Source organism: Gymnoscopelus microlampas (genome assembly GCF_963454915.1).
Source record: "Gymnoscopelus microlampas genome assembly, chromosome: 7".
NCBI classification, from domain to species: Eukaryota; Metazoa; Chordata; class Actinopteri; order Myctophiformes; family Myctophidae; genus Gymnoscopelus; species Gymnoscopelus microlampas.
In genome coordinates, this window is record NC_139944.1 from 47,850,019 (window position 1) to 47,951,798 (window position 101,780).

At 41.2% G+C, this 101,780-nt stretch overlaps 4 protein-coding genes across 6 annotated transcripts; all 4 read right to left on the reverse strand.

Moving 5' to 3' along the window:
• Positions 1 to 4,882: 4,882 nt before the first annotated feature.
• LOC311049432 (serine/threonine-protein kinase OSR1-like) lies at positions 4,883 to 6,556 on the reverse strand (the record flags this gene model as incomplete). The annotated part of the gene is made up of 2 exons (XM_084063002.1): positions 4,883 to 5,248; positions 5,471 to 6,556. 2 exons carry the CDS (start codon positions 6,554 to 6,556, stop codon positions 4,883 to 4,885), a joined length of 1,452 nt encoding a protein of 483 aa, XP_083919128.1.
• A 5,572-nt stretch (positions 6,557 to 12,128) lies between these two features.
• Positions 12,129 to 16,140, reverse strand: gpr61l (G protein-coupled receptor 61-like). Its single transcript, XM_084063447.1, has 2 exons — positions 16,080 to 16,140; positions 12,129 to 13,481 (listed from the first exon to the last, which is right to left on the reverse strand). The coding sequence occupies exon 2, from the start codon at positions 13,411 to 13,413 to the stop codon at positions 12,136 to 12,138; it is 1,278 nt and encodes a 425-aa protein (XP_083919573.1). The 5' UTR covers positions 13,414 to 13,481; positions 16,080 to 16,140; the 3' UTR covers positions 12,129 to 12,135.
• A 14,823-nt stretch (positions 16,141 to 30,963) lies between these two features.
• parp3 (poly (ADP-ribose) polymerase family, member 3) lies at positions 30,964 to 44,946 on the reverse strand. Of its 2 annotated transcripts, XM_084063443.1 has the most exons (12): positions 44,798 to 44,943; positions 44,065 to 44,174; positions 43,639 to 43,864; positions 42,266 to 42,391; positions 41,210 to 41,392; positions 40,537 to 40,669; positions 37,934 to 38,160; positions 36,895 to 37,053; positions 36,471 to 36,557; positions 36,196 to 36,373; positions 34,257 to 34,400; positions 30,964 to 31,407 (listed from the first exon to the last, which is right to left on the reverse strand). In XM_084063443.1, the coding sequence occupies exons 3-12, from the start codon at positions 43,855 to 43,857 to the stop codon at positions 31,238 to 31,240; spliced, it is 1,626 nt and encodes a 541-aa protein (XP_083919569.1). In that variant the 5' UTR covers positions 43,858 to 43,864; positions 44,065 to 44,174; positions 44,798 to 44,943; the 3' UTR covers positions 30,964 to 31,237. The 2 variants fall into 2 exon arrangements, with proteins under 2 accessions (XP_083919569.1, XP_083919570.1); XM_084063444.1 differs by lacking the exon at positions 44,065 to 44,174 and having other exon boundaries at positions 44,798 to 44,946.
• Positions 44,947 to 49,652: 4,706 nt separating this feature from the next.
• Positions 49,653 to 101,205, reverse strand: grm2a (glutamate receptor, metabotropic 2a; the record flags this gene model as incomplete). Of its 2 annotated transcripts, none has more annotated exons than XM_084063442.1 (9): positions 100,840 to 101,205; positions 71,451 to 71,792; positions 70,223 to 70,718; positions 64,281 to 64,585; positions 62,493 to 62,693; positions 61,335 to 61,574; positions 59,846 to 60,172; positions 50,513 to 50,690; positions 49,653 to 49,720 (listed from the first exon to the last, which is right to left on the reverse strand). In XM_084063442.1, exons 1-9 carry the CDS (start codon positions 101,188 to 101,190, stop codon positions 49,653 to 49,655), a joined length of 2,508 nt encoding a protein of 835 aa, XP_083919568.1. In that variant the 5' UTR covers positions 101,191 to 101,205. The 2 variants fall into 2 exon arrangements, with proteins under 2 accessions (XP_083919568.1, XP_083919567.1); XM_084063441.1 differs by having other exon boundaries at positions 49,653 to 49,726.
• Between the last annotated feature and the right edge of the window lie 575 nt (positions 101,206 to 101,780).

The window sequence follows — 101,780 nt, forward strand, 5'->3', positions numbered from 1 at the left end:
TAATTTTGGATTAAGGGCATAATAAGGCTATGGCATTGCTTACTTTTATAAGAAAAACATAATTTAACTTGAGAAAACGAATCAATAATGTTAGCTTGCCTTGTTAACACGTTAACATACTCGGTGAAGCTACTACGTACCTTCAAATGTAATTCTGTCAATTGTGGAAGAAGTCCACGTCGTGCGTTAGGTTCTTCCACACCACCGGGGAGACCGCGTTTTTTTCGGTCGGTATATTTAACCGGTTTCGTCGGCGTAACGCTAGAATCCATGTTTTTAATATATTTTACTGTCACCGTACCAAAGAATGTCAGCTCAATGGGGAAATGTTTCAGCGGGGAGATATTTTTCAGGAACACCGCACCGTGATTGGTCAAAAAAAGTCAACTTCCGGGGAAAGTTTACGCCCCCTTCCTACCACTTCCTAGACACTCTCTGGTCTAGGTCGTGACCAGGCTCTTCTTTTCGCAGATAAGTGAGGCTGGGACCGAGGTTACCTCTGGACTGAGAACCCACAATGCAACACAACTGTAAGAGCACAACTTCAGAATAAAATGCATCACATACAAAAGGGAATTAAATAACTATGGCTGTGTCCCAAGTTTAATATAATTGATAATAAACAAGGTATTTGTTAACACTGTTACACTTATACAGAATGTCCCATTTCAAGTTTTCCAATGTATACAAATCTTTTGAAAATAGCAGATTTACAAGCTCACAATGCGTCGCGATGCGACGCATTGTGAGCTTGTAGATCGGCTATTTTCAAATGGCCGAAATGTATATATTGTAGGGCTGAAGTGGTTAATGTATGTTTTGTTATAATCAAAATCGAAGTAAAAGCACTGAAAATTGGAAATACTCCAGTAAAAATACCTCACAATTGTACTTAAGTACAGTATACTTGAGTAAATGTACTTAGTTACTTTACAGCACTGCCGGTCACACTTGACATTCTTCATGTAAGTAGAGACTAAATGAAAGAGCTCATTTAGACCTGGTGTGTGAGAAATGAGCTAATAATAATGGCTGGCGAGTGAAGGTCCACTCATCATCACCAATAGGAGGATGAGAATTAACCCATGTTATTGTTACTAAGGTGGTGGTGGTGGTGGTGGTGGTGACAACAAACTATATTGACAACCAGTGGTGTAAAGTAACTAAGTCCATTTATTCAAGTACTGTACTTATACAATTTTGAGGTATTTCTTACTTTACTGGAGTATTTCCAGTTTTCAGTACTTTTTACTTCTACTCCACTACATCTCAGAGGCAAATATTGTACTTTTACTCTACTACAATTATTTGAAGTTTTTAGTTCACTTTTTAGTTACTTTTTTGATTATTATAACAAAATGTACATTAACCACTTCAACCCTACAGTATATATATTTCGGCCATTTGAAAATAGAAGATCTACAAGATCACAGAAGATCAAAAAGACATGTACATGCAACACAGATGTAAATTCAAATGTGTGGATATCACCATATTTATCACCATATTGCATATGTTGTGCTTTGAATTTGATCTTCAGTTAACATTTGAATTCATTAGAATGTACAGTATGTCTACTATATTGTCTGTTTACGTTTCTATATCTATGTTATGTAGACCCACTCACCAAGGCAAATTCCCACAGCATTCTCTGTAGTAAATTAAATTCATGTGACATATCTTACTCTACACCCAGTAATTGAGAAGCACATGAAAAGACATCATTTAGCCGAGCTCATTTCTCCACTTCATGAAAATGGCCAGAACCCATTTGTTCAGAGGTGTCATGAGGAAGAGGGAATAATAAGTTGTACAGCGCACTCTGTTGGCCAAGGTTCTCCATGTTTGGTTTAAAAGTGCTGTATGCGTCATGTCTATGGCACTTTGTGCCAAGAAAACATAAATTAATGCCTGTGTTTTATTGTGGTTTAGTTTGGGACCGTAGTTTTGTTTTCCTCTTCCGCCCAAGACTCGCCATGTTACAAACATACACAGAAGCTGTTCCTTTAACTATTAATAAATAACTACTATAGGCTACAATCAGGGACTGGCTTGTGGTGGACATTTTTGTCAAAATGCAATTTTTGCCATGGACTTTTGAGCGGACAATAATTTTACCAGAAACACTTAAAGAGCTAGCCCTGAATGACCATTACAGGTCTGTAACTGTGAGAGTGTACAAATGGAACCAAATGTACCCTATACACTCTTAGAGTTATGGTGGTCCTTGAAAACAAAAAAGTTTGAGAAACCACTGTACTAGTGGACTCCTAATGTGTCATAGTAAATCAGTGTCATACATATTCTGAATAAAACCTGGAGACTGACATTCTGTAATGGGGTCTTGTGATTCAAATAAGAACATTATAATGTTACAATGCAATTCTAATTCTACAAAGTAAAATATACTTTGATTACAAAAGTCATAGTGCTATCATCATAACATCATACTAAATCACTCAGTATCGTGGTGTCAGTATCCTGGTGTCAGTTATAATAATAATAACTTTATTTGTATAGCACCTGTCGAACACACGTTACAAAGTGTTTTCCAATAACAGCAGTAAATACATCCACAGTAATGACTAAAACAATAACATACAACAGTTAATAAATTCAGAAAAAGCTGTGCGATACGAGTGAGTTTTTAGAGGAGATTTTTAGAAGACACTAGGTTTGCCTGCCTGAGATCCCCAGCCGAGGGGCTCGCACGGCAAAAGCCTGGTCACCCTTAGTGGCAAGGCAAGGCTTTGTAACTGTCAGAAGGGCACTGCTGGATGATCTCAGGCAACGGCCTGGCTTATAGGGAGTTAAAAGATCACAGATATACGCAGGAGCCACACCATTAAGGGCTTTAAAAAAAGCAGTAAAATCTTAAAATCAATTCTAAAACTCACAGGTTAACCAGTGAAGGGCAGCAAGGACTGGTGTAATGTGCTCACTTCTCTTTGTGTGAGTCAGGAGCCTGGCAGCCGCGTTTTGTATCAGTTGCAGTCTTTGAATATTTTGCTTGTCGATAATCACGTCTGGAGGAAATAAAGGCGTGGATGACCTATGGTAGGTCTGCAGTGGTAAAGAAAGGCCTGACCTTTGCTAGTTGTCTCAGCTGGACAAAGCATGCTGGTGTATGCTGGTGTCAGTATCCTGGTCATTATCCTGGTGTCAGTGGCTCTGTGTAGGATTGTGCATTCAGTCTCATGCCATAGTTCCTAGTCTGGCTTTCGATGATAACAATGTCACATCTGACTTGTGCTCTTTGGCAGCCTGCTCCAAACACCATGAACAAACTATGCTTGCATGATCACTTAATGCTTAGAAATTCAGACATAGGCAATGTCAGAATCAATCTATGACTTGACTAATCATTGCATCAGTGTTTATTAAATGTATTGTCATAATACAATATATGTATTTGTATCTTAAAACAACCCCATTTATTTCTTAGACCAGTATTTTGTATTGTATTGTGATACTTTTTTTTAACCCAGATTGTTGTATTTGTATCAAAATACTTTTTTGATGTATGTTCACGAAAACACACACACACACACACACACACACACACACACACACACACACACACACACACACACACACTAATGATACAGTATATCAATGGAGGCAAGTGTTTGTCTTAAATTCCCCAGGCCAACTGCTGGGTTTACAAGTTTATTGAGACAACTAGACAATAACGGCATAGCTTCCATGTGGATATCTGTCATGTTGATGACATCATATCGATGAGAGTGTACCTTTTGGAATTCACAAAATGTGAAAAACATTAACAAAAAACTAAACAAAAAAAATATTCACAATATAGGAAATATATTTGGCCTTCCTTGGTCTTCTGGCCGGTTGATCAGTCCAGTGGTTTGCAAGATTAGCCGTGAACACACATGAGTGGTCTTGTAGTGGCTCGCCCCCTACTGTAGGTGCCACAAATATAAAGTACATATTACATTCAAAGTGTCAACACAAAATGTATTTCTCGTGTTATGCATGTTAACATTACCGAACACTGAAACGCGATTCAGTCCTTGTTTTAATTTCTTTATTTTAATTTGAGAGTGTGGACCGAGTATTTTCCTGTCTATTGATTTTAAAATCTTTAACATTTCTCAATACAAAAACAAGAAACTGCTGTAATACCGGGTTGATATCATAAGACTGGTTGATATGCACCCCATTCTAATTTGAATTTCCCACTTATCACATCACCGGTGATGTCTTTCAGAGCGGTGATTGGTTGATTGTCTCAAATGAATAGGCTGGTGCTAGCTTGGCGTCATCTAGGCCATATAGGATCTGGAGCTATGCAAGGGGTATGCAACTCAAACGGTGCCAAGTTGACAGCAAGACCATTGCACCGTTCAGTGCAATGGTGCACCGCCTGACTAGTTTTAAAATGATGAAAAAGTAATGTATTTGTCGTAAGATCATTCTTTATTTCAATAAATGTATGCAACAGTTACTCTAGCCAAAGTTGTAAATCAGCTATTTATTGGAAGAATCGACTAGCTACTGTATAATATGTATTCATATAGTAAATTGTATACTTAATATGTAATCTATTGTAAAAAAATATTCACAAAATGTGGAAAATATTCAGGAATTGTCTTCCCTGGCATTGGCAGCCTGGCAGCCGTGCAGCGGTTTGCGAGATTAGAGTTTCTTATGCACTCTGCCTGTTTTTGTTTTTTACTTTGACTCTTGTGTGTCTTTGCCTGCCCTATCGGATTAAATTTGCTGGTTGTTTGATCTCTAGGCCTCTGTTCCCAATGCTGCCTTTTGCTCTATGTCTTTGGGCTACTGTTCACCACTGGAATTACTGTTTTGCTTTTCAAAGATCTGATGTTATTCTATTCTGCCAATAAATAAGTACCTATTCAGTATCTGACGAGCTGATGTTGAGCTGTGCAAATCCCAACAGTTTGACATCATTGGGTATTTCAGGCTCATGCGAGCCTGATGCCAGTTTGAAGGTCACGTTTCTGTTGTTCAGAGGATCGTCGACGATCTTTTGCAAATTCGAAGCGACGACAACCAAGTCTTTACCGTCGACCAGACCGGCCGAGACCAACTCATGAGCCACCCCGTCCGCGGAGTCTCTGCCAGGCATGAACTCAAACCGGATGTCGTTGAGCTCCTTCTTGGGATTCCTCAGGGTCAGCACCAGGCTGATGGGGACGTTGGCGCTCGATGCCGCCACCAGGCCCTCTGCAGTCGATTCAAGCGAGTGACTCGCTGTCTGAGTAGTAGGGGCCTCCTGTGGGAGATTGGCGTTCGATGCTGCCAGGTCCTGTGCAGCCGGTCCGACTGTGAGACTCAGTGTCTGAGCAGGAGTCTGTGGTACAGCCTCTCCACCTGTCTGGCCAGCGTCCACAATGCCCTCCTCCTGGGCTCCTGAGACAGATGGCTGAAGAACTGGGCTGTCAACGGTGGGAAGGAAAATCGCCAAATCCTGTGATACGCTCTTCATCCTCGGCGACCGCAGAGCCGCCACCGCGGCCTTCCCCTCCTCGCTCTCCTTGTCCAGCTCGTCGTCGCTCCACTCCCAACTTCCGTCCTCCGTCTTGTGGAGAACGCCGCTGGACCCGGGTACACGACGCACCTTCTTTGAACGATCCGATATCGTCGGCGCCTTCCTGAGCTTCTCCTCCAAGTACTCGCTGTTCTTGGCTTTTGCGAAGAACTTGTGCTTCAACAGTTCGGCGGCGGTCGGCCTTTTCGCCGGCTCTTTCTGCAAACACAGGGAGATCATCTTCCGGAAGGACTTGCCGTATTTCTTCACCATGTTCATGTCTGTGATGCCCGTCTCCAGGCAGGGAGGGTCATTCTGCAGGGTCAGCATCAGCACCTTCATGGGTGGGTATTTGGAATACGGTGCGGCGCCGGTGGCCAGTTCAATGGCCGTTATACCGAAACTCCAGATGTCGGCTTTGAAGTCGTAACCCCGCTCGTGCTCCATGACCTCCGGGGCCATCCAGCAGGGAGTTCCCACAAACGTCTTCCGCATTTTGTTCCTGTTGTCTCCAGCCGCTAAGAAGTCGCTGACGCCAAAGTCTGCGATTTGCACCGTGCCGTCGTCGCCGAGGAGAATGTTTCCGCCCTTCAGATCCCTGTGAATCTGCCCGTTTTTATGCAGGTACTCCAGCCCCTCCAACACGTCTCTCAGGATGGTGGCGATGCAGGCCTCGTCCAGGACGCCGTGCATGTGTTCGTCGTGATTGATGGTGTGCCTGATTATATCCAACACGGAGCCACCGCTGAGCAGCTTCATCACCAGCCAGAGTTCGTCCTTAACCACAAAGGAGGTGTAGTAAGAGACGATGTTACGATGGTGACACTGGCTCAGAGCTCGGCTCTCTTTCAGGAGCTCGTCCATGCTGCTCTGACACTTCTCCAGGTTGATGCGCTTGACGGCCACCTGCTCGTTTCTGGGCACACAGAACGCTGCCTGGACCACGGCCGTGGCGCCGCTCCCTATCACCTCTTTGAGAACATAATCATCCTTGTTGTTTGGCCAGGATTGAGAGCTCGTCTGGTCCTCAGCCATCCTTTTTGCTGTTAGTACGCCTGTAAGCTGTGTGGTTAACAAGGTTGATTTTATAGTGATCGCCGGTCGTAGCAGCGAGGATCCTTGCTGCTGCTCAATACTCTGCTGACCGGCACACCTGCTTTATATTGCCTACAGTAACTTATGTTTATTGTTTACGTTATATTTACGACGTCAGTCGTGCCCAAATGTGGACTTCACATGGTTCCAGACTGGTCTCCAAGTACTGACGTCATGTTGATGACATTAATCTGGCCAACAATTCATTGCTGTCCGGCAGAAACCTCATTATGTTTTTTTCCCCGTAAATTAATACCCTACTTCATCATGTTGCACAAAAGTAGTGAAAGTAGCAGATCTACAATCTCATTGCACCTATGGGGTGAGCTGTAGAAGGCCGAGGGCCGATCACCGCCAAATGTTCTTGTGCATACTGCCAGTAGACCAAGGAAGTAGACTAAATCCCCTATTTTTCACACCTTGTGAATTGGCTAGTGTTATGGGGATGCCATCTGTCAGTTACAGTTACAGCTATCCATTCAATAGCCCTGATAGTTAACATGGCCTATTGCAAAACTAAACAGCAAACATTTCATTGTTATGAGCCTTACATTTTATATTTGTGTGTACTTCAAAGCGTGGCTGTACCATGTCAGTGACATTTCCGATTGAGTGTCTAAATTATATGAAAAAGTGGGTAATTTGTTTTTTTCACAAAAACACGCACGCACGCACGCGCGCATATAGACGTTGTTATATTTTCGTGGAATGCTCACCTATTTCTGCTGAGTGCTTGCCTATTGTGACAGGAGCAGAACAGGCACGTTATAGGGTTGACGTGGCTATAATGCAGACACTCAGCGGTTACTGCCGGCTAAATGTAATCAGTGAGCAGAAAGCAGTGTTCTCTCTTTTCCACTCACTGTGATCCTTTAACCCACTTCTCTTGATCCTATTGGTGATTGGACTCAGAGCTGTAATGCACAGCAGAGCATCATTTGCAGGTTCTACTGATTCACTCAGAGGGGCTCATGACTTTGCTCCCATGTCCTCACCTGGGTAAAGAGGTAATGATGTCCTTAATGCGTGAATGCGTGAGCTGCGTGAAAACACCAAGGACGCAGATACAAATCCAGTGTTAATTTAACTCTTTAAAAATTGACTATTAAAATGGCAAACACCAGACACATCCTGTCTCTAAAAGACGCAGAATAAATAACTAATAATGTAATTCTTTATTATCAGACAGCCCCTCTAAAGACTCTCCAGCTTGTCCAGAATGCTGCTGTGCATGTTGACAATAGCTAGGGAAAGAGATTATATTTATCCTATTTTACAGGGACGACATATCCCATAGCTTGCGGGGCTGCAATCACGACGACAGATCCCATAGCCCAAACTCTGAATCTCCGGTGTTTACACAACAAACAGCTTAAATGTTGTGAAATTTAAAAACAGGCATCCTCACTGTCTGCATATGCTAATTAAATGGTCAGCGCCTGTGTGGAATTCAGATAGCTCACCCCACTGAGGAGAAACATGTGGAACAGACAGACTGACTGATGATAATAATAATAATAATAATAATAATAATAATAATAATAATAATAATAATAGATTTTTTTTAAGCGGGAGTGGGGTCTCAAATGTTCAAAATGTGTCGAAAATAGCAGATCTATTATGTTAGCAGCAACCTCTCAACTGGGATCTCCTCCCAGTCTTGTTGAAGGTCAGGTCAACCATTGTCTCTGGACAGACTGCTATAATACTAAATCAACAATGTGAATTCTGGCCCTTGATAACCGGTGTATTCAGACAACCTCATTAATTTCAGACATAGGGAGTCAGAGAGACAGACAATGTGAATAGATTGGTAATGCAGGATAATATATACAGTACACAGCAGGTCTTACACATTTCTGGGGATAGGAACAACCCATGGCAAACAGGTTAACCTCCCCAGAGTTCTTACAAGTGCTCATTATGCAGAAATCTTCCATATCATGTTTTCATAATGTATAAAATAATTTGAAAATAGCAGATCTAGATCTACAATCTCACAATGCGTCGCACTGTGAGCTTGTAGATCGACTATTTTTAAATGACCGAAATGTATATAGGGCTGAAGTGGGTAATGTATGTTTTGTATAATAATCAAAATCTACAAAGTAACTACTACTAGTAGTACTTGTAGGTTTTCCAATAATTGTAGTGGAGTAAAAGTACAATATTTGCCTCTGAGATGTAGTGGAGTAGAAGTAAAACTATTGGAAATATTCCAGTAAAGTAAAAGTAAATCAAAATTGTACTTTAGTAAATGTACTTAGTTACTTTACACCACTGGAAACATGGATATACAAAGTTTCTGTCCGACAGCCACGATATACAACCTTACGCAAGAGAGTGATAGTCCAGTTGGACGGTGATGCCATACAGCGAAATGTCACTTGCCATTATTTGCTGTAACCACACTACACCGACTTCACCTTCTGTTTGTGAACGACCAATACAAACAGCATAGCCCGGTCATAAAATAGCACTTTGTTATCACTCTGAGACCGCACTATCAATGGTCAGTAACGATTTCCATTGTACATTCCCTATCTTTTGACCCGCTGTTAGTTACCATGTCGCTGCGGTGTAGTCGGCCCCATGTTCTCAGGTTCAGTCTAACCCATAAAGACCTGAGGCTGATTTAAAAAAAAAAAAAGAATCTAAATCCTAACAGTTTTCTGAAAAAGCTTCAGAAATGTTGGTACAGTGGTGTCAGTGGCGTGCACAGACATTTTGAGGGGCAGGTGCTCAAGTAAATTATACTTTTTTTTGTTTACTTGGTCTGCTCTTTTTTCCCTCTACACCTATACCTCGTTGCCAAAAATAGCCGATCTACAAGCCCACAACGCCTCGCAGCGCGAGGTGTTGTGGGCTTGTAGATCTGCTATTTTTAGCTAAAGTTTTCCTCAGAAAAGGGATGCTAGGTTTCGAGTGGTTATGGTAAAAAGAAAAATCATAATCACATAAAGATTTGGCGGACCCCCTGTAGTAACTCTGAGGACCCCCTAGGGGTCCCGGACCCCCTGTTGAAGACCCCTGCTGTAAACTGTGTGCCCTTTTTTCAAAAGGGCACTTCTGGTCAAGAGAGCAAAGGGCAGGTGCTCCAGCACCACCTAGAGTCCATCTGTGCACGTCCCTGAGTGGTGTGTTCAAAACCTTTTCATGTGAACAGGGCCGGATTAAGCCTTCGTGGTGCCCTGCGCCACGACCCGTGTAGGTTTTAGAACATTTTACGCTTCACCGGCACGTTTCACTCGGTTTATCGCTCCTTCAGCAGCCACTGCTTCAAAATGTTGCCGCTTTTCGGCGATATAGTTCTGTCTTCTTTCACTTTCTCCACACCGTTTGGTGCCCCCCCCCTAGGTTGGTGCCCTGTGCTTCAGCACCTAAAGCCCTTCCGTTAAGCTGGCACTGCATGTTAAGGACCCCCAAAATTATATGTATTTGGCCGCGGACCCCCATGGGACCCCAAGAAACAAAGATTTGAGTAAAAAAAAAAATCGCTTTGAAAAAATATATATTCAAAGATTTGCACGAATTTTCACGATTTTCCCAAAAAATAGCCCCAAATAAATCAAAAAAATGACACAGATGCGTTCCAGGTCTTAATGGGCTAAGAGATCGACGACTAGCATTACACTTACTGCCCACACGCCATGCACACTCTATTTGCATGGTAATGAATGTCAATCAGAACGGTATAGGAGGAGGCAATGTGTAATCAGTGCTCGATGTGAAGGGGCACGAGGCCAGAGAGAGCCACAGAATCACTAAGGCTCCAATCAGTGTGCAAAGCTAAGCACGCGCGTGCAGCCCGAAAGGACGTTGTTGCTATGTGAGTTCCCTGGCTCGCTCCATTTCCATGGCGACGGGAACAAGACGACATTAACCCCTCTCTGTCAGAGTATCTCTATTACGTACGCGGGGAGAAGAGACTCGTAGAGGCGATGCCCCCCCCCTAATGCAGTCGTTTTTCTCACACACTAGCCTGCAATGAATGAATGAATGGGCCCCGTGTTGTTATTATTAGTGCTGCAATGCAGTGGTTCTCACAACTTTTTCACGTCGAGGACCCACCGAATTAATATGTATGTGGCCGCAGACCCCACCATCTGAATATATTTTGTGCCAGGGGACCCCCATTATACATGATTTGTGTTGGTAAAATGTTTCAAAAATATTATTTTTTGAAAATAGCAGATCTGCAAGCTCACGGCGTGTCACATCGCTTTGTGAGCTTGTACTGTAGATCGTCTATTTTCAAATAGCTGACGTACTGTATCAACTGATTTTGATGCTATATTAACTAATTTAGCTGGACACCCCCTGGAAACCCCTCAAAATGTAGTATTTTTGACTCGTGCGCTGAAGGAAGCATGAGCTCAGTTCGGGGCTCTCCCCAGGCTGGCATAGGGAGAGTAGCGCCCAGGATCACAAGCCTACAGGCATTGGCACTGGGTGGAAAATGAGTTACAAAATCGTGGAATAAAAAAAGAAAAGGGCACTTAGAGAAACATTGCTGTAGTGGAATATTTGGTGGTGAATGCTGGAATAATGCTGCTTATCACATTATTCACTGATGTGGAGAGTAGCATATCATACTCTAATATGAATGTTGAATTTCAACATGCAACAGTGTTACTGTAAGAAACAAAAGCATTTGATTATGTCCTTATTGGAATGAAACGCAGACATTGTCTGTGTGAAGGAGAGCTCAAAGAAACCACTCATCTGTGTAATTGTCTGTGTTATTTAGTCTTTTAGTTTCAAGTGTGTTTATACTCAAGAATGCACAAATTCATAAACGGGGAAAAAAACAACATTTCAACATCATGGTTAAAATTAAGACCATCATAAATAGGAAAAGTAAACAAAAGAAGATTTTTCTCATTATTTCCAGTATTTGGCATTACCCTGCCCTTTGAGTGAGAAACCACATAACTTAAACAATAACAGAAAGCAATAAAATAAACGGCATTTAGGTTAACATGGTTTATGAGGACAGAATGCAAATGTATTGGCCCTCCCAAGCCATGCTGTAGTTCAGGGGTCTTCAACAGGGGGTCCGGGACCCTTGCAGGGGGTCCTCAGAGTTACTACAGGGGGGTCGCCAAATCTTTGTGTGATATGATATATTTTTTTTACATTAATCAATTGAACCCTAGCATCCCTATTCTGAGGAGAACATTAGCCGAAAATAGCAGATCTACAACGCCTCGCGCTGAGAGGCGTTGTGAGCTTGTAGATCTGCTATTTTCACCAATTTTGTTTTCTTTTTTTGGTGGGGGGGGGCGGGGGTTAAGTGGTTAACTGTATGAAAATACACATTAACATGAATCCACACAACACTACACAAAGACAGTGTTGTCAAACAAGTCTGTAGGAAATCTATGAAAAACACAATGTTTATACAATATGTAGTGGGGGGTCCCTGCTTCATCTCTCTCTCAGCTAAGGGGTCCTTGTTGGCCTGAAAAAAACATTGAAGACCCCTGCTGTATATGTTCTTGTTGCCCATGCAGTGTCTAGGCCTGTTCCTCGGGTATCTGTCCAGGGATTCTAACCCCTTGGTCCACAGTGTTTCTGGGGCTGGAGTTGGCACAGCTGGAGCGCGTTTCGGCCGCGCTGCTGGTCCTCTGAATGAACTGGAGGAAGTTCTCCTGGAGGGAGCCCTCGTGGCTGGACGCCCCCAGCTCCACGGGCTGCGTGGCGCAGCACCGCCGGAACTTCACCAGCTCCTCCCTGATCTGCCTGTTCAGGAGGCCGTAGAAGAAGGGGTTGATGGCGAACGAGGAGTAGGCCAGCCAGGTGACCGCTTCCTCCAGGTCGCCGGGGCTCTGCGTGGAGTTGCTCAGAGACATTTGCATGTGAAAGGTGAAGTAGGGCAGCCAGCAGAGCAGGAACTGCCCCACGATGACCACCAGGGTGAGGGCGGCCTTGCCCCCGCTGAAGGCCCTCTCCGGGGAGAGTCTCTGAGGCAGGCTGCGGTTGGTGGTGATCATGGTGGTCTGGCTGTTGATGGAGTCCGATCGGTTCTTGGCGGGGTTCGCGTCCGCCCAAGCGGGCACGGGCGGCGCCCGCTGCAGGGCGGCGGAGCGCGCCACTTTGTACACGGCGCAGTAGACGCCGAAGATGACCACGGCGGGCAGCAGGAAACACACCACGCTGAAGAGCACCGCGAACACCCTCCTCAGGCGACTGTGGCTCCAGTGGAGGGAGCAGTGGGCCGCCGCGATGGAGCTGTGGTTGCCGTACGCCGGCCAGCCGAAGAGCGACACCAGCGCCAGCAGCGCCGACTTCACCCAGATGAACACCATCACGCCGATGGCCAGGTTGATGCTCATCCTCACCTCGTAGCGCATGGGGTGCACGATGTAGAAGTAACGCTCCACGCTGATGGCCGTGATGGTGAGGATGGACAGGCAGATGAGGAACACGTTGAGGAAGATGTACACCTGGCACTCTAGGATGGTGAACACCACGGTGCCAAAGAAGGGCGAGTTGGAGATGATGCCCAGGGGCATGAGGAGGATGGCGCACAGCAGGTCCACGGCGCAGAGGTGGCACACGAAGGCGAACCTCTTCAGGTGAGGGGCGCGCGCTATGGCCACCATGACGCCCGTGTTGGCCAGCAGAGCGATGAGGTTAAGGGTCACCATGAAGAAGAGCCCGATGAGGTCTTTGATCTCCGACTGGGAGCTGGTCACCACGCCCACGTCGGCGGGCACGGTGGGATGGGGACCCCATGGGGCTGTGGTGAGGTTTGGGTCAGAGGCTATCAATGGACCAGAATTCCCCTCCATTATTCATGTGTAACTCGTCAGTCCAACTACATCCATTCCTTATGTTAGGGATCCTTAATCTGGATCTCCTATGTTGAAGAGAGAAAAACATACTGTATTTCTGTTGTGCAAGCAATAGACATTGTTATGGCAAACAATTTGGCAAATATTGGTGAACTTAGCGTGCTTGGTGAGTATAATACATGTTTTCTTCTGTTCCACCAAAATGATATAATTTAAGGAAAACAATCAATTGTGTGCTGATTATGAAAATGCTTCAAAGGTATTGCGTAGCCTGGTGGACTCTAAGCAGACTGACGGACGGACAGACGGACAGACAAATGGATGGACAGGGGCAAAAACTTCATCTCCGGCCTTCGGCCGTCCGGATTCAGGCATTTTACACATGAATGCCTGGCATGGTTGACGTTTGAACAGAAAATGTCTTTGTTTCCCCCAATGCTACTGTGTGTAACGTCATTAGCAGCGATAACCCGTCCAGCTTGGTCTACCAGTAACATTATGGCTTCTGAGCATGTTTATAGCATGAGCAGCCTCTGGACCCATAATACTCCCAGCCCCAAAAATGTGTTGTGCCAGGGACCGCCAGAAGAGAAGTTTAGTGTTTACAAAAATAATAATTTGATATTTTTCAAAAATAGCAGATGTACAAGCTCGCAGCAAAGGTGGAAGTGTTGCACGGTGAGCTTGTAGATCTGCTGTTTTTGAATAGCCAACATATAGATGGTTAAAGTGGTTAAAATCATTGTGATGCTACATTAACTACTTTTGCTGGGGACCCCTGGAACCCCCCCCCCCCCCCCCCAAGGACCCCTGGGGGTCCCCAAACCGCACTTTGAGAAGCACTGATATTATTATCTGCCCAAATATACTCGTAAAAGCAAAATGACTTTCAAAAAGCACACAAAGAAATATTTGGCCAAATAACAGGATAAGCACAATACCTGTTCTATTGTTTCATCATTTCTACATCCTTTAATTATTTCATTACTTTATCTGTTTAGTCTGCCTGGCTGCTTACGTATAACTTTATACCTGTTAATGTCTCTCACTTGTATCTGCTCAGCTTGATTTTCTTTTTCTTTTCTTTCATATCTAAATGTGTTTGGGAGATGTGTCCTGTCATTTCTTGCATGTCTGTCTGTCTGTATTTTCTGTATTCAGGACCCCAGGAAGACTAGAGGCACACCCGTGTGCTTCTTCTACTGGGGATACTTAAATAAACATAAACATTTATGGTAAAAATACAGTAATGAATAGGCATGTTTATGTGAAAGCAAGATAATGTTTATTTCAACTGAAAGTCTTTCCACTCTTGTTTGTGTGTAGTGAAGATAAGAGTAGTGAAGACACTCTTATCTGATCGGAGTTTTTCACTACCAGTATAAACTCTCATTTAGGCAACAAGGATTTCCCAAACTGCTACAGATCTGAATTCAAATTAAATAGTAGTACACTCAAAAAAAAAATACATGCAATATGCGTGAGAGGCAATTCACTCTATGGAGCTCTGGAAATCTAACTTCATGCCCACATGACCTCAAATGTTTACGTAACAGACAAATAGTACTGTCCACACTATTTTGGTTGTCTTCATAACACATAATATCAGTGTTTGTTCAAATACGTGGGAGGAAAATAAGGTTTAAAGATGCCACACTAGCACACTTTTCCAAGTACACAGTACCATTGGAGTAGACAGAGATCCATTACAGTTCCTAATTGTGGAACAACCTGTCACTGCTCTGGTAAGTTATACAAATGTTACATCTGTAACATTTGTATCTGTTTTAAAAAGTGTTTTTTCTAATTTCCATCTGTTGGGGTTAGGATTAGGTTTTCTTTTCATCTCTGTGTGTGTGTGTGTGTGTGTGTGTGTGTGTGTGTGTGTGTGTGTGTGTGTGTGTGTGTGTGTGTGTGTGTGTGTGTGTGTGTGTGTGTGTGTGTGCGTGTGCGTGTGTGTGTGTGTGTTGTCACAATAAGTTCTGTACAACCATCCCACCTGATCTCCATCATTGGAAGTTTGCCTTATCAGTGCAGAATACAGATCAAGCATAATGTTGAAGTACAAGGTATTTGGAGACTTAATTTCTAATCATTTGTCTCATTACCAGATGCCAGATACACAGGCTATTAAAATCTACAGCCATTTAAAAGACATATCTTTTTTCAACATACAGCAGGGCTTAAGTTGTATAGTTAGTTACACCCTTCAAAAGGTTCCTTGATTTATTCTTATTTTACACCATGAATGTTTTTGTCACTTTTTCTTTCTTATTTTTTAGCCCTAATCATGGTTTAGGTCATCATCACCAAAACAAATTCAAGAATCAAGACAAAAATAAAACTCACTATGATCACTGATTACATACCCATGATGCATGTGTGTCTGGCTCAGTTAGTTCACCCAGGCCAGGTTATTTTTCTGACTTGACTGATTTCATATTAAACATCCTACATCTGTCTTTGTAGGCCTATAAGCCAGAGGTGCATCTTTCATGACTGAGACATTTGGTAAGTCAGCTGAGAGAGCCCCCCCTCAGCAAGCTCCAGATTCTGCTGGTGGCACACACACACACGCACGCACGCACGCACGCACGCACGCACACACGCACGCACACACGCACATGCACTGTCAGGTCAAGACGCACTGATCAGTTACTCACATCAAAATTTGAGATAGTGCTGAGATGTTCTCTGTCTCTCCTCACTGCTGCTGCTCTTCCCTCTCTCATCGCTGTCCTGTGCTGTGTATGGCAGTGACTGTCACACATTGTGTGGTGGTGTGGTGATGTGTGTGTGTGTGTGTTTTTTTTTTTCTCCTCTCCCCTTTTCTTTCAAATAGACACACACTCCACTGTCCCCCTAGCTGAGAGCTCAGGCATCGCTGGGTCCTAATACCCCTCAGTTCAAAGGTCCCTTGCAGACCATTGGTTTTTTTTCAACCCTTTTCATTATTTATTCGGCATTTATTGAGCCACGGAACCACCATTTGATGAGATTTAGCCTCTCAGAACCTAGAATATTTTGTCCACAATTCCATGCTGTATTGATGTTGGTGCCATAGGAGAGACGACACTACAGGCAAACGTTGATCAGAATGACAATTCTTCTACATTCTCTAATTATGTAGACTTCTTGTAAAATAGGTAATGCAGATGTTTAACAATAACTACCCTTACGGGTCCATTTGGTTTCATTTTACACTCTCAAGAGTTAAAGATCTAATAAGGGTGCATTTGGTTACCGACTCTCCATCATTTAGCTGAGGACAACCTGGAACCCCCTCAAGGACCACTGGTGGTCCCCGGACCACTGGTTGAAAACCACTGTTGTAGACTGAGGCAGAGGCTGGTATTTCATGTATAGCTACATGGTAAAATGACACTCTCTGTGCTAAATTAACACTAGTCAGTATAGTGAAAATATAAGACATATGTATATATATACTGTATGTAGAGTACATATATTTAAGGTGGATACAGTATGTACCGTATGTTTTATCTGGGAACGTTACACCACAGTGTAGTCAGACGTGAATCATAAAATGTCAGATAATGACACTTTCACTTTCTTCTTTTCCCCAATTAAAGGCTTTGTTATTTTTTTTTGTTTTTGTTAAAAGGTTGGTAGCACTTTACAATAATGACCCGTTATAAAGCATTTATAAACGTTTATAAGTAGTTTGTAAACTATTAACAAATCATTAACAACCTGTTTGTTGACATTCGTAAATGATTACTAAAACCTTTAACTACGGTTACAAATCATCTATAAAGGTATTAGTAACTATTCATGAATAAGCCATGTATAATACATCTGTAAATGATTATTAAATCATTTGTAACTGATGTTACATAATATATACAAGCTATTGGTAGCTTGTTCATGTTTAACATATGCTTTGTTAAACATTCCTAAAGTATCTATAAATCCTTAGTACATGTTATTATGTGCCCTATAGTAAAGTGAAGACAGTTCATCATTTACAACTGTCTGTTAATGTGTTTGTTCATGTTTAACATGCTTTGTAAAACATTCCTAAAATATCTATAAATCCTTTGTACATGTTATTATGTGCCCTACAGTAAAGAGACAGTTCATCATTTATGACTGTCTGTTAATGTGGACTTTCTCCTTACCTGTTGCAAACTACCTGGCTTTCATGAATGCAGACACCAAACAATTACTAGAATTATCATTCATGTTAAGCAAATGATGCGTAAGACATTCGTAAAGAGTATGTAAACCATTTGTGGTGTTAGGGACCAAAAAAGTCACTACAAAGTACTACCAATCAACTCTAAATTGCCTGAAACGTACTCCTAACAGGTTTTTGGGGGGACGATTTTGGCCTCCACACTTAGTGATTATTTCGGATTTAACTTTCGTTTCGGTGGTGACCAACTTTCGTTTCGGTAGTTTGATTACAAAATGTAAGTTGTGTAAAAAATAATCTGACTATACTAAGTTGTTATTTGTTTGTTTAAGTCAGGCTATACTCTACTCAGAGTCATAAGTTTACAAAATGTACTAAAGTACAGTGAACGTCTGTGCGGTTTGTCTTCATCACTGAAAATAACGTACACGTAAACTGATGTCATGTGCAGTTGGGGTGAAGAAACACAACCATTTCACTCCTAATAATACCTATTTGATTTGACATCCTGACTTGCTGCTGTAGCTGAGGCTTGAACCTGTTACCTGCGGCTCACTAGTCAGTGACTCTATCCATTCACCTACAGCTGTTTCCTTGGAATCTGTGGTTCTGAAAACTTTTGTTGTCAGCCCCCCAAATTGACATGTATTTGGGCAGTGGACCCCAATGTGAAAAGATGTAGTGTCAGGGCCCCCCGTGAAAAAGATTTATATTTATGCTGTAACACATTTTTTTTAAAGTTATTTGTCTTGTTTGTTGTTCAAGTCAAAGCACCAGGAAGGCTGTACTTGTCAGCCATCTGTTAGCTCAATGGGTTGAGACGCAGTATTCATGATCCAGAGGCCATGAGTTCAAATCCCATTGATGTCTTTCCTATGATTCTTTCCTTTGCAGACTGGCTTCCAGAAGATCAAGTGAAAACTAGCAGGAAGGCTATATTTGTCATCCAACTGTTAGCTCAATGGGTTGAGACGCAGTATACATGACCCAGAGGCCATGAGTTCAAATCCCATTGATGTCTTTCCTATGATTCTTTCCTTTGCAGACTGGCTTCCAGAAGATCAACTGAAAACTACCAGGAAGGCTGTACTTGTCAGCCATCTGTTAGCTCAATGGGTTGAGACGCAGTATTCATGATCCAGAGGCCATGGGTTCAAATCCCATTGATGTCTTTCCTATGATTCTTTCCTTTGCAGACTGGCTTCCAGAAGATCAACTGAAAACTACCAGGAAGGCTGTACTTGTCAGCCATCTGTTAGCTCAATGGGTTGAGACGCAGTATTCAAGATCCAGAGGCCATGAGTTCAAATCCCATTGATGTCTTTCCTATGATTCTTTCCTTTGCAGACTAACTTCTAGAAAAACAAGTTAAAACCACCAGAAAACCTGTAACTCTCAGCCAACAGTTTAGCTCAACTGGTAGAGCGTCTGTCCAATAACATGACTTGACTTGACTTGAGTGGGTTCGATTCCCACTTGAGTCAAGTGTCCCCGGTATCTTGGGGCAACGGATAAATTGACTGATATCCTTAGTGATGCTTCCCTTTGCAGACTAACTTCTAGAAAACAAGTTAAAACCACCAGAAAACCTGTAACTCTCAGCCAACAGCATAGCTCGACTGGTAGAGCGTCTGTCCAATAACATGACTTGACTTGACTTGACTTGAGTGGGTTCGATTCCCACTCGAGTCAAGTGCCTCAAGTTACCGGGGACACTTGACTCGAGTGGGAATCGAACCCACTCAAGTCAAGTCAAGTCATGTTATTGGACAGACGCTCTACCAGTTGAGCTAAACTGTTGGCTGAGAGTTACAGGTTTTCTGGTGGTTTTAACTTGTTTTTCTAGAAGTTAGTCTGCAAAGGGAAGCATCACTAAGGATATCAGTCAATTTATCCGTTGCCCCAAGTTACCAGGGGACACTTGACTCGAGTGGGAATCTAACCCACTCAAGTCAAGTCATGTTATTGGACAGACGCTCTACCAGTTGAGCTATGCTGTTGGCTGAGAGTTACAGGTTTTCTGGTGGTTTTAACTTGTTTTTCTAGAAGTTAGTCTGCAAAGGGAAGCATCACTAAGGATATCAGTCAATTTATCCGTTGCCCCAAGTTACCGGGGACACTTGACTCGAGTGGGAATCGAACCCACTCAAGTCAAGTTAAGTCATGTTATTGGACAGACACTCTACCAGTTGAGCTATGCTGTTGGCTGAGAGTTACAGGTTTTCTGGTGGTTTTAACTTGTTTTTCTAGAAGTTAGTCTGCAAAGGGAAGCATCACAGTAAAGACACCAGTGGGATTTGAGCTCATGGCCTCTGGATCATGTATACTGCGTCTCAACCCATTGAGTTAACAGATGGCTGACAAGTACAGCCTTCCTGGTAGTTTTCAGTTGATCTTCTGGAAGCCAGTCTGCAAAGGAAAGAATCATAGGAAAGACATCAATGGGATTTGAACTCATGGCCTCTGGATCTTGAATACTGCGTCTCAACCCATTGAGCTAACAGATGGCTGACAAGTACAGCCTTCCTGGTAGTTTTCAGTTGATCTTCTGGAAGCCAGTCTGCAAAGGAAAGAATCATAGGAAAGACATCAATGGGATTTGAACTCATGGCCTCTGGATCATGAATACTGCGTCTCAACCCATTGAGCTAACAGATGGCTGACAAGTACAGCCTTCCTGGTAGTTTTCAGTTGATCTTCTGGAAGCCAGTCTGCAAAGGAAAGAATCATAGGAAAGACATCAATGGGATTTGAACTCATGGCCTCTGGATCATGTATACTGCGTTTCAACCCATTGAGCTAACAGTTGGATGACAAATATAGCCTTCCTGCTAGTTTTCACTTGATCTTCTGGAAGCCAGTCTGCAAAGGAAAGAATCATAGGAAAGACATCAATGGGATTTGAACTCATGGCCTCTGGATCATGAATACTGCGTCTCAACCCATTGAGCTAACAGATGGCTGACAAGTACAGCCTTCCTGGTGCTTTGACTTGAACAACAAACAAGACAAATAACTTTAAAAAAATGTGTTACAGCATAAATATAAATCTTTTTCATGGGGGGCCCTGACACTACATCTTTTCACATTGGGGTCCACTGCCCAAATACATGTCAATTTGGGGGGTTGACAACAAAAGGTTTCAGAACCACAGATTCCAAGGAAACAGCTAGGTGAATGGATAGAGTCACTGACTAGTGAGCCGCAGGTAACAGGTTCAAGCCTCAGCTACAGCAGCAAGTCAGGATGTCAAATCAAATAGGTATTATTAGGAGTGAAATGGTTGCGTTTCTTCACCCCAACTGCACATGACATCAGTTTACATGTACGTTATTTTCAGTGATGAAGACAAACCGCACAGACGTTCACTGTACTTTAGTACATTTTGTAAACTTATGACTCTGAGTAGAGTATAGCCTGACTTAAACAAACAAATAACAACTTAGTATAGTCAGATTATTTTTTACACAACTTACATTTTGTAATCAAACTACCGAAACGAAAGTTGGTCACCACCGAAACGATAGTTAAATCCGAAATAATCACTAAGTGTGGAGGCCAAAATCGTCCCCCCAAAAACCTGTTAGGAGTACGTTTCAGGCAATTTAGAGTTGATTGGTAGTACTTTGTAGTGACTTTTTTGGTCCCTAACACCACAAATGGTTTACATACTCTTTACGAATGTCTTACGCATCATTTGCTTAACATGAATGATAATTCTAGTAATTGTTTGGTGTCTGCATTCATGAAAGCCAGGTAGTTTGCAACAGGTAAGGAGAAAGTCCACATTAACAGACAGTAATAAATGATGAACTGTCTCTTTACTGTAGGGCACATAATAACATGTACAAAGGATTTATAGATATTTTAGGAATGTTTTACAAAGCATGTTAAACATGAACAAACACATTAACAGACAATTGTAAATGATGAACTGTCTTCACTTTACTGTAGGGCACATAATAACATGTACTAAGGATTTATAGATACTTTAGGAATGTTTAACAAAGCATATGTTAAACATGAACAAGCTACCAATAGCTTGTATATATTATGTAACATCAGTTACAAATGATTTAATAATCATTTACAGATGTATTATACATGGCTTATTCATGAATAGTTACTAATACCTTTATAGATGATTTGTAACCGTAGTTATAAAGGTTTTAGTAATCATTTACGAATGTCAACAAACAGGTTGTTAATGATTTGTTAATAGTTTACAAACTACTTATAACGGGTCATTATTGTAAAGTGCTACCAAAAGGTTAGAGTATTAGAGTACAAAACATTTTGTCCACGGCCAAATATATCTCTAAAAATGTTTTCTAAATCCTAACAGTATGTTGCTATATCAGTGGTGCTCCAACTTTTCCATGTCAAGGACCACCCAAAATGATGTATTTGGCCCCCATCTCAAAATATGTTGTTCCAGGGACCACCAGAAGCACAGATCGGAGTTAAAAATGTTCGCTTTGAAACATATACTGTATATATAAGCCTCTTTGCATCTCTTGGCTTTCATTATTCTTCTTCCGCCGTTTTTGCTGTTCTGGCCTAACCGTGAGGTCACTTTTTACGAAACTGGGCAATATGGTAGAGGCCTATGCCAAACGGCCAAGGCACGAAACTCACAACCATTGGCCAAAGGGTGGCGCTGTAGCACTCAATTGAAAAATGGCAACTTTGAACAGGTACAACTCATGCCCGGTTTGACTCATGCCCGGTACAGCCATGAAACTTGGATACACACATGCGTCTCCTCATGCCTAACAACTTTCACACTCTGACCTTTGACCTCTGACCTTTAGATCTCCCACCAAAATAAAATGAAATGAAACTAAATGAGATCTAGAGTAGTTAGCGAAACAGAGGCTTGATTCATAACGGACGGAAAAACGTATAGACATCAACAGACACCATCAGGGAGGCCATATCTCTAGCTCTACCCAGCCCCTGGTGGACTGTAAGGACGCTTCATTATATGACCATTCACAGAGCTCCCGGCTTCAATTTCATTCCTTTTCCAGCCAACCAAAAAATCACCCTTCTTTTCCCTTCATTTCCCCAGCCAATCAATGTGATGTTTACCCGCCCCCTCCCTGCACTCTGAGCTCCTCAACGGCGGCCATTGTTGTTTACATGGAGGCTGAAACTCTATGCTACTCTAATATGCCACTAAATTAATTATAGGCACGACAAGAAAATAATGACTCTCTTGGTTAGACCCCAATAACATTTCGATTTTATGTTTTATATGTTTTTGATGACATTAAGACCTGGATTTTTATCTGTCTCACTGACTGTGACAGCATAGGCCATTATGCAACAGTACAGCGGTCACACAGCACTAGCAGCAGCATACAGGTAAAAGTGCCTTTAATTTTCCACATAAGCACCACTAAACACAATAACATTGTGTGTTAAAACTGCCTGATCTTTTTTTTTTTCTTTTTTGGTCAGCTTTGATCAAGGGAGGACCATGCTAACGAAATTTTGCGCGTTAGCATCGTCTATTTAAAAATAAGGGTTTAAAGGCTCTGTGAGGCAGTTTATAACATGGTAAAGCAAACGATTTTATGCTCAAATAACCTGGTGAGTTGGTGAATACAGTGGATTTGTTTTTAGATCCATCTGGGATTGTATAATTGTGTACTGGGCTGTCTGCAGCTTGGGCTTAAAGCTAACAACAGTCCATGTTAGACAAATGTAATGATTCATAAATATACTAAATATACTTACTGATCACTATCATGCTCCTTAGAGTGTTTAGCTTAGTTTAAGGGTCTGATTTGTTGAAAATAGCTGATCAACAAGCTTGTAGATCAGCTATTTTCAAATAGCTGATCGGGTTTATAGTGGGTAGTTCATGCTATATAAAAAAATAAAGTCTGGGGACCCCTGGGGGTCCCCGGACCCCAGTCTGAGAATCACTGTGCTATTGTATAGTTTAGTGTGATTACAGGTCAATCAGTAAACACCGAAGGAGAGCTGTGTTGATAAAGCCAGGTTATTCATATCTTTTCATACATTTCCATGCAAGTATGGACATATGGTGTCAACATGGCAAAAAAGCACTGGTAGTCGGTACTCCTGGTTTCTGCTGGGAACAGGGTTCGATTCCCTGCCGCGCTGTGCTTACCGTTTCACCTTTGTCCTGTTGTGTATGTTTTACATTAAATGTTAGCACTCAATTCATTGATTCATAATACCTGAATGCACTTTTATTATAATATATCAAGCAGATAGCCCTGTGATTACCTGTGATTGCATCTTTAGCACATACTCCTGAAGTGGTCTCTGAACTTTTAAAGGAGTACAATTCTAAAACTATGCAACATTTCAAAGATTCCTTTTCAGGCAAACATGTCCACGTTAAGATGAACATTTTAAAGTTTGAATGGGGGCTCTAGGTGTAAGTATGTAGGACAATGGCAAAATGGACATTTAAAGGGAAAAAAGTATGGAAGGCCGATGGAAGACCTCAAAAAAACACTTTCACCTAGAAACTCTTGTCCATTTTGCCATTGACCGTCACACTTTTTTCAGATGTTAGGGGGAAAAGTACAAACTTTGGCAGGCTATTAGTCCTACATGCTTACGCCCAGAAACCCCATTCAAACTTTAAAATGTTAGCCTTACTGTGAACATGTTTGCCTTAATTCGAATCTTTGAAATGTTTCGTAGTTTTAGAATTGTACTCCCTTAAAAGTTTTGGCACCTCAAACAACGCTTTCACCTAGAGCTCGATGAATGTTAGGGACCAAAAAAGAAGTCACTACCAATCAACTTTAAATTGCCTGAAACGTACTCCTAACAGGTTTTTAGGGGAACTTTTTTTTTTCTCGTTTCGGTAGTGACACCATTGTGTCACTACCGAAACGGAAAAAAACATTACTAAGTCCAGAGCTCGATGAAGTGACGAGTGACGAAAACAGAAAAAAATTGTTCCCCAAAAACCTGTTAGGAGCACGTTTCAGGCAATTTAAAGCTGATTGGTAGTGATTTTTTTGTGAATTTTTTTCCCCGTTTCGGTAGTGACGAAAAGTGACGAGTGACGAAAACAGAAAAAAAATTGTTCCCCCAAAAACCTGTTAGGAGCACGTTTCAGGCTATTTAAAGCTGATTGGTAGTGATTTTTTTGTGAATTTTTTTTTCCGTTTCGGTAGTGACGAAAAGTGACGAGTGACGAAAACAGAAAAAAAAATGTTCCCCCAAAAACCTGTTAGGAGCACGTTTCAGGCTATTTAAAGCTGATTGGTGGTGACTTTTTTGTGAATTCTTTTTTTCCGTTTCGGTAGTGACGAAAAGTGACGAGTGACGAAAACAGAAAAAAAATTGTTCCCCCAAAAACCTGTTAGGAGCACGTTTCAGGCAATTTAAAGCTGATTGGTAGTGATTTTTTTGTGATTTTTTTTTTCCGTTTCAGTAGTGACGAAAAGTGACGAGTGACGAAAACAGAAAAAAAATTGTTCCCCAAAAAACCTGTTAGGAGCACGTTTCAGGCAATTTAAACACCTGATTCGGATGCTATCAATGCATAGAATGGGAGATTATCACGTTCTATCAGACCATTGAATGGGCGCAGTAGGCGACCTACCGTCTACCCCGCGATTTATCAGACCATTCAGTGGGCGTAATCAGGAGCTACTGACCTACCGACGGAGATGACTTAAATACTTTAGTTTCGGTTTTGGTTTTGGTTGTTTCGGTTTCGGACCATGACGGAGGCGCGCAGTCTCAGGCGAGGTGGAGCCCCGCGACGGGCCACCGAAGGAGCTAAGGCGACTGAGTTGCCGTCCGGAGCGGTGCGACCCTCGCCTGTGCCTACTCAGCGCCGTTCGAGTTATGTACCGATATGGACAGAATCGTAAATATTGTTGTTGGGACTGCTCCGCCTCCCTCGGTAGGTCAGTAGCTCCTGATTACGCCCAATGAATGGTCTGACAAATCGCGGGGTAGACGGTAGCTCGCCTACTTCACCCATTCAATGGTCTGATAAAACGTGATAATCTCCCATTCAATGCATTGATAGCATTCGAAGCCGGTGATTTAAAGCTGATTGGTAGTGATTTTTTTGTGAATTTTTTTTCCCGTTTCGGTAGTGACGAAAAGTGACGAGTGACGAAAACAGAAAAAAAATTGTTCCCCCAAAAACCTGTTTGGAGCACGTTTCAGGCAATTTAAAGCTGATTGGTAGTGATGTTTTTGTGAATCTTTTTTTCCGTTTCGGTAGTGACGAAAAGTGACGAGTGACGAAAACAGAAAAAAAAATGTTCCCCCAAAAACCTGTTAGGAGCACGTTTCAGGCAATTTAAAGCTGATTGGTAGTGATTTTTTTGTGAATTTTTTTTCCCGTTTCGGTAGTGACGAAAAGTGACGAGTGACGAAAAAAGAAAAAAAATTGTTCCCCCAAAAACCTGTTAGGAGCACGTTTCAGGCAATTTAAAGCTGATTGGTGGTGACTTTTTTGTGAATTCTTTTTTTCCGTTTCGGTAGTGACGAAAAGTGACGAGTGACGAAAACAGAAAAAAAATTGTTCCCCCAAAAACCTGTTAGGAGCACGTTTCAGGCAATTTAAAGCTGATTGGTAGTGATTTTTTTGTGATTTTTTTTTCCCGTTTCGGTAGTGACGAAAAGTGACGAGTGACGAAAACAGAAAAAAAATTGTTCCCCCAAAAACCTGTTAGGAGCACGTTTCAGGCAATTTAAAGCTGATTGGTAGTGATTTTTTTGTGATTTTTTTTTCCCGTTTCGGTAGTGACGAAAAGTGACGAGTGACGAAAACAGAAAAAAAATTGTTCCCCCAAAAACCTGTTAGGAGCACGTTTCAGGCAATTTAAAGCTGATTGGTAGTGATTTTTTTGTGAATTTTTTTTTCCGTTCCGGTAGTGACGAAAAGTGACGAGTGACGAAAACAGAAAAAAAAATGTTCCCCCAAAAACCTGTTAGGAGCACGTTTCAGGCAATTTAAAGCTGATTGGTAGTGATTTTTTTGTGATTCTTTTTCTCCGTTTCAGTAGTGACGAAAAGTGACGAGTGACGAAAACAGAAAAAAAATTGTTCCCCCAAAAACCTGTTAGGAGCAAGTTTCAGGCAATTTAAAGCTGATTGGTAGTGATTTTTTTGTGATTTTTTTTCCCGTTTCGGTAGTGACGAAAAGTGACGAGTGACGAAAATGTGAGCTTCTAGATCTGCTATTTTCAAATAGCCTAGGTTTAAAATAGGTTTAAAGTGGTTAATGTTTCATTATATCATAATTTATATCTGAAAAGTAACTAGCTCTAAAGTTTTCAAATAATTGTAGTGGAGTAAAAGTACAATATTTGCCTCCAAGATGTAGTGGAGTAGGAGCACGTTTCAGGCAATTTAAAGCTGATTGGTAGTGATTTTTTTGTGATTTTTTTTTCCGTTTCGGTAGTGACGAAAAGTGACGAGTGACGAAAACAGAAAAAAAAATGTTCCCCCAAAAACCTGTTAGGAGCACGTTTCAGGCAATTTAAAGCTGATTGGTAGTGATTTTTTTGTGAATTTTTTTTCCCGTTTCGGTAGTGACGAAAAGTGACGAGTGACGAAAACAGAAAAAAAATTGTTCCCCCAAAAACCTGTTAGGAGCACGTTTCAGGCAATTTAAAGCTGATTGGTAGTGATTTTTTTGTGAATTTTTTTTTCCGTTTCGGTAGTGACGAAAAGTGACGAAAAGTGACGAGTGACGAAAACAGAAAAAAAAATGTTCCCCCAAAAACCTGTTAGGAGCACGTTTCAGGCTATTTAAAGCTGATTGGTGGTGACTTTTTTGTGAATTATTTTTTTCCGTTTCGGTAGTGACGAAAAGTGACGAGTGACGAAAACAGAAAAAAAATTGTTCCCCCAAAAACCTGTTAGGAGCACGTTTCAGGCAATTTAAAGCTGATTGGTAGTGATTTTTTTGTGAATTTTTTTTCCCGTTTCGGTAGTGACGAAAAGTGACGAGTGACGAAAACAGAAAAAAAATTGTTCCCCCAAAAACCTGTTAGGAGCACGTTTCAGGCAATTTAAAGCTGATTGGTAGTGATTTTTTTGTGAATTTTCTTTTCCGTTTCGGTAGTGACGAAAAGTGACGAGTGACGAAAACAGAAAAAAAAATGTTCCCCCAAAAACCTGTTAGGAGCACGTTTCAGGCTATTTAAAGCTGATTGGTGGTGACTTTTTTGTGAATTCTTTTTTTCCGTTTCGGTAGTGACGAAAAGTGACGAGTGACGAAAACAGAAAAAAAAATGTTCCCCCAAAAACCTGTTAGGAGCACGTTTCAGGCAATTTAAAGCTGATTGGTAGTGATTTTTTTGTGATTTTTTTTCTCCGTTTCAGTAGTGACGAAAAGTGACGAGTGACGAAAACAGAAAAAAAATTGTTCCCCCAAAAACCTGTTAGGAGCAAGTTTCAGGCAATTTAAAGCTGATTGGTAGTGATTTTTTTGTGATTTTTTTTCCCGTTTCGGTAGTGACGAAAAGTGACGAGTGACGAAAATGTGAGCTTCTAGATCTGCTATTTTCAAATAGCCTAGGTTTAAAATAGGTTTAAAGTGGTTAATGTTTCATTATATCATAATTTATATCTGAAAAGTAACTAGCTCTAAAGTTTTCAAATAATTGTAGTGGAGTAAAAGTACAATATTTGCCTCCAAGATGTAGTGGAGTAGGAGCACGTTTCAGGCAATTTAAAGCTGATTGGTAGTAATTTTTTTGTGATTTTTTTTCCCCGTTTCGGTAGTGACGAAAAGTGACGAGTGACGAAAACAGAAAAAAAATTGTTCCCCCAAAAACCTGTTAGGAGCACGTTTCAGGCAATTTAAAGCTGATTGGTAGTGATTTTTTTGTGATTTTTTTTTCCCGTTTCGGTAGTGACGAAAAGTGACGAGTGACGAAAACAGAAAAAAAATTGTTCCCCCAAAAACCTGTTAGGAGCACGTTTCAGGCAATTTAAAGCTGATTGGTAGTGATTTTTTTGTGAATTTTCTTTTCCGTTTCGGTAGTGACGAAAAGTGACGAGTGACGAAAACAGAAAAAAAAATGTTCCCCCAAAAACCTGTTAGGAGCACGTTTCAGGCTATTTAAAGCTGATTGGTGGTGACTTTTTTGTGAATTCTTTTTTTCCGTTTCGGTAGTGACGAAAAGTGACGAGTGACGAAAACAGAAAAAAAAATGTTCCCCCAAAAACCTGTTAGGAGCACGTTTCAGGCAATTTAAAGCTGATTGGTAGTGATTTTTTTGTGAATTTTTTTCTCCGTTTCAGTAGTGACGAAAAGTGACGAGTGACGAAAACAGAAAAAAAATTGTTCCCCCAAAAACCTGTTAGGAGCAAGTTTCAGGCAATTTAAAGCTGATTGGTAGTGATTTTTTTGTGATTTTTTTTCCCGTTTCGGTAGTGACGAAAAGTGACGAGTGACGAAAATGTGAGCTTCTAGATCTGCTATTTTCAAATAGCCTAGGTTTAAAATAGGTTTAAAGTGGTTAATGTTTCATTATATCATAATTTATATCTGAAAAGTAACTAGCTCTAAAGTTTTCAAATAATTGTAGTGGAGTAAAAGTACAATATTTGCCTCCAAGATGTAGTGGAGTAGAAGTAAAAGTGTTGGAAATTGGAAATACTCAAGTCAAGTACAAATACCTCAAAATTGTACTTAGGTACAGTACTTAAGTAAATGTACTTGGTTACTTTCCACCACTGGTGTTGAAGTGATCATCATTTGGAATAACTTGACGTTTCAATGACACAGCCAGTGCTTCAAACAAGTCCACTCTAAAAGAATAACCATACTTCCATCACGATGGAGAACTTTCTTTATTGATAACATATCATGTTATAGTGGGTTCAAGTAGGGAGCAAAAGGCAGAGACATTTACAGTGCATTCAAAAGGATTGTTACGCTCATTAGTGCCACCCTGTGTTCACTTTTGGAATTGGGTGCTGCCAGGGTATTCACTACTTGAATAGATGGCATAGTAGTCACTTCTCTACATCATGTGTTTGTTTTTTTTTGTCATTGCTTTAGGCTTACGCAAAATATTGCACTTCCTACTTCCTCTTATAACACAAATGTTCACTTTGTTGTGTAAGTGCTTCGTTACTTGAACAATACAGCTTTATGCCATATACATATAGACCTGGAAAAAAATCAGCATTAAAAGCAAATCAATTCAAAGTGCATTTGCAAATATGCAAATTTAAACCCTGCCTGGCAGGCAGAAGGTTTTATATTTGCATTAGCACTACCTCCCAGTCAATATGTAAAAAGGCTGTGGGGGGGGGGGGGGGGCTTTCTCAAGATGCTAATAGTGCAAAAGGTGCGGCATGAAAACTTCAAACATACAGTACAGTATATGTACCCACACAGAACGGTATTTAACCCATTAAGACCGGGAACGCATTTGTGTCATTTTTAGATTTCTTTGGCTATTCAAAAATAGCAGATATACAAGCTTTTAGATCTGCTACTTTTTTTATAAAAATTGTGAAAATGTGTGCAAATCTTTGAATATATATATTTTAAAAGCGAACATTTGTAACTAATTGTTTTGCTTCTGGGGGGTCCCTGGAACAAAATATTTTACAATTGTTTCAAAAATATATATTCAAAGATTTGCACAAGTATTCACGATTTTTCAAAGATAGCAGATCTACAAGCTCATAAGCGTGGCACTCACTATGAGCTTGTAGGATCTGCTATTTTTGAATAGCCAAAGAAATCTAAAAATGACACAGATGCGTTCCCGGTCTTAAAGGGTTAAAGAGAGTGCAAAAAGATAAGGCACAGAGAAATTATGAACAATTTTGGAAACTGCCACAGTAGAGGCATACAAGCACAACCACGAATGGACTGTGTGCATCATAACTGTAGTTCCCTGTTCCAGAAGAGGGTGCCGTTTTCATTTCCTGGTTCCGGGTCAGTTTTTCATACCTTCGTTGTTATGCGTTTCCGGTTTCAAATCTGCTGCTGGGCCAATCAAATGAGGCTATGAGAAACTGACCCGGAACAGGAAACAGGTATGCCACCTTCTGGAAAAAGGGAACTACAGTTACAGGTACAGGTATTTAGGGCAAGCGAGTCAGTCGCCGTACCGAACGTTCCGAAGTCCGCATTCAGCGGACTCAGTGCTGTCCGAGTTATGCCGAAAACAAGCGCTCCGTCACGTCTCGCCTAGGGATGGGACATCATTATTATCGTTTATCGTGACAAAAAACTCTCACAATAATCATATCGCAGGGATTTAAATTTATCGTGAAATTGTCCTCCGTAAAACGCACCTGTAAAAGAACGTACTTGATACAGTCTTTGTTTCACTCGCTAAATCTCTTTGCCAAAAATAGCAGATCTACAAGCTGACAACGCTGACGCGTTGTCAGCTTGTAGATCTGCTATTTTTGGCAAATGTTCCACCCCCAGACTATGGATGCATGGGGTTCAAGTGGTTAACAAAAGTGGCATTTTACGTGATATCATAAATCGCAATTATTTCGGTCACAATGATCGAGACATGACATTCTCATGTCGTCCCATCCATAGTCTCGCCTCCTACGGAAACAATCATAGCCTACAGTTACGCACAGGAGTTATAGGCAAGGAGGAGAACTGCTCGTTTTGTCAAAGGAACGTGCCTCATTCCTCCTAAGACCTCCTAACTACATGTTGAGCTCCAGCAGGTAGCGCATGCGACACTGGCTCTCTTTGTACACCAGGTACTCGCTGTTGTAGAAGGAGCTGCTGTTGTACTGGGCGTCCTCCGCCGGCTCCCCCTGAGGGACCACGACCTTCCTGCCGTCCAGAGTGATGAACGTGTCCTCAGCGGGGGCTGGAAACAACAGAGCAGATGTCTTTTTTTTAGTATCAGGGTTCCCACACATTTTTAACAATGAATTTTCAAGACTTTTCCAAAGTATTTTACCCCATTTTCAGGACTATAGACAGGGGTGCACATAACTGGTGCGCATGCGCATGCGCACCCAAAATAAAAAATGCGCACCACATCAGGCGACGCGAGGCGCTTTTGCGCACCAACAGCTGGGACAGGAATTTCCAAGCTTTTATTTTTTAGCAAAACTAAAAAATAAAAGCCTGGAGATCGAGGCTAGGAATTTACTTCCTGAAGCCACACTCACACAATCACCCTAAAGCACCCGTCGGCCCCATGTACAGCCATTAGGCACAGGGGTAGAGATATGACTCGCGTTGCCTCGCATCGCCTCGCATTGCCTCGCTGCGTGCACGCAGCCAGCAGCGGCTGTTAGAGGCACTCGTCACCGATGATGAACGCACCGTAATGGTGCAAAATATGCCGTGAACGTCCCAATCTGGCGGATAAAATCAGCGCAGCAGCACAGGGCACCAACCTTGGGGGCTTTATCTAACAGCGTGAGAAAAAAAAACGGCGAAAATCGGCGGAATTTAGAAGCAGAGCGTCCTTTTTTTCTCGCCCCCCCCCCCGTTGACAAAACTGTCCGGTGGGCACCGTGCTGAACCCCCCCCCCCCCCCCCCCCCCCCGTTGACAAAACGGGACGGGCGCCATGCGCACCAAGTCACATGTCCAGGTGCTCTTCTGCGTACCAGACCTAAAAAGTTATGTGCACCCCTGACTATAGAAATCATACAGTGCAATAATGAGACTCTTAAACCAGTCTGCCATCAATGCCCCAAGACAGACTTGAGCGAAGGCGTCACGTGACAAAAAGAACAGATCTACTAAGCTAACAACGTACCAAGTAGCACTGCATGTTACCACAATTTACCTGTCTTTCACGTAATGTTAGACAAAAACAGTGTATTTCGTTTGCTGTCGGGCAGAAACCTCTTATCTCCGTACTTTAACTTCTTGTGGTTTTTTTTGTAAATCTTACAGCGTCACACAAAAGCATCAAAAGTAGCAGATCTACAAGCTCAAAACTACTCAAAACAAATCTACAAGTTTTGAGCCTGTAGATCTGCTACAGTACTTTTGCCATTTTAGAATTTGAATCCTGAAAAGTAAGTTTTGGAAAAGTAACAGTTTCCGACCGACAGAGACGATAGCCAAAGATTTTCCAAAACATTTGATTAATTCCAAACCTTTTCCAGGGCCTGGAAAACTGTTTTTCTAATTTCAAAATATTTCCAGGAATTTCATGACAGTGGGAACCCTGTAGTATAGTATTCAGTAACATAGTTCATGTTGTGGAGTTCCCTCTGCCAAGTATGTTATTTTCCTACATCTCACTTATAGCATGGCCACAATAAGGCTGAGGCTGTTTTTTTTTTTTTACAATTTGTACTTTTCTATTTGTGCTAAACAGCTACTAAAACTTGTTAACCAAGCAAGCAAACAGCTGCTACAGTTTATTGTCTCCGCCAGGAGTTTGTTTTCACTTTCCGTCAGCCAAGCAAACATTGGTCGAGCCTCACGTGACACTTGACAATACGGTGAAATAGTGTGATCTGATTGGCTAGTGACATTTAACGGGCTATAAATACATGTGTCACTTTGAAAGAGTCTGTGCCTCTTTCAAAGTGAGGTAAGACAGGAATAATCACGAAATGGCTGAGAAATGGCGGATACTGTAACAATTGGATAGGACACTTACACAGACAGGACAGATAGGACACTTACACAGACAGGACGGATAGGACACTTATACAGACAGGACGGATAGGACACTTATACAGACAGGACGGATAGGACACTTACATAGACAGGACGGATAGGACACTTACATAGACAGGACGGATAGGACACTTATACAGACAGGACGGATAGGACACTTACATAGACAGGACGGATAGGACACTTATACAGACAGGACGGATAGGACACTTACATAGACAGGACGGATAGGACACTTATACAGACAGGACGGATAGGACACTTATACAGACAGGACGGATAGGACACTTATACAGACAGGACGGATAGGACACTTATACAGACAGGACGGATAGGACACTTATACAGACAGGACGGATAGGACACTTATACAGACAGGACGGATAGGACAGTTATACAGACAGGACGGATAGGACACTTATACAGACAGGACGGATAGGACACTTATACAGACAGGACGGATAGGACACTTATACAGACAGGACGGATAGGACACTTATACAGACAGGACGGATAGGACACTTATACAGACAGGACGGATAGGACACTTATACAGACAGGACGGATAGGACACTTATACAGACAGGACGGATAGGACAGTTATACAGACAGGACGGATAGGACACTTATACAGACAGGACGGATAGGACACTTATACAGACAGGACGGATAGGACACTTATACAGACAGGACAGATAGGACACTTACACAGACAGGACGGATAGGACAGTTATACAGTAACTCCAGGTGGGGATACCAGTTTTATCCAACTAAGGTTTGGATAAAACAGACGGATAGGACACGGATAGGACACTTGTGTCATGTTACTATGACACAGTAACATGTTCTAATTAGAACATAAGAATTAGAACATTCCCAACATTCCCAACACAAGTCTGCTGGCGGAGACTTGTGCTCCGAGGAGCACTTTTTCTAGTTACTGTTGTTATCATTACATGCAGTTTAATACATCTCAAGCATTCATTGAGAACTAATTAAACTGTTGACCAGGACTATGTTGTTAATTCATGTGGACAAAGGGTTGTGTGAAGAAGAATGATGTTACCTGGTTCCATTCGTCCTCGTGCCACCACACTGTCGTAGCCATTGGGTGCTTTCTTTAGGCTACTATCGTCTTTGGTGATGGTGTATTCTTTACCCAGTGCCACCTCATTCAGAAACATCACTGCAGTGTTATTAGAGCCACGCACTGCAAAAAAAAGATCGATTTTTACAAAACCAGCCTCACTATGACAATTATCACTATCATTAACTAGGGTTGGGTACCGAAATTCGGTTCCAAGTAGGAACCGAATAAGAAATGGCGGGTACCGGGTACTCATCAAAAATATGCAATTTCGGTTCTGCATAATATCGGATTCCTATAGACGCGCTAAAGCCTTTTCAAACAAAAGGCGTTCAGAAGTCCTACATAAACGGCACAATCTGATAAAAAAAATCACAAATCCGGTAAAAAAAAACGTTGTAGGGAGGAGTATAGAGCCCAGCCGCATTCCGGTATGGCAACTGTATGGCATGCTAATGTTTTGAGACATATTGTATTTTATTACTACACAATAAATAAATATGTTTTAAATAACTGAGACACATTATAGTTATGATGAGTTTTGCCATAATCATGTAGCTCTACAACAGAGGCATAGCTATGTCAGCAATGGTACATTTTCAATTTATTTGTATGTATATACAGTATATTTTAAAATAATAAAAGTTTTCGGCCATTCGGTTTCCGGCCAAGTGTTTCCTATATTTGGTATTCGGTTTTGGCCAAGAATTTTCCATTCGGTGCATCCCTATTAAATAAACATTTGACCTTTTACCATTCTGGAACTGAAATATGGAACCGTTAGGAACCGGAACCGATAAGCAGAACCGGAACCAGAACGGGACTCGTAAAAATCCCAACGATACCCATACCTACCATTAATATCATTAATAGGAATGCAAATTATCGATTCATTCATGAATTGATAGTTGATAACCTTATTCGATTAATTGATAAGTGTTTTTTTAGGACCAAAAACCTCAAAGCGTTTTTTAGGACCAAAAAAAATTTGTCCGAAACCGGAAATGAGTGCAGAAACATAATTGTAACATTAACGAGCGTCAACGAGCATCAGCTGGACACAGACACAACCACGCCTCCCCTCTGCAGGGCTCTATGGAGTCTGTCTCATTTCTCTCCAAAAGCCCTTGAATATGATTAATTATTGTGATTAAGGTAAGCTCACATTTGATATCACACAGACCATAGCTGTAACTTTCACTAGCCCCAAAAAAAAATCTCTTTTTTTTCAATGAACTCTTTCAGTGCCAGAGTATTTTCATAAAGTACTCCCCCAGTGCCAGCAATTTTCACTTTTTTGTTGTTGTTATTTTGTAATTTAATTTTCAAATAGCTTATCTATATGCAGTCTTAAACTCATACGACAGTTCTACCAGTAGAGAGCGACAAATCGAGACATTGATCACCTCGTTGACTCGCTCGCCCCCTCCCAAACAGGCCGACGTCACATCCGGTCATAAACGGATGTGACGTTATCGACAATTTCTGATCGGGCTAAAATACGATGTTATACACGACTACGATGACTGATCGTCACCCAGACCAAAGAGAGTACCAGTAGACCTCTCTGTTCGTTTTGTATGACTTTCCCTATTCTGGACGAAAATGACCGCGGAAAAAAAATGAGAACCGGAAACGGAATCTGCGTCATGAAACCGGAACCCAGTGACTCTGAAGGAGTCAGGAAGTGAAAGTGATCATGAAAAATAAACAAAATAGCGCGACCACAGTAAAAAGTAAAAACTCGGGATTTCTCGTTCTGGCAGCGAGGGTACTCGGGGAAAACTCGGGGTATCTCGGGGCGTGGCACCGAGAGAGTTAATTGAAAATCGATACATTTGATCGATTATATTCTTAACGGCAATTGATCGATTATAGATTAATCGTTAACAACCCTAATCACTAATACCCTCCTCACCATAAGCAGCCGACTTGTTCTGTTCAGAGGCGAAGTAGATTCCGCGACCCACGCGTCCACCGGAGTGCGGCATGATGCGCAGGCCGCTCTTCAGAATGGCCGCTACCACGGCTATATTGGTGCCGTGCCACAGCAGGCGTCGGTTCTCCAGGCCGTCGTTCTCACTGAATCGCTCTGCCTGTGACACACAAGAACAAGATATAAGACGACTGACCCGGCTGTCACTTGCGTTGATATCTAACACAGGGTTCACCACAGTACATAATGATTTGTACCTCACTAGCTCTATCCATTTCCCAAATGTTGAGGATTTTCGGAGCATGGCTCCGATTTGCAGTTGCCTTCATGTATGTTTCAATGATCTTCGAATGAAACAAAAATGACAGACGAGAAAAACATGAGAAAAAAAGAATGGCCGTTCATTCAAAATACTGACAATAGACAACATATTTTTCAAGATCTGATGCATTATTAAAGGTAGGGTAAGTGATATGTTTTGGTCAAAACAAACTGAGTTCTCTATCCTGATTGGATAAAATTGGTATCCTGACCTGAAAATGCATTTTCTATTTAATAAAGAGCTGGAGAGACTCCTGTTACTGAACAAACACTCTATAGCAATGACTACTATCAGGATATAGAGCTATTCAACACTTATTTTAACCAAAGACTAACCATATCACTTGACACAGACAGTACCTTGAACTCCTTTGTATTTTTGCCCAGTAAAGTAAGCTTGCATTTCAGCGAGTTGTAGTCTTGGTCCAGAGGGTGAGGGACGCTCTCCACCAAAGTCTCCTCCTCAGCCTTCTCCGTCTCGGACTTCAGAGTCTGGGCGAGCTCAATGTCAGCCAACACCTGCAGGAGGCCATGTGGGTTGAGAAATTAAACTTCAGCACTGAATATTAGTGGTGTAACGATACAGTAACTGTATCGGTGCGTCAATTTTGTTTTCAACAATCGAAGTATATCCATATGTAAACAGCAACATATCGTATTGTTTGACTTTGTATCGTATCGTATCATTTTGCAATGCAAATAAATCGATTGTAACAAGTACAATTAGCATTGTATTTAGCCATTTTAAACCATTCAATCTGGGGACGCATCGCTGTCATTAGAGATTTCTTTGGCTATTCAAAAATAGCAATGCTATTTAGATTTGCAGATCTGCTATTTTTGAAAAAATGTGAAAATGGTGTGCAAATCTTTGAATATATATATTTTTTAAAGTGAACATTTGTAATTCAAATCTTTGCTTCTGGAAGTCCCTGGAACAAAATAATAGCGCGGCACTCGGTGCCGCGCTATTATCTGCTATTTTCGAATGGCCAAAGAAATCTCAAATGACACGAGATGCGTTCCCCGGATTGAATGGGTTAAGAAGAAAAAAGAAAAAGAAGGGTTTAATTACTTTTCTATAGTATGTGTATTATCTGTGTTCATGTCAAGAATCACCGTGTTTACTTATTTATATCCATAATAATAAATGTGTCCCTTAAAAAAACTCCGCTATCCACACGTTTCACACAGATTTAATGTATTTGCTAAATAGTTACTGCATGGATTTTAAATCATTGAATCGTATCGCCATGAATGAACCAATAACGTCCATGTATCGTATGGTCAACCATGTATCGTGATGTGTATCGTAGTTAAACATGTATCGTTACACCCCTATTGAATATCAAAAGGTTATGCTACCTTTGAAGACACAGAGTGTGTGCAAAAACATTACCATGAGCATCTCTTTCTTGCTGTCCACAATCTCTTTGGTGTTGATAATTGGTGGTCTGCTCCGCCCAAAGTTGTGTGGGACGGTGGTGAAGAACTTTGACGAAAGCTCTTGTAGAAGATTGTCTCTGCCTCTTTTTTGGTTCAAGGCCGCCTCGATCTCCTCCAGGACCTCAAAGCCTTTTGCAATCTGCACCTTACTCAACTTGCCCAATGGCATCTTCTTTATGTCTGACCCACGCACACACACACGCGCGCACACACACACACACACACACACACACACACACACGCACACACACACGCACACGCACACGCACACGCACACGCACACGCACACAGAGACACCCCTTTATTAAAACCAACTTCTGAATTAAATCACATTGCAGCGGATTTGGCTTGTGAGTATCAGATTCTAACACCTTGGACGTGGCAAATGTTTAAACAATGGCAACAAGGCAACAAAAGGCTTGTTGACACAAAAAATGTCATTTATTTTCTGTTTAGCAGTCTTTAAATAATCATGTTTACAAGATTAATCGACTACAAATATTTATGTTTGTTTTCCGGTCACAAAGGAATGTCCTTCCGTCAAGAATTAAAAACTAAAAATATTACCTGTATTCACAACATATCATTGCTGTTGGCAAGAAACCTTGAATTTCAACATTTTACGTTTTTTTGTGTGTGTGGTAAATTAATGCCCATTTAATCAAGTGTGTCGAAAATAGCCGATCTACAATCTCACTGAGCCCAATAAGCCTGCTGGGTTTTTCTTTTTACCTCCCCTGCACATAATTCAATTAATACCCCTACTAAACCTACTAAATCCCAAGGCATCAACCAGACAAAATGTTAAAGGTTAAAGGTATACGAGGGAGTTCAGAGGTAAATAAACAGCAGCAGTACTTTTCCCCGACCACCAGGGGGTGCCGCAGGAGGGAGTTCCATAGCGAGGTACTTTTTGAAGGCATGGTGCCCGAAAACAGGTTGCTTTATTGGGATACAATATGCGGAAATTCCCGCCCTGCTGGTTCTCTGAATTTTTATTTTTAAATAGGCTCTTTCATGATAAATTGACCACATATATGAAGTTAAACAACTAAATTCTATCCACACGCTATCTTAAAAGTAAATTCTGTGCCTCAAAAACGAAGTTTGAGAGCGTTTTAAAACCGAAAGTAAACGTTCATACGGACACGGACGCGCACGGACGCGCACATGCGTGCGTTAATTTACGTCCCGGACATAAACATAGAACACATAAACATTAGGGAAAATACGGATTTCAGAAGGAGGACTGTGTTTCAATGGAAGAAAACACCCCAGCATCATTATATAGTGGCTGATAGAGGGGAAAAAATGCAAAATATATATATATATTTTTTTTTTAAATTTAGGCTTAATGTTCCCTACAATGCCTTTAATAAGTCTTACACAATACGATGGCCTGTGTACGCGTAAACTTTAGCCTCCCTCACTGTGGGTCGATAATTTACAGCTGGAATCTATAGCCGTTGATCCTCAAAGCCAACAAGGGTGGGGTAAGTGACTACAATAGATTGCTTCTACGTATGACCCTTTTAAATGCAAATAGGCATTCCAGTCCAACAGGTATAATATTGGACTGTTACGCAGTGGTGGAAAAAGTGCTCATGTTCTTTACTTAAGTAAAAGTATAGTCAATACTGTCTGCAATGTAGAGATACTCTGTTACAGGTAAAAGTCCTGTATTTACTTGAGTAAAGGTACAAAAGTATTGGTGTAAAACTATACATTAGTAAAAGTACTCATCATGCACAATATCCCATTTCATGTTTCAAAATGTCTAAAAAAATATTTGAAAATAGCAGATCTACAAGCTCACAACGCGTCGCTTTGCGACGCGTTGTGAGCTTGTAGATCGGCCATTTTCAGATAGCCATGGCTGAAGTGGTTAATGCATGTTTCACAAAGTAACTTGTAACTAAAATGTTCAAATAATTGTGGTGGAGTATTTGCCTCTGAGATGTAGTGGAGTAGAAGTAAAAGTATTGGAAATTGGAAATACTCAAGTAACCTCAACATTGCACTTAAAGGAGACATCCGGTCATTTTAAGTGTTATGTTTGATGTGCGTCAAATCACTTACCGACGTAGAAATGAAAATCGCGTGACTCCACAAATCCCCCTATCGACCCCCACCGTTGGCATGATAGTAGGATGCTGGATAGCCCAAATTCGCCTATTTTAACAAATGCAAAGTCTGTTTTTTTGCTTCTAGTACTCATTGTTGAGTCCCATGATAATGTAACAGGCGCTAAAACTCCGAGAAGCTAACGGCTAATAACAGAACGAGCTAATGCTGGTTGCCTGTTTCTCTCCCGACCTGGCAATCTGGGGCTGCCATGCAGAGAGATAAGCAGGCCCAGCATTAGCTCGTTGACGCACATCAAACATAACACTTAAAATGACCGGATGTCTCCTTTAAGTACAGTACTTGAGTACGTGTACTTAGTTACTTTCCACCACTGCTGTTACGTAATGAACATTGCTTGGCTTCATGACCCTGAACGGGCGGGATAAGTGGGACAATGGTGGTAACGGCTGGATTAAGAGACACACCCACCTAGGTTCATACACTCCATGGCTTCCTTGAACATGTCTGTGCTGAAGATGAGCTTGATGAGGCTCTGTGTAGGATCATCCAGGGTGGGCGGCTGGTGGACTTTGCAACTCTTCCCGTCAACAGCATCCTCCACCTGCAGTATGTATCAGGGAACAGTCAGTTAAAGTTCTGTAGCTTGAAGGAAAAAGTGAGCCCCCAAAAAAAAGCTGTGGGCAGCCTATGGTTGATTTACGCAACAAGGGGGCAATGTAAATAAAACATGGCAAACAACGGGACATTTCACTAGTAAATACAATGCATTCAAACCAGTGGTGGAAAGTAACTAACTAAGTACATTTATTGAAGTGCTGTTGAGTAAATGTCTAATATACCTCTATATATATATATATATATATATATATATATATATATATATATATATATATATATATATATATATTTTTTTTTTTTTTTTTTTTTTAATTATTATTTTAAATACATTTTAGACTTTTGAAAACATGTGAAATGGGGACATTCTGCATAATGACTACTTTTACTTTTTGAGTAGTTTTCCCACCACTGCTTCAAACAATGAATCATACGTTGTTCCAACAACTCCATATCTGGCTATTACTTCTTTAAGTCTGTCATGGACAGAGGTTATAGATAAATCGAGTTGATGCTCAAATATTACCTTAACCTCAGCATCTTGTTCCCCGTCCACCTCTATCAAAGTGTACTTCCCAGCGTGAGACACGAAGTTAAGACGATCCGTCCACTTGTTCTGCGACTTGTCTTTGAACTTTTTCTCAAAGTCCTTTATTGCCTTTTCAGCGTCTCCGTGAGGCGGGGACAACTTTGATTGTCCCACTTCCCCCTGAAATTAGATTAGAAAATAAGACATGAAGGGACAGGAGGAAGAAAAAAACACTTATTAGCATTTTGCACAGAGTTCAATGTTAAGTACAGGGTTTCTCAAAGTGGGTGCCGTGGTAGCCTCGCGTAGCCAGACTATATCACTGCGTGGATATGAGTCTGGTGCTTCTATGAGGACGTTTTTTTTCTCCAAGGGGCGGGATCAAAGCAATGGCTCTGGACCCAATTGGTTAGACCTACAAACAACTACCAATTACAGTCTCCCATATTTGAATACTGGGCCCTGATTGGTCACCCCAGACTTCGGGAGCAGGAAATGGATTCACAACGGAGAGGTGCCAGACCCACATCGCAATTTTTGTTTTTGCACTGGCAGATTCGTCTGGTCCCAGGCTAGTGCTGTGGCACCCTAGGGTGCCGTGACCCAAGTCCAGTGGTGCCGCAGAATACTTGTATTTGGACTTCACTTCAGATTAACCACTTAGACCCTCTATACTTATTAAGACCACCAAACCTCCTTGCCATAAATACGTGTCACGTTGTAGCTTGTAGATCTGCTATTTTTGGTGAATGTTCCCCCCAGAATAGGGATGCTGGGGTTCAAGTGGTTAAATGTCAAGTATGAAGTTATTTTCAATCTGTCGTAATGGAAACTACTATTCTCTCAAGTTTTCCTTGTGACACATCTTAGGGGGAAAGATTTACATATGTACACGTACCACAATATGACGTAAATGTAACGTTCTATTAAAGTGTCAATGTAATTCAGGGGTGCCTTGGATGAAAAAGTTATTTACAGGGGTGACCTGAGACTGAAACGTTTGAGAACCACTGATGTTTAGTGTCTGGAAATCTTAAGTGAATTTAAACTTACCACTCTACCCCATCTGGTCCAACAGTGATACTTTCCATTTGCTTTGAGAACTTGAATGACATAAAATTTGTTGTTGTTTTGTCCACAGTTTGTTTGATTCAGCATGCAATCGTAGTCCTCGTACACCTGCGGGACAGAAGGAGAAGCACACTATTATTTTTGACACAGTTTGATGGTTCAACTTATCTAAAAGACAAGATCAAACTATACTGATCCCTGTAGGGCAGGGGTCTTCAACGTTTTCAGACCAAGGACCCCCTAGCTGAGAGAGAGATGAAGCAGGGACCCCCTCTATGTCGTATAAAATTGTGTTTCAGATTCATTTTTTTTTGTTTACGTGGTTTGCTCTTTTTTCCCCTCTACACCTATGCCTCTTGGCCAAAAATAGCCGATCTACAAGCTCACAACGCCTTGCGCTGCGAGGCGTTGTGAGCTTGTAGATCTGCTATTTTTGGCCAAAGTTCTCCTCAGAAAAGGGATACTAGGGTTCAAGTGGTTACGGTAAAATAAAAAATCCTATCACACAAAGATTTGGCGGACCCCCTGTAGTAACTCTGAGGATCCCCTGTTGAAGACCCCTGCTGTAGGGAAATTCATGTGTTGTCATAGCAACAACATCAGTAAGAATGAAATACAGGTGAGGTGCAGATAAAGAGTCAAGAATCAAACCAAAGACAAATAAGAATTAAAAAAAAGTAAGTGATGATCTTAGATGAGTCTCCGAATGAGTGGACATAAATGTACAGTGAATATATGAATACATATATGAATGAATTATAGACAGTACATCTATTGCTATTCCTCCATCGCTAATGAATATGAATGAACATAAAATGTACAGTATATCAACAATGAGTTTATGAATGAATATACAGTATATTGTGTCTAAAAAGAATGAACACCTAACATTTTTACTGGAGTATTTCCAATTTTCAATACTTTTACTTCTACTCCACTACATCTCAGAGACAAATATTATACTTTTAATCCACTAAAATGATTTGAAAACTTTAGTACTAGTTACTTAGATTTTGTAACTATATACATTTCGGCCATTCTAAAATAGCCGATCTACAAGCTCACAATGCTTCGCATCGCAACGCATTGTGCACTTGTAGATCCACTATTTTCAAAAGATTTTTATACATTTTATACATTTGAAAACTTGTGAAATGGGACACCCTGCATAATGAGTACTTTTACTTTGGTACTTTAAGCATATTTTGATGCCAATACTTTTGTACTTTTGACTCAAGTACATTTCTAATACAGGACTTTTACTTACTACTTAACAGAGTAAATCTACATCGCCGTATCGATACTTTTACTTAAGTAAAAACATTTTGAGTACTTCTTCCATCACTGTACTGTACCTCTGCAGACCTGAGCCCAGCATGCTCGTCCACCTTCCTGCGACCTTTGACCTGCGGCCCTGCAGCCAGCAGAGCCTCCTTAGCAGAGGTGAAGGCATCCTTAGGAGGCTCCTCCTCCTTTGGCTCAGGCTCCTCCTTCTTGACCTTCTTGCCCCCTGCTTTAGCTTTAGCTGAGGAGGAGGAGGAGGAGGAGGCTGCAGACCTTTTCTTTGGTGGCATGGTGGTCCTATGATTGAGTGATTGAATACTTTATTAACAGTTTGCAACAAAAAAGGAATGCACAGAAAAGTACAGTTCTATACAAGGTCTGCTAAAATTAAACCCAAGAAAGCATATGGCTTGTTTCTCACATATCAACACCAAAGCATAGTTTATTCTCTAGCACACATAGTTATATAACTGAGCAACATTTCAAAGCATAATTACCACGTATAATGTTATAGCCAGGAAAGACGTGTGATGATATGCTAGCAGTGCTGCTAGTTCCTGGTGCTTCCACTCAGCTGGCCAGCTCACAGATAGAGAAACCGGGCCAGCTAGGGACAAGTAGTGTTGCCAGGTTGAGAGAGAAATAAGCAGCCTGGTCTATGAAAACGAGCCCAAAAGAAGCGACTAGGCTACGGCTATTTGAAAATAGCCGATCTACAAGCCCACAATGCATAGCGATGTGAAGAGTTGTGAGCCTGTAGATCTGCTAAAAAAAAATGAACATTTTTGAAACAACACAAATCTTGTATGGGGGTCCCTGGCAATACATATTTTCAGATGGGGGTCTGCAGACAAATACATATCAATTTGGCTGGTCCTTGACATGAAAATGTTTGATAAACACTGGTTTAAACAAACAACAGGACAGCAAGTCCAAAATAAGCAACTTAAGAAACAAGCCGAAAATAACAAACTACACTTTAGAAACAAAACAAGCCCACAATATAAGCAACTACACTTTAGAAACAACAAGCACAACATAGTACCGCAACCCTAACTACCAATATTTACAAGCGACTTTACAGAAAAACAAGCACAAAGTCGCTTATAATAAGCGGGCATGGCAACACTAGGGACACGCTGAGGCATGCCCAGGCCGAGTAAGCCCATACAACTTAAAGACACAGAGGACAAAATAACCCAAAAACGCTCTATTACTTAAGACACTAACCTTTTTAACAGGATATCTCCAGACAGACAGACCGTCAAGTGAGTTTATTTGTTCAAAGCTTCTTCACTCCGCCTGAGATACCACACGTTAGTGCATGTATGTTTACACACTGTCACAGTGCGCTACAGCCTGACAGTGAATGAATGATGACTGCGCTCTTCACACTGCACTCTACCCTGTCATAGGTGGAGCTTACCGCCGCTGTCGCGCCCACCTGTAATATGCAATGGTGGAAAAAGTACTCAAAAGTAAAAGTATCAATACTGCAATGTAGAAATACTCTGTTACAAGTAAAAGTCCGTCATTCAAAATTTGCTTGAGTAAAAGTACAAAAGTATTGGTATTCAAATTTACTTAAAGTACCAAAAGTAGAAAGTACTCATTATGCAGAAGTTTTCAAATGCATAAAATGTATAAACATGTTTTGAAAATAGCAGATCTACAAGCTCACAATGTAGATCGACTATTTTCAATTGGCTGAAGTGGAAATCTGGGTAATGTATGTTTTAGTATCTAAATCTACGAAGTAGTAACTAAAGTTTACAAATAATTATAGGGGAGTAAAAGTATAATATTTGCCTGAGCTGTTGTGGTCTTGTGGAGTAAAATTAAAAAAATACCTCAAAATTGTACTTGTAAGTACAGTAGTACTTGAGTAAATATACTTACTTCATGCCACTGGGCTTGACAATTTGAGCTATGTGTGTTGACTCCCTAAATAAATGGAGCCACAAGAAAGGCAACCGCTCCCTGTCTTTTAAATCCACTCTTGAACAAAAGTATTTCCATGCAAATCAATTGCAGGATTACATTGCAGTGAGTTACAATGAATGTGTTAAATCAATGTATTTCATTTACCTGTATGACTGTTCTGTCAAATAAAAAGGCCCTGCCATGCCATACAGTAGGTTGGGACTGGTCCACGCCCAAGCCTGGTCTCACACATTATTTCTGCCTCAGTCTAGCTGAGGAGTAGAGTGGACTCTTTCACCCTTGCATTTAGTCATGGCTATAATTACTACTTCTTTCCTAGGAAAGATAACAGAATATTGTTTTGCCGGTGAGGTAAGAAACCGTAGAAGGGGCTTATAAGAGAACCTCACCGTTTACATTAAATACAATTTGAATCTATTAGTATTTATAAACAAAAAAAACAACAACAAAATATAAAAACAGATCATAAAGTATAAGAAAATATGACAAAAACATAATGCTTCTACTCGTGTGAAATATAAAAAAAAGTATACACATTTTCATGTGTTTGCCAACTATAGTAACTATAGGAAATACTATAAATTGAAATCCTTAGACTCCTTAGATGTTTGTCTATGAATATTTTCTCAGTGAGTTGCCCATGGCTTGGGAAATCTCTCTGTAGCTTTTTCCTCAGCAACATTATTTCAAAATAAAAAAAAAACTTTAAAGAAAAGAATCGCAACTTTTCATCAATTAAGAACAATGTTTCAAAAGTATTTCATAAATAAAATGAAAGATAATCTAATCATTTACATAAATACATTTGGAAAAAAAAATGTAAGACTCAAATACTTAAATGTATTTGTACTTGCAAGCTTTTCTGTGTCAGTCAAGATGAACATCATGTTGAAAGAATTCATATTGTGTGCACCTACTCCCTTACTTACGCCTACAGCCCAACTTTGGGCCTAGGCCACGAACAAGTGCTCTCCAGCTATAGGCATCCCGGTCCTGGGCCAGTTTCTCCAGCTATGTCCACATTTGTGTGGCCAGATCTCTTCACATCTGCCGCCAGGTGTTTCGTGGTCTGCCCCTCTGGCCTTCTCCCTTGAGGGTTCCAGAACAGGGCATATCTTGTTATATTACATGAGTGTGGCCGATCCATCCCCATCGTCTTTGGAGGATTTCTTCCTCTAGGTAGGTAGGTAGGTAGGTAGGTAGATAGCAGGCAGGCAGGCAGGCAGGCAGGCAGGCAGGCAGGCAGGCAGGCAGGTACTTTATTCATCCCGAGGGGAAATTAAGGTGTTACAGCAGCTCTCATATACGTACAGTATACAGGTGTTATTGAATTGCACCTATACTCTCAAGTGTGTTATATTGGCATGTAAAGTTCAAGTACCTGCTGTCATGTGTACAAACAATAGCCTACGATGGAAGCCCACATATATATATATATACATCGCAAGACCATTCTCTGGGCATTTACCCTACTCCTCTGTGTGTACAGGTCCTTCATGGGTGGCAGCCCAGTCTGCTGTGCTGGTGTGCTGCACTGTTTTAACCAACCTTTGTAGAGCCTTATACGGTCGTAGGTGGAGCATCTGAGCATAAGTTAGTAGCTAAAGTAGCCCATACAGTTTTGATGAGGGGAGTATTTGAAAGGGAACTAGGGAAGGTCACATTCACTCCTAAACAGCCACATTGTAGTAGCGATGGCCAATAGGCTCTATGCACAGCAGCCACATTGGAAAGAAATTGGGCCTCTTCTTACTTCCTTCACAGGTGTTACCAATGATACTAATGAAGGCTCTGTTCCATTCTGGTCAGTGTGCTGATATTGTGCATGTTGGCTCACTAGAAACACTCCATTTTGGTTCCCAAATGGCCCCTTATGGTGGGTGTGTAACTCTGAGAGTGTACAAATGTGCACATTTGTACACTCTCAGAGTTATGGTGGTCCTTGAAAATAAGACGACCACTGTGGCTGTGCCACACTAAATGGAACAGAGCCTTAATTAGTATTATTGGTAACACCTGTGAAGGAAGTAAGGAAGGGGCCCAATTCATATGGCTGCTGTGCATAGAGCCTATTGAGGAGTTCTGCCAGGAGAGGAAGACTCTACTGGTAATTCTTGAGGGTGGAGATGACACAGATTTCTGCTAGTCTAAGGATTTTAAAGGTGCACTACTATGTAACTTTTTTCTTCTACCCCGGATTTGAACCCAGTTTCCTGTGCAAGTGCTGACATTTTTTACCATTGAGCTAATAGAGCCTGCCTGCTTACTCAGGGGATACATTGGATCTTGACCATCAGGTCAAAAGTCGCGTCAGATCCTGATAGGTCTGAGATCCAGATAGGTGAGACATGACCTTTGACACAACCTAAAATAGAAGAGCAGGGAGACAAAATACAACCACCCCAATTGTACAAGTTATAGTGTATTAAAGGAATAGTTCACCCCCAAAATGACTTTTTTCTTATCGATTAGTCACCCCATGGTCATCAAATTATTGGCTTAGGAATGCGACAAAAACTAAAAAAATATCTATGAATTCAAGTCATGGGGTGACTAATCGATAGGAAAAAAAAGATTTTGTTTGGATGAACTATCCCTTTAACATACTCTGCCATACAGATTGGACAAAATTACATTCTATTCATTAAAATGTCATTTATGTACTATCATAGCTACTCATTTTCTCACCATGTAGAATAAGACCACACGGTTTGGACAGAAGATGGCAGTGTTAGGTCACAGATGGACATATTTTTGTGAAGCTGATATTCGTTTGGATTCTTGGCACAGCTTGGGCTTTAGTGAATGTCATCCAGTATTAGCAGATGTTTACTCGTGCCGGGTATTCTTTATTCCCAAACTGTTTGATTTGCAGTCTTGACAGACTGAGCAGAATTGACTGGATAAATATTAGACATCTCATACATTTAGGGCAATACTTAATCTACCTTCTGTATAATGTGTGAATATTTGGACTACTTTATACACTATGTTGCCAATTAATATTAGGTATATAAGTTGTTTATTCTAGCGTCTAGCATATAATTGCATAAAGTAACACTTGAAGAGATTAGTCTCCGCATATGAAACAAGTCATGTTAATCAACAGCTTTGCATATCCACAAAGGGCTTTTTAAAAGATCCTGTTATAAACAATTTCAGTCAGGATATTGTGGTTGAGAATGGGATTTTTGTTTACTTTGATGTTTCTGCAGGTATTTAAAGGACGACTTCACCCATTTTCAACCTATCTTCATATGATTGTTCCTCACTAATGCTCATTGTAATATGTTACCATTTTTGTCTACCCTGTCTGTGTCTTAGAGGAGGGCTGTGGCCAGTACAGAAACCCGCCTACCAGTGACATCATCAATTGGGTGATGATTCTAAGCTAATAGAAACTGCAAGATTTCTATTCCTTAAAAGTTAGCATGCTATAATAGAAGCCACATTTCAGTTAATCAAAAATACATTAAAAATGTTTAATCTTACTTGAAAAAAAATATTATGATGTCACTGGTAGGTGGGTTTCTGAAGTGTCCACAGCCCTCATATGAGACACAGGCTAGGTAGAAAGAAATGGCACCATTTTATCATGGGCATTAGTGAGGACCAATTATATGAAGATAGGTTGAAAATAGGTGAAGTCGTCCTTTAACAGCGTAGCTGATCACCTTTTCCTAAATATTATATGCATGCATAGGTTCATAACAGAATAGTCAATAGGTCCGCTCATTTTGATATTAATAAAAATCACATTTTCTTTATTTACATAAATTACAAGAAAGCACAAACTGGTTCACCAAATTTCTACATTAAAAACATCCTGTATGTATATATTACATTTAACAGATTTACTATAAGTTACTCCATGTCGCAAGTAGAATCTTTAATTAAAAAACGGGCTATTATGGAACTTCATTGGCATCTCTTTTAAAATCGCTACTAGTCAAAGAAAATAAAAAATAATCAGGACATTATTTTGTACTCACAGCACTTAGAGGACAACACAATCAGGATGATGTTCTGTGTGACCTCTTTTAATATCAGAAACACCTGATTCTGGACTAGTGATTATACAGTAGAACTCTGTTGTTTACGATGCTTGGCACAGAGGAACCCAGAGGAACCCTTTAGATCTTCACAAGGAGGACGTGGTGGAATCCACGACTTCTCGTCCGTTGCACACTGTTGGAACGACTGAGGCCGCTGATGCTGCAAAAAAAAACATAAAATACCCCATTTCTCACAACAACCTTTTTGGATTATTTACTAACTTAAAGTTAGGTAAGTGATTTTATTTGGTCGAAATAAGTGTTAAATAGCTCTATATTCTGATAGTACTCATTGATATAGACGCCTTAACAGACAGCGTCACACTGATAAGAACCAGTATGCGCGTGCAGGTCGGCAGCAAATGAACCCCACCGCTCATAAAATGCAATGTAAAAGTGGTCCCAGTCTCACGTGTAAAAATGCATCCCATCAAACTTTCAGATGCTGTTTTTCTCACAGTACGGAGGAAGAATGCTTAGGATTTTTACTGTGATCGCTCTTGAAATATATAATCCTTGGTTTATGGAGAGAGGGAGACCCCTGTGACTGAACAAACACTCTATAGCAATGATTACTATCAGAATATAGTGCTTTAAACTTTTAAAACAAAACTTTTTGTTTTAACCAAAACATATCACTTATACCTACCTTTAACATACACCAAATGTTCCACCTATTGAACATCCCCATACAGTAGGCCAGGGTTTCTCAAAGTGGGTGCCGTGGCACCCTAGGGTGCCGTCACGCAAGTCCAGGGGTGCCGCAGAATACTTGAAAGTATTTGAATATTTGGAATTCATAAATATAACTTCAGTTTAAGCACTTAGACCCTCTATACTTAGTAAAACAGACCCGTTATTTACAGGGGTTGGCCCTGAGCCACTGCAGTAGATGAATATTAATGTGATAATATTAACAATAAGAAATACGTTTGTCAGTCGGTACCTTGAGAGAAACTGGAGCCCGGGCCAGTGTTGACGCTGAAGCGAGTGGTGTTCACTCGCAGTGTGCTGACGTTCTTCTGGGGCTGGAACAGAATGATGTGGACCTTGGGGGCGAAGAGGCAGCCCAGCACCACAGACCCACTCAGACTGACGGAGATGCACATGGTGGTTGTTTGCACCTGGTATAGAGGAACAACAAAGACTAAGATGGTTAATTGAGGAAGATGCACCCTCCCGATTGCAGCCACTAGAGGCGACGCGACATGGTACACAAATCCTACAAATGGTCTCCTATAAGTGGGCGCCGGCGCCTGACGGCAGATCTCGTGAACGTCCTATGTTTGGTGCTAGATCCCGCGAGAGTGTGTTGCTGGGACAGAGACAGGTTGATAATAAAGCACATTTTCTCCTGATTTGTCCCTCTGAAAAAAGCCATTTTAGTATGAAAATCTTGTGAATATTGTGTGGCTTGTGACGATCGGGTCCAATATTTAGTTCCGTGACCATGGAGCTAAAGAATGGTTCATAAGCTGTGTTCACGTTCTCTCTTCTATTGGAATGAATAGACTCCAACCTGCTTCCGTTCTCCTAAAAAGGCGTCCGCTACTTCAAACGCAGATACGGGAAGTAAACCGGAGATGGGATGTCTTGCTATTTATGTCTTGGGTAAAGATTACTCACCTCGCCTGATACGCCTTCATGAACAAAAAGGCATCTTTGATGATGGGGTAGTATTTTCATAGTACGGTTTTGTCTCTGCATTTGTGGAGCAGTATTCATTTACTCCAGGGGTCTTCAACGTTTTTTTTTCAGCCGAAGGACCCCTTAGCTGAGAGAGAGATGAAGCAGGCACCCCCCGCACTACATATCGTATAAAATGGTGTAAACTTTTTCATAGATCTAATAGACAGCTTCATAGACAATCAGCACTATCATGCTGGATTCATGTTGATGCGTATTTTCAGACATTTAACCACTTAAACCATGAATACTTTGTCTGCTCTTTTTTCCTTGCACATGTCCAAAAATAGCCGATCTATAAGCTCACAACGCCTCGCAGCGCGAGGCGTTGTGAGCTTGTAGATCTGCTATTTTTGGCTAAAGTTCTCCTAGAGTTCAAGTGATTAATGTAAAAAAGATTTTCCTATCACACAAAGATTTGGCGGCCCCCCTGTAGTAACTCTGAGGACCCCCAAGGGGTCCCGGACCCCTTGTTGAAGACCCCCTGATTTATTTTCTCCATTTAGCGTGCATTCACAGCTGTCATTACATTTGCATGTAACATCAATGAGTACTTAGCTAAGCTTACACTTAGAGCTCTGTAAACAAACAACAACAACAGCTCATTAGAGGGAAAAACGCCTTTTTCTTTCTTTCTTTCTTTTCTTTTTTTACAGAAATTAAGCAAGATCAGGAGGTAAAAGCTAGGCTTGCGTGGCCCTGAAGCAGCATCCAAGAGAGCTGTAAATGAGCTGTTTATTTGACTGACAGTCAATTCGTCTTTCATTGAATCCGTCCACACACCTTGCTATGGTGGTGTGCCACCACGTCTGCTCTTTTATTTTCACATCCACCCCCGCTTTGTTTTCTCTTTTTCTCAGATAACAGCAGTAGGTGTATAACCCAGTATTGCATGATGATGGGTGGCAGGTGCATTTTTTCTTAACCGTCCCATTTTGGCAAAGCACAGCAGGCTATTCTGCTATTCCTTTGAATGCTAATGACGGCATTAGCATGAGGTTTGGCACTGAGTGTTGGGGCAGTGTGGACACATTGTTTTATGCAGGGATTATTATTGTAATTTTATCTCTATCTCTACCAGGCCGGAGCTATAGAACTGTCCCGGTTCTAATAGGCGTCTGCGCTCAGGCAGTGGTGGGAAAAGTATTCAATTTTTTTACTTAAGTAAAAGTATCAATAATGCACTGTAGAAATACTCTGTTACAAGTAAAAGTCCGGAATTCAAAATTTACTTGAGTAAAAGTACAAAAGTATTGGTATCAAAATGTACAAAACAAAAGAAGAAAGTACTCATTAGGCAGAATGTCCCATTTCACAAGTTTTCAAATGTATACAAATCTTTTGAAAATAGCAGATCTACAAGCTCACAATGTGTCGCATCGCAACGCATTGTGAGCTTGTAGATCGGCTATTTTCAAATGGCCGAAATGTATATAGGGCTGAAGTGGTTAATGTATGTTTTGTAATAATAATCAAAATGTACAAAGTAACTAGTAACTCAAATGTTCAAATACTTGTAGTGGAGTAAGAGTATAATATTTGCCTCTGAGATGTAGTGGAGTAAAGGTAAAAGTACAGAAAATTGGAAATATTCCAGTAAAGTTTTTTTTTTAAACTTAAGTACAGTACTTGAGTAAATGTACTTAGTTACTTTACACCACTGCGCTCGGGGTCCTGCTGTGATTGACAGACACTGATTGGCGCTTCTACTCTTTGGTTTCTGCAAAACGCCCACCGAGCGCCTGGAGACGGACCGGTCTGCAGAAGACACATGATAATGTTTATCAGGCTATAGGCCCCCGTTTTTGCCCCTGTCTGTCTGTCTGTCTGTCTGTGTGTGGATCTGTGTGCCTGTGCCACTGGGGCGGCAGTGGCTCAGGGGTAGAGTGGCCGGTAGAGCGGCCGGATGGGAACCACGAGATTCCCAGTTCGATCCCCGGGCTCCCCCAGAGTTAGTGTCAAAGTGTCCGTGTACAAGACGCTGAACCCCTAATTGCTCCCGATGAGCAGGTTGGTGCCTTGCATGGTTTCCTCCGCCATCGGTGTATGAATGTGTGTGTGAATGGGTGAATGTAATGCACAATCTATGTCAAGCGCTTTGGATAAAAACGCTATATAAATGCACCATTTTTTACCACTGCGCCACCAGGCAACCGCTTCATGGGATAGTGCCCACCCACCAGGGACGTCACAGGCTCTCAGAAGGTGGGGGGGATGGACTTTCGGTGGACGATACCCCTTATTTTACACTTTGGCTAGTCAAAAATAGCAGATATACAAGCTCATAGCGCGGCACCGAGTGCCGCGCTATGAGCTTGTAGATCTGCTATTTTTGAAAAATTGTGAAAAACGTTTGTAACTGTCAAATGTAAACACATTTTGTATTTTCAAAATGTTGCGTTTTTTTGGGCGATTTTTTTTTAGTTTTTTTCGTGTATTGGTTACTTTATTTCGGTTTTAGGGTTAGGTTATTTAATTCATATTTTTGCCTGATTTTACCGATTTATTATAAGAAAAATAATAATAATATTACTCTGAGTGAGGGTATCGCGTCGTACACACAGTGAATGGCCGTGACGCCCCTGCCACCCACAGCCGAGGCAGTGAGAGCTGAGACGCAGGGAGAGAGTGCACGTTTCCTTTCTATCGTTGCCGGTTTGAGGACTTTTTTTACTATTCCTTCATACACCCTGTCACACTGCCCTGTCACACCATGTGTCAGTCACTGGGTTGAGGCTGAGATTCAAAAGAAAGAAATAATACCTGGAGCGTGACATTTCGTCACGGGACACATGATAACCTGTAGCACCTAGAGACAGGGTAAGATATCGATTTAAAAAGTGTTGGGTATCCCCTGTGTAGCCTCAGCAACGCCATGCACACATGGGCCACACATTCTGTTCTTAACCCATTAAGACCAGGGACACATCTGTGTCACTTTTAGATTTCTTTGGCTATTAAAAAATAGCAGATCTACAAGTTTGTAGCGCTGCGCTACAAGCTTGTAGATCTGCTATTTTTTGGGAAAATGTTGAAAGTTTGTGCAAATCTTTGCTTCTGGAGGATTCTACAAATGTCGTTATCCCCCATCTGAAAATATTTTGTTTCAGGGACCCCCAGAAGCAAAGATTTGAGTTAAAAATGTATATATTCAAAGATTTGCACAAATATTCACGATTTTTCAAAAGTACCAAATCTACAAGCTCATAGCGCGGCACTCGGTGCCGCGCTATGAGCTTGTAGACCTGCTATTTTTGAATAGCCAAAGAAATCTTAAAATGACACAGATGCGTTCCCGGATTGAATGGATTAAATCAGAAATGGTTTTGCATAGAACTAAGATGAGAACGGTCACAGTGCTGCATAAGAATGAGCCGTTAAGTGGTTTTAATAATTCACGAGATGTTGCTTGGGAAGAGCAGAAGACAAGAAATCTGCCTTTGCAGAAAGATTTCTCCAGATGTCTCGTGAAAAGGGTTGTGTAGGACAGGCTGTGAACCATGGTTCTACCTGTCACTACTCTATGTTGTACGTAGATGGTCTATGGCAGGGGTCTTCAACGTTTTTTCAGGCGAAGGACCCCCACTACATATTGTATAAAATTGTGTTGCAGATTAAACCTTTTCATAGATGCTCTTTTTTCCCCTAAACCAAACCTCATTGCGGAAAATAGCAGATCTACAAGCTCACAACGCCTCGCAGCGCGAGGTGTTGTGAGCTTGTAGATCGGCTATTTTCCCCACAGAAAAAGAATTCTAAGGTTCAAGTGGTTAATGTAAAAAAAAAAAAAATCCTATCACACCAACATTTGGTGGCCCCCCTGTAGAAACTCTGAGGACCCCCTAGGGGTCCCGGCGGACCCCCTGTTGAAGACCCCTGGGTCTATGGAGTCGTACAGCCATTATTGTATTTGAGGTTTGACGATATATCTTCCATGTTAAAATGCCGTTATAAGAGAACTTCACAGGGGATACAAGACCCTCCCTTTTATTGTGTGACATACTGTAAGAGCAAAATGGCCACGGTGTGAATATGGTCAATTATGTGCTTTGTGTTATACGTTTATTGTAGAGCTTTGTGCTTTAGATGTGGAGTCCTTGGGTTTTCAGGACTCGCTGTTGTAGACCAGTAAGTGATTTTATGAAATTTTAATAAGGGCATGGCGAGGAGTTAAACTGTTGCTTTGTTTCCTCCCACCATTAACCCAACTTACCAAGCGTTGTGCTCTTAATAATTTATCCCAATAAGACGGTATGGCATTGGCATCCCCAATCTCACTCAACTCGCACTATGATTTAAAGGAGTAGTTCACCCCCAAAATGACTTCGATTAGTCACCCCATGGAGACTTGAATTCATGGATATTTTTTTGTTTTTTGTCGCATTCCTAAGCCAATAATTTGATGACCGGCAGCGGTTCTGGTAGGAGACACAAAGAGTCTGCTTTGTGTTTCCTACCGGAACTGCTGCCTACCGGTTCGCTGGTCATCAAATTATTGGCTTAGGAATGTGATGAAAAAAAGAAAAAAATCTATTGATTGGGGTGACTAATCAATAGAAAAAAAATATTTTTTGGGGTGAACTATCCCTTTAAGTTGTTGACAATATCTGCCACTGCTATATGGCTTGATTGCTTATTGGTTGTTGCTTCATGCTTCGAGGGCGCGAGTCGTTTCTTCATTCAACTGTCCAGGCAGGTGTGAGGATGACAGCGCTGACAACTGGAAGGATGCTGTGCTCAATAAAGGATGACAAAGCCATAACAGGGATACACCATCGTACAGATGAGACAACATGGTGCTGCTGGTGGAGGCTGCAAAGTAGCTCTGCTGACACGAAATCACATGGACAAGTCTATATCAATTTAAGCAGTGTTGATTTTGACAGTAAATTTAGTTTTAGTTGATAGCCTTTTGGATAAAATTCCATTTAGTCTTAGTCATATTTTAGTCATCTGAAATGTTTTAGTTTTTGTCTAGTTTTAGTCGACTAGATATCATACGATTATAGTCAACTAAATTTACAGTTGATTTAGTCGACTAAAATGTATGTTGGCGGTGCCTTGATGGCGTTGTAATGGCTGATTTTACACTTGGTTGCATGCTGAAAATAGCTGATCTACGAGCTCACAGCGCGTCGTGAGCTTGTAGATCTGCTATTTTCAGAGTGCAACACCCGAGCGCATAAAATGACTTGTCTTTTAGTTCTACTGGATCTCTTCTCCACTAGTCCCTCACTAACATTTTAGTCTAGTTTTTATTTGTTGACAAAATTATCAATATATTTAGTCTCAGTTTTAGTCATCATAGCTTAGTTTTTATGTAGTTTTTGTCATAGTTTTAGTCGACGAAATCAACACTGATATCAAGTTGCTTTTTTTCCCTTCTTTTCTTTTGTATTTTGAGAGAGAAAAACTCATTATGTTGATGATGGGTTTCTGTTGTAAAGATTACAGATGGTATTTGTAACCCCAAATATGTGTTATACCCAACAAACATTGTTTTCACAAGGGGTGGCGGGGAATGTTGTAGCGGTGGCGGTGGCTGTTTAATCAGCTCTGTTTGCTGTTGAGATGAGATGAGATGGCCACGCTGCAGCCCTGGCATCATCCTGAGGAGAGCCTACGTCCCTCAGGGGACGGAGGATATCCTCAATATTTCATACCGCAATCAAATGTGTTATTCATGGCTCAGTGGATCCTATTTAGTTTGCTTTAACATTTCATGAAAGACCCATGCACAGTCACATTCATATCTGGCTGTTTGGCAGGAGACCTGCAACGTGTCAAGCTGCAACAAAACAGCATCTGAAGAACAAGGGTAAAAAAAAACTAGGGGAACACAAGTGGTGCCTGATTTATTCTTGGTGAAGTTGCAGATCTACAAGCACACACATTGTGTTGTGGTGCAACCAGTGGTAGAAAGTAACTATACATTTACTCAAATACTGTACAGAAGTAATCTTTTGGGGTATTCTTACTTTACTGGAGTATTTCCGATTTTCAATACTTTTACTTCTACTCCACTACATCTCAGAGGCAAATATTCTACTTTTACTTCACTACAATTATTTGAAAGCTTTAGTTACTAGTTACTTTGTAGATTTTGATTGTTATTGCAAAACATACATTAACCACTTCAGCCCTATATACAGTTTATACTGGCTATTTGAAAATAGCCGATCTACAAGCTCACAACGCGTCGTGATGCGACGCATTGTGAGATGGTAGATCGGCTATTTAAAAACAAAATTGAAACGTTGTGACATTGGGGACATTCTGCACAATGAGTACTTTTACTTTTGGTAAATTTACCATGGAGTTAGTATATTTTGATGCCAATACTTTTGAACTTTTACTCAAGTACATTTGTAATACTGGACTTTTACTTGTAAGGGCAAACTATGGCTGCCCGCTGATAAACTCTTTTGCAGCCAGTGCATTCTGAAAAATAGCTTGCAGCGCATTCTGTCCCAATAACCAGTGACGCACCTGTCACACACTTTCAGGACCCTCCCCGTCGCCCGCAGTTGCTCAATTGCAAACTCCTGAGTCTTGGGACGGTACACCTTCGACTCACACCATTGGACAGAAGGGGAAAAGCAGCATCTGTCTCCAGCATTTATCTTCTTCAAATAGACAAGGCGTATAGAACGCATAAACGCAAGGTGTGCGCGACATGCAGAAAGATGTGCAAGACCATCAAACCACGCGATTTTCATGGAAAAAGCATTGGCAGATTCCGCCCCATAGGTAGAATCAAAGTGCGGTGTGGCTGTGCCCTAACAGAGTATTTCTACAGTGTGGTATTGATACTTTTACTTTTTCTTTTAAAAAGTGAGTACTTCTTCCAACCACTGAGTGCAAACACTTCAAACGTCTGCTATTTTGGGTTCATGACACCATAGTGCACAAGTTCAACTAAGTAACCAGACGGTCTCTCTTCCTGTCTGTGTGGAAACTCTCCAAAATGTTTTGGCGTTGTAGCCAATTCAGTTGCTTCAGTAATTATTCATTATGTCAAAGTGAAGTTTTGTGTCCATCTGATTTCTGCCCTGTAACTGGCTGTCTGTTTGCCCCGGCCATCACCTCAGGGCCTGGAGGTGTAGGATCCCCCCCGGAGCCACGCTGTGGTGGTCCCAGGACAGGGGACACAGCTGGGACTCTTTCACACTCCACTCCACACAGTTATGCACACAGGGACATGTATATTCGGTACATTTAGTTCACATCATGCAGCAATTGCCCTGTCCGCCCTGTTTCTCTAGAGGTCATCGTGTCAGGGGATTTCTCTCTCTCTCTCTCTCGCCCCACGACCCCTCACATCCCCCTCTTCTTCACGCCTCTTAGACACTTTAAGAAATTATTTTCATATTTTCTGTTCTTGTTCTTTTGAAAGTTCATCTTTTATAACACACTAATGGAATAAAGGCATCATTTAAGTAATGGTTCATTTAAAGTGATAGTTAACCCCCAAAATGACTTTTTTTCTTTCATGGCGATTCTTTTGTTAATAATTTCATGACCGGCAACGGTTCCGGTAGGAGACACAAAGAGTCTCCTTTGTGTCTCCTACCGGAACAGCTGCCTACCGGTCCGCTGGTCATCAAGTTATTGGCTTAGGAATGTGACAAAAAAACAAGAAAAAAAGATATCCATGAATTCAAGTCTCCAATTATGACTAATTGACTAATGACTAATCGATAGGAAAAAAATATTGTTTTAGGGTGAACTATCCCTTTAACTCTGATACAAATGTAACCAAATGGACCCAGCTGCTACATGGAAGGATGTCTCATGCAAAAGTGTGTCTCTTTACATAATACCCCTTTTCACAATGCATCATCAGATTTGCCCTGATGATGCTGATGGCTACTAGCAATCAGATGGCACTACACCGCAGTGGCGTGCACAGACATTTTGAGGGGCAGGTGCTCAAGTAAATTATACTTTTTTTTGTTTACTTGGTCTGCTCTTTTTGAGTGGTGCCAACCACTCCTACATTTGACTTTGTCCGTGTGTCCGTATGTCCGTCCGTATGTTTGAGCACGGCTGATTGGTCAAGCTTCACGTGACAATATGTTGTCACGTGTCAACATATTGTTGCTGATTGTTGCGGATGCAACCAGTTAAAGGCACCACTCTCTTCACACTGGGTGTGATTTTTTCCCTCTACACCTATACCTATAAAAATAGCCGATTTACAAGCCCACAACGCCTCGCAGCGCGAGGCGTTGTGGGCTTGTAGATCTGCTATTTTTGGCTAAAGTTCTCCTCAGAAAAGGGATGCTAGGTTTCGAGTGGTTATGGTAAAAAGAAAAATCATATCGCATAAAGATTTGGCAGGCCCCCTAGGGGTCCCGGACCCCCTGTTGAAGACCCCTGCTGTAAACTGAAAAAAAAAAATACTTTTTTCCCCCTTTTTTTCAAAAGGGCACTTCTGGTCAAGAGGGCAAAGTGCAGGTGCTCTAGCACCACCTAGAGTCTATCTGTGCACGTCCCTGCTACACCGTAACACTGTGCTGTCAAGAAATGACTCCAATTTCTTTGCCATTCATTTAATCAAAACCCATCTCAGTAAACCTCATAGACTTACCCTGTAGTCGCTGGCCGTGACGTAGAAGATGGGCTGGAAGGCCAGCCAGATGATGCAGGTGGTGTACATGGTGAAGCCGATGAACTTGGCCTCGTTGAAGTTCTCCGGGCACTTGCGGGTCTTGAAGGCGTAGACGGTGCAGAGGATGATGAGCACGCAGTTGTAGGTGAGCGACATGAGCATGCTGGAGTCTTTGCTGTTGCATTTCAGGGTGACCACGTCCCTCCGCTCGGGGCTCACCTCCTTGCGGACCCCCGGCGTCTCCACCAGCAGCCACACCACCACCACCACCAGCTGGCAGGAGATCAAAGCGCCGCAGATGGCCACCTGGGCAGTAGGTGTAAGGTAACTAAGTACATTTACTCAAGTACTGTACTTAAAGGGCAAGACCACTTTGGTAGAGGTTTGGTTTGTGTAGTTACCTTGCCATGATGTAACTCCAAAGGTGGACAAAAAATGAAAAATAGTTGCTCCATTAATTATAAATTGATAATTAAAAATATGCTCCCCATTGACTTACATTGTACACTGAAACAGCTCTCAAAGTCACTCTTTTAGCCCATAAACAAACACAAACTAAGCTGATTCAGACAATATAGAACATCACCAAACCCAGTACTGTTTATTTTTTTTTATAAAAATGTTAACTTCCTGATGATTTTACTATTTGAAGATCCGGATCCGGATCCGCCAACCCAGTCCAGGTTTTCTTTCTAATAAAAATAGCAAAATCAACAGTAAGTTAACATTTTTATTTAAAAAAAAACAGTACTGGGTTTGGTGATGTTCTATATTGTCTGAATAGACTTTGTTTACATTCATTTACATGCTAAAAGAGCAACTTTGAGAGCTGTTTTACTGTACGATGTAAGTCAATGGGGAGCATATTTTGAATTATCAATTTCTAATCAATGCAGCAATTATTTTTTATTTCTCGACCACCTTTGGAGTTACATCATGGCGAGGTAACTACACAACCCAAACCTCTACCAAAGTGGTCTTGCCATTTAAATAATTTTTTTACGTATTTTTTACTTTACTGGAGTATTTCCAGTTTTCAGTACTTTTACTTTTACTCCACTACATCTCAGAGGCAAATATAGTACTTTTACTCCACTACAATTATTTGATAACTTTAGTTACTAGTTACTTTGCAGATATAAATTATGATATCATGAAACATACATTAACCACTTTAGCCCTATTTTATACCTAGGCTATTTGAAAATAGCAGATCTACAAGCTCACAACGTGTCGCGATGCGACGCGTTGTGAGCTTGTAGATCTGCTATTTTCAAACATGTTAATACTTTTACTTTTGGTACTTTAGTACCAAAAGTATATTTTGATGCCAAAACTTTTGCACTTTTACTCAAGTAACATTTTTTAATACAGGCCTTTTACTTGTATAACAGAGTATTTCTACATTCCAGTATCGATACTTTTTTACTTAAAGTAAAACATGCGAGTACTTTTTCCACCACTGCACCTGGGAGGCGGGGCTGATGAAGCGGGGCCGCTGCGCGCCGTCCTTGACGCCGCTGAAGATGCGCGCGATCCGGTTGGTCTTGGTCAGCAGGGCCGAGTAGCACACGGCGAACGAGGTGCCCAGGCCCAGCCGGCGCAGCGTGCACACCGCCGTCGACGGCTTGGCGATGTAGACGAACGTCATGACGTAGCACATCAGCACGCCCAGCAGCAGGATGTAGGAGAGCTCCCGTCCGCTGGCCTTAGATAGATAGATAGATAGATAGAATACTTTATTGGCAATTTAAGTCATTAAGACCTGGAACTGTGTCATTTTTAGACTTGAGCTAATTTGAGCTATTTTTGAAAAATCGTGAAAATGTGTGCAAATCTTTGAATATATATATTTTTAAAGCGAACATTTTTAACTCAAATCTTTGCTTCTAGGGGGTCCCTGGAACAAAATATTTTGATGGGGGTCCGCGGCCAAATACATATAATTTTGGGGGTCCTTGACATGAAAAAGGTTGAGCACCACTGATATAGAAACATACGTTTTTCAGAAAACTGTTGAGATTTAGGAGGAGAATCGGCTTCAGGTCTCAATGGGTTAAAACAAGTCACTACACAGTGTCATTCATTAATAAAAGCCAACGTGGATCCAGTGGTGGAAAGAGTACTCACATTTCTTACTTAAGTAAAAGTATCAATACTGCATTGTAGAGATACGCTATGCTAAATGCTAAATGTACTTAAAGTGCCAAAAGTAAAAGTACTAAAATGTTTGAAAATAGCAGATCTACAAGCTCACAACGCGTCGCACCGCGTTGTAGATCGGCTATTTTCAAATAGCCTAGGTATAAAATAGGGCTAAAGTGGTTAATGTATGTTTTATAACGTAATAATATATATCTGCAAAGTAACTATAGGAACTAAAGTTGTCAAATAATTGTAGTGGAGTAAAAGTACAATGTTTGCCTCTGAGATGTAGTGGAGTAGAAGTAAAGTGCAAATACCTCAAAATTGTACTTAAGTACAGTACTTAAGTAAATGTACTTAGTTACTTTCCACCACTGGGAAGGGGTCTAACTATAGGACCAGTTGGTGTTAAGATGGAGCCATATGATTTGAGGTCCTTTTTTAAATCTTGCAAGAGAAGAATTTAGGGATGTTTTGTTACCTTCACCACGGGCGTCTCGTTGTGCTTGAGGAAGAGGCCGACGATGAAGAGCGTGCACGTCATGCCCAGGCAGGAGATGGTGACGGGCCCGATGGCCCAGGCGTCCTCGAAGCGGATGTACTCCTCGGGCAGGTCGTAGCAGCCCGTCAGGTTGGCCAGGGGCCACTGGCCGAAGACGCAGTCGGCGCAGGTGAACTCGTCCTGCAGGGTAGGGATGGGACGATATGAAACATTTCATGTCACGATTATTGTGACCAACATAATTGCGATTTACGATATTATCACGATAATCAAAATGTGCTTAAAACTCTTAAAATGTTAACTTTTATTAACCACTTGAACCCCAGCATCCATAGTCCGGAGTGGAACATTTGCCAAAAATAGCAGATCTACAAGCTCAGAACGTGCGTTTTGAGATTGTAGATCGGCTATTTTTGGCAAAGAGATTTAGAGAGTGAAAAAAAGACTGTATCAAGTACGTTCTTTACAGGTGCGTTTTACCAATTATAGAAGGTTACCGGATAATGCAGCTCACAAGGACGCATTTTCAGCTTTTACTTTTGGTACTTTAAGCATATTTTGATGCCAATACTTTTGTACTCTTACTCAAGTAACATTTTGAACACAGGCCTTTTACTTGTAACAGAGTATTTTTATGTTGTGGTATTGCTACTTTTACTTAAGTAAAATATCTGAGTAGCCTACTTTTTCCACCACTATCTGCGATACGATTATTGTGAGCTTTTTTTTATCACGATAAACGATAATAACGATTATCGTCCCATGCATCGGCGCAGGTGAACTCGTCCTGCAGGTAGATGGATGGGACAATATGAAAAATTCATGTCACGATTATTGTGACCAAAATAATTGCGATTTACGATATTATCTCGATAATCAAAATGCTTAATCCATTAAGACCTGAAGCTGATTCTACAAATGTCTCCTAAATCCCAACAGTATTCTGAAAAACAGATGTTTCTATATGAGCGTTTTTTATCACGATAAACCATACATGGGCAACTGGCGGCCCGGGGGCCACATGCGTCCCCCACCTTCACTTAATGCGGCCCCGCAGGTTAATATCTGAATACTGATATATTATTGATTTCAGCCTGCTACAACTACAAACATGAGTTACATGACCCGCTTTAATTACTATATAAGTAGCTTAATGACTAGTATTAAAATTCTATTGTCTTGCCCAATGTATGTGTACTTAAGTTCATAAAGTTAACATAAGTATAACTAAATGCAATTGAAATGAAAACAAAAAATACTTTTCAGGATTCCAATTAAAAAATCACACCCTGTGTGAAGGTAGCGGCGCCTTTGATACATTTTGTCATCGATATGTGTTTATAAACACACGTGTCATGTGAAGCTTGACCAATTACTTTGTTGACGGGTCTGACCAATCAGAGCGTTGACGGGTCTGACCAATCAGAGCGTTGACGGGTCTGACCAATCAGAGCGTTGACGGTGAACACGGACAAAGTTAAGTATAGAGCGGCTAGCGCCGCTAAAAATAGTAAAAAATAAATCAGGACTACAATTCAAAAATAGCAAAAATAGCAGATCTACAAGCTCAAAACGCGTCGCAGTGCGACGCGTTTTGAGCTTGTAGATCTGCTATTTTCGCTACTTCTGTGTGACATAGAATGGCCCGACAGTATATGCATAGTGGCCCTCTGGAGTGAGTGTGGAGATATAGTGGCCCTCTCCATCATCAAAGTTGCACCACCCCCTGCGATAAACGATAATAACGATTATGGTCCCATCTCTTACCTGCAGGTACTGGTAGGACTGACAGGGGATGCAGATCCAGCAGCACACGTCCCCGGGCTGCATGCTCTTCACCTCGTTCTTCCTGCAGGGGTCGCTGCACTGGGAGGTGGGGGCGGCGTGGCCGTGGCCGGCCCCCCAGGGGATGAGGTGGGTGCTGAGGGTCAGGTTCTGGGCCCAGTAGCCCACCTTGCGGTAGACGTAGCGCTTGCCCTCCTTGTGGTAGTGGAAGATGTTGTAGCGGCCCAGGCTGTCCCCGAACGCGTCGAAGCTGACCATGTTCTCGGTGTCTACTGGACGAAAGGGTGCTGAAGACATGAGGACAGGAAGGAGAGAGAGTGAAGTTTTGGAAAGAGGTAATTGGTATTAGGGGTGTCACGATTCACTTACCTCACGATTCGATTCAAAATCGATTCCTAGGGTGCCGATTCGATTAAAATTGCGATTCTGCGATTAATTGATATTCGATTCGATTCTGCGATTTATTGCGATTTTTTAGGGTGCCGATTCGATTAAAATTTCGATTCTGCGATTAATTGATATTCGATTCTGCGATTTATTATGATTTTCTACCCCAAATCACTTTGCTTTAATTATACTAGAACATTTTAATATAATATAAACCATGAAAAGTTGAATCATACACTTCAATGCAGCCAGATAATGTCAGGCAGTCTTTCTGACATTGATTTCAGACAAAGTGCCAGTGAAAAAGGTACTAACTTATAAAAAAAATTAAAAAATAAAATATATATATATATTTTTAAATCGATTTTAATATTTTGAATCGATTTTTAAAATCGTGGCATTAAGAATCGCGATTTATTCATGAATCGATTTTCTTTGACAGGCCTAATTGGTATATTATCCTAGATAGTCTCAGAAAATATTCCTATTTGCCCACAGCTGTGCATTCTGGGCATATTTCCTGATAATCTCAAAATTAACAGTAAAAAAGAGAGTATGATTATATATTCTCTTCTCCAGGCTAAACATACAATTGCGCTCTTTTGGAAAAACCCAGATAAACCAGACATCAGACAATGGTATAGAGAATTATCAAATTGTCTTGCACTTGAGAAGCTCACTTTTGCGATTAAAAAGAAACCTGCCATCTTTCAAGAAATTTGGGGACAGTTCATTCAGTTTATGGAAGGTAATCCTTTGGGACCTGTGTAAATAGATAGTTCTGCTACTTCGTATTGTGGGAGGAAAATTCATGACCATATCTTATTATTTTTGTTTGTTTGTTGGTTGTTTTTTTTTTATGTTTTTGTAACATATTTTTATTTTTTGTTTTTGGATGCCAGATGTTATGTATATGTATGATTGCTATGTGATGTATTTTTGCTCTGTTTTTGTTTGTTGATTTGTTGTAGACATTTACTACAAATGCCACACTGTTGTGTTATATACTTGAAAATGACAATAAATATATTGTTTTTTTAAAAAAAGGAAGGAGAGAGAGGGAGGAATATATGGGGTCATCTTGAGTGGCTTTATTATTCTGGTCATACGGTGAGAGAACTTTCAGTGTGTAAATGTCAACCACTATGTCCATATCCATAACTATCAGTGGTGGAAAAAGTACTAACATATTTTTACTTAAGTAAAAGTATCAATACTGCAATGTAGAAATACTCTGTTGCAATTAAAAGTTCGGAACTAAAAATTGACTTGAGTAAAAGTACAAAAGTATTGGTATCAAAATGTACTTAAAGTACCAAAAGTAGAAAGTACTCCTTATGCAGAATGTCCCATTTCACAAGTGTTCAAAATGTGTACAAATCATTTGAAAATAGCAGATCTACAAGCTCACAATGCGTCGCATCACGACGCATTGTGAGCTTGTAGATCGGCTATTTTCAAATGGTTGAATTGTAAAGGGCTGAAGTGGTTAATGTATGTTTTGCAATAATAATAAAAATCTACAAAGTAACTACCTAAAGTTGTCAAATAATTGTAGTGGAGTAAAAGTACAATATTTGCCTCTGAGATGTAGTGGAGTAGACGTAAAAGTATTGGAAATTGGAAATACTCAAGTAAAGTACAAATACCTCAAAACTGTATTCAACTGTAACTCAAAACAAATGGATTTATGGTGCAATTATGTAAGACAAAATGTTTAACGAGGACACGCTTCCTCTGATTGCCTCCGAGGCTGTGGGTGCTCTGCATACTATGTAGAAAAACAACAACAACACCATTAGCAACAAAACCACATGAGTGGAAATAGCAGAAACTCCAAAATTAAAAATCCAAACTTTTAGGTCAGGTTCACATTTTGTAATGCGCTGCTTCAGGCTGTTAACACGTTTCGGCACAAAGCTTTTATCAGCTGTGATGAAGGCAAAGCACGTTAGTGTAGAGCAGTGGTTTTCAACCAGTGGTCCGGGGACCACCAGTGGTCCTTGTGGGGGTACCAGGGGGTCCCCAGTGAAATTAGTTAAAACAGCGTCACAATCACTTTAACGACTTAGCGTTGGCGATAGAAAAATAGCAGATATACAAGCTCATAGCGCGGCTCCGAGTGCCGCGCTATGAGCTTGTAGATCTGCTATATTTTTTTAAATCTTGAAAATGTGCGCATGTCTTTGAATACAATATGTTTCTAAAGTGAACATTTTTACTCAAATCTTTGCTTCTGTGGGTCCCTGGCACCAAACATTTTCCAGATGGGGTCGCGTGGCCAAATGTATATCAATTTAGGGGTCCTTGGCATGAAAAAGGTTGAAAACCACTGTTATAGTGGATTATAATAGCACAATATATATATTTTTTTTCAGTGCCACTATTTCTACTCCTCCGGTGTGGTTTTTTTGTGTGTTTTCTTCTACAAACTGTAAACAAGGTTTTTAATCGTTATTGTTCAGTGTTTTTTTACACTGATTCAATTTGACAGTGTGGATTGATTGTGTTTCCTTCCTAGCGCTAAGAAAGGTATGTGTGTGTGTGTATGACATATGCCTCTCCTGACAATCTACTCCTCTTGTCTCCAGATTGAACGCTGACTGCGAGAGAGAGGGACGCAGGTGCACATCGTGAATCTACATAATTGGAGCCAGAAAGGGTAATTCTGGTTTCTTTGACCACATGTTGTGGCAATTTACTCTGGAATGACAATTTCACAGCTCAGACACTTGAAAGTTGTTCAAATAGTAACTGCTTACCAGGGGCGGCGATTTATGTCCGCGCTTTTGGGTGCGCAACGCACACGCGCGCGAAAATGTTTTTATTTTCCGGGTTTGTTATCTTTTTGGGGGGGTTTTGTTACTTTAATGCGGTTAATTCGGTTAATTTGGTACAAAAAAATGACTCCATGAAGTGAAGATGTCAGAGTTTTTTTCTTTTTCTTTTTGTGTGATGAGTTTGTGATGGGTGCTCGTCATTTCCCCTGGGTGCTTTAGCCCCGAGGCACCCACAGTATCGGCGCCCTTGCTGCTTACGTTATCTAAAACGTTCCAAAATGTTCCTTGAAACGTGGGACTGAAATAAACAGGTAGCATTTAATTATTATAAATTACTTAATTTCATTAGGTTGCTGCCGATCTAACTTTACATTTCAGTGCAGAGCAGTCCCTGGTTTGTGTATAGCAAGTCATACATTTTTATTCTCTAATTATAGACAGCGATTAAACTTTATTTATAATATAAATACAGGATCGTATTTGGCATGTTTTTTTACCCACTCACGTGCTTTGAACCTAAAGAAGTCCTGCCTCCCTGAGGAAACTGGATCATTTTAGACATGTAATACAATCTGATCTTTTCAGATAGTAGCACAGCAGCCTGGCATTGGCCAGACTGATAACGTGGATTTACTCACTCAAACGTTGATAACGCGGATTCAGTCACACGTTCCTCCACGGTATCAACGTGTGAGAGTGAGTGAATCCACGTTATCAGCCTGGCCAATGCCAGGCTAGTAGTACAGTACTCTGGGTTATATCAATGACTATAGCTCAGGTTTACCCTCATGGCTTTATCAATATTTGAATTCTAACAATGAGAGAACGATAAGCTCAGTTACAGTACAAGCAGTAGTCAGCAGTTTTGATTCACTAGCTCTACATTATCCACGACAGTGTGTTCATTCATATGCATAAGATACATATTTATAAATGTTATGGTAAGTGTTTTGAATCATTTGTTGTGGTTTAACCCATTAAGACCAGGAAAGCATCTGTCATTTTAGATTTTAACCACTTTAACCATTATCTTATACTTTGGCTATTCAAAAATAGCAGATCTACAAGCTTGTAGATCTGCTATTTTTTTCAAAAATCATGAAAATGTGTGCAAGTCTTTGAATATTTATATTTTTTAAAGCGAACATGTGTAACTCAAATCTTTGCTTCTACAAATGCCTTCTAAATCCTAACATTAAAAAAAAAAATGTATGTTGCTATATCAGTGGTTCTCAAACTTTGCATGTCATGGGCCACCCACAATTATACGTATTTGGCCGCGAACCCCCATCTCAAAATATTTGGTTCCAGGGACCCCCAGAATCAAAGATTTGAGTTAAAAATGTCCACTTTAAAAATATGTATTCATTCAAAGATTTGCACAAATGTTCACGATTTTTTCAAAAAATAGCAGATCTGCTATATAGATCTGCTATATAGATCTGCTATATAGATCTGCTATATAGCCAAAAGTATAAAATAACGGTTCAAGTGGAAGGCGCATATTGTCGTCGGGGGCGGCCCTGGGCGACACATAGTGCCTTCCTGGGGTTCTGACCAAAAGGCAATATGTGCCTTCTTGGGAGTGAGACTGTGTTGTTCAAGTGGTTACACAGATGCGTTCCCGCTTTAATGGATTAAGCAATAGCATCATCAATGAGCATTATTTTAAAGATGTTGCCCTGTTCAATCTTTCTCTACAACGGCTCAGGTCGAGGAGGAACCCTCATCATTTTTCACACTTGAGTCGAGATGCGTGACAAAATGAGCCTCGGAGCGTGAAGGCTCTAGCAGTCGTTTCATCTCTTGCAAATTGAATCATAACTAGGTCTTATTATCGTCAACTGTGATGTGAAAAACATCCTAGTCGCTTTCGCTTGTTTCCACATTTAAATGAATTGGTACAATGAATCTAAATTGATATAATCAAATCTGGCAGCGTGTGCACGCAGGGGGCATTTGGCTCAGATTACAAGATATCATACCATGGGGTTTATTTAAGCCGTTAAGACTGGGGAACGCATCTGTGTCATTTTTAGATTTCTTTGGGCTATTCAAAAATAGCAGATATACAAGCTTGCAGATCTGCTATTTTTGAAAATGTGCATATATATATTTTTTTAAAGACAACATTTGTAACTCAAATCTTTGCTTCTGGGGATTCTACAAATGTCTTCTAAATCCTAACAGTTTTCTGAGACACTTTATGTTGCTATAATATCAGTGGTTCTCAAACTTTTTCATGTCAAGGACCCCCAAAATTGTGTGTATATATATATATTTTTTAAGCAAACATTTGTAACTGTTGGTGGTCCGCGTGGACCACCATCTCAAAATATTTAGTTCCAGGGACCCCCAGAAGCAAAGATTTGAGTTACAAATGTTTGCTTTAAAAAAAAAAAAAATATATATATATATATATATATATATATATATATATATATATATATATATATATATATATATATATATATATATTCAATACATATTCAAATTTTCAGGATTTAAAAAAAATAGCAGATCTACAAGCTAGATGAGCTTGTATATCTACTATCTTTGAATAGCCCAAAGTATAAAATAATGGTTAAAGTGGTTCAAATCTAAAATGACACAGATGCGTTCCCCGGTCTTAATGGGTTAAAGGGAACAGACGTGGAAAAACACATCATAAATAAAAGAAGCTGCTATCAGAACAGTCACTTTGCCTCTGGTAAAAAAAAAATGCATTGTAATATATCAGCAACGTTTTTTACTCACCATCAAACTTGACCTTGAGAATGTAGTCCCTGTAAAACTTCCGGCCGTTGCCCGGCTTCAGAGCCTCGCAGACCTTGGTGGAGTTGGGACACAGGGCCTGTCTCATGTTGTGCAGGGCCGTGGCCATGGCGTACACGGCGTTCACCACGAACATGATCTTGGACTCGGGCTCGAACGGCACCTCCCGCAGCGAGTGCTTGCCGCAGCCCAGCTCGTGGAGGCTGCACTGGAACTGGTTCTCCCAGAACTCCCGGAACCAGGGGTTCCGCGTGTTGTTGTACGGGTGCAGGCCGGTGAAGTAGTCGTTGAAGTGGGGCAGCGGGTACGAGGCCAGCTCGATGGTGAAGGCGCCGTCCGCCACGGCCTCGCTGCCCCGCACCACGCTCTCCTGCGCCCCCCAGCCGTCGCTGGCCACCCAGGTGAAGGAGACGTTCATGCGGTTGGCCGCCACCAGCAGCTCGCGGGCGTCCTCGCTGCGCGTGAAGAGGATGACCACCTTGAACGCAGTGGTGGAAAAAAGTACTCACATGTTTTACTTAAGTAAAAGTATCAATACTGCAATGTAGAAGTACTCTTTTACAAGTAAAACTCTGGAATAAAAAATGTACTTGAGTAAAAGTACAAAAGTATTGGCATCAAAATAGTACTCATTATGCAGAATGTGCCATTTCAAAAGTCCCATTTCAAAAGTTTTGAAAGGTGTAAAATGTCTACAAATCTTTTGCAAATAGCAGATCTACAAGCTCGCAATGCTTCGCATTGCGAGCTTGTAGATCGGCTATTTTCAAATGGCCTATAAATGTATATAGGGCTGAAGTGGTTAAGGTATGTTTTGTAATAATAATAAATATCTACAAAGTAACTAGTAACTAAAGTTTTCAAATAATTGTAGTGGAGTAAAAGTACAATATTTGCATCTGAGATGTAGTGGAGTAGAAGTAAAAGTACTGACAATTGGAAATACTAAGTAAGTAAAAAAAAGTAAAGTAAAAAATACCCCTGTATTACTTAAGTACAGTACTTGAGTAAATGTACTTAGTTACTTTACACCACTGTTTGTTTGAATGAATGAATGAATGAATGAATGAATGAATGAATGAAATTTTTATTTTGAACATGTTCTGTTCAAATTAGGCAACAAAGTTAAAAAATAATAAATAAATGCAATATAATAAAAAAAAATGCAAAAGATTGTCATTGTCATATATACGTGTCGTATTGTATATACCTTGGCGTTGCTCTTCTGCTGCAGTGAGCGGATCACGTTCTCGTAGCTCCAGCGGCTCATGGAGCGGCTCACCTTGGCCGACGTGGCGATGCAGATGTGGCGGGCGCGCGCCTCCTGCTGGAAGGCGTCGATGCCCGTCTCGCCGTAGTCGCCCTCCGACGCCACGGTGGACACGTAGGTCCAGTTGAAGTAGCGCAGGATCTCGGCCATGGCCTTGGCCTGGTAGAAGTCGGGGGGCACGGTGCGGGCGAAGTAGTCGTAGCGGGTCTTGTCGCTGAGCTTGGCGCTGGTGGAGGCGTAGCTGATCTGAGGGATCTGGAAGAGCCGGAGCAGGTTGGCCACCTGGAATGAATGGGTACATACAACATGTTGTTGTAGTTTTACTTCATTAAAGTTGTACAGTGCAGATTTCAAAAAAACGATTTTTAGCAGCCTCTGCTGGTCATTACCGTCACTGCAGGCCGTTTGTTTATTACTGCGTTACCCAGAATTCCATTCGTTTTCACCGGAAGACGGAAGCGTTTCAAAAAGCGTTCTTTTAATTGTTTTATGCGGTCTGTGGATCGTTTCTCTTAGCCAGTGGAGCTTTAGTTACCGTGAGCTGTGTTTTCTTTTTCTGTTTTTTTTTCGTTCTTCAAATCATACAATCTGTTAAAATCAGCGTGAGTTTCCTTTTTGTTATTAGCACGGTAGTTCCTGGCCAAACAGGAAACCGGTGTAGTAGTTCCTGGCCAAACAGGAAACCGGTGCATTTCCGCTTCCATTTTCCGGCCAGATGACGTCATTTTCGCGGGACAGTCAACCCCGACCACGTTCAATAGAAAATATATAAATAAAAGGCTTTCGGGGGTGAAATTCATGGAGTGGGTGTTGTGAAACATTTGCCACTCACAAAAGATATACAATTTAACTTTAGTTTTATTGAAAAAGTTACCTAGCATTACTTTAACATCTTATGCAGTATGTTTACAATTCTGATTTTTATTTTAATAAATGGCGAGTTAAACAAACAATTCAAACCCATATCAGCTGCAGTGATTTAGTCAAGTGAATACAATAAATGGACTGTATCAAAAGCTTGCTGGTCATGCAGATGCAATCACTATTGCACAAATCAGTTTCTCATCGCTTATCCGGGGCCCTGCTGCATGGGCTTTTGACAACTTGCCTATAGGCTACTCCTGCTGATAGTGTGACAAGATTCTGAAGATGCAGGAATATCAGGAATATGGGAATATCAGGAGATACGGTAGCCTTCAATCCACAGTTACTCTATGTCATTGGTTCTCAAAGTGGGGTCCGGGGACCCCCAGGGGTACTTGATGGAGTTCCAGGGGGTACCCAGCTAAATGATGGATAGTTAGGAACCAAATGGACCCTTATGGGTCTGTAACTCAGAGAGTGTACAAATGGAACCAAATGGACCCTAACGGGTCCTGGTTCCATTTGCACACTCTCAGAGTTAAATTAACATTGTTTTTACAATATAAATTGGGGTCCCAGAGATAGAAATGCCATTAAATGGGGGTCCATAGCCTAATGCGTGTCAAACTGGGGGTCCTTGAAATTAAAATGGTTGAGAATCACTGCTAGAGCCGTAAAAATCTTCTCTTATGGGGGTCCCTGGCATATCTTTTCAAATGGGGGTCCGCGGGCTAATAAGTGTCAATTTGGGGGTCCTTCACATGAAAAAGTTTGAGAACCACTGTAACGGACGGATGGACGGACGGACGGACGGACGGACGGACGGAAACAGATAATCAAAGAATCAAAGAACCCTCAAACTTAGCTTTTTGTGTGCAATATGTTTTGTCAGTGTTGTGATGCCATGTGCAGTGTGCATAAGCAACTACTGGCTCTTGCTCCAGGCACTTCCCTGCCAGCCTAAGGGGAGCCAGACTAATCACTACATCTACATCTAGCAAGTACCAGCATTGTCAAAGCACGGTACCTTGAATTTCAATATCATTTGTTGAAAAGGCTGGAATGTAAAATATAACATAACTCATGCTTGCTCTAGTCTAGTCCATTTACGTTGTTTTACCTTTCTATAGAGCAGGGGTGGCAAACTCATTTTGGGGTGAGGGCCGGATTGGTCAAATGGCGACTTGATGGGGGCCGGAACCAGTTGCGGGCGCACATGCGCGCTCACACGCACTCAGACACTGCTACTAACTATGCATATCACTTTTTTTTTAAAATGTATTAAGAAGAATAGCTACTTTACTTATTGACATTAAAAACAAACAATGCAATTTGTAATAATAATAATAATAATAATAAACCATTTTAAGTTGAATAATTCAATTTGAAGTGGGTGGTTAAATAATTAGATTCATAGAACAACAGTGGTGTAAAGTAACTAATTACATTTACTCAAGTACTGTAAAGATTTTAGGTATTTTTTACTTTACTAGAGTATTTCCAGTACTTTTACTTCTACTTCACTACACCTGAGTCACTGCTATACAGTATATCAAATTCTTGGCCGAAACCGAATACCGAATATAGGAAACACTTGGCCGAATGGCTGAAAATAAATGATTATTTAAAAAAATATATATATACATTTTCTTAAATATTATTTTGTACCATTGCTGTCATGGCTATGCCTCTGTTGTAGAGCTACGTGATTATGGCAACACTTATCATAACTATAATCCATAGATCAGTTATTTAAAGCATATTTTTAGAATTATTTATTTACTATTGTGTATTATAATACTATAGTAATATATATAGTATATATAGTATTATAATACAATATGTCTCAAAACCTTAGCATGCCATACAGTTGCAAATTAAATAAATATGATTTCAAGAAATTAAAACTAAAATTGAATAGCCTAACAAAAGGCAATATAATGTCTGCAGTTCAGGCCTGGAATTTCGTCATTTTAGGGGCAAGGCCACTTGGCCTTTGGTGTTGTAATTATGGCTATTTGCACGATTTTAAATTGTTTTAAATAATTATAAAAAAAAGGAACATACAAGATTTCCAACGATAATATATAGCCAATATATGGTTCTGTATCAGTATATGAGTCAGTTTTTGCAGATTTCATTCTAATTGGCTACTATGCCTGCATATGAATTTCATGGGCCTGTTGGTCACCCTGGCTTGGCGGAGATATGCCCTGTTGCGCACTCTCCGCACAGCAACAGCAGGTGAAAGCAAGTGACTTAAACGAGGGCTATGTTGCGCACCAAAAAACAGACTAAAACTGACACACACACACACACACACACACACACACACACACACACACACACACACACACACCGACACACACACAGTCAAGCGTTCACAGCTGGTGTTAATTATTTTGCCCTGCGCAGGCTCTTAACTGTCGCTGGTTATCTTACTAATGGGAGGAATGCAGCCACTCTCTACTCCTCCAAATGAGAGACGCAACTGGTATATACTTCTCCAAACAAACAACGGTGTTTTACCGGATTTGTGATGCTGTTGAACAAGCGCTCTCTCCAGTACAGGTAGAGTTGAATGGTGATGGTCCCCTGTATGTTAATGACCGTGGCTGTGGCTTCACAGCTTGGCCATTGTTCTCACATAACAAGTTTGTCCAGTATTCAACCCCCAGGAGCCTCAGTAAGGAACTGGCGGGCGCTGGCGTTTTTTCTGCCTTTTTTTTTTCTCTCTCGTTTTTTTTTCCATTAGAGGTAGTATTAAATGCCGTTTTTTCAAATCACCTCAAGGGCCAGATTTGACGACGTCGCGGGCCGGAATTGGCCCGCGAAACACCAGTTTGCCACCCCTGCTATAGAGGATATGCGTGTGACATCATCATCAAACCCGGAAGTTATGCAGGAATGCCTACTGAGTGTCAAAAAAATACTTTCTGGCCTTGACAGCCCATGCATCCAAACAGAAAAGTCATATCTGATTGCATTAAACAACATTAAACAATGTTAAACTCACTTTGCATGTTGCTTTGCCACTCGTTTTGCCACTCGATGTGCCATTCACTTTAAGCATGCGCATATCCTCTATACGGGACAGCATCTGAGTCACATTAGCTGTTGCTATATACAGTATAGCAAAATAATTTATTTTTTAGTTTTTTAGTTTTTCAGAAAAAGATTTAGAAGGCGTTTTTATAATCGGCCTCAGGTCTAAATGGGCTTGCAAAGAAAAAGAGGAGCTGTTTCACCCATGCCACATGCTCCATCACTGTACGTTGATCTGCTATAATACCGATTTTTGAAGACTTAAAAGAAATATGGATGTCAGGGCTAATGTGTAAAAAAAAACAAGACAAAAAAAACCTGTGAAAGTCAAACAAAAAGACAGACAGACAGCTGTGACCTTGATAATTGTCACACTCAATGTAAATACTGCTAGAATTCTACAAATGTTGATGCAGTCTGAATAACTGCTCAAAGCTACTGACAACACAACACATTAAATAATGGTTTGATCTTTATTTACAGAATCATGTTGTGCATGGGTGTGCATGGGTGTCAAACAGCTCAATGTATATAGAAATACAGTGTTATGTTGAACACATGTACAACATGTGGAGCAGGGAGGGGGAAAGCGGGCAGAAAATGGGGTATTGGGATGTGGGCCCATCAGTGCAACCTGCTTAATTCCTCCGGATCCGAGTCTAATCCTCACCTCCTCGCTCGGAGGCGGAACTACTGAGGCGTGAGTGGAGGACCAGAGTTGAGTGTGTGAGTGTGTTAGAGAGTATTGGAATTTGGCTGGAGAGATGGAGGGAGGGAGAGGGTGAGGGGAGACAGGGGGAGAGAGGGAGCAAGAGAAGGAGAGAACCTATTTCACACGTGCAATAACCAGTGGTGTAACATGTACTCAAGTAAAGTACATGTTACATGTGCATGTAAAGTACTTAAGAACACTTTTGAGGTGTTTTCAATTTACTGGAGTACTTCCAATTTTCAGTACTTTTACTTTTACTACTCCACTACATCTCAGAGGCAAACTTAGCCACATTACGAACCTCTCCCTCCACTAATACAGCTCTGAGATGAGCTCCCACTGTATTGGCTACCGGCAGCGGTAGAACACCGGCAAACGGTCTGTGGATCACCTTTTTCGCCACATCGTATCCAAAAAGTAAAGGTATTCGCCGAAACCTACTGATGTTTGAGGATTGAAGTAATCGTTTTAGGACGGGGTGAAACAACCGTTTAAATCGATTATTTAGACAGCCTGTGCCATGTTTTTTTTTTTTTTTTGTGGCTGAATCGGGAGCAGTACTCCGTGGCCGTGCCACCAAAGAAATCTAAAAATGACACAGATGCTTTCCCGGTCTTAATGGATTAAAGGGACCGCGTTGAAGAGCGTGAGCTGTGATTGGAGTGTAGAAAAGCGTGGCCGATTTGGAACAATCAGCAGAGCTGTGATCAGGGTTGCCAGATCTGCTTATTATAATTTTCCCGCAAGATTTTATTTGAAAATAGCCGATCAACAAGCTCACAACGCGTCGCATCGCGACTCGTTGTGAGCTTGTAGATCTGCTATTTTCAAATAGCTGATGTATATGTTAAAGTGCTCATGTGGCCCATAGTTTCTTCTTTTGGGCTGGTTTTCCTAGACCTGGTTGCTTGTTTCTCTCAGAGACTCTGGCAACACTGGCTGTGATTGGTGTGTAGAAAAGCATGGCTGATCGAAAACAATCAGAAGACAGCTGATCACAGCGGGGGCACGTATACGACTCCCGACCGTGTCCTGCATGAACTAACGCGAGTTATAGCTCGTATTCTTTTTTCCCGGCTCCCTAAATGCAAGGCAATGCATGCTATAATGGAGGAGAGCTGAATTCAATACCGAAAAGAAAAAAAAACTTGGCTTGTTGAACATGTGAAGATAATTCATAATGACTCTTCTCTGAGCTGGAGGGGAGTACAGTACATGGATCATACAGTGGCAATACGGATTTGCCAATGCAACAATTGAGTTAATTGTGACTCCTCTGTTGTATATTTTAACCACTCAAGCCATACATGGGCAACTGGCGGCCCCCACCTTCACTTAATGCGGCCTGCAGGTTAACCCCCGAGACCTGAAGCCGATTCTACATGTCTCCTAAATCTCAACAGTACTCTGAAAAATGTATGTTTCTATATCAGTGGTTCTCAATCTTTTTCATGTCAAGGACCCCCAAAAATTATATGTATTTGGCCGTGGACCCCCATCAAAAATATTTTGTTCCAGGGACCCCCAGAAGCAAATGTTTGAGTTAAAAATGTTCGCTTTAAAAATATATATATTCAAAAGATTTGCACACATTTTCACGATTTTTCAAAAATAGCAGATCTACAAGCTCGTAGCGCGGCACTCGGTGCCGCGCTACGAGCTTGCAGATCTGCTATTTTTGAATAGCCCAAAGTGTAAAATAATGCTTTTTAGCTCAAATCTAAAAATGACACAGTTCCAGGTCTTAATGGGTTAATACCGGAATACTGATGTATTATTGATTTCAGCTGTTACAATTCCAAACATGCAAACATGACCCGCTTTAATTACTTACAGTCTATATTAGTAGCTTAATGGCTCATATTAAAATTATGTTATTTTTATGTCCAATGTATTTGTATTGAAGTTAACATAAGCATAACTAAATGCATTTGAAATTAAATAAAAAAAATAACTTTTCAGGATTCCAATTCAAAAATAGTAAAAAAAAAAAATAATAATCAGAATTCCAATTCAAAAATAAGAGATCTTGTAGATCGGTTATTTTTGCTACTTTTGTATGACATAGAATGGCGTACAGTACAGCATTAATTTACAAAAAGGAGATAAGAGGTGTCTGCCCGACAGTATATGCAATGTGGCCCTCTGGAGTGAGTGTGGAAATATAATGGCCCTCTCCATCATCAAAATTGCCCTCCCCTGACTTAAGCCCCTATACTGCATACTTCATTGTGCAATGAATATCGAAAATTGTCGACCTACAAGCTCACAGTGCATTGCATGAGCAAGTAGATGTGCTATAATGGGTGGCAGTGGCTCAGGGGTAGAGTGGCAAGTAGGGAGGCCGGATGGGAACCGCGAGGTTCCTAGTTCGATCCCAGGCTCCCCCTGAGTTAGTGTCGAAGTGTCCTTGAGCAAAGACGCTGAACCCCTGGTTGCTCCCGATAAGCAGGTTGGTGCCTTGCATGGTTTCCTCCGCCATTTGTGTGTGAATGTATGGGTGAATATAATGCACAATCTATCTCAAGCGTTTTGGATAAAAGCGCTATATAAATGCACCATTTACCACTTAAGCCCCATACTGTATACTTCATCGTGCAATGAATAACGAAAATTGCCGACCTACCGCGCTCACAGTGCATTGCACCACAACGCGCTGTGAGCGCGTAGATGTGCTATTAACGTTATTTGTGGAAGATTCTTGAAAATATTCAGCCTATAATGACATGCATAATACATTGTATACGATGCATCTTGCAAAGAGAGAAAGCGGGGAGACCGGGGAGAGAGAGGAGGAGAGAAGACGGTATAGATGTTAACATTTCAAAAGTTAGCTTCCCTTGAGGTTTCTCTAAGCTTGCTAGACACCCTGATTATGCAGATAGGCTAATAAACATATTGCTATGTACCATCATCCAAAAACAACTCTCTTCCTTAACCCGTCTTGACAACCTCCCTCAACATGTGGTGAGACAGCTGGTAGCATCGTGTTTGCTCTCCTCGGTATAAAAAAGCAGACTAGATCTAATGTGGCAACTGACAAGTGATACATAAAGTAAGGCTTAATCTTTTAGCCGGAAATAGATTTTCTCATATAAGCCATGTCCAGTTATCCAGTTCAATATGAACTACAGTACAACTACTGTACAACTACTGTAAACTTGTAACTTTCCTCTTCTACCCCGGATTTGAAACCGGCTTCCTGCGCAAGTGCTGATTTTTTTTAATTACCATTGAGTTAATAGAGCCTGCCTGCTTGCTCAGGGGATAAATTGGATCTTGACCATCAGGTCAAAATTTGTGTCAGATCCATGTGTGTAGGTGATCTTTGGCACGATCTAAACGATCTGACAATAGAAGAGCAGGGAGACTAAATACAGCCACTCCAATTGTACAAGTTATGCCAGGGATAATTGCCGGGTAGCTGGTCATTATTGAAAATAAATCCCGACCGGGTGATTATGCACCGACGCGGAGCGGAGGTCTCAACACATTTTAAAGAACGAATTGCTAACTGTAGCCTTTTCATTGCTTCATTTTGGAAATCAATAAATATATTTGAAACAACGAACGAATTGCTGAATACCAGTTGGACTGCATTTGATGTCATTTCAAGCCTTTTAAACAGATAAGAGTGCGGTCCTTGACCTTGGATGCCCTCTACAATTTTCAATGTAGGCATTTAGCAGACACACACAGAGCGATTTACAGTAATCAAGGTAAACACAGGGCGAACTGAGAGTGTACTTTGTTCCACATCAAACTGCATCTGAGAAATGCATGAGATTGACCTTGGGAGTGTCCTAAACCTGAGATCTGACACAGTCAGCATAAGTGAGCGTGTGATCTGTGTTTCATCATATTTGCATCATACTGTACAGCCTATACTGAAATATCTCAGCAATACATAATACCACTTCTTCAGATGTCAGTGCAGGATCTCAACTAAAGTATATTTAATCACATTCACATTTAGTATGGGACTTTTAAACTTTTGTGTATATGAATACTGCACGTGTGAATGGTTAGGGACTTTGTGAAATTTTGATTATAGATATACAGTATAAAGTACATATTTATTTATACATTTGATTGTACAATTCTAAATGGACCTGGGCAAAATCAATTTGAAAAACGGTAGGCGTAATAAGCTAAGAACTCAGCCTGCACCTTTTCAAGCTTATGATTCAAATGACTTATGATGAATTATGTATTTCTGTGTGTAATTTGAGTTGCATGAGTTGAAAACACGGCCACAAAACAGTCTGTGCTTTTGTTGCAAGATGAATTATTAGAGAGTGGTTAATATTTCAAAAGTGATTTTCCTCTGAGGTTTCCGAGCTCAGCAGAAAATCACTGACAATGCGGTTCACTATGACTATAACAACACTAGCAGTGTGATGAATCAAAACTTTTTGGTTAGGCTTGGCATAATGGATCATTGCAATTATCCAAAATGTCATAATTGTTTTAATGAGGTGTGAAGCAAAGGCTATAAAACCCAGCATCCTATTTTAGGAAGCACAATAATCCATTATCTACGGTGCGGTGCTGACTAACATTACAGAAGCATTCATTCAATCAGAAATGCATCAGTAACAGCAGGCCTATGAGTTACACCTACTATATGACAGACACTACTATCTGAGAAACCCGAGTGTTTCCACGCGATTTTTGTAACCCATTTTTTTCACCCGGTGCCAATTTCCTAAGTGATCCTGGGTGCTACACCGGCCCTACACCAGCCCTACACCAGCGCTACACCAGTCCCCCACAACCTAGGGAGGCCAGGGCCTAAAACACCTGCGCTAGCCGTTACATTATGCATAGGTGTGATTTGGGCGTTACAATAATAAGACCAATCACCGTGCCATATGTCATTGCCTTAAGAGAAGACTGCGCAAGCCATTATCCCCTATGCAATCTCACACTCTCTCCCTCTCTGCCAGCGTTGCCAGGTATGTTTACTATAAGCCATGTTGGGCTTGTTTTTCTGTAAAGTTAATATATTATATATATAATATATAATAATCAGACAGGAGACCGTATCTCCCCCGCCAACTGGAGATGGCTAATTCACGCCTTCAATTCATCCAGATTAGATTATTGTAATTCCTTATACTTATACACTGGCATAGAGCAGTGGCTGGCCTCCTTATAGGTACTAAAAGACGTGAGAATATTAGTCCTGTCCTGGCCTCACTTCACTGGCTCCCTGTTCATTTTAGAATCAATTTGAAGGTGATTTTATTTATTTATAATTCACTAAATGGGCTGCGCTCCTGGAACCTTACATCCCAGCCAGGGATCTGAGGTCTGCTGACAAGCTGTTGCTGGATATTCATAAGACCAGTGGTGTAAAGTAACTAAGTACATTTACTCAAGTACTGTACTTACTGTAGGTACAATTTAGAGGATTCTTTACTTTACTGGAGTATTTCAAATTGTCTGTACTTTTACTTACTTACTCCACTACATCTCAAAGACAAATATTGTACTTTTACTCCTCTACAATTATTTGAAAACGTTAGTTACCATTTACATTACATTATTATTACAAAAACATACAGTAACCACTTCAGCCCTACATACATTTCGGCCATTTGAAAATAGCCGATCTACAAGCTCACAATGTGTCGCGATGCGACACATTGTGAGCTTGTAGATCTGCTATTTTCAAATTATTTTTATACATTTGAAAACTTGAAACTGGACATTCTGCATAATGAGTACTTTCAACTTTTGGTACTTTTAAGTACATTTTGATACCAATACTTTTGTACTTTCACTCAAGTAAATTTTGAATTCCGGACTTTTTGCTTGTAACAGAGTACTTCTACATTGCTTGCAGTATTGATACTTTTACTTAAGTACAAAAATGTGAGCACTTTTTCCACCACTGTTCATAAGACTAATACAAAGAGCAGGGGGCTGTTTGAGGCTGCGGCCCCCCAGACTCTGTAATAGTCTGCCTCTCTCCCCATCAGATCTGCCCAGTCAGTCAATTGGGGTTTTCAAAGCCCTTACTTATTTAACACCCATCTGTTCTGCCTGAACTTTTAACTGCATTTAAGTTTACCTCATTAGTTTTTTTTTACTTTTCACCTTTTGATACCTGTTTATGCATATTATCTGTTGATGCTTTTTCTTTTGTTCTGATGCTTTGCATTGTTTTTTGTTGAATTGTTGTGATGTTTTTCATGTGCTTTGATGCTTTGAATAGTTTTTGTTTTGGCTTTTTCTGCCTTTATTTGATAAAATACAGTAGAGTCTACTGACAGGAAATGGGGAGAGAGAAATGGGGAGTGACACGCAGCAAAGGTTGTCGGGAACGGGATTCGAACCTGCGACACATTGTGTCAGGCTGCATCAGCAGCTTAGGTGCCCGCACCGCTACGCCAGCCATCTGGGAGTTGAAAATGTTTTTGTTCGTTTTTGTTGTTTGTTGCACTATGGTCAGCTCGGCTGTTGTAAACGTGCTATATAAATAAACTTTGATTTGATTTGATTGGTTCTCAACGTTGGATCTGGGGACCGCCAGGGGTCCAAATGGCCCATTATGGATCTGTAACTCTCACTCAGCAGGGGGTCCTTGAAATGAAAAGGGTTGAGAATCACTGTCTTTGTAACGAAGGATACGACGCCCAGCATGAAAGCACCTAATTTGGGCACAATGCCAGCGTGACTTCACAGCAGGACGTCACATCTGTAGTTATAAGTCAGCCTTTTCCTAGAGACACAGCTCTGCTACCAAACGAATAGGAGAATGTTCTCAGATAGACCACGGAGGGAATAGACACATATATTCTCAAGAGGTTCGGAAAGATAGCAACATAATAGTACATATCTTCTCCACAGAGACACATAGACGAAGAAGAACCTCGTTGAGTGGACTATAAATCATACAGCGTCATAATGTCATATAGGAAAGTATGGCCACCAACCTAATCACCATCCCATGTACCAAGATGGAGTCTTACACCCTCACATCTATACCAGAATAAATATAGGGCTATACCTCAAACTACACAGTACTACACTGTACCATCGTAGGCTCAAGAGTGCTCTCTAGCCCTCCGGGTCCCAACCACACCGAGACGCACCTCCCTCCGCCCTTACCACCGTCATCGGAGGTTTAAAGTGACGTACTCGCCTCTAAGAGATAACTAATAATAACATACTATTGTAAGAACAGAATATATTGTGCAACACAATATCCTTTCCTATACAGGCCTAGTGTACAGTATTCTGTAGGTTGAATGAGCAGTTACATAAAGGTTTCACAAGGCCACTGTATCAGTGGCATACTGTACTGTACATGTAGCACATCATCTGTGCTTCATTATCTTTCTCAGGCCAGGTATAACAATACGTTACCCAGTCAGAAGAGTGATTGCTTTTAATACAGTGCAAGGAAATTACATTCACTACTGAAATTATACACACTTTTATACAGAATGCTGGAATGTCTGAATCTGTAGAATATACAATTTAGAAAGAAAAGAATAACATATTCTCGTCTCTCAGACAGACCAGTAAACACGGCCTTGTGGTTAGTGTGTCCACCCTCGGGGTTTGATCCTCCGGCCGGGTCATACCAAAGACTATTTGAAGAAGTTGGACCCAAATGCCTCCCGGTCTGCTTGGCTGATTGGATGGAGCGGAGAACCAATTAAAATGAAATGCCTGAGGGCGGCAGTGGCTCAGGGGTAGAGCGGGCCCGGATGGTGAAGCGCGAGGTTCCCAGTTCGATCCCGGGCTCCCCTGGAGTTAGTATCAAAGTGTCCTTGGGCAAGACACTGAACCCTACATAGCCTCCAATGAGTCGGTCGGCCCTAGCTTGCCACCGTTGGTGTGTGAATGTGGGAAAGTGAGGAAGCTGGCATCGACTGTTCGCCACTTCACCTCCAAATGTATGAAAGGGATTAATTATAAGGCATTCTAATGAATATAAGTCACATCTATACGGTTGGGTTGGGGGGTAAGTCCCTGTGACATACTAGCGTCATGTCCTGGGAGATGTACCTGTACATCAAGGCGCCTCACGTTACAGAAACAGGAGGTATGGGCTCTTACCACATGGCTCCGCAAGGCTACTTATTATAACATGTAGGCACTTATAGATTCAGAGCTCACTTATGGTGAATCTCAATCATCAGAAGTTGCAGGATCTGAAGCTATACAGTTAGTTCTGCTAAATGACTGATTCCACACAGGTCTACAATGAGTGGTGGACTCCCTGTGACAACGCTGGCTTGTGCAGGGTTTGCTGTCTGTCTGCCTGCATTTCATTTGGTTTCCAATGATTTGCTTTTCATGCTTTTCATGTTGAAAGACTTTTATGGATATTACTGTGGCTATTCAGCTCTCCCTTTTCATATTAGAGAGGGTTATGTACATAAAAGAACACACACAGGGGAGGTTCACACATGAATTTTTGAAAGCTGAACACAGACTAGACACAATTCTTCCCTGGTCAATTCTTACCTACATTAAGACAGGGATTGTTGAAAGATTTTTGCAATACCTCATACAGTAATTCATTCTCCTTTTCCCCCATTGGCCATAATTTCCTCAAAAACACTATACTTTAACACTCAGGACTTTGCACTTACAGTAAGCCACTCTGTACGACAGCCTAAATGCCATATTATCAGACAGCTGCCCATGGCCAATATTATATGGTTATTATCATGTGGCTGAAATAGTGTCCGTGCCTCACAGTGGATACTCCCTGTATTTAATTAAGGAAATTACAGAGCGGGCGAGAAGGATTTGCACGGCATCATCTGGTATCAAGAAGATTACAGTCAAAGCGTTTCTCTCCACAGAACTGGAAACAGAGTTTTGGAAGAACAGCAGAATTAGAGACAGAGAGACACTGACTAAGATTTTGGAGGAACATTGTTACTTTATCCCTACAGATACCCAGAAGCTCTCTCGCTTAACAACACTACAGAATAAAACAATACAGAAGGCATTAGCATATGAAAACACACTAATATGGATTTAATCCGTTTAGACCGGGAGAGTATCTGTGTCATTTTTAGATTTCTTTGGCTATTCAAAAATAGCAGATCTACGAGCTTGTTGCGCGGCACCGAGTGCCGCACTATGAGCTTGTAGATCTGCTATTCTTTTTAAAATCGTGAATTATTTTACAAATCTTTGAATATATATATTTATTTATTTTTAAGCGAACATAAGTAAACATTTGTAACTCAAATCTATGCTTCTGGGGGGTCCCTGGAACAATATATTTTGAGATGGGGGTTCCCATTTCAGGGGTCCTTGACATGAAAAAAGTTTTAGACAACAACGTTAGGATTTAGAAGACATTTGTAGAATCCCCCATGAATCAAAGATTTAAGTTCAAAATGTTGCTTAAAAAGAAAACATATATATTCAAAGAAGAAAAAAAAAAGCAGATCTAGAAGCTTGTTGTACGGCACTCGGTGCCGCGCTATGAGCTTGTAGATCTGCTATTTTTGAATAGCCCAAAGTAAAAAAAAGAATGGTCACAGCTAAAATCTAAAATGACACAGATGCGTTCCCGGATTGAATGGGTTAAAAAATAAATAAGGAAATGACTGCAGGAATGAAGGGACACGCAGACAGACAGACATAAATAGAAAGACAGACAGACAGACAGACAGATATAGGGAGAACATCAAGCAGATAAAATAGAGATTATAGCGTTGGTCGCAGAGAGAAATAAGGGATGAACTCAGTGACGGTCCATGAATGAAGTCCAGACAACATCAGGCCTGGCTTGTGGAGATGACATGGTTTTTTTCTGTTTTTTCCTACATGAAAAGCCCATCTGCTCGTCCCAGAAGACGTGAGGCTCAACGTGCCTCTAAAGCAATAACACAGTTATTCCCAGGGCTGCGCTCCTTAGCTACGCTCACTGTCACTCTATACATCACCACCAAACACACACATTTACTGTACAAACACTCACACATGCACAGGGAGGCGGATAATGCTGCACGTGCATGTATATACTGTACGTTCAGAGAGAGAGTGAGAGAGAGAGAGAGAGAGAGAGAGAGAGAGAGAAAGCGGTGGTGGACATACCACAGTATAAAAATACTGTTACAAGTAAAAGGCCTGTGTTCAAAATGTTACTTGAGTAAAAGTACAAAAGTATTAGCATCAACATGTACTAAAGTACTAAAATGTTTGAAAATAGCAGATCTACAAGCTCACAAGGCGTCGCATCGCGACGCGTTGTGAGCTTGTAGATCGGCTATTTTCAAATAGCCTAGGTATAAAATAGGGCTAAAGTGGTTAATGTATGTTTTATAATATAATCATTTATATCTGCAAAGTAACTAGTAACTAAAGTTTTCAAAAAATTGTAGTGGAGTAAAAGTGCAATATTTGCCTCTGAGATGTAGTGGAGTAGAAGTAAAAGTATGGAATATTGGAAAATACTCCAGTAAAGTAAAAAAAATACCTCAAAATTGTACTTAAGTACAGTGCTTGAGTAAATGTACTTTGTTACTTTACACCAGAGAGAGAGAGAGAGAGAGAGAGAGAGAGAGAGAGAGAGCGAGAGAGAATTTGTCCAATGTATGTAGGAGATACTCTGTCCGGATCAACATCAATCTATTTCTTAAGAGTTCAGTTGCCTGGCAACAGCGTTTTTAAAACGCTCCGCCAGGTGGTAATATTAACTATTAGCCAGATAGAGGAGGCTATGCTTTGTTATCAGGTTTGGTGGATAATTCAAATCTCTCATGCATACAACACAAGGCTTTCAACAAGCTCCCAAACTTCCTCCCAAAGCAAGCAGCATGTTTGGTGTTCCAGAACCACATGATAAGACTATGTCTATTAATTCATTAAAGACCGGGAACGCACCTGTGTGTCATTTTAAGACTTCTTTGGCTATATTCAAAAATAGCAGATCTACAAGCTCATAGCGCGGCACCGAGTGCCGCGCTACGAGCTTGTAGATCTGCTATTTTTGAAAAAACGTGAACGTTTGTGCAAATCTTTGAATATATATATATATTTTTTTAAAGCGAACATTTTTAACTCAAATCTTTGCTTCTGGTGGGTCCCTGGAACAAAACATTTAGAGATGGGGGTCCGCGGCCAAATACATATGATTCTGAGGAACCGCTGATATAGAAAACAAACAAACTGTAGGATCTAGAAGACATTTGTAGAATCCCCCCAGAAGCAAAGACTTGAGTTACAAATGTTTACTCAAAAAAAATATATATTGAAAGATTTGCACAAATTGTCAAGATTTTTCAAAAATAGCAGATCTACAAGCTCGTAGTGCGGCACTTGGTGCCGCGCTACGAGCTTGTAGATCTGCTATTTTTGAATAGCCAAATACATCTAAAAATTACACAGATGCGTTCCCGGCATTAATGGGTTAATTGTAACGGAAGTAACGTTGCTCACTAGAAACACACGGGCTGAGTCTCATTCATTTGTTTCAGCTCCTCTGTGCCCTCCCTTCATTTAGTTGGCAATCAGTGGACATTATTTCCTCTGGGATGCTCAGGGAATCCCGCCCAAAAATGCACTGTAGTTTATCTTCATTTCTATATAGCCTCAGTTAAATTATTCTTGCAATAACGACCAGCTCAAAATATATTATCCCACTTATCACACGGCTACTTACGAATGAAATAACTGATTTTTGATTTGAAAATGATTTTATTAGCTTAAAGGGATAGTTCACCCCCAAAATCTAACGATTAGTCACCCCATGGAGACTTGAATTCATGTCTATTTTTTTTGTTTTTGTCGCATTCCTAAGCCAATAATTTGATGACCGCCCGGCAGCGGTTCCGGCAGGAGACACAAAGAGTCTCCTTTGTGTCTCCTACCGGAACCGCTGCCTACCGGTCCGCTGGTCATCAAATTATCATGTGTCTCATCATGTGTCTCCATGGGGTGACTAATCGATAGAATTATGTTTTTTTGGGGGTGAAATACCCCTTTAAGTTTCCACTTCCAAAGTAGGCTATACTGTAAACAGAGGCACAGCACTATTCCGAAATAACAGCCCACAGAAAGCCTTGATTAACCAATCATATTTAGCCTATTTAGCCTATAGTAATAAACAGATAGATATGTATGGCTTGCAGAATTGGGGGTACAAAATGTTTCTGACAAATCTATTTTGTCAGAATCTGGCCGTGGGGAAACATTCAGTGAGTTGTGCAGAGAGGATGTGATGATATATATATACATTTTGACTATACAAATACTGAGTTCTGCCAAGCCAATGAATAATCCAATCACAGGGTGAATTATTTATGATTTGGGAAGCACGTTCGTTCTTTACTTTTTACCCATGAAATATGCATTTTCACTGCATGGCTTTACTGATACATTTCATCATCATTGAACTTCCTGGCATGGATTCTATCATGTGTGTGTATCCACGTTTTAAATCCTTCATATATGACTCATGTGTGCTCCAGAGATTGGCACGGCTGTCTACCTCCAGATGATTCTAAAAATATATAACGTATAATATCATATTTGAGCTCTCTGCTACCGTAGCTTATACGATTGCTTTATTATTCTGGTCATACGGTGAGAGAACTTTCAGTGTGTAAATGTCAACCACTATGTCCATATCGATAACTATCAGTGGTGGAAAAAGTACTAAAATATTTTTACTCAGGTAAAAGTATCATTACTGCAATATAGAAATACTCTGTTACAAGTAGAAGTCCTGTATTAAAAATGTACTTAAAGCACAAAACTAAAAGTATTCATTGTGCAGAATGTCCCATTTCACAAGTTCATAATGTATACAAATCTTTTGAAAATAGCAGATCTACAAGCTCACAATGCGTCGCATCGCGGCGCATTGTGAGCTTGTAGATCTGCTATTTTCAAATGGCCGAAATGTATGCTGAAGTGGGTAATGTGTGTTTTGTAATAATAATCAAAAACTACAAAGTAATTAGAAACTAAAGTTTTCAAATAATTGCAGTGGAGTAATACAATATTTGCCTCTGAGATGTAGTGGAGTAGAAGTAGATACAGTATTGGAAATGGGAAATACTCCAGTAAAGCAAAAAATGAATAAAAACGGTACTTAAGTACAGTACTTGAGTAAATGTACTTAGTTACTTTACACCAATGTATTCTGGTCATGCGGTGAGAGAACTTTCAGTGTGTAAATGTCAGCCTCTATGTCCATATCGATAAAACTATCTCTAAATTCCTGCATGCACCCTTGTAAGTCTGTCTCCTTTCAAAATGTTAATATCCTTCACCTCTAGATGACACCGCGTCACTAATTGGCGAAAAGTCTCATGTCTCAGAGAACGTGCTAAAACATTCCATAACAGCAGAATAAGCACCTCAGGATGGAGAGAGCTTTCATCTGAATATCCTTTGTTGCAGACACACAGGTATAGCGGGTTTGTAAGAGCATTTATTATGAGAATACTACACTGTTTTCCCCTGTGATTATAGTTATAACTCATGTAACTACAAAAAGGACATTTGCTCACACTGTAGGTCTATTTACAACTCACAGTAGTAGGCAAGCCATTCTCCGACTATGTGGCATCCGCGTGCGGTTAGGGTTAGGGTTCGGGTTTGGTATAGGGTTAGTATTGGAAACGTCGGAGGCATGCGCTGTCGGAGGAGTGCGCTGTCGGACTAACGTATTGCACCCGTTCTCACCTGTTGGTAGCAGTGTTGGTTTTGACAGCACGTTTTGATTTAGTTTCATAGTCTTTTGAATAAAATTCAAAATTTAGTTTGAGTCATATTTCAGTCATCCGAAATGTTTTAGTTTTTGTCTAGTTTTAGTCGACTAAATATCTTAAGATTTTAGTCGACTAAATCTACAGTTGATTTGGTCGACTAAAATGTATGTTGGCGGTGCCTTGATGGCGTCGTAATGACTGATTTTACACTTGGTTGCATGCTGAAAATAGCCGATCTGCAAGCTCACAATGCGTCGCGCTGCGACGCGTTGTGAGCTTGCAGATCTGCTATTTTCAGAGCGCAACACCCGAGCGCAACCAAACATAAAATGACTTGTCTTTTAGTTCTACTGGATCTCTTCTCCACTAGTCCCTCACTAACCTTTTAGTCTATTTTTTATTTGTTGACGAAATTGTCAATATATTTAGTCTTAGTTGTAGTCATCATACCTTAGTTTTTATTTAGTTTTAATTTAGTTTTCGTCAGTGAAAAAAGGTAGTTGACAAATTTCTTTCGTCATAGTTTTAGTCGACGAAATCAACACTGGTTGGTAGCCTGTCAGAATAACTATTTCTAAATAGAGCCATGCATGACTCTGTCCACTAACCACACCTCCGGCTATTTGTGTTCTCTTCTTGTCGTGTATAAAGGAGACACATGTCTGACAATCGGGAGCATGGGGCAGTCTCCGAGCTCTCGTTTATTGTATAATAAATACATTGATTCATTCCACTCTACCCTTAGTGGGAATTCTTTCCTTTGTACCAAAGTTAAGGTTGATTCCTGCGATGACAGGTTTCACTGAGAATGATAAGAATGAATCGATGATAGCTCTGTAAAAACATCTAGGCATTGATTTCAGACAGGTTCTACTGTCCTGGCCAAGTGTTCTTCTTAACTGAACATTTGAGCATTTGACATTGCAGAAGTGTTGTTCTGCTCGTGTTCGTGCGCCAGTGATTATTATGATGTGTTGCTGGGAGGACGCGACCATACAAGCGACGAGTCACGTTTAACGGCACACGCACACAGACTGCTTTTGGGTGTTAAAGGAAAGCGGCGTCCCTTCCATGCATTAATTAGATGCCATGCAGCCCCGAGGCGAGATGTTCCTGGGCTGTTAGTATAGAATGTAGGACATCTGTGATTAACTCATATCTTTAACCCATTAAGACCTGAGACCGATTCTATACAAAAGTCTTCTAAATCCTAAGATGTATGTTTCTATATCAGTGGTGCTCAAACCTTTTTTTCCTGTCAAGGACCCCCAAATGTATATGCATTTGGCCGCAGATCCGCATCTCAAAAGATTTAGTTCCAGGGACTCCACAGAAGCAAAGATTTGATCTATATCAAATATATATATTTGATATATATATATAAATATATATATTTGAAAATATAAAATCTATATATTCAATCTATGAATATATATATTCAAAGATTTGTCACAAAAAAAAGCAGATCTACAAGCTCATAGTGTGGAACGAAGTGACGCGGTATGAGCTTGGCCTTGTATATCTGCTATTCTTCAATAGCCAGCCAGTGCTATATACGTATACATATAGCTAAAATCTAAAGTGACTGTGCGGATGAGCCCTTTTGCGGTTGGAGTTAGTACAAAGGCCTTGATAGGGTGCAACCAAAAAGGTGTATTTATTCTGATTGTTCACCCACAATACAAACATTTTTGTCCAGCTCTCATCCTACTAGTGTACCAACTGAATATGTTTGTTGCTGGCAGCCTTTTATACTCAGCTGGAGGCAATTAGTTTGGACTCCATGAACTACACCAATAATGAGTCTCACACAGTTCTCACACATTCTTACACAACAATATCCCTAGCAATTCCAAATACAAATGACATACAACCCCCCACCCCTCTGCCTTTCTGACTTGGTCCAGCCCAATTACACTGGCCACAGCACAGCACAACTTACAGGGACATGTTAAGGCTACCGGAAACGCAGACGGACATCAAATTATTGGCTTATAGCAGGGGTCTTCAACGTTTTCAGCCCAAGGACCCCCTAGCTGAGAGAGAGATGAAGCAGGGACCCCCACTATATTGTATAAAATTGTGTTTCAGATTCAACTTTTTTTGTTTACGTGGTCTGCTTTTTTCCCCCTCAACACCGATAGCTCTTTGCCAAAAATGCGATTTTTGGCTACAGTTCTCCTCAGAAAAGGGATGCTAGGGTTCAAGTGGTTAAGGTAAAAAAAATGTATCATATCACACAAAGATTTGGCGGACCCCCTGTAGTAACTCTGAGGACCCCCTAGGGGTCCCGGACCCCTTGTTGAAGACCCCTGGCTTATAGGAATGTGTCAAAAACAAAAACAAAAATCCAGGCTTCATGGAGTGTGTAATTGATAGAAAATTTTTATTTTTTCGGGTGAACTACTCCTTCAAGTGGTCAAATGGCCTGTGATGATGCCATGGGTCTGCTCAGTGTGTGCAACCATAGACTGTATAAATGAGATGGACAAAGCCACTCCCCTGCTTTCTACAGACCGAAAATGAAGCCGATTGTTCCAAGACTGTAGGTCCGCTATCTTTCAATATCGTGTCATATCGCGTCATATCCTGCAGAATGAGACCAGACCATTATTGGTTGGGTAGCTTGTCAATCAAGAGCGGGGCCGGGGAATGAATGCTATTGGTTGTGTAGCTTGTCAATCAAATCATCCCGCCCCTCCTAGAGAATAGCCTACTTTATCGTCAATTTTAGAATAAATAGGACCATAATTTAGCAAAACGCATATCCTGATGATTGAAAGGAGACTTTAAACTAGCGACTGGAAGCATATAGAATGTATGACAATCTTTATTACAGTAAGAAAATCTAGTCTAAAGTTTGTCAAAAAACCCATTCACTTGCGTTAAAATAAATTATTTCTGACACCGCAGGTCGGCGCAGGGTAAAACAGCGCCACTCTGGCCATTTATAAGCTTCCGTGTCGGCCTCATCGTAAATATCTAAGACTTGCCCCTTGTGTGCAACTCAGTTCCATGTCATTCATATCTAGCCTGTCGTGTGTCTCAATGTCTCTCAATGTGTGAAACATTAGCTGCTGCCTCCTCAGTGAGCTGGAGCATGCTCCTGCCAAGCCTCCACACACACACACACACACACACACAGCACACAGCCCGGCTGCAGTCACAGATGGGGAGAACACAGAGCCTGGTGGTTGGCATCGTTGGCACAGAACCTCTCGCCTCCTCCACTCTATTCCTAATCTGTTGCCCACGGAATACCATCAAGGCTAGGCCTGCAGCCATAACCGCCCCCAGAACAGAGAACCATCTCAAATCACTAACGGCAACAACAACAAAAAAAGAAGCAACAAGCTTGTTCATTATTATTGTGACAGGTTTATGTAGCAACGCTCGACATTCTCAACCGCTGCCATGTTTCCATGGTGTTATGAGGATCTTTAATCCATTAAGACCAGGAACGCATCATGTGTCATTTTTTTTAGATTTCTTTGGCTGTTCAAAAATAGCAGATAATATACGAGCTTGTAGATCTGCTATTTTTTTTGAAAAATCTTGAAAATGTGTGCAAATCTTTCAATATTTTTTTCACACGGCCAAATACATATATCTAAAAATGTTCTCTAAATCCTAACAGTATGTTGCTATATCAGTGGTGCTCCAACTTTTCCATGTCAAGGACCCCCAAAATGATATGTATTTGGCCGCGGACCCTCATCTCAAAATATTTAGTTCCAGGGACCCCCAGAAGCAAAGATTTGAGTAAAAAATGATCCCTTTGAAAATATATATGTATTCCAATATTTGCACAAATGTTCGAGATTCCGAGAAAATAGCGATTCTCCGCTATTTTCGAATAGCCAAAGTATAAGATAATGTGGTTACAAGTGGTTACAAAGATGCGTTCCCGTTTTAAATGGGTTAAATGAATATTCTAAATGGTCTATGTATCTTGATTGTCTCCTGGGGGATTCACACACATCCTGCATGATGGCCACCTGGTGTTCTTAACCTTTCGCATGGCTAAAGCCCTAACAACACGTCTTAGGACTGACAGCAAAGACACCCATCAGCCTCACAGGAGGGCAAAGTGTACGACGAGCATAAAGTCTGCGGAGCAACAACCACTATCGTGTCTGTTGACATGTACCGCTCATCAACCTTGTAACAGTATTATGGTGCGTTCACACGGGCAGATTAAAAGATACATGCTACCATTCATTTTCCATGGAAACCAGCGACATGCAGATACAAAGATACATCCGACGTTTGTAGCTGTAGCTCTAGCGACAAAGATGCAAAGATACAAATTCAAGTTGAGCTGGGTTCAACTTCCAGATACAAAGCTACAAAGCTACAACTGTTGCTCCGTTGTCCGCACGCTTGATGACGTCAGCGACCGCGTTGATCAACACAGATACAAAGCAACACAACGACAAAGATGCAGTGTATTTTTGTATCTTTTAATCTGCCCGTGTGAACGCACCAGCCTGGCGTTCACACTGGCGTTCACATTAGCCTGTCATGGCCAGACTAATGTCACTGCATAGATATTATTCTGGAATCTCTGTGTGAAACCTGCATTTCCAAGGGGCGGATAAAAAAATGCCTCTGGTGATAAACACGCCCCCATATTTGCATACTGGGCCCTGATTGGTCCCTCGCTACTTCGGAGGGAGTGAAATCCAATCACAACTGAGCGGTGCCAGAGCAAATCTTTTTTTTTTTTTTGCAATGGCAGATTCGTCTGGTTTCCTGGCTAGTACAGTATAGAGCTCAGAGTAATAACAATGTCTCATCCTATTATAGCACACTAACCTCAACCCGCTCCACACAGCAGTGTATTTACAGAATGGGGAGAATCATCGAACCAGTCAGTCAAAAATATGAAATAGGCCTACACATCTTCATCACCGATAAAATACAAGACTGTTCTGTAAAGTGCTCACTATGCCCGTAGGCACTTTGTGTGTTAAGTTTTTTCTCAATACACAAAGGTATATGAAGTCATTTAAAGCTGTGGTTTTGTGGTGTCCATGTTGGGTATTCAAAACTAGCTAGATATACAAGCTTGTATATCTGCTATTTTTGAAAATATTTGAAATACAAAGGAAGGGGGTCCGCGGCCAAATATATATAACTCTGGAGGTCCTTGACATGAAAAAGTTTGAGAACCACTGATTTAAAGCTGTGGTTCTCTACTTTTTGAAAATGTTTGCCTATGACATGCATGAAATAGAGATGCCAGGTTGAAAGTTATTAATTTAAGTATACTTTCACAACAATGTACTGTATATACAGTAGGACAAACTATTCACATCATAGGCCTACACCTACGTGTAGTGTAGACAGTTGTAGAAATCTGTACTTAATCTAATCCAACAACCTCTGGGGGTCCCTGGCACAAAAATCCTTTCAAATGGGGCGTCCGCAGCTTAATACATATACATTTGGGGGTCCTTGACATGAAAATGTTTGAGAACCACTGATGGGACTACACCATGAATTTAAAAAATAATAATAATATTTAATATCATATTGTTTATGTCCCTCAAACGTTTTTCAAAAGGTTTGAGCCTAAATCAAGCCTCAGATATACTCATTCCAACTAACTTCTCTCTGGCTTATAAAGCACTTTCACCTGCAATACCACATTGTCCTGTTTGGCACGGGGCGCTATTGAGCCAGTTTGTATGGATGTTATCTCCTGGCTCTGTGTGGAAAAAGTAAAAAAATAAAATAAGAAAAAAATAAGAAAAAAAACATTTATTTTTTAAAGATTTTTTTTTTTTTTTTGGAACTGAAAAACGGGAGGAATTGTTCCCTGACAGGGGCAGGGGGACCAAAACAGTTTGGCCTGTTTTTAGACCAATTTACAGAAAACCCCAGATTTTTTGTGAAAGCCTGAGTGTTCAAACTGGGGTATTTTTGAGGATAGAAGAGAGGTAGGGGAGACCTAAAACACACAAAAAAGAAGAAAAAGTTAAAATTCATGGTGTAGTCCCTTTAAAGCAAACAGCAAGGGATAATGAAATGAAGTTGAAGACAGATTTACTGTCCTAGCGGTGGGAGCCTCGCCTCGACTCTGTGGAGGACTGTCCCATCAACCTAATAGTAGTCTCGCGTAGCCAGACCCCACAGAAAATGAAAAACAGCGACCTCTGCTTTTCTGATATTCTGTGGAGTCTGGCAGGAGTATAATGTTAGACTAGAGCGCAGGGAAACACCGGTTTCATGTCTGCCTATAGCGCATCACTTCCGGTTGGTGCGACCATGTTTTCATTCCCACTAACAATATTTCTACACGGAACACTAACACCACTTCTCCCAGAGAACATGGATGGTTTTGGTTATAAGCCCACTTGTTTCTATGATGAAAGAGTAATTTAAAATGTGAATATCTTTCCGTGGTTTTGTCCGCTCCGAGGACGCTATTGTTAAATTAGTTTCGGCTAGTTTCGAGGGGGGGAGGGTGGATCATGGTGGATGGACACGTGAATCCCGCCCACTACATTTGATTGGGTAAAGCGCGGCCCACTTCCTGATCTGAAGGCACGCCCACTTGTAGCCAATGCGCACTGGTTAGGACGAACCGCTCCGACAGATTCCACCGCAGGTCGGAATCTGTTCTTGAGAGATTAACCTAATAGCTACTGAACCATAAACCTGCTGTTTCATACCAAGGAATTACTATGATACAGTGGAGAGCCATTCAGGGCAAAATATGGAACCTCAACCAGCCAGGATGTGTTGTGTTTCACTACTACTGCACCTCACAGGGACAGTAGATTCTAGAAGAAGCAGCCTGGAGCTGACCTAAGACCTCAGGCTCGTAATAGCAACTCCATAAATTAGAGCAAGACAAGGGCACCCTCTGAGGGGCCCCACCAGATGCAGTGCTTCACCAAGATTGCAGCTCGTTCATCAAATCCTTTATTTCCAAACATTCCTTTTCTCCGGGATCCTCTTTGTAGGTTCATAACGCGATCCCATGGATCCCAGAATGTATCACTGTCAGTGTCTGTTGTTTGGCACAGCATTTGCTCAGCAGGGATATGCATACAGTATCATGAAGGCTAATTCATTTATACTTCATTGCCGACCATGTCGCTCAATGAGAAGAACAGATTTTCAGCTGAAAATAAGGCATCACGTTGCTTTAAACTAAGACCCTCCCTTTTTCAAATAGGCTCTATGCACAGCAGCCATATTGGAAAGAAATTGGGCCTCTTCTTACTTCATTCACAGGTGTTACCAATGATACTAATGAAGGCTCTGTTCCATTCTGGTCAAACAGAGGCAGGGTGCTGATATTGTGCATGTTGGCTCACTAGAAATACTAGTGGGTCTCAAAGCGTTGTCCAGGGACCCTCATGGTTCCTTGAGAGGGTGTAACTCTGAGAGTTATGGGGGTCCTTGAAATGAAAAAGTTTGAGAACCACTGTGCTACACTAAATGGAACAGAGCCTTTATTAGTGTCATTGGTAACACCTGTGAAGGAAGCAAGGAAGGGGCCCAATTTCTGTCTAATATGGCTGCTGTGCATAGAGCCTATTCCCAGAGTTACCCCCTCCCTTTTTAACAGACCACAAAGTCAATGTGGTCTATTTTGAAAAAATAAAAACAAATGTATGGTTCTTATCTGAGAGCTGCATCCTTCTTCTTCTTCTTCTTCTTCTTCTTCTTCTTCTTCTTCTTCTTCTTCTTCTTCTTCTTCTTCTTCTTCTTCTTCTTCTTCTTCTTCTTCTTCTTCTTCTTCTTCTTCTTCTTCTTCTTCTTGCACGGCTGGCAAAGATGAAAAAGAACGCGCAGGTAACACGTTTCCACTTAAAGAGCCTTCATCAGGGTCCAGGGAACAATACTTTCTTAAGAGCTGCCGGGAAACATTTTGGTTGTTTACACATTTCATAGAATTGAAGCAACCATGAAAAAAACATTTTCATGAACAAAAAATCCTGGACACTATACTCTTGCTCAGCAGCCTCAGTTTTTATTTAAATAGACACTAAATTGACAATAAATAAAAGCAGAGGCTGCTGAGCAAGAGCAGTGTGCGGGATTTTATCTTCATGATTTGTTTTTTCATGTTTGCTTCAGTTTTCATTGTCCAACAACGCACCTGCATCCGAAAGAAGTGGATGTGCGAATATTTCCTTTACATACATTTCATAGAATGAAAGAATAAAAAAAGAACAAAAATGTTTTGCCATCAAAACATGGAGGGACACCATGGTTAGGCTTCATATCTACTCTCTGGTGGGATGACAGGCAGCAGACTCCTGCTGCCTGTCATTTTGTTATAGTAATAGTAAACGGCTCCAGTTTGTTATTGAATATGTATTGCAGAGGAAGCTCCTAAACTGCAGCAAACTGTTTACTTAAGTGCAGCCTGACTCGTCAGTGCAGAGTAAAGAAAGACAGAACCTTAAAGGAACACAAAAAAGGCTAGTCGAAAAAACAAGCAGCGCACAGCAATGCGCCATGGGGTTTTTACTCAGGCAACTGCAATTGAGGAGCCCCCCCCCTCACCCCCCACTGGCAAAAGGAGCAATGGTTTATCAAGCGTTTATTAACTATCTGTGAACCATTGATTGCCTCTGGACGTCTAGGAGCTAATTCTCTACACAAGTGTCAGAGCTGTCTGTAGTCGTCTTACTTAGGCTGCTGGACCACAGTGTCCTCACAGGCTGACTGATCTGTGGCTACATTACACACACACACACACACACACACACACACACACACACACACACACACACACACACACACACACACACACACACACACACACACACACACACACACACACACACACACACACACACACACACACACACACACACACTCTCTTGTGCGCGCGTGTACAGCAGTGGTGGAATAAGTATTCACATTGTTTTTTTACTTAAGTAAAAGTATCAATACTGCAATGTAGAAATACTCCGCTACAAGTAAAAGTCCGGTATTCAAAATTTACTTGAGTAAAAGTACAAAAGTATTGGTATAAAAATGTACTTAAAGTACCAAAAGTAGAAAGTACTCATTGTGCAGAATGTCCCATTTGAAGTTTTCAAATGTATAAAAATCTTTTGAAAATAGCAGATCTACAAGCTCACAATAGAGAAATGTATATAGGACTGAAGTGGTTAATGTATGTTTAGTGATAATAATCTAAATCTGCAAAGTAACTAGTAACTAAAGCTGTCAAATAATTGTAGTGAAGTAAAAGTACAATATTTGCCTCTGAGATGTAGTGGAGTAGAAGTAAAAGTATTGAAAATGGGAAATACTCCAGTAAAGTAAAAATAAATCCTCAAAAGTGTACTTAAGTACAGTACTTAAGCAAATGTACTTAGTTACTTCACACCACTGTGTGTGCGTGCTTGCCGTGCGTGTGCAGGGCTTATACACACACTTTCTGATCCGTGACAGACGAACTCTCTCCCTCTCACAATGAACAGCAATTATATTGATATGGCAGTCACATTAGCAGCATGGATACAAGGGCCCAATTAGCGGGCCTTTCATGGCGTCAGCCTGAGTAAGCCGAGGAGGCGCGCGGTTCGTTCGTTTGCTGCTGCTGAGAGAAATCATGCTGTCACTAGTCATCTGCTCCGATCCGCGCCCAACGCAACATCTGCAGCACGTCTGCTGCGTCTGACAGGCAGGCCCACTGCTGGAGGAGTGTGAATTATACCGCAGGAAAAAAAGGATAGGAAGAGATGAGCTCCCAATGAGAGCAGGAACAACCATGATATGGGGAAACAAACAGGTAAACAGATCCACCACGCAGAGCCTGTACTCATTAACCACTTAGCAATGACATTATTTTTTGAAAATAGCCTCTCTTTTTTTTGTGACAGGCGCTGACTGGCCATTTGGCGTACCGGGCAAAAAAAAATAAAAAAATCTATATATATATATATATTATATTATATATTTTCGGTCCCGTTTTAGGATTATTACGGTCATTTCCGGGTCGCACGGCCCAATTATTAGTTACATTAATGTTTGGGCTGGGATGCTTTCCAGCAGGGGCCTCAGTGCGGCTGCAGAGTTCATGTGTAGGGCTGGGCTGAAACAGTCAAACGCCCCCCCCCCCCCCAGTCCCATTTTGGTCCCAGTCCGGCCCTGCCTATGACATACCCAAATTTGTGACAGCATGAGTATACGTAAGTGGTTAAAGTTCCCTATGTTAACGTCTCACATGGTGTACAGTAAGTGCACATTTTGCTTGAGTCTAAATGGATGCCTACAGTACATGGCCATCCATCAACCCTAACCCCTCGTCGCACGTCTTTACTTGATTGCTTTTTACCTCCTGTTCTCATTCCTGAGATGGAGAGATCCTGACAGTGCAGAGAGTGCGTTGCTATGTATATGCACAGACTGCACAGTAAAATCCTCAGTGTTAATTCAACTCTGAGAGCCTAAAATGGACCCATTGTGGGTTAAATAAAAAATGTACTGTGTGCATCCATCAGTACTGATTCCACATGAAGCCAGGCTGAATCTACAGCATGAACCATGAGATAGCACTAAATAAACTCACTGACCTCATCACATGAGGATGATTTGTAAATGATCAATCAATCGCACAGACGATCAGTGAATACGAATCCTATGACATCCAGGTGTGTCAAACCAGTGGTTCCCACATCCACGGACCCCCATCTGAAAATATTTTGTGCCAGGGACCCCCATACAAGATTTTGAAAATAGCAGATCTACAAGCTCACAACATGTTACGATGTGATGCGTCGTTAGCTTGTAGATCTGCTATTCTCAAATAGCTGATGTACAGTGGTAAAACTTAGCCCAGTCGTTTTTTTTGGGGCTTGTTTTCATAGACCTGGCCGCTTGTTTCTCTTGCAAAATCTGGCAGCACACTGATTACCTGCATTACACCGGTAGCCTTCTAGGGAGGAAGTGACCAGATATTGAATGAAGCAGCAGAAAAGGGCAACAGCGCCCGGAGAAGGGCCAAGAATAAGGTGAATAGCCATACCTGAATGGAGACGTCGCTGTACGATCCCCCGATCACCCCCGAGATGGCCAGCGGCACGTCGTCGTGGATGGCGTACGACCCGTCGGGGCACGTGTACTCGCTGTCGTCCACCTTGGTGAGCGACGCCCGCACGAACTCCAGCGACTGCTCCAGGGCGTAGGTGTCCTTGGAGCAGGTGTCCAGGATGTGCGCGCCCAGCCGGAGGCCCGGCAGGATGCGCTCGTCCCGGTTGATCTCGTCCAGCGCCAGCAGCATGGCCTCCAGCCTCTGGATCCCCCGCTGGGCGTTGATCTTCCCGCAGTCCTCCATGCCCTCGCCCTTCTGGTGCACGGGGAACAGCCCGCCGATCATCAGGTCCCCCTCCACCGTGATCTCCCTCTTGGAGGAGTCCGCCGGCGCCGTGTTGTAGCCCACCGCGGGCAAGGCGTGTGATGATGACGGAGCCTGGGCCCAGAGTGAGAGACACGCGCACCACAGCAGGCCGAGGTGGGACAGCTGGAGGGGTCGTCTGGGAGGGGGCATGATGGGGTGGGGGTGCGCCGTCCCTAACCCAGGGGACCTCCCCGATGACATGTCCCTCTGGGCAAAGACAAGGTCACAGTTCTCCTGCTACCACAGTGCTGTCCCCTGTTGTTGCTCGTGATGATGTCTGTTGTTGTCCTGGGGAGGAAGACGGCCAGGGAGCACCGTGGATTTTCAAAGTGTTTTTGTTTTGGCTGCAGAGGCCATTTACAGCAGCATCAATACCATCTCCCCCTCTTTCCTTTCTTTAGGAGTTTTTGTTGTAGATTACACAGGCTGTGGATCAGACAGACAGACAGACAGACAGACAGACAGACAGACAGACAGACAGACAGACAGACAGACAGACAGATAGATTCAGGCACAGCTATAATCGATTAAGACCTGAAGAAGCATCTGTGTCACTTTTTCATTTGAGC

Bases quoted from the DNA above. Each gene is read 5' to 3' on its own strand.
- gpr61l (XM_084063447.1), bottom strand. From the start codon at position 13,413: ATGGAGGGGAATTCTGGTCCATTGATAGCCTCTGACCCAAACCTCACC.
- parp3 (XM_084063444.1), bottom strand. From the start codon at position 43,857: ATGCCACCAAAGAAAAGGTCTGCAGCCTCCTCCTCCTCCTCCTCCTCA. The intron at 41,393-42,265 runs GTAAGTTTAAAT...ATCTAATTTCAG, and splicing joins GGACCAGATGGGGTAGAGTG to GGGGAAGTGGGACAATCAAA. The intron at 34,401-36,195 runs GTGAGGAGGGTA...TTTTTTTTGCAG, and splicing joins GAACAAGTCGGCTGCTTATG to TGCGTGGCTCTAATAACACT.